This window comes from Gavia stellata, chromosome 1 (genome assembly GCF_030936135.1).
Source record: "Gavia stellata isolate bGavSte3 chromosome 1, bGavSte3.hap2, whole genome shotgun sequence".
NCBI lineage: Eukaryota > Metazoa > Chordata > Aves > Gaviiformes > Gaviidae > Gavia > Gavia stellata.
The window spans coordinates 40172375-40316553 of NC_082594.1; positions in this window are offsets into that span (position 1 = coordinate 40172375).

A 144179-nucleotide genomic window follows, 5' to 3' on the forward strand; every position below is an offset into this window, starting at 1 on the left:
AGCTAAAGAGAATGTACTACTGGATATAGGGTAACACACTGTACTGCAGGGTATAGGAAAATATACTGCACTATATTATGCTTTTGAGTCATAGGGTAAACTCCAAATACTTGCAATAACAAATTGGGAAAAAAAAAAAGTCTTGAGTACACTTTTTTTGCTTGAATAAATTTTTGTGTTCCAAGATGCTATCACATTAAATATTAATTAGGATAAACAATAGAAACACTGGGACCCTTTATCCTGTTTTCAAAGTTTATTACTTAATTTTTAAAGACTGCAAGATTGTGCCTTTGGGACCAGCAGAAAAAAAAAAAAAACATTCACAGTAAATGGAAATTGAAGATTCTTTTCTAGTAACACAGTGAAAAATTACAACTGCTCGTAATTTCTTTCACCACCTTTTTAGTTTTAATTTAAAACTATTTCAAAATAGAAATGCTTCTGGGCATTCCTACTGAGATATACATTTTAATTATCTGAGATGCTTTATATCACCATTCTACAGCTTCAGAAAAGTTTATAGGAGAATGCATCTCCTATATTATGTCTTGGGTTTTGTTTATTTCTGACTTATTACACTGCGTTTTATACATACAGTCCAATAGGAAAATTTGGTAAACAGAAGGAAATTGTGGCACCAATCTCAGAAGTGAGACTTCCTAGAAAATATCAAAACAGCATTCAAAAATCCTGTTGTGTTGCTGAGGTGTTTAAGGGTTTGATTTTGTTTTTTGTAACAGGTGATGAATTAAAAGTTTGGTAATCATTATCAATTTTCAGATGAGATTTTTTTTTCTTAATGTGTTTTTTAGCCACAGCTAGTCAAACATAATAGTAAAAGAGAGGTCAAGCTCCTGTTAAAAAATGGATCTAGTCCTGCACATGGTTCATACATAGAGTAAAGAGGAAGTGAGTGGAGATACTGTCAGGCCAAAATATAATTTATATACAAAATACAATTTAAACACAATTTGAAGAAATTTAGAGACTTAATTGTAGACATTTTCCTTTTCCTTCTCCTTCACATGCCCCCTTTTCCATTGTGCTGGTTTTGGCTGGGATAGAGTTAATTTTCTTCATAGTAGCTAGTATAGGGCTGTGTTTTGGATTTGTACTAAAAACAGTATTGATACACAGGGATGTTTTAGTTACTGCTGAGCAGTGCTTACACAGAGTCAAGGCCTTTTCTGCTTCTCACACCGCCCCGCCAGCAAGTAGGCTGGGGGTGCACAAGAAGTTGGGAGGGGATACAGCCGGGACAGCTGACCACAACTGACCAAAGGGATATTCCATACCATATGATGTCATGCTCAGTATATAAACTAGGGGGAAGGCTGGCCGGGGGACCGCTGCTTGGGCTGGGCATCGGTCGGAGGGTGGTGAGCAATTGTTTTCATTTGCATCACTTGCCTTTCTTGTTTGTTGTTGTTTTCATTACAATTTTTATTATCATTATTATTATTATTATTTTACTTCATTTCATTTATTAAACTGTTTTTATCTCAACCCACGAGTTTTCTCGCTTTTACCTTTCCTATTCTCTCCCCCATCCCACTGGGGCAGGGGGGGGAGTGAGCGAGCGGCTGTGTGGTGCTTAGTTGCCAGCTGGGCTTAAACCACGACAGTCCTTTTTGGCGCCCAACGTGGGGCTCGAAGGGTTTGAGATAATAACAGATTCAACAGAACTTATTAGAAGGGGTTTCTATCTGTTAAAAGTTACAGGTCACAATATTGATTCATCTGTTCTTGACATTAGTTTATTTGATCTGCACCATGCTCTTTTTTCTGCTGTACGTGTTAAAGATTGGCATTGGTTTTTTCGGTTTGTTGTGCTCTTTAGTGATTAGTGATATTTTGCCTGGGAGATTTGTTTTTAAAACACTGACCTTGAGCTGGGTACTCTGGTATTTGGTCTCTGCACTGAAGCCATTACTGTACTTCGGGTACCATCTCATGGAGATTTTTAACAATTATACTTCTTCCTCTGAGAGGTTTTTTGAGGAGGAAATACAGAACGGCACCCTTGCTACCTTCTTCTGTGACGTTGTCTCCCTCGTTACAACGACTTCTCAGTATCTTGAACATCCTTGGGTAGTTAAAATACTTCTATTGGCCTTTCTAAGAAATATTGCTTCAGTTTTGTCTAAGGTTAACAAGCAATTTAGGAATATGACCCAGGCTCCACGAGAGCATGGTCATGGGTGGCACGGCATGTGGGAAAATATGGGCAGGTATCTAGAGAACTTCTCACCTCCAATGTTCTGGAACTTCACTCCCGAACAACTACAGGATCCTGATGAAGTGGTAGAATGTTTGAGAAAAAAATGCTGTGGCTATTCTAAAGAGGCACATCTTACTGCACTGTGCTGGGCCCTGGCCAGTATCTACCAAACACTGCTCGATACTACGCAGTACCCCCAGGAGGAAGAGAGGGGAAACAAACCAACAGACACCGTGGCTAAACCAGGCACTGTATCAGTCGCCCCTATAACCAAAAAGAAACAGTGGAAGCGGAAATCAACTCGTTTAGTAAGGGATGAAGAAGCTTCTCCTAAGAGGGAGCAGGAGAAAGAATCAGAAGAGGCAGCCTGTTCTGTGGCAGAGCAATCACAAGAACAGGAGGAGGAAGAGACTGAGATAATCAATGAGACAGAAACCACCCGATCCCTGTCCCTAAGTGAGCTGCGAGATATACGAAAAGATTTTAGCCGTCAACCAGGTGAGCTAATACTCAGCTGGTTGCTTCGATGCTGGGATATTGGGGCTAGTAGTCAGGAATTAGAGGGTAAGGAAGCCCGGCAGCTGGGATCCCTTGCTAGGGATAAGGCCATTGACAAAGGGATTGGAAAAAAGGCAGGAGTCCTCAGTCTTTGGCAGCGACTCCTGTCAAGTGTGAAGGACAGATATCCCTTCAAGGAAGAACTCGCAAATTCTCGAAGGAAATGGACCAACATTGAGGGGGGCATCCAGTATCTGAGGGAATTAGCCGTGTTGGAGGTGATCTATAACGACCAGGCATGCAAAGACCCGGATGAAATCCGGTGCACACGGTCCATGTGGCGAAAGGTTGTACGAAATGCAGCGACATCATATACCCACACCCTGGCGATAATGAACTGGACAGACATTGAGGCACCAACTATAGATGAACTGGCCAGGCAACTCCGAGAATACGAAGATAATCTTGCTCCCTCCATGTGTGCTTGTGTCTCGGCTGTGGACAGACACAGACTGACCCAAAACATGTTTGAGCAAGCTGAGAAGCGTAGGCTTTCTTCATGCACTCCAACCAAAGCCTCATCTATTAAGAGTCAGCCTTTTCCTGTTCAAGCGAAAGAGTACCGGTGGCGCACACCACGTGCAACCCTGTGGTTCTTCCTGCGGGACCAGGGGGAGGACATGAGGAAGTGGGATGGTCAACCCACCTGGAGATTAGAAGCTCGGGTGCAGGAACTACAAGGGAAAACAACAGCCAAAAGGCATCCATCCAGGAAAATTACCGCTCCAGTGTCTGTTGGGCAGAGTAGAAGGGCTTACTGTACTTTTGATCCTGATGAAGGGACCTCTGTTACGCACTTACAGAAACCAAGTAATGAAGACTCAGACCAGGAGTAGAGGGGCCCTGCCTTCGGTCAGGCGGAGGAAAGGGACAATCGGGTTTACTGGACTGTGTGGATTCGATGGCCTGGCACATCAGCCCCACGGGAGTATAAAGCTCTAGTGGACACCGGTGCACAGTGTACTCTAATTCCATCAGATTACAAGGGGGCAGAATCCATCTGTATTTCTGGAGTGACAGGGGGATCCCAAGAACTGTCTGTGTTGGAGGCTGAATTAAGCCTGACTGGGAATGAGTGGCAAAAGCACCCTATTGTGACTGGTCCAGAGGCTCCGTGCATCCTTGGTATAGACTATCTCAGGAAAGGGTACTTCAAAGACCCAAAAGGGTATCGGTGGGCTTTTGGTATAGCTGCTTTGAGCACGGAGGAAATTAAACAGCTGTCTAGCTTGCCTGGTCTCTCAGAGGATCCTTCTGTGGTGGGGTTGCTGCAAGTTAAAGAACAGCAGGTGCCAATTGCTACCATGACAGTGCACCGGCGACAATATCGCACCAATCGAGACTCCCTGGTTCCCATCCACAACTTGATCCGTCAACTGGAAAGTCAAGGAGTGATCAGTAAGACTCATTCACCCTTTAATAGTCCCATATGGCCCGTGCAAAAATCTAACGGAGAGTGGCGGTTAACAGTGGACTATCGAGGCCTGAATGAAGTCACACCACCGCTGAGTGCTGCCGTACCAGACATGCTAGAACTTCAGTATGAACTGGAGTCAAAGGCTGCCAAATGGTATGCAACAATAGATATCGCCAATACATTTTTCTCGATCCCTCTGGCAGCAGAGTGCAGGCCACAATTTGCTTTCACATGGAGGGGTATCCAGTACACCTGGAATCGACTGCCCCAGGGGTGGAAACATAGTCCTACCATTTGTCATGGGCTGATACAGAGTGCACTGGAACAAGGTGAAGCTCCCGAACATCTGCAGTATATTGATGACATCATTGTGTGGGGCAACACAGCGGAGGAAGCGTTTGAGAAGGGGAGAAGAATAATCCAGATTCTCCTGAAAGCTGGTTTTGCTATAAAACAAAGTAAGGTCAAAGGGCCTGCACAGGAAATTCAGTTTTTAGGAATAAAATGGCAGGATGGGCGTCGTCATATCCCAATGGATGTGATCAATAAAATAACAGCCATGTCTCCACCAACTAACAAAAAGGAAACACAAGCTTTCTTAGGTGTTGTGGGTTTCTGGAGGATGCATATTCCAGGTTATAGTCTGATCGTAAGCCCTCTCTATCGAGTGACCCGGAAGAAGAACGACTTTGAATGGGGCCCTGAACAGCAGCAAGCCTTTGAACAAATTAAACGGGAGATAGTTCGTGCAGTAGCACTTGGGCCAGTCCGGACAGGACAAGATGTGAAAAATGTGCTTTACACCTCAGCCGGGATTAACGGCCCCACCTGGAGCCTCTGGCAGAAAGCACCTGGAGAGACTCGAGGCAGACCTCTAGGGTTTTGGAGCCGGGGATATAGGGGATCTGAAGCCCGTTACACTCCAACTGAAAAAGAAATATTAGCAGCATATGAAGGAATTCGAGCTGCTTCAGAAGTAGTTGGTACTGAAGCACAGCTCCTTTTGGCCCCTCGATTGCCTGTGCTGGGGTGGATGTTCAAAGGGAAGATCCCCTCTACACATCACGCAACTGATGCTACATGGAGTAAGTGGGTCGCACTGATAACGCAACGAGCTCGGATGGGAAACCCCGACCGCCCGGGAATCCTGGAAGTGATCATGGACTGGCCGGAGGGCCAAAACTTTGGAGTGTCACCAGAGGAGGTGACTCGTGCTGAAGAGGCCCCTCTGTATAATAAACTATCAGAGACTGAGAAGCAATATGCTCTGTTTACAGATGGATCCTGTCGTATCATGGGAAAACATCGAAGGTGGAAAGCTGCTGTGTGGAGTCCTACGCGACAAGTTGCAGAAACTGCTGAAGGACAAGGTGAATCAAGTCAGTTTGCAGAGGTGAAAGCCGTTCAGCTCGCTTTAGATATTGCTGAACGAGAAAAATGGCCAGTACTTTATCTCTATACGGACTCATGGATGGTGGCAAATGCTCTGTGGGGGTGGCTACAGCAATGGAAGCAGAGCAACTGGCAGCGCAGAGGTAAGGCCATCTGGGCTGCTGAATTATGGCAAGATATTGCTGCTCGGGTAGAGAACCTGGTTGTAAAAGTACGTCACATAGATGCTCACATACCCAAGAGTCGTGCCACTGAAGAACATCGAAACAATGAGCGGGTGGACCAGGCTGCTAGAATTGAAGTGGCTGAGGTGGATCTGGACTGGGAACACAAGAGTGAGCTATTTATAGCTCGATGGGCCCATGACACATCAGGACATTTAGGAAGGGATGCAACATACAAATGGGCTCGTGATCGAGGGGTGGATTTGACCATTGATGCCATTGCACAGGTTATCCATGAATGTCAAACACGTGCCACAATCAAACAAGCTAAGCGGCTAAAGCCTTTTTGGTATAGAGGACGATGGCTGAAATATCAATACGGGGAAGCCTGGCAGGTTGATTATATCACACTACCACGAACCCGCCACGGGAAGCAGTATGTGCTTACAATGGTGGAAGCAACTACTGGATGGTTGGAAACATACCCCGTGAACCATGCCACTGCCCGGAACACTATCTTGGGCCTTGAAAAGCAAGTTTTATGGCTACACGGCACCCCTGAAAGAATTGAATCTGACAATGGGACTCATTTCCGAAACAATCTCATTAACACCTGGGCCAAGGAGCATGGCATTGACTGGGTGTATCACATCCCCTACCATGCACCAGCCTCCGGGAAAATTGAACGATACAACGCACTGTTAAAAACTACACTGAAAGCAATGGGTGCTGGGACATTCAAACATTGGGATACACATTTAGCAGAAGCCACTTGGCTGGTTAACACTAGAGGCTCTGCCAGTCGACCTGGCCCTGCCCAATCAAAACCCCTGCGCACTGTGGAAGGAGATAAGATTCCTGTGGTACATATAAAGAATTTGCTGGGAAAAACAGTTTGGGTTATTCCTTCCTCAGGAAAGGCTAAACCTATTCGTGGGGTGGTTTCTGCTCAAGGACCTGGTTGCACTTGGTGGGTAATGCAGAAGAATGGGGAAGTCCAGTGCATACCTCAAGGTGATTTAATTCTGGGTGAAACTAATCCATGATTTGAGTTATATGTTACAGGAATTACTATAGCAGGAACCACCTGAACCAATGAAGGACAAGCCTTACAAGAAGCAGTGCAAGTGCAGCAGTGACCTGACCTGAGCTGGCTGTGGTGCCCAATAACTCCATGCAATACAACACCTCTTCTGTCCTGAGTGACCACCATAACAGATGGAGCCCAAAGTCATGGACTAAATGAACTCAATGGACATTTTGTGGACATTTGTGGATATTTATGGACCCTTTACAGACATTTCACAGGAGTGATCCATAGACTAAGGGAATGATATCTGTACATTATATCAAAGGATGGGAAGAATGATGGTAGGAGAGAATGTATTGGATAGTGTGCTATCTGAGTATGACATAAATGGTATGGAATAAAGGGTGGAGAATGTGCTGGTTTTGGCTGGGATAGAGTTAATTTTCTTCATAGTAGCTAGTATAGGGCTGTGTTTTGGATTTGTACTAAAAACAGTATTGATACACAGGGATGTTTTAGTTACTGCTGAGCAGTGCTTACACAGAGTCAAGGCCTTTTCTGCTTCTCACACCGCCCCGCCAGCAAGTAGGCTGGGGGTGCACAAGAAGTTGGGAGGGGATACAGCCGGGACAGCTGACCACAACTGACCAAAGGGATATTCCATACCATATGATGTCATGCTCAGTATATAAACTAGGGGGAAGGCTGGCCGGGGGACCGCTGCTTGGGCTGGGCATCGGTCGGAGGGTGGTGAGCAATTGTTTTCATTTGCATCACTTGCCTTTCTTGTTTGTTGTTGTTTTCATTACAATTTTTATTATCATTATTATTATTATTATTTTACTTCATTTCATTTATTAAACTGTTTTTATCTCAACCCACGAGTTTTCTCGCTTTTACCTTTCCTATTCTCTCCCCCATCCCACTGGGGCAGGGGGGGGAGTGAGCGAGCGGCTGTGTGGTGCTTAGTTGCCAGCTGGGCTTAAACCACGACACCATTATAAGATCATTTCTCATTAAAGCATAATTCTAGTGAAGTCAATGGCAAAACTTCGAATCATTGATTTTATTATAACAACAGCAATTATAATGTCTTCTATATTGTTTTACTCATTAAGCATCCAAAGCTGGGTAAGGTTGTCTTGTTTCCTGAGCAAAAAAGATCAAGATACACAACCTATAGAAGGTATGTCTACCTTTTGTGAAACAGTGCCATGACGTGAACAAACTCTACAGCCATAAACAGGATAGATGTATCAAAATGATGCAGATCAATTTTTCTGGGCATAGCACATCATAAGCTGGTTTCTAGGACCTAAACTAGTATTGCTGCTTTGTGCAGTACTGTGCTATCTTGTTTGGTGTTATCTCTGCAGTCTAAATACACTGCTGTATTTAAAGCTGTAAATAAATCCTGAAAATCTTTCCACTGTCGCAAATGACATGCTAAATAGAGCTGTAAAATAAGTTAAAGCACAATGAGAGCATATATATGACAGTACTTAAAATATGTGGAGATTCTTAACTTTTTGATAACTTTTTAATGATGTTCTTTGCATGTTTATTAAATGATACCTATATATAATAATTGTGTCAGTTATCATAGGCTTATATAATAATTCATGTTGGAAGGGACCTCAGGAAGTCAACTGTTCCAACTGTCCACTCAAAGCAGCATCAACTTTAAAATTTGATCAAGATGCTTAGGGTCTTGTTTTGCGTATCTCCAGGAATGAATTTTCTGCAATCTGCCTGTCTTCACTAACCCGCTAGATAGATTGAAGGATAAAGTTCAAACTATTTACTTTCACCACTATCAATGTAAGCTTCTCTAGGCATGGGAATGATTCAAAGTAGAATTAAAGTTTCAGTGTTTAGACAGTAATCATTTTATAGCAAATATTCTAATGCTTTTGGGATTTCTCTTATTCAGTTTTAACTTCCATGTAACAATTGCTGTGTGTTCTTCAACCATTACTTTGCCTACTTATGAATTATGTTTCAGGCCAAAAATCAAAACAAAAGTTTTCTAGTTGTGCTTTAAATAATAAGGTGATATTATCTTAATATTTAAGAATTCATATCAATAATGTATTTTATTGAGATTCTGCAAACACTTAAACAACGTTTTTCAGTCATTATTGCCATTTGGCAAGTTTTGTCTTGCGTAAGTTATTCCCTGTATCAATAATGAGCATCATTACAGTTTTCTTGTTTACCTTGTTCTCTTTGCTGGTGTTTGTCCCTGTCCTAATTGGAATTTGCACAGCAGGTAGTTTTCTAACAGTTTTTCTAGTTGTGCATAAAATGTATCTAGTCAAAGATTTTTTAATTTATCTTTTTAAAACTGAAATTTCATCTCATATACAAAAAACAGGAAGGAGGATGAGCCAGAATGACATGATGGATGAGCTTATGTATTGTTGTCACTTAAATCTCAAAGATTAAAATAGAAGATGGATGCTATAATTAAATTTTATAATTAGTAAACCTGATGTGCCTATGAGCATAATATTAGAAAGTTTTGTCTTTATATATCTAACTTTTCTAGTCCTTTATTTTTTCCCATTGCAAACTGTAAGAGTGAAGAATAAAGGAAAAAGAAGTTTGATTTCTGTTTCCCAATCATTTGTGATTCCAGACTTACTAAAATTCTATATTTTCTCATTTCTAAGCTGGAGATAGAGAAAATAATATGAGTTCCAAAGGATGTCAATAGCTCTTTTATTTTTACTTCAGTGTTTTTTGCCCTAGTGAACAATGACAGAATAAAATAAAATTTAAAAAAGGAAAAAAAAAAAAAGATACCTACCATGATGGACCAAATAAGTACAAAGGAATGTAGACAGACAAAAAAACTATAAGAAATGTGTACATTATATTTCTCTTTGGGTTTTGTTATTCTTTTTATCACGGAATTTTTGGGCTTTATTTTCTTTTATTTTTTTAGAAATTCTTGTGTTACACTAAACAATTTTTTCCCAACTTGTAGAAAATACATAAACTGCTCTTACATTGAATTAAAAAAGTAATACCTTTTTTTCAAAGAATACCGTTGGGGTTGGAATTAGGGATTTCTCACTGCTTTTGTTGCGACCCCTGTTTCATATCAACTGGTCCCCTCAGTTTGGTGTCATCTCTAAATTGGACCTCAGCAAGTCTTACTCCCTCTGCCCAATCCTAAGTTTCCATCACTATTCCAACAAGCTTTGTGACCTTGCACACCTTTCACACTAGCTTGTTCTGTTTATAGCATATAACCTTGACATTCGCTACAAAACTGCAATCAAGAACAATTCTCTTGTTATACATTATTTATTCTTAAAAAATATTTAAAAAACCCTCATGCCCTCAGAGGGCTCATGGGATCAAATCATCTCAGGAAAGACCTGGACCAATGTGTCAGGGTATGATATTTGGATCCAGAGGAAGAATCTCTATGGTTACTTTCAGGGACTTGGTGAGACCATTGTGCTCTGGGAGAGCTAAGATACATTCTAAAGCACTGTCACATTATACATATTAAAAGTAAAGAAATAATTCAAGTCTGCTTTAAAGTCCATGATGCAAAATGTCACTGTCAGCTAACTAGATCTCTTAATCTTGCAAAACCCATTTCCTTTTCAACTTACACACTTTCATTGAAACTGTAGGTCTCTCTAAGACCTTAGCCTAATGAATATCATTTTGAGGAAAGTTAACTCACTAACCTAAATGAAGGACACTAGGATATGAGGAACTAATAAAAATGTAGTAGAAACGGCGTAGGTAGGAAGCTGTTTGTGTCTAAGGACTGAATAATATATTGCATGGTTTTGGTGTCACTGGCTTGTTTTGACTAAAACTGCTAAAACTTCCATACCTAAATTTCACACTAGAAATTATCAGAACCATTTTTGTTTATCCTTTCATCTAGTTAATTTGAATTAATATGATATGAATAAATTTATTTTCGTTACACAAAAATTATAAATTCTTTCATTAAACCTTCTCTAATAAAGCTGAAATCACACAAGGCCTTATGAGTTGTATGCTGGACTTTGCTAATACAGCAAATAACATAGATGTTTCATTTTTAAGAAATATGTTGTATATCTAGTATTGGATTTAGTCCCAGAGCAGAATTCTAATTCTGTACCAAATGTCTGGAATACACATTGTGCAGAGGGAATTTGGCACACCAAACAGTGACTGTATTGAGTGGAGAACTGCCACTGGAAACACATAAATGTTTATAGCCTTTCAATATGAAAAGTCAGTGGCATAGTTACATCCTGGGAACGTCATCCAGAGTCACAGGAAGGTTATTGAATGCCTGAATCCACGGATAACCTTTAAAGAGAAACCCTTAAAGTTCCACCTCCAACATGTATTTTTCTCATAACGTGATAAAGTTTCACCTAGACATTTTCCATTTTTCCCCCTAATTCTACTGCTTCACATTCTCTCTCTCTGGAGATTGGAAGTTCTTGTTTTCCATTGTAAATGGAAAGAAACTTTCTTCAGTTGTATTTGTTCAAATAATACACCTTTTTAGTTTTTTGTTTGGTTTTTTGTTTGTTTTTTTTTCCTTCTGTTGTGAAACTTTTGAAGGGTATTAGATTTTGGAAGTTATTTATCTTTTCACAGTTTTACTTAATGCATTTCTCATTTTAAGTATTCATGTTTTTAAAATATTCATTTTTTTCTGTAATTCCTGCTTGAAATTTTAAATAAGATTAAAATATCTACACCTAACACTGTTTCTTAGTAGCTGGATTATGAATATATTTTACCTGTAGAACATACTTCATGATTAGCAATGGCTCTGTCAGTTTTCAAGAACATTTTAAAAAAAAACAATAAGCATTCTTCTATTCTGCTGCAAAAAAATAATGTTCCACAAGTCTCAAAATTTCCTGTCTGAGGGTATTATCAGCCTATTCTTACGTTTTGAAAAACATGATGACATTAACAGGAAGAAGTCTAACATGATTATGATAAAGTACATAATTACCTGCTTAGTTATGAATCATATTATCATAGGTGAGGTTGACTTGATGGAGTAGTCCAGCAGTTCCCACTCACTGAATGTAGTTTAGGCTTTTTACCAAGTGCTGAGGCTGAGAACCTAGGGCTGACTTGATAGTTATATGTAGAAACAAAAAAACTAAATCCCTTTTTGTTGTCTTTGTAGTGGGAAAAAGTGACTGGTGAGGAAATAAGGTGTTACTACACCTTAAAGAAAGTTAGTAAAAGCTGAGACAGGTTCAGGAATTCCTGTGAATCAAATGCAGGAACTCAAATAAGGTTGAGTTACCTTATTGCTGTCTTTCAATACTTAAAGCGGGCTTATAAGAAAGAGGGGGACAGACTTTTTAGTAGGCCCTGTAGTGATAGGACAAGGGGTAATGGTTTTAAATTGAAAGAGAGTAGATTTAGACTAGATATAAGGAAGAAATTTTTTACAATGAGGGTGGTGAAACAGTGGGAAAAGTTGCCCAGAGAGGTGGTAGATGCTCCATCCCTGGAAACATTCAAGGTCAGGCTGAACGGGGCTCTGAGCAACCTGATATAGTTGAAGATGTCCCTTCTCATTGCAGGAGAGGTTGGACTAGGTGACCTTTAAAGGTCCATTCCAACCCAAGCTATTCTATGATTCTATGATTCTATGAGTTTGATTGTGGAAATGATAGAAAGTGGTATGACTGAGATCAGGAACGTGAAATTGGGGCATAGGCCACTACAGAAGCTGGCAATTTTTAGGTTTCTTACTTTAATTACAAAATTGCCATTCAGAAATCGTGTACTTACAAACCAAGCTAGGAAACACCTGCATTTTCTAACTACTTCTTGGTCTGGTTCTAAATCTACACCTGTGCTGCTGTGCTAGCCCTTTCTGAGGACTTCTCTTCTCAGGAAACTCCAGGTGGCAATGTCAGTATGCCCAAATCACTCAAGCTGCATCTTCTTTATATCAAGACCACAGGTCTCTAGCCCTTTTTTTTTTTGTGTGTTTGCTGTCATTGAAGCATTTTTATCACACCCAGTCTGGAAAGCCATAATAATTTTCATAAGGTCCTGCCTGGTTAATTTCATTAATCAAGTTACATCCACACCTCATTAGTGAAACAGATTTGAAAAAGGCCTATAACAAGGGATAACTAGCTCTGTTTGCAGTATGTGCTGTATTTTTTCCAATACCTTTGTCCACATCTGATAACCCACACAAGGCAGGTTACCTAGTCCATATATCTACTTATAGAGCATCCTTCTTTCTTTCTCTAACACTCAAGAGCTATGATATATTTACATAACCAGAAGGATCCTCCAACTTCTTCTCACTCACCATTTGACTCTGAACCATGATGCACTCACCTTTATAAGCATGTTTTGGAGTAAAGAGAACTGAGTAGATTGAATGGCCTGAAGCCTAAGACAGCCTTACAGGAAAAACAGGTCAGAAACTATTCACTTGTGTTTGTGATAGACATTGGAAATGCAGGAAGTATGGTTTTGGGTTTTTTTTCCTCTTGAATGAAAAGGTGCAGAAATTATTCTTTGGATTTCTCCCAACATGCACACACAAGCTACTGTTGCCAACAAACGAACATTCATTTTTATTCTCCTCCCCTAACTTCTCCAGAAATAGAACCATGACTCAAGACATCTGTCAAATAAAATAACTTTCAGAGTCCCAGTGTCCATTTAGTTTTCAAAAGCTATTTGGGCTACTGAATTCATCCCCACCCCCCCTCCCCATTTTGGATTAGTGTGAAATTACACTCAGAATACTGTCAGGGGCGTAAAGAAGCAAAAAAAATATTGTTAGTCCAATAAATATTTTAGTAATCAAATCTACAACAAACTAACTAGTTTAGTTACAATGTCTTTTGCAGTCATATCCCAACTTAACTAATTTTAATAGAAAAGTCCCACTAATAATACCATCAAAATTGTTACACATAAACTTCCCAGTGTCTAAACCTTTCCCCGTGTGTTATGCTCATCCTTGCAATGCTCTTTTGGGTCCCAAGTTCACCAGTGCTAGTCTTACTTGAGTAAAATGGAGTGGGGATTAGGTAGCAAAAATGTAGCAGAGACCCGATTTATTCTTTGGGGAGGAGTGTGATGTTGGTGGTTGGAGGCTCTTCTGCAGTCTTGCATCTGCTTTGGATTATTATTTTTGTACATTTTCTGACTCATTCTGCTTACTTACACTTTCTGCATTGGTACCCAGATAAAGTTTGGCTATCATCACACATGAGCTATTAAAGTTACACAATACCCCCCACAATAAACAGAAAAAGCTAATGATTACTACTCAGTGACGATGTTCAGACCTTTGTTATCTGTGACATTCACAGAGTTAAGCTCCAACAATTGAGGCAATAGTCACCTAACTGCTAGAAAATTGCTACCACCGCTAAAAGAAACTAAAATCAGCTCAGGTCAAAACAAGACAAGTCCTGACACTGTGTACTGCCAGGTCAATAAATAGCCCGTGGCCTTTTCGTACTAATGGACAAATCATGCTTATTCCAAATCATATTTATTTAAATATTTACATTTAATACACCAGTCACAGCTCTAGCATTTTTCTCACTGAAATTGACGAATGAATTTTCTAACAATTTATTCTAGCCATATTTGTCCCAAAAGAAAAGTATGAATCAAAATTCTAACCAAACAATAAAAGACCAATTACCTTTAACAGTATAAAACTAATAAAGCTAGTGAATGAAGGGTTAAATCACTGATAGTCCCTGGCTGAGACCCTACTGTGATACATAAAAGCTTTACTTGCATAGTTTTAGTTATTTGCTGAGCAGAGTTGATAATAGGATGTTTCAAGACGTGTAACTCCCTTCCTGACGAGATCAAATGGGCCTTGAGGTAGCTCATTATGCCTCCTGAGTATATCATTGATAACAGGGACTCGGGACGTTTGTGTCAAGATAAGTGCCAAAGAACTAGTTCAAACTGACCCTTTTGTAACATTCCAAGGCCAAAGGATGGATAAGCCAATTCCATGACCATGTATGGACAAAGGAAGCCCGAAGTTCAACTAGCGGACAGTGTGAGGAAGACTATGAACGACCACCGGAGGGTGAAAAGACCCTAACCCTAATTTTACTGCACATGCTTGGACTATGCAAATGAATTCTGGGAACTCATCCACATAAGACCGCCCTTTTTAGAATTCTGATGAATATGTATGATTTTTCTGTATATGAACTGAGGTGCTTTGCTAACCCGTTGTAGCACTCGTGGTGGACGAACCCCCAGTGCTGCCCAGCGCTGTATTAAAGAATGCCTGCTTAATAACAAACTAGTTGTTATTGAGTTATTCATCTCGGAAAACCGTCCTGATCGCGGGCTCGGTACCGACTTTGTTGTTTCACTAGTCATAACTCCTTTAGATTCTGAGAGGTCACTTAACCCACACAAAACACTGTAATGTTAGAGGGTGTGACATGACTGTTTTTTAACAAGAAAGAAACAAGCAAATGGAATTTTGAACTGTTGAGAAGAAACTGCTGCGAAATATACCAAATAGATATTTCATATCTCTGCTTTCTCACTCCATGCAAAAATTAAGACTTTATGCTCATTGCCAATATGGAGAAGAAAACAGGCACAAATGCAGCAAAACTGTACTCTCTTACTGTCAGTATGTCATTATTCATTGTGAGAAACTGCATATGAAATCAGTGGATGAAATGTAAATGAAAGGATGTGTAAATACTTACCTGTTTGAGATAAGATTGAAACAGTATTCAAATGATTTTTCATTTTAATCGGATTGTCCTCATCAAATATTATATGTATTCCAGCACATCCAGAAAATTGACCATATTAAATAAATTAATGAAATTAATGAAATTAATTTAGCAGTTTAAAAAATCAGACTCTATTATAAAAATTCTATTCTCAGCAGTAGCTGTGTTAACTTGTTATTGTTGTAAAATAGATTTCGGTTCTTCAAATAAGATTTTACTTTCCAACTTCAGAGCATCTAAAATTTTCAGGATGGTATTAGAAAACTGCAATATTTGCTGTTTCTCTAATCTTATAGAAACTTTTCTTAGGCTTGTCATTTTGCATGGCAGTGATTCATAACAGACTGACCAAAAATCTATTTGTATATGTAATATAACCACCATGATTCGAGTTAATTGTTTGTTTGACTATCATAAATAATATTGTCATGTTTATGTTTATCTTTATTATTAAAGATAAAGTTTCTGTTTTGGGTAAAGTGTAGGTCTGGTTATCTTTTTTCCCCCTCTAGGGTTCAAATGGTGATGCTGTGTATTTTGACCTTTTCTTCAGGACTTCTATTTATTTGACTGAATGTTTCTTCTTTCAAAAAAATTGTAAATGGATGGTTGTTGAGTGAGAAGTTATATTATTATTACCAGGAAATAAGATCTTACACTGCTGTTCTAAGAAATTCATAGGACAAATAGAAAAGAAAACTACTTCCAACAGTCCCAATTAGAAATCTAAGACACATAACTACAGACTTCTCCCCTCTTGTGTTGCATTTCTAAAGTGTGAATATCCACCTGTTATGTGTGTCAAGAAAATGGAAACAAGGAATATATATTGTTGATTTTTCAAAGAGGTTGCACATGTATCAAGTTCAAGTCTATCACTTTTGTGTGGACACTGAGGGCAAACCAGATTACTGAATTAAGTCTTTCGGGTGGTCAGGTATTTCCAAGTAACAAAAAAACCTCAAAAGCAATAGGATTCTAAGCTACTGTCATATTTTTTCCCCCTATAATTTGCAGTTAGTTTTGACAAAATTTGTATTTTATACATTATTTCACCTGATCAGAATCCAGTCATAAAATTAGTAAAACTTATCAAGCTTAAGTCATATAAATTAAAGAATCCTTTTAATTTAGAACAAGCTCAATAACTAAATATGGTCATGCTTCACACCACTGGAGAATTACAAGGGATGGATACAGGCTCTTCAGAAATCTCAGTTTGGGTAAGGGGGAGTTGCCCTGTGTGTGAGAGAGCAGTGGGAATGCATGGAGCTCTGCCTTGGGACAGGTCAGGAGTCAGCTGAGAGCTTATGGGTCAAGATTAGTGGGCAAATCAACATGGGTGTTGTTGTAGTGGATATCTGCAATAAAGCTCCTGGTTAGGAAGAAGAAGTAGATGAATGCTTCTTTAAACAACAGAAAGAAACCTCCCACTCACGGGTCCTGGTCCTCATGGGGAATTTTCTGGATGGACTATATATCAGTGCACAAGCAATCTAGGAATGCATTGCATTGGATGCAACTTCCTGACAAACAAGGAAAGGTTCTCTGCTGGACCTATTACTTAAAAATGAGGAAGAATTGGTTGTGGATTGAAATCCAGGGGCAGCCTTGGCTGCAGTGACCATGAGATGGTGGAGTGGTGGAGTTCATGATCCTGAGAGGAGGCAGCAGTGCAAAAGGTAGGACCACAACCCTGGATTTCAGTAAAGCAGACTTTAACCTCTTCAGAGGTGTTCTAGAAGAATCCCTTGAAATACGGTGCTGGAGAGAAGAGGGGTCCAGAAGAGCTGATTGATATTCAAGGATGATCTCCTCCAAGCTCAAGTAAGGTCCATCCTGACAAGGAGGAAATCAAGCAAAGCTGGCAGGAGTCCTGCATGAATGAACAAGGGGCTCCTGACAAAATTCAAACATAAAATGAAAGCACACAGGGGGCATAAGCAGGGGGAGGCAACCTGGGAAGAATATAGACACTCTGCCCAATTGTGCAGCCGTGTGGTTAGGAAAACCAAGGCCCACCTAGAATTGAATCTGGCAAGGGATTTGAAGGGAAACAAGAAAGGATTCTACAGGTACTTAAACAGCAAAAGAAAAACCAGGGAAAATATGGGCCCACTGCTGAATAGAGCAGGGAACCTAATTACAGAGGACTTGGAAAGGGCCAAGGCACTCAGTGCTTTCTTTGACTTGATCTTTTGGTAATATTAGCCTTCAGAAATGCCAGGCCCCTGAGATGAGAGGAAAAGTCTGGATCAAGGAAGGCTTACCTTTTATACAGGAGGATCAATTCCTTAAAGAAACTGATGAGTTGCACCCACAAGTGCTGAGGAAGGTGGTTGATGACTGATGTCATTGCATTATCTTTGAAAGGTCATGGTAATGGCAATAAGTTCCTGAAGACTGGAAGAAAGCATATGTCTTTCCTGTCTTCATGGAGGGCAAAAAGGAATATCCAGAGACTAGCAGGGCAGTCAGCCTCAGCTCAATCCTAAGGATAGTCATGGAACAACTAACCCTGGAAAACATTTCCACATACATGAAGGCCAGTGAAATGATTAGGAGTAGTCAGCATGAATTTATGAAGAGGAAATAATGCTTAACCAAACTTGGCAACCTTCTACAATGAAGTGACTACCTTGGTGGATGAGGCGAGAGCAGTGGGTTTTGTTTACCTTGACTTTAGTAAGGCTTTTGACTGTCCTCCTACAACATCCTCACAGACAAGCTGGCAAAGGATAGGTTAGACAAGTGAACATCAAGGTGGACTGAAAACTGGATGAACGGCTGGGCCCAGGCGGTTGTGATCAGTGTCACAGATTCTAGTTGGAGGCCAGTCACCAGTGGTGTACCCCAGGGGTCAATACTGGGGCCAATGCTTTTTAGCCTCTTCACTGATGACCTAGACAATGGGACAGACTACAAAAATCAACAGATTTTTCAGAAAATATAAAACTGGGAGGAGTGGCTGATAAACCAGATGGTTATGCTGCCATTCAGAGGAACCTCAACAGGCTGGAGAAATGATCTGACAGGAACCTCATGAAGTTCAACAAGGGGAAAAGCAAAGTCCTGCACCTGGGAAGGAACAACCCCCAGACCACTACACACTACACACCAGCTGGAGCAGCTCTACAGAGAAGGACATGGGGGTCCTTGTGCACAAGAAGTTGAGTATGTGTCAGCATTACAGCCTCAAGACAAAGAATACCAACAGCCTCCTGGCCTGCATTAGGAGGAGTATTGGGAGTATTGCCAGCATGCTGATGGAGGCAATCACTTTGCCCTCTACTCTGTCCTGGTGTGGCCACGTTTGGAGTGCTGGATCCAGGTCTAGGCAGATTGGTTCCTTTTTCTTCACTTGCAGTTTTTAAAGGTCATACAACCCATGCCAGAAGTGTTTGCATATTACTTATAGATGAAGTAACGCATCCTGATATTATACATCTCGATATCTAAAAACTGTAACAATTAAATAATGTGCAGTACTGTATAAGTGTAACCAACAGAATAAACATGTTTTATGACTAGCTAAACACTCTCCATTTTAATGCAAACAAATGGGTAATGTTATAATTTATATGATGCACATTCTGAACTGAAGAAAGCCTGTAAAATTCCACAAGACAATAGATTTATGTTGATTTGTGTCAAGTGAAAGTTTTGCTATGAAAGAATTAACATTTTATGCATTAATATATATCTACACTATGTTCTCAGACTCACTGAAAAAGCTGATTCTTTCATGAGCGTGTTGATCCTAATGCAACAACAGAGTTGTTGGATTTTTTTCCACTCAGGCCAAGTTACCATGAAAAAACCCTGCTGTCTGACAAAAACAGCTGAACGTTAAGCTCACTAGCAGACTGAGTACTAGCCTTTGTCTTTCTGTTCATAAATAGACTGAAAACATGGGTGACCAGTGGAATACACTCTTTTTTGTATTTAATTCCCTGTGTCCAACTAAAGGACAACAGACAAAATGTCTTTGGAAAGGGACATAATTTTCTAACTTCGGAATAAATAAATATATAAAACTCAAGATTTTCCAACTTCTTTCCATTTATTTAAAAATGTCACAGCACACAAATTGTTAATCATTACAATCATGAAAATTTCTATTTTTCTCCCTGTAAAATAGAAGCCATCATGAAAATAAGAATATGTGGTTGAAATGATAATTGCATCATTTACATTCTGTGAAATACTGTGGAGAACTACCAAATTCTTTTGTGATATGAAAGTGATTTACATGATTAAGAAAGGAAATTGTATTTATTGAAATATTTGTAAGAAAAATGCATTGACACTGATACTAGTATATCACGTCAATATCTAACAATACATGAAGGTGTAAACACGGCTTTTTATTTAACATGGAGAGGATGAGTATACAAAAAGAAAGATGGTTTAAATTTTGCTATTGTTTTCATGTTTATTTTGCTTTCTATAGTCTGAAGGCTGCTTCATGGGTGGGATTTTTATATTTTTTTTCTTTTTAATTCTTGGCATGCATTTTATATATATATACTGCATGATTCCAGCCTACTCATACCACAAGGGTTTTGATAACTTTCTACGTTGTCTCCTTTGGGGCAAATTGTGCTCCTGTGCTTGGATTTCTTGTGGCCAAAAGAAAGTACTCTAGTAGTTTCTAAGCAGCAGAATAGGCTACAGAAAAAAATGTTGGACAAATATATAGTTAAGCTCTTTGGGCAGAATGAAGCTGGTACCCAAACTTAAAAACAGACATTACAAAAAACCCTAAAGTTAAGAATAAGGAGTGGAAGACTCCTTTCTGATTAGATAAGGCAAATCACTAGAGTTTTCACCTTGAAAAAAATAAGGGTGAAAATACATACCTAGAATTACTATTCAGAACATTTAAAGAAGTTTGCCTCCTGTATGTAGACATATTCTTTGACTAAAAGTTTATTGTTCTTGTCTTCTTGGATGGTAAAATCCTTGACACAGATGTCTCACAGGATTATAGGTGGGGCATACAGTAGGTTAGGGTTCAGTTAATATCCAGTAAATATCCAGACACTTTCTTGTAAATAATGCTACTTATAAATAATGATGTTTTGGAGATATTCCACTAGTAGCACCTTTTCCCTCATGTCAGAATTTAAAGACATAAAAAAATCTGGAATTTGAAAAGCAGTGTTCTTCGGTATAAAGTGCTTTTTTTTTCCTCCTCCTAAAAATAAATTTAATTTTTGAAGAGCATTATGTTTAAGGTTTTCATCTGTAGTAGTTGCAGAATCATCTTCTAAAAATGTCTCATAGAAAAATCAGAAAAACAGTGGCTTATACAAATTTTGAACTAAAATGAGTCTGCGAATTATTAACTGGATGAAGGGGGAGTGGAGTAGGGAGTCACTTTGTTTTATGAGAAGACTGAAATACAGCCTTAAAAAGGAAGTTGCTATTATTCTCTCTATTAACCATATAATACATGAAAGGAATGAAAAGGGGGAATTATGATGTTCCTCAAAATTGGGTTATACACTTTGGGAGATATTTATTTTTATTACTTATTAACACATTCACTGCATTTCAGTGACTGTTTCTGATGAAAGTTACAGTAGAATTTTTTTTTCCACTACAGAATCTGGAGTCTTTTTTCCTTTCTTTTTTTTTTTCTCCCTAAGACTCAGTCAGATGAAATAATTCAATGCAAGGGCTTTCTGTAAAAAGTCTTTTGTAACTTCTTCTTAAATTCCATCATGCACCGTATAAATTATTGTTCCCCTTGATAGATAAATAAAATTTTGAATAGGTTGGGGTTTTTTTTGACAATTTACACCCATTAGATCTATACTTTCTTGCTGAGTGGACTGTATGATGGGAAAAGCACATTTATCTCTGTAAGTAGGGTGAAAATAATTCATTGGTTTAACTTTACTTTTGATATAGTTTTATATTTCCAAAATGACACTTCACTAACCATTGCATTCCTGATATATGTCAGCAGAAATAAATAGTTAATTTATGTGTGAGAAGGTGACCTATATCCAGAAAGCATAGCTTTTTTTCATTAGTAAAAATTTCACTCCTTATGTATATTTGCCAACTGGAGAAAAACATAGCCTTCCAGAGGAAGGAAAAAAAAAAAGAAAGGATATAAAAAGACCTATAAAGACCTCTAGAATAATTACTCTTTGTTAATCAAAATCATTGTCCAGAAATCAAAATCACCTTCAGAAGTTACAGAAGTTCATCCTTAAGCCTTGTAGCAACAACTGTGGTCCAGGACACACCACCATGTGTAATAAAGTGATATAGCTTCAGGATCAGCAAGGTGTAAAGTCAAATATAACCTGCTGGTGACAAAGGTCTGGCAAGTACTAAAGACCTGGAGTTAAATGCAGCCCCTGTGGCAATGGGCAGAGGGCACATGGCTGGAGATCCCAGATGTTGTTTCCCACTGCTCTTTTTTACAATGTTGTGATTCTCCCAGCATTCTCATCCAGGCTTACACAGTTGCACTACATCAGAGCTGACCTTGAACACTGGTAGCCAAAACTCTGGCAAGAGGTGGCATTTGCAAAGCAAGATTACAGAGAAAGACCTTTAGAGCCTGGTCAGGGCAATCAGACCCTGTTGGCGCACTCAGGGCTCTGACAGATTATCCATCAGCATTGAAAATCGTGTAAACTGTAGGATAAGGCATTTCACCATCCTTTGTCATCCTGGACCCAATATGTTTTTATTGGATTGGCAAAGAATTGCCTGTGCATAAGTGATCATTGCTATTTTGTTGTTGTTTCATTAGAAAAATGCCTTGCTATCAGCGTAGTGAAAAGGACAGAGTTCGCTGCTGATGAATATGCCCCTACTGCCACTGGCTTTGTCCTGGGACAATCAAGACAACTCTGTGGGGCTGATGGCTATGATGGAGGACTTCAGGACTGTAAATCCATACCATTCTGGAGGGGCACCTGGAGTTTAAGCCAGGATATCATGGGGGATTTGAAAAGGCATGTTACAGCTGTGAGAAACTGAGTTCAGTCCAAAGTATCTGTGACCTTCACAACCAGATTAGTAGTTGAGATTAAACGTGTATTGGATAGATCACATCATTGTTATCCAGACTGAAACAAGATAAAGGAAAAAGAAAAGCCAAAAATACCCTGAATTTTATCACTGGTTTTAATAAGAAAAAAAATACAAAACTTTGCTTGGAGATAAATCTGATTAATTATTAAGGGCTAATAGTCTTCCTCAGGTTGCTCAGTGTCATATCAAGCCTTTCTTATGAGATGACAGAAGAAAATTGCTAGCAAAGATTGGATATGATCAATGTTAAGCAGAACTGACTGAAGAATATAAAGAATCAGAATAGCTTTAGTCTCTCAATAACTTTCATAAGTATGTACTTCGAGAGAAGATGATTTTGAAAAGGATTTTGTTGTGTTGAAAGAGAAATATAAGGATAACAGCAGTTTCCAGATTGGTTTCCTTCCTTCTAACATTTTAACACACTGAATTTCATCAGGAATTTTTTTATTTCCTTTGAGACAAATATGCAATAAATAGAAATAATTCTTTATTCAAGGAGGGTGATAATTTACACTACCTTTGGATACAGATATGTAGTTTATATAGCAGACAGTGAAGACAGAAGCAATAACATGCTATTTGCCAGAAGTCAAATTACTGCTTACGAAATAACAAACTTTATTTAAAGAAAGCGGTCACAGAAGTCTGACCCCCACAATAGCACACAACTATGACACTATTTGGTCTCTTGTATTTCTAGAAAGAGGGAGTAGGGAGGTGAGGGGAGAAGTGCTGTTGTTTACAATCATAAAAGTATCTGCATGCCAAAGAAAAGCTAAAAGGCTTACTGAGAATCTGAAAAGTATTAAAATAATGCCTTCCAATTTCTAGCTGCAGAACAGGGAAATACAACAGCTTTCTAACATTTTCTGTTATTCATATTTACTTACAAGGATCAGAGGTAAACAATAAAGATTGCATGAGCTCACATGGCATTACATCATTCAAATATATTTTTTGATCAAGTAAGTAATACCCTCCTCCAAAAACAACAACAGACTATGGATGAATAAATCAATTCATTAAGCAAAAGACTAGTTTGAACCTTACTGTCTCCTAAACTTTCAAAACACCCTATCTCATCTGAAAAGTCTCTCTTTTCATCCAGCTTCCCTGAGGTTTTCTCTGAAATTGTCATCTACTCTTCCACTCCTGACTACTTCTTTAGCCCTCTGCTGTTCTTCATTTTTGTCCCAACTTCCTGTCCTTTGTTTTTGTGTACATCTTCATAATGGCAAACATGTTTTTCCCCATGTTCAGCCTTCGCAGCATGATTTTCTCATGTTCTTTTTCTCTGTCTCTCAAATCCATCATTGCTTCTCTAATGTTTACTGGAAGCAGTGAATGACAGAAAGGCAGGAAAAATGAAAGAAAAAAATTGTTGTTTTTTTTTTTCATTTTCACTTTTTTTGCATTTACATAATAAGAAAACAATATGATCATACTCATCTATGATGTGCATAATTAATTTTTAAAATTTATTAAAACATGGTAAAAAGCACACATACAAATATACATACACACATTCACATATACATATGCATATACAAATGGATACACATATACATATACATACATATAAAGTTTTCAAAGTATGTGAACACTGTATCTATAATGGCAGAGTTGAAAATATGAACAGATATATCTTTTACAGGGTTTTGGAGATATGCAAATCGTGTTTTTTCAAAACAATACTTCCCAAGTAAAATTTCGTGTGATAAATGAAGGCATACACCAATGCACAATGATTAACTTATGATATAAAACTTTGAACAATACTGTATTAAATTTTATTTAATAATTTCATTTTAGTCTCTTTAAAAGATTATCTCTTACACTGCCTAGTATAAGAAATTTTTCCAGCCACTTCAATGACAGTGGAAGGTATCAGATTTAAATACCTTTAAGTAAACTTTTTTATTAGCCCTTAATTTTGTATGTGTATGATAAGCAACTTCAGATAAGTAATCACATGCCATAAAGTTTCATGGGTATATTTTCCATGTTTGATAAACAAAGCACTTCAACTTTTAAACATCAAAAGATGTCTACATATCCCCTCAAGCACTAAGCCCTGAAGGGAAAAATATGCATTTCTCTTTTCTCCTGATTCTCCTTCTGATATTTCTGCAGTTTATCCTTAGTTACCTTTACAAATATACCCCAGCATTTAACTCAATGTGCTTACAGTAGTAGAAAGAAATGGAGCAGGTTGTCTTATCAGAAACTAGGATGCACATACTATGACCTGATGGGAGCTACAGTAGTAGTGTTAGCCGTAATTCATATGTTTTGAATACCACTTTTTATTTTATAATGTAAGTTATTAATTCTCCATGTCCATGGAGAAACGAGGGCGGGGGGGTACATGATGAGATTGTACATAGCATACATGCAGTGTTAGCGCAAGGCTAATAATTCCTTTCATTTCTACATCTTCAGACCCCTTCCTGTTTTCTTCCACCCAGTAAAAAATGGTAAATGATTGATTGACTCTCACCTATCTTATTTAATATAGTAATGGAACCCTTGATGAAAATGGTCAAGAAATTAAAAAAATAGATCGGTTGAGGCAGTACATGGTAACACGTGATGCTGTATGCAGATAATATGCTGCTGCTATTGATAGCAAAGTCAATTGTTAACCTCGTCAGAACAGTGTGTTCAATATGAATTCTGATTGCCCTGAAGATCAATATAGACAAATCTATACCCAAGGTGACAACAATGTGAAGTATGAAATTTGAGTGGTTTGCACTTTTAGATTTCAAATTAAGTATATGACAAAACAAATGTAAATACACAAGGGCTTTTTTTTTTTGCTTAATTTAATGAAGTTACACTGCTTACCTTCCTCTCTTCCCCTGCTTTCAAGAAAAGGTACAAAAAGAAAGACCGCTGAAAATGGAATGACACAAAATCAAATTTCTTACAGTTTCTGGTGCAGGAAAGGTTGATGCAGTTTTTAAAGTCACCTTCACATGATTTTTATGTTTGTTATGGTTGCCTTGCCTTTTCTGCTTCTCAAAAATTGTCAAATATTATTAAAGATTATATCTGAGAAAAAGAAATTGGTCTCTGTTCACTGTTAGATAAGGTTAGAGATGGACTGTCCTTTTTTAAGCGATCTCACTGGGCATTTGTGCCTCAGGGCATAACATGTCACCTTCGTACCTATATATATTACTCTATGTTTATAACAGACATTCCGAATTCCAAATGGATCGTCAGTCTCTTGAAAGGTAGTGAACATACATTTAGAAGCTAATGGAAAATTTTATTTATTTATTTATTTATTTATTTATTCTAAGAGATGAGAAAGGTAGCATGGACTAGCGCAGAAAGAGAACTGAAGTTTTTAAGTAATTGTGGCTCATATTTGATCCTTTGTGCAAGGGTTAAATTTCCTTCTGTACTAAAGGTGTGGGAGAATATGCCTTTGAGTTTGTTTAAATCTACCCAAATATCAATAGGAAAAATGTTAGATCTGTTAGAAGTCTAGCTAGCGGTTCATTTGCAAATCTAAGAAATGTCTCCAATTAATGATAAATATGGTTTTGATGAGTGAGTTAGAAAGAACAGTAACTGAGCTCTAAAATTATGTTTTTCTCCTTCACAAAGGCTTCTACACTCATTAGCCCAAGAGAGAGGTCCTTGCCTGTGGTACTGGCTGGTTCAAATTGCTGAGGGTAAGCCCTCTTTAAAATTAACTATATCCACACTGGGCAAAGCACTTGTTTCTGAATCTCTACAAGGTATCATGTAGTGCCACCATGAACTGTGCCATTGTGTGCCTGAAATACGTGCATGTGTTGGAACTGGCCAGTGTGTGAAAATGTGTTGTATGCCTTGAGTGTACTGATATGGAGGATTATGGAGGTGAAAAGAGCCAAACCCAATGTATTAACCCTACTGTCTTTTCAGACTGGTCTTTGGTTGATCTTTGCTTTCATTCCTGGTCTTGCCTTGAAGCTTAACAGCTAAAACAGTCAAAAATTGTACTAGGGAAAAAAAAAATTATTGATTCAGCAATCAGGGGTCTAATGGCAGGAGTTCCAGGAGACTCAAATCTACCTAACAACCAGTTTTAAAAGAGCACGTCATATCACTGAGTTGCACTCAGTTCTGTGCGTGACAATATACTTCATTCTCCTGGCTATGCCTATAAGCTAAACACAAGTTGACAAATGATATCTGATTGTATATTCAGCTAGTTTGTAACCATGATGCACAAAGTTAGCTCCTGCTACAGCAGGCTGACTACATGAATGCTGTCTTCCTTACGAGTGTACCTATCCTGGTCTGAAGTTCTTAGCACTTGAGATCATTGCTTTGTGAGAAGTTTTTCATTTGACATTGATTGAATTTACATGAAGACTGTATTGTAAGCAAGAAAATAATGTGGGTTTGTGTATTTTTTTTTTTTAATTTCATGATACAGATAGCACATGTAAGCATGTCCTTCGTGTTGTATGAGGGCATGCAGAGGTGTTTAAGAGTACAGGGCCTGCTGGAATAATGCTGGAAGACTGAAGACAGCAAAGGGACCCAAGCCTGTTACAATCTGTTTCGCATTATATTTCTGAAGTGAAGTATCACCAGAACAGCACTTCAGTTCTCACAGAATCACAGAATCAGTAAGGTCAGAAGAGATTGCTGGAGATCACTTCATTCTTCCTTGCTCAGAGAAAAGCCATCTAGAGCAGGTTGTTAAGTGCAATGGCAAGGCCACTGTTGTATATCTCCAAGGATGTCGACTACACAATCTCTGCGCAACCTCTTTTACAGAATCACAGAATCACTAAGGTTGGAAAAGACCTGTAAGATCATCAAGTCCAACAATTAAAAAAAAGAAAAAAAAAACACCCAACCACAAAAAACACACCACACAAAAAAAAAAACACCCACGCCACACAACACCATGCCCATCAAGCCACATGCCACAATGCCATGTCCACACGCTCCTGGAATACCTCCAGGGAGGGTGACTCCACTACCTCCCTGGGCAGTCTATTCCATTGTGATACCACTCTCTCAGTAAACAAATTTTTCCTAATATCCAGCCTAAACCTCCCCTGGGGCAACTTGAGGCCATTTCCTCTTGTCCTGTCACTCATCACTTGGGAGAAGAGGCCAACATCCACCTCTCTGCAACCCCCTTTCAGGTAGTTGTAGAGAGTGATGAGGTCTCCCCTTAGCCTCCTCTTCTCCAGATTGAACAACCCCAGTTCCCTCAGCCACTCCTCACAAGGCTTGTGCTCCAGACCCCTCACCAGCTTCGTCGCCCTTCTCTGGACATGCTCCAGCACCTCAATGTCCTTCTTGTAGTGAGGGGCCCAAAACTGAACACAGGATTCGAGGTGCGGCCTCACCAGTGCCAAGTACAGGGGCACAATCACCTCCCTGCTCCTCCTGGCCACACTATTTCTGATACAGGCCAGGATGCTGTTGGCTTTCTTGGCCACCTGGGCACACTGCTGGCTCATCTTCAGCTAGCTGTCAACCAACACCCCCAGGTCCTTTTCTGCTGGGGATCTTTCCAGCCACTCGTCCCCAAGCCTGCAGCGTTGCATGGGGTTGTTGTGACCAAAGTGTAGAACCCGGCACTTGGCCGTGTTGAACCTCATACAATTGGCCTCTGCTCATCAGTCCAGCCTGTCCAGATCCCTCTGCAGAGCCTTCCGACCCTTGAGCAGATCAACACTCCCGCCCAACTTGGTGTCATCTGCAAACTTGCTGAGGGAGCACTCAATGCCCTCATCTAGATCATCAATAAATATATTAAACAAGACCGGCCCCAAAACTGAGCCCTGGGGGTCTCCACTTGTGATCGGCCACCAACTGGATTTGACTCCATTCACCATGACTCTCTGGGCTGTCCAGCCAGTTTTTTACCCAGCAAAGAGCGCACCTTTCTAAGCCATGAGCCACCAGCTTCTCCAGGAGAATACTATGGGAGACCGTGTTGAAGGCTTCACTAAAGTCTGGGTAAACAACATCGACAGCCTTTCCCTCATCCACTGGGTGGGTCACCTGTCTGTTACGGCAGACAGTGTCAAAAGCATTACTGAAGTTGAGATAAACATTTGCTGCTCTCCCCTCATCCACCAAACCAGTTGTCTCATTGTAGAAGGTTTTCAGGTTGGTTAAGCATAACTTCCTCTTCACAAATACATGCTAAATATTTCCAACCATCTTATTTCCTTTCCTGTGCTTGGCAATGTTTTCTAGGTTTATTGTCTTCATCACCTTCCCAGGGACTGAGGTTGTCTGGATTTTCTTTCTTGCCTGTCTTGAAGATAGAGTTACTTTTGCTTTCTTCCTGTCTTCCAGTCATTCTTCCTTCTCCAGTTACCGTGATCTTTCAAAGATTATCAAGGATGGCCTCACAAAAGCATCAGCCGTCTCCCTCAACACTTTTGGATACATCCCATCAGGGTCCATGGATTTGTACATATTTAGGTGGTTTAAATGTCTTCTAACCTGCTCCTCCTCCCAGACGCGTAAGTCTTCCATACTCCTGATTTTCACTCTGGTCTCAGGGCGCTGAGATACCTGAAGCTAGCTACCTTTGCCATTAAAAACTGATGCGAAGAAGGCATTCAGTAAGCCGTCCATTTCCATGTCCTTTGTCACCACATCCCCTACCTCTTTCAGCAGTGGGCCACTATTTTCCTTCATTTTTCTTTAGTTGCTGCTTTGCTTGTAGAATCCTTTCTTGTTGTTCTTCATATGTCTTGCCAGACTGAATGCCAGGTGGGCTTTGGCTTTCTTAACAGCATCCCTGCATGTTTCAGCAGTGTCTCTATGTTCCTCGCAGGTCACCTGTCACTGCTTCCACCTCCTGTGTGCTTCTGTTTTAAGTCTGAGCTTTGTCAGGAGCTCCTTGTTCATCCATGCAGGCCTCCTGTCATCTTTGTTTTATTTTCTCCTCATCAGTATGGCCATCCTTGAGCTTGGGGGAAGTGATATTGAGACTCACTCAGCTCCACTATAACCCTGTCCTTTCCTTTTCCCATGGGATTCCTACAAGGTCATCCATGAAGAGACCAAAGTCTGTCTTAAACTGACCATTTATTGACAAGATCCTTACAATTATGGAATAATTGGAAAATATTTTCCTATTATATAGATTCTAATTAAAAATAATGGGAAGATGCATCATTATTGTTCTTTGTGATAATGCTTACAGACTACTTTCTGTTAGGACATGTAAGAACAGACAATTTTTATCAGACAAAAAAACCCACACCACTTTCTTATTTGTACAAATAAAACAAATACATAGTAAGAGCAGAAGCGAAAGAACACAATCACCTGACCAAGCTCATCAGTTAAACCAATGTCAGAGAATGGAAATGGTGTATTAATAGCTTCTGTGTCAAAGTAAAATTTCTTGTCTATGAAATTTTTTTTTAAACACAAAATCAAGTTTAAAATCAGAAAAAACTTTCTAAATCTACTTTTTGACAATAAAAAGAGCAATAAAATACCACTTACCCAGTAAGATTTAGCCCCTAAAGTCAGATTTTAAAGGTATTCATGGAGCTGAAGAAACCCTTAGAGATAAAACACATTTGAAAAAGCCTGTATGTGCTTAGGATACTTTTAAAAATCTATCTGTAAAATTGGGAGCCTATTCACTCTTACCCATACCTTTAACCTTAGAGACAGCAGAGGTACTACAGCAGTGCACAGCATGCATTTAATGATATTTTGCTGGATTTCAGCAGAACTTCTCATATTAACTGCAAACACACTTAAAAGAAAACTCATTGAAAACTCCTTTCATGTTTTAAGATCATATTTTTAATAATGAAAAGCTTTTTCCCATATAATTAAGGTATAGGGAAACAAATTAAAATATGTGGAATTGAATTTGAATGGAATTGAGTAAAGCTAGTAAAGCTTTACTCATTAAAGTAAAAATATAGTGTATTTTAACGCTATGTAAGACATTGTAAGTAAATTAAGAAATAAATTTTCACTTCTGCAAAAAATATTTAATTGAGCACCCTATCAATTATAATTGCAACAGACTTGAGATACAAGGCCACTGTTTAGAAGAATATAATGAAAAGTTGAAATAGAACTATTCATCTGTACTGAATGGTTCCCTCACTAACAGGGATGTTGATTGCTTAAGAATAACCATTAAAATAAAAAATCATTCATTGACTGAAAATACAACATGACAAGTAAATGGATTTAAAACAAATCTGGATCAAGATTTTAGGATTTGAATCACAAGCTTATTTATACATACAGACACATGCACACACACAAAACATTAAATGAAAACATTAAACTAAAAAATAATTAATTTCAAACATAATTTGGAAAATACAAAAAAGTCAATAAAAATGTGCCTTTCTTTTTTTCCCCATTTTTGGTAGCTTTTGCTGCTCTTTTTTTTTTTTTTTTACTGAAGATATCAGGAATATATATATAAAAATATATATATATAACTGCTCTGTGTGCAGTTATAACTCTTCCTTTTTCCAATATAATAGTATAGCACTCAATGCAGAAAATATGAATGGTGGGCTGCTTGGCTAGGTCCTGTCAGAGTTTAAATATTTTCCCTCATTTAAATATTTTTTAAGAAGATTTATCGAGTCCATGTCAAGTTTTAGATTCAAATAAAGAAGAGCCAATCTCCTAATATTTAGGACACTCAGTGAGGATGAAGAAGACATTTTCAAGCTTCTCCTTTTCTGAGAGTTTTGTTGGAACTATTCCACTTTAAAAATAAAATTTAATCCTGCCTACTGGTTCAGTGGGGTCTGCCAGATGTCAGCCGCATACTCTAAGTGATTCTGGCAGAATAGAGACTGGATAGTATTTCCTACAAGAATGTTGCAAATTCTAGATAATCAGCTAGTTAGATTTTATTGTTGTTGTTGAAAGTCTCATATAACGTTTCCAGGTACAGTTTGAGGTCTGATTTTATTTTCTTCATAAAGATTATTGTTTTATTATTTAAATTTCATATTTTCAGAGCATATTCTTTGTTTCATGGCCTATTCTATCCTTGAATGCTGCTAAATCAGATCCTGGAAGCAACACTAGATATAACAGAATGACGGTACTATGTGAAAAAAAGAAATCTGATTTTTTTTTTTCTTTTTTTTTCCTTCTTCTTCTTTTTCATCTTCTAACCTTGTTTACAGCATGGAAAATTTAATTCAGGAAAGTGCACATGAAGATGACACATACTCCCAGGCAGCAAATGGATTAAAAGGCCAGGCCTGTAAGTCTTCAGGAATTTGTTAGTTTATAAGTGCAAGTCTGCCAAATATCGTACCTATTTTACTATATTTTGAATTTTTGTGGATGTAAAATGGTGCTGTGAATGTGAATCACAGTGCCGCAAAATATATGTACTCTGACTTTTGTTATAAAGATCCACTCAGCCTTGTATGTCTTTCCTGACTGTGTTAGAAAAACTGGAAGTAGATGAATGTTGACATAGCTGTGATAAATCAGTTAGCTCTGTTGCTAAGAGAAATTGACAACTGTATAAATAGCTTTTACAAATTCTACATATCCTCCAGACTCTATCCAATAAATATAACCTCAGTAAAAATATGTGTACTTACTTTTTGATTGCTTACTTAAAAATTGTATTTTTTATCTGCTTCAATGAGTGACTTTAAAGCAAAAACTGTGGATTATTTTACAGCCTATTTATTTACTTATTTATTTATTTAGAGTCCTACAATTTGAAAGTAAATTATATAGAAGTGTCTGTACTGTGCTCCAGGCACTTTAAGCAAATATTGAAAAGGTTGGCTGTAAGCACAAGTCCTGAAACTGCTCCCACTCCTGAAAAACATTCCTCAAGCAACATTAGAAGGTTGTATGGAAAAAGATATAGAAAAAGAGATTTTTCTTTCTGTTGGACAATGGCCACTTTTTTTTTTCCTGAAATATGAGCATTTTCTCTTTACTTCAAACTATAAATACAGGGAAGGGAAGGGAAGGGAAGGGAAGGGAAGGGAAGGGAAGGGAAGGGAAGGGAAGGGAAGGGAAGGGAAGGGAAGGGAAGGGAAGGGAAGGGAAGGGAAGGGAAGGGAAGGGAAGGGAAGGGAAAATGCTGATGAAAATTTCATAACACAGAGCTTAGTAACATGCATAAATATTAGGTTTTGAAAAGTTTCCAGCTGATACAATATTTTGCAATTTTTTTATAACAATAAATCTCACTTCTCATCTAATGAGCTCTTACATCTAGCTAAGACAAAATGCAAGTTCTTAACTTAATTTTCAAAGCACTCAGAGGGATAAGAGCAGGTCATCTCAGGAGGCTTTTCAGCAGCCAAAATTGACTGTACAATGTGTACAGTTAATATTTCTGTGAAGTCACTCATTTTCTTATTCAAGGTCTAATAAAGTCATCAAAAGCGAAGTGCAGACCAGAAAGATTTTGATCTTGTCTGTTCCTACCTAACCAATTCACATCATTATAATCCTTTCTGTTGAATGACATTGGTTTAAATGTGTCCTATATCTTCATGTTCATGTCTAAACTAGTAATAGAAAAAAAATATGTTCTGCTGTACTCCAGTGATGTCCAGAACACATAGGGAAGTGTCAGGAAAACATCTGACAATGTATTCTACCTCTTTTTTGTTTTCATTTCACCATATAGTATGTTTTTATTAATTCTTTTATATTTTTCTTGCTTGCCATTACATTTCAGATTCTGTTTGGTTTTAATGGGAATTGTCTGCAGATTGAAATTTTATATTTTTGGACCTCTTTGCAGATAAGACAAAAGAAAAATACATCGCCTGAATAAGATAACCTATTTTAAAACTAAACATCAAGATTCAATAAATAATCTAAGTGCTCAAACCAAAGGAACAAGCAATTCCTTCTCTCCAGTGCCCTGTACTTTCATTAAATTATGTATTATTTATGTGTAGGAGATGAGGTCTTTTCCTTGGTGGATTAATTAGTGCAAATGGCTGATTTTGTAAACTATGATTTTTTATTATTATTTTAGATCAAGCAATGCCTCCTTTAATGTTGCATTTTTTCACTGAGAAGATTTTCATAAGAAAAATGGACAAAAGCAATATAAATCATACACAGTTTCAAGGGCTTTGAGGATTTCTTATACATTCACAAACTATTTTATATTTTGCGCAGAAAACCATTTATCCAGGTTAAGGAATGTTTTAGAAATACAGTAAAGTTCTTTCTTAGATGACTGAACTGACTGATCTCAGTCCAAAAATTTATAGTCAAGTGCTAGTCAAAGTGTTTAATCGCTTATTAAATTACATGAAATATTATTTACATGTCTTTTAATGCATAAATTGTATGGTTATATACAATAAAGGGAAAGCCTTTTGAAATGTGTTGTGCGATTTGGTACACTACTTATATAGAACTTATTTAGCATAACTTGTGTAGCATTACTAGCTAAATTTGCTGAACCCTTAGGCCGCAAGCTGCGAACTTTCACCTAGATATGTTGAACTTTTACCTAGTTAAGTAAAACAAGGCCCCAGAGCCGGTTCAAGCTGGAAGGTGAAGCTACAATCGTCTGCTGAAGCTGCAACCTTAGAGATAAGAAAAGAAATGGCTTGCCTAGAAACAATGAAAGGACCCAATAAAGAATGGGATGATTCCAGACCATAATATTACTATTGGTCCGAACTGTTACATAAGTTAGTGGGGAACTTAGATTGTAAGGGTATAATTGGCCAGGGATTTCTTTGTTAAGGGTCCCTCTTTGGAGGCACCCAGCCAGCTTGAGCCGTAGTGCTATTAATAAAAAGTACTTTTACAGAGGAGTCCATCTTTTGCCTTTTCGATTCAGCAGAAACCTAGAGTCGAATGCTGTTATGGTGGCTGGCATGCGTAATTTCCATAACTCATATAAAGTAGTAAAATAAATCCAGAATATTGCTCATTAAAAAAACAGTAATATGTATTTGGTCTAATTTGTCATACTTCTACATTAACTTTTACTGTAGCTGGTATGTATATGTACATGATGGGTTTAATGTATTATCTAATGAGTCATTTTTCTGTCTGAAATAGAAAGGAAACTTGCTTTTTGATATATATGGACATGATAGATGTGATATATAGCTGTATCTACAGTAAATTCAGTTCAACATCTGGATGAGAAGAGAGATCATCACACTTCAAGAAAACAATCCATACCATATCATATCCCTTTTTCCACAAGAACACATTTCTCTCGCTCTTTACTGCTCTCCTTTCAAAGGCAGAATTCAGTCTGGTCACAAAACCAATAAATGTTTTAAGCAAGACACTCCTGGGCACTGGCTTTCCTCCACTGCCTTTTTCTTTATTTTTGTAGTAGGATGTTTCCCTCCAGGCTTCTGAAAACAGGAATGCTATTTCATTTTTTAAAAGTGACTTCCTCTCTAATGCTCGCTGGTTTTGGCATTGTCTCATGCCTTTGATGCAATTTAAACCTGTGTAAACTGAATAACATGAAATTTCTTTCAAAACAGAAGAGTAGAATAAAGATAGTGCTGAGTTTACTTCGGTTCAATAGTTGACTTTTTCCTCTTGTTAATAGAAAATTTCATCAATGTGGTAAAATAATTTTGAATCCTTTAAACACGAAAAGATTCAGAAAGCAATTCTGGGAAATGTATTGATGGAAATGAGTCTATTTCTGGCATAGACTTTCACCAGTTCTAAATTCAGAAATGGTTCAGGAAATTTTCTGTATCTCTGCTCATACAGGCAGTTAGTGACTTCATTGACTTCAACGAGCCTCCTTAGGCAAAAAATGCTTACAGTACAATGACTTATGTCAATACTGCTAAATAAGAGAGGGACAATATTTGTTTTTTAGCTTTGAGGCCAAGAGAAATGGTTTGACTCTAGTCACATAACATAGCATTGATTCTGGGTGTCCTCTGGATCTCATATGACATCCCTGTATATACATACACAAACATACACATACACCCCCCCATACACCTATGTATATTATTTTCCAGTTTTAAATGTCTGAAATGTTTTAAGATCTGTGTGGAAGCTTGCCAGACTGATATTTCATAGCATGACACAAAAGATCTGGCCTGGGATGGAGTGAAAGTGTGTAGAGATGCCTGAGCAAGCAAAGTGTGAAGGTATAATTTTGTAAGACTGGGAAGTCAAACTAGACCAATTTTGCCTTCATTGTCTATTGGGAGCATTCCTTGGTACATGCTGTCCCCTGAACCAGGTTCAGTTATTTTCTGCCTTCTACAGTTATGGGTCAAACCTCTATCAGAGAATGTTTTAATAAGCTGTATGGACAATCAGTAGTGAAGAGATGGAGTTTGCTTTTGACCTGGTTTTATTTAGCAATATGGATCTGTCATTTATTTGTAATTCATGCAAAATTGTGTGTGTGTGTGTGTGTGTATTGTGTTTTACTACTCCCTACAGGCCAGTGTAACACAAGGTGTACAGTTGAATTGATTATTGCAAAGTAGAATGTTTTTATCATTCTGCATTTACTTTTGATGTTATTTTGAAAGCATAGCCTATTATTTCAATTTTTTTGTGTACTAGCAAAATACATCAACAACTACCTCTAAAATGTGTGACAAAAAATAGATTACAGTATTTAAAGGCACTTTTGAATTATTTTTTGCAGTAAAGGGGCTAGTGTACTTCGAAAGCAAAAGACCATAATTTAGTTATAAATAGCTACTTGTAGTCCACTAGTGATTGGAAGAAAAATAAATGTTAAGAATATCATTCATTCCCTGAAGGGTTACTTTGTTGAGTAACAGTCAAAACTGGTGAAACTTTCACAGATAAAAAAGGCAAAGAAACACAGAGACACTCTAAGGTAAATTACTTTTTTATCCTCAGAATATTTCTACTGAGATCAGTTCTGGATCCATGACCTAAAAGTTTTATACTCAGGTTTTACACAAAGGACCAGCTGTTTATAAGAGTAAGCAAGTATTGACTATATGAAAGTTTATTCCATCAGAATTCAACATAGCAGTTTTCCTGATGAAGACCACTTATACAGGCTTTGCCTTGAGACTGAAAACTTGATAGTATCTGGACATCCAGTTCATCTGTGTGTGTGTGTGTTATCCCAGCACTACATATAAAACTAGATAGGCACAGTCACATGTCTAAATCAAGTATTTCCTGCATACTTACCGAAAAGCCCACATAAATCATATATTTTAGGATATAATTAAAAATTAAGAAACTCCAGGAGATACTTGCTCATGCATTATAGATACATTTCTTTTTTGTCAATGCATTATTATACAAACATGAACAGAATGTTCAAAAAGCCTTTTTTTCCACAACAACCCAGTGCACAAACTGAATCTCTCTTAAACCTTTTATTTCCCTCCAGAAAGAATTTCATCAAAGATAGCCAATAAGCATGAGCAAGGACAGCTGGTATGGCTAATGTCTGACAAAGTTATAAACAACTGAAATGTTAGTAATCTCAGTAATTGGTAATGATGCCAGCCTGACCTAAAATGCATTACATTTCCTGTATGGCTATAAGATAGTGATGTTTCAGCTAGTAACATCAAGGAAGTACAAATCCTATATTTAGCTACATTGATATTAGGTACCACTCTAACATGTTTTCAAACATTTTTCCACTAGAAAAGAAAATTTGAATTCCTTTAGGTATATTTTAGATTTAATAAATTATCTGAAAATAGGGGGGAATGAGATAGTGGTAAACAGGAAAGTAAGGAGAAAAACTTGCCATTGGATTATTATGCATAGTCATCCAGGTTAAGGATCAAACACTTCCTCTAAAGCCTTTTGTTGCATTTGCATGTAACTGGTCTTATCCATTACTGTAACCTTACTCTCCTTTTTAATAACCAAGTTTAAAAAAAAAAATTAATTTATTTATTACATTTTCTTGGTTTTTTTCTCCAAATTTCTTATCAGTATGTGTCCTTGAATAAAACGGTGGCTCTTAAAATAGTAGTCCCCGATCTTAGTTTTTATAAAAGTTTAGTTTATATAAAGAAAATACCATGTATTATGGTATCAACATTTTATGACTTTGTTTGTATTATGGAAATAGAATACAAAATACAAAATACTCATTACTTTTCATATTGCCCTTTGCTGAATTTCTTTGAGCATAACTCATTTCTGTCAGAAAGTCTATAATTAAAAAAAAAAGCTCAAATTGTATTCTTGCACCATTTAGAAAAGGAGATTGTTTGGAAATTCTGTTTTCAATAGTCCTAATTCCAGTTTATTTTTGTATTTTTATTCTCATATTCCGTATCATATTATCTCCCATATGTTCTTTTTTTTTTTTTTTTTTTTTCCCCTGCAGGAAAAGAGCTGTATAAACAGGTGAACAAAGGTTTTAAGGATATTCAAGGTTTACAAGCTCTGTCAGTGGCTTGTTACACTTGATTATAAAAGCATAAAGAAACATAAACCTATTATGTCCGTCTGAGAAATAATTCTAAAGAAGCTGCTTGGCATAAATTTGGTGTAGTTCCATCAGCTTCTTAGGGAGATGATGATTTTCAGTGTTAAAATGATACATAACATCTGATGTCAGTGTAGTCATTTGCTATGTGGATAAGACCATAATTTGGTTTATTGATTCAACGAGATTGTTTATGTACTAGGCTTTTTAAAAGCCTGCAAAATCTAAATCTATAGGCTGATTTTCAGATGTATCAACTTTAAAAGTTGTTGATCATCCACCTATTTTTTAATTATTAGTATTTTAGAAGGGGATTTGGTGTCTCATTCTGATCAGGAAGATACAAGCTTCTGATCCTTTAAGATTTATATTACAGATATTAAAGAAAGAAATACTGAGTAATACCTGTACAGAGGGAAAGGTGCCAACTGAATTTTAGAGACACTCCTCTTCTTCCTTGCCGTTCAGTTCAACATGTTATTCTTATAGTGCTTATAAGTCTCATCAAGACTAGTATCCCTTGTTCTAGGAACTGTGCAAACACACATGGACAAAAAATAGGCTTTTGCTCAAAGATCTTATTCTATAAATGTGAGAAATTGACAATGATCTACAGTGCCTTGTCCAGGCAGCTGCTCATGATCTATTTTTGTCTTTGTGTGAGGTTGTTTGGGGTTTTGTTCTGGTTTTTGGGTTGGTTTTTTTTTTGGTTTTGAGGGGGTTTTGTCATGTTTTCAAAATAGTGGTTACTTCTCTCTGGGGCTAAAGCAAAAAGTTTATTTGATAGTTTGTTTTTTAAAAAAAAAAAAAAGAAAACAAAAACCCCACAAACCAAAACAACCCAAAACCCAACAAAAATATTCTGCAGAAAAGGAAAATAATAATACTGTTTGGCCACATTTATAACTAGAATGGGTCATCACAACTGGTAGTGGGTATCGTCAGCCGGTTAAAAACCTAAAAATGTCAAGTCACTTGCCTGTAAAAAGTCTTCTTTACCGAATGGAGAAGAGACTATATTAACTTATCACATCTACACCACAACTGGACTGGAATTTATGTTGTAATGAGGATAAATCCATAAAACAATTTACTTCCAAACTGAAGTCTATGTCACCAAGTCAAGGTCCTAAGTCCACTGCTGAACCTTTCATGAAGTAATAAATCAGAGAACATGTGAAAAGAGGATTTGCCATAGACAGCCAATCAGCCAATATAAATATTGGTGTTGAGGAGTACTTTTGCAGGGGGAGAGCCCTGGTGCCGGTCTAGAGCTTATACCTGAAATTGCCTCGTGGGGTAAATGCTTCCTCCACTTCCTCTGGAAAAAAAAAAATGAACTCTCACTCTCATAAGATGGTATGATATAACTTTTTTTTAACTTCTTTTTCCCCAAAAAAATAAATACAACATTTCTGGAACATACCCCATTGAATAGGGAAAATTTTTTTCTTTCTTAAGGAGTTTTCACAGCTGTCCCCTTGCATGGAAATAGCATAACAAACAGACTGCAGGTTGGACTGGAGCAGGTGGAAAAAGAGAAGGATGGAAGAAAAAATTTGAATCTGAATGTGATACTGGGAGGACTCCAAGAACAAAACTGTCTGTTCAATCTGGGAGGATTTGTAAAGACGTGATTCTCCTTGACAAGTGCAGCTAGAAATGCGGGGTACTGAGCAGACAAACAGATCTTTTATATTTCATGTTAGTGTAAATTAGGAATTGATTTTCCTTCACTTGTCTTTTCTAAGCATCTCGAACTATGCTGTCTTTATCAGATGTTGTAAATAAACACTTTATTTGCATTTTTCTATAACCTTGTAAGTTAAAGGTAGTTTCAAAAAAACTACCTAAAGTATGCCTTACCAAAGTTGCGCTGATCCATATAACTAGGTCACTGCAGCATTTGTACACAGAGCCTGGCACTCCTACCAATTTCCAGAAGGAGGCCAAAGGGTAACAAGGTATACATCCACTAAAGCTTCATAAATCAATTTGAGAGCTAGTGTTATAGGGGTCAGGAGAGAAAGCGTCTTCAGTGATCAGTGATAACCAGAAAAAATCACTCACAACACTGTAAGTTAGTGGGGAATATTACTGAAACGAAGGATCCCAAAGGAGAATGTAAAAAATAGAACACTTTATTTTGATAAAGCTGCAAAACTTCAAATTGTTTCTGTTTCAAGGTCACAAAACAGAACCCTTAATACAATTGTCATTTCTATTGAAGCTGCTAGGTAATATGGTTGATAATCAGGGATGAGGAAAAACACAGATGTATCAAAATACATAAATCCCAATCTATGACAAATAGTAAAAGTATGCAGTCCATTCATACGTGTTGTATAGACCAAGCATATGTTCAGTAACACAGACTGTCACTGAGCAACAGAGGGGATGACTCTTTATGTATAATCTTTGCTACAGCACATTTTATCAGGTTAAATCCTCAGGACAAAAGGAAGGACAAAGAGATTAATGTTTCAAAAGAAACAATTGAACACTATTTGACGAGGACTTTTTGGACCAGAAGATGGGTGAAGAAAGACAGTAATCAGGGAGTCTGCACCAGAAAAGCAGACCAGAAGAGAAAGAGGAAATTTATATACAAAGGGATAGAAGTAATGCTTTCAAACTATAGAAATGCAGTGGGAAGGAAAAAGATTTATTTTCCAGCCTTTTTTTGGTCTTTCTCATCCAGCAGTTCAGATTTTTTTTTTAATTATCTTGCTCCAGTTAAATCAAATATAAATTTTAGAGATGAAGAATCACTGATGTCTTTTTACACATTGTCGTCTAGAAGGAGAGATGAGAGTATTATCTCAGGCTTTTGACTCTTTTTGTTTGTTTGTTCACCTGGGGTTTTTTTGTTTGCTTCTTTGCTTGCTTTGATTCCATAACTTTTGAATATATTAATCTCTAAATTAAGTTCTTTAGCATACAACATTTTTGGTGGTAAGCAAAAGGAAGCACAGCTCTTACTCTTGAACTCCCAGAAGCCCTGGACCACCAGAGGGGAGTTCTAAAAGAGTTCCCCAGGACACAGTTTCAGTATGAAATAACCTATATGTTTCTGGCATCTTCCTACAACACTTGATACCTTGGAAACAGAAGACTTTTGAAGTTCATTTTGTGTGTATTGCTCTCAGCTGGATGAGAAGTGCTTTAATTCATCTCTTTTCTAGAGCTGAGCCAAACTGAATAGTTTATTGGATCTGAAACTGAATATTCATCTTCCTGTGATCTGCAAGATAATTTGAAAAAGAGGAAAAACTTGCAACAAATTATTTTTATACTACCATTTTTCCCTCAAATATAGCTGTCTTTCCTGAAGATTGGCCTTGAAAACCAAGTGCAATCCAAGTCAACCAAGTATATCATCAAAAGTGGAATATGTCAGAAATAATACGTGAATTGATGTTCTTATTGTCTATGGTTTTCAGGGTTTTTTTTTTTTTTTGGAAAACAGATACCCATTACAGTATTTCTTCGATGATACCCCTTACAGAAAAGTTATTTGTTAGATTTATGAGACATTGCTTAAAAGTCATGCAAGTGTTCAAAAGAACAAAAGGTCATCATGTTTGACTGGTATGTGAATAAGAGATAAAAGCAGCTATATCTGAAAGCCTTAGGTATTGCACAAGAATACCAATTTTAATATGTAAGTCTTCAGAATCTGTATTGCGTTTACATGACAAAGCTTTGGTAGCAGGGAGGCTGCAGGGTTGACTTCTGTGAGGAGACACTAGGAGCTGTCCCCATGTCAGACAGAGCAAGTTCCAGCTGGCCAAAGATAAGCCAATCAGTGAAGTTGGTGGCACCTCTGGGATAACATTTTAAAGAGTGGGTAAAAAATGCTGTGCAGCATCTTTGAGAGAAGATTGAGAAAATGTGAGAGAAAAAACTATGCAGGCACCAAGATCAGAGAAGAAGTGTGGGGGAGGAGGTGCTCCAGGTGCTGGAGCAGAGATTCACCTGCAGCGCATGAAGAATGTGATGCAGGTTGTCCTCCTGCAGCCCATGGAGGACCACAGTGAAGTAGATATCCACCTGCAGCCAGAGCAGGTGGATGTGCCTTGAAGGAAGCTGCAGACCGTGGAGACCCCACACAGGAACAGGTTCCTGGCAGGAGCTAAGGCCCATGGAGAGGAACCCACGCAGGAGCAGATTTTCTGGAAGGACTTGTGACCCGCAAGGGACCCACGCTGGAGCAGTCTCTTTCTGAAGGACTCTACCCCATGGAAAGGACCCATGCTGGAGCAGTTCTTGAATCACTACAGCCTGTGGGAAGGACCCATGTTGGAGCAGTTCATGAAGGACAGTATCCCACTGGAGGGAACCCACACTGGAGCAGGGGAAGAGTATGAGAAGGAAGGAGCAGCAGAAATGAAGCCTTATGAACTGACCACAACCCCCATTTCTCATCCTGCTGAGCCACTTAGGGGGAGGAGGTAGAAGAGTCAGGAGAAAAGTTGAACCTGGAAAGAAGAGAGTTGTGGGGGGAAGGTGGTTTTAGATTTGTTCTTATTAACTTGAAATAAATAAATTAAATTGAGTCAAATCTGTTTTGTCCATTATGGTAACTGGTGAGTGATCTCCCTGTCCTTATCTCAACCCATGATCTTTTTTATTGTATTTTCTCCCCATTCTGTTGAGGAAGACGAGTGATAGAGTGGCTTGGTGGGCACCTGGTGGCCAGCCAAGGTTAACCCAGCACTGAATCACAAATATTTTCAATACAGTTAAAATTGTATTTCCCTCCCCCAGAAAAATGCTATCAATAGCCCTCTCACTTACTAAGGAACATATTTTTTTCTTTCTCAAAGGATATTATCAATGCAGTATGGTTTTAAATTCATGGTGATCTTCATGAGCTAATCCTTAGTTCCTATAAATTCATGTTCATTCCATGTAATCCAGTTTTCAGTACTACAAAACTTAAAATGATATGCTTTACACAATCATTTGATAAGTTAAGAAGGATCAAGGTAAGCTTTTTTTCAGAAGAACATGTATCAGTTTTCAGGCTGTGCTTTATATTGACACATATGAATACAGATTTAGTTGATTCCACTTTCACCCAGATATTTCATCTATATACAGAATCATTTAATATAACTGATATAATATTAAAATGACAATAAAATGCATAGGTTTTTTTAATAGTAGCCTGTTCATTCTTTAACCACTTAAATTTAACAATAATAGCACATATAACAGGGAGGGCTGGGAGAAACAGGAAAGAAGTCAGGGCCCTTAAAAAAGATCCCAAAGCAGAAAAGCTACAGTGTTTTCTCACAAGTTGCCTCTCTCTTCCTAAGCTGAGGTTTAGAACAGCTTAGGCACATAGAACAAATACTGAAAGAGCTATAGTTTGTTGGCTTTTCATGTAGGATTGCTCTAATACTGCTACCAATTTGAGTGCTACTCAACAGCCTCCAAAATATCTGCATTTTGATCACAACAGTGTTATCTCATTCATTCAAGTTTTTAGGGCATAGGCTAGGGACTAATATCTATGGCTGCCTAGAAAAGAGGAAATCAGTCTCACAGAGTATTTTAAGACTTGTTTTCATTCCTTATTGGAAGAAAAAAAAAGAGACATTACAGAGTTCTGAAACACAGAGTATAACAGCTAAGACACCTGGAATGCTAAGCATCACTGAGCTTTGCATGTCTGCAAGGTTCATGCTTCTACTCTGAAGCAGGTAGGTCAATAACTTCTCAGAGTTTTGATGATCTTTTTCCCTCATCAGAATTTCTCTTCAGACCCGAGAGACAGTTTTTCAAACCTATGACGTTCTCCTGAAAAGAAAAATTGCCAATTCTCACCCACCTCTGTACCATGATTTCTCCCAGATCACTTCGTATCTCCCCAGTGAACCGAGGAAGGTATGTTGTAAGCACTGTTGTACAATGAACCTTACAAGAATTTTGCATTAAGTTAATGCTGAGAGAGACAGTTTTGATTCTGCTCACTCTATTGTCTATCTCTGAAGAAGACTATCTGAGGCAAAGCACCAAAAATCAGTGTTAACAGAGTTATGCAACCATGCATCAAGGCAGTGGTAACAGAGTTAAGAAATAGAATCAACATAGGTATTCATGCACCTCAGATTTTCTATGTTTTTTTTAACTTAAGTTAATTTTAAAAAGTTCCACAACTCCATCTCACCTCTTCTTTTTAAATGATTGCTCCAAATGTAGATACATTAAGAAGTGTGTCATTTTGTTTTGAACAATAGAGTGAAAATGCCTCTTTAATAGAAACTTTAAAAGACAGACAAAAAAGAAATAAAGGGACGAAGCAATTAAATTCTTTTTGTCTATGTCAGGTGCTTACATTTAAAACTTAGAGCAGTGAAGAAAATGTTCTTTAAAGGAGAGGCTCAAATCAGGAAGAAAAGTCCCTCCAAAGACTGCCTTTTCTATGCAGGCACCATTTTAATTTGTTTAACTAGTAAATGGGTTCTGAGTGATGAACACACTGGGAAAGGCACAAATGTGGTTTCAACCACTTTCCCCTGGTTAATAAAAGGTTAGAATCACCTCCATACATTTTAAACACCCAAAAATGTGATAATTTTTAGAGTTTTCTGTCGATTCTTCTTTTTTTCTTTTAACAAAAGTAAACCAGCTCTGTAAGTCAATGTTGCACTCTGAACACCAATGAGACATAATGCTCATGAACAATTTTGCAAACAGCTGCATATTCAAACTAAAACACTAATTATTTGCTTTTATGAATTGTGAATTATTACCCTGTTGAGGCAGAGGAGCGACTGAACAGCTGAGTGGGAGTTTGGTCCTTAGCCAAAGCCAACCCACCACATCCTGTTTACATTCTGTGCCAGTTGTAGTCTGGAAAGTCGTGTTAGCTGCATGGACTGCATCTGAGAAGCTTGGGGTGTGAACTCTAAAAAGTTTATCTGTTTCTGTCTGTGTAAGTTTGCCCTTAAAATGGCATTGCAAAACAACCTCTTCCATGATGAAATGCAGCAACAAAGTTTAACTCATCCATAGGCATTTTATGTTCCTATATAATATATTGCCCATAACAGCTTGACCTCAGAACTGTCCCTTTCCACCCCTTCCCCTTGTTCTTTCCAGCGCTTTCACAGAAATGCTGACTTACTGACTTTCTTTTTCCTAGTGACAGAGATTACTTGTGTTTCAGAGAGTTCAGAACTCTGCTTGCTGTGACTGGCAGCCTGACTATGTGTGCTGATTGGCCAGCCTAATAAAGTAATTAATTTTTATTAATCTGTCATTTTTTCTTGAAATCCAGAGGAACTTTTTAATTTTGAGGCCTTCATCTTCTGCAACATTTGATTGAAATTGCTCAGTTTTGAAGTTACTGATGGGGAGATGAGGAAAGATAGTGTGATAAGGCAAAGACAGTTTAAGCCTTGTTTTCTTAAAAAAGCCACAACCTAAGGAAAAACATATCAGAAGCTAGTCAGTGAAGAAAGCTTCAGCTAGAGGCTATCCCTTTTCAGTTTACAAGTACCTTCCTCAGCCACACATATACCCTTTTCTCAGCTCTTGATCCACGGTTCATATTTCTTCAGTGAAGACTGGTCTCAACTTTTGTGTAAAACATCATACTTACAGCATTTAGAAAGAAAGTGGGACATCTAAGTTCCTTTTTTCCCTTAACCTAACCTAGTTCAAGACCATGCCTCTTCACTGACTTCCATTATCAGCAGGTTAGAAATATTATGTACCCTCCTTGTGTGTCCTTTTTTTTGGCATTTTTTTTTTGTCTTATTATTTCTTGTCTGTCAAAGCTAAGTAACTAAATGTCCACAACTTTACATTCAGCCTGAGTAGTAGTTTCGTCATAAAAACATTCCTAGGATGGCAGAAGTTAAAGATTTTAATTCTTTCATCTGGAAAGGGCATTGAACCCAGGAATCTTTGATAAAGGCAAAGGCTCAATCAGAGAGGTGTTCTTAGAGCATGACTAATACACACTGACAGGATCTGACTCTTTACAAACTATCACTTACTTTAAGTGCCATAACCGTCAAGCTATAAGTTATTCATGTCATTTGGAGTACTCTTAATTTCTCCTAGTGAAGCTATGTCACTATGCAGGAAACAATTCAAGATTTATGAGGTGAGAAAGAATGCTGAGAAGTGAGTTTAGCTAAGTATCTTTACAGCTGGAACATCTGCTTCAAAGAAGGGACCTCTGGATTTTCTGGGGTTTTGTTCAGCCTGTTTTCACAGAGAAACATGGTTTATTTGATCATAAACTTTTTTTTTTAATAAACTATATTTTTTATCAACCAACTTGAACAGAGATGTGAGTGTTCTAAGTTCATTTGTTCTTTCAAGCTTGACAAAGCTTCATAGGTTAAAAAGGGAGTCCCTTGCAACTGGGAAAAACATTCATGTAAGTTCAGTTTACTAAGTGCTAGAGAATGAATTTAGGAGAGAGATCTTTTAAACCAGAAGTGGCTGAACTTCTGAGGATCCATATTCTTTTGTTTTCACGTGTCCTAACCTATACCCTCCTACCTTCAAGTGCCATGCTTTCTACCTTGATTCCTGGTTCTCCCACTTCCCCAAAATAAAACCTCGGTTACATGTATCATATTTCTTGCAAGTTTTCCTTTCTCTTCCCCACACCCTCTACTTTCCAAGTCTCTCTAACATGGGGATAGGCCTTGCCAAGTATCTACGCTGGCATCCTTGTAGATTTGGTGAAGCTTCATTGACTTCATCACCTTCTTACACGTTGTTAGGCAGATGGCACCTTGCACTCCCAGTCTTCGGAATCTTTACTCTTTTACTCCTGACAACACTTAAACCCTCAGATTTAAATAGATAAGCTCTCAGTTGCAGGACATTGCCACAACCCGAGCATCTGCTATTCACTGGGAAAGAAATGAGAATGAGATAGGCATATACCAGTTTCTAGGGCATTCTTCATCTCTTCATGAGTTGAGACTATTTCACACAGAGAAGTGTGACTAGCCCTTTGGTGATATAGTTTGCCCACTGTGGAAAAGCTTCAACTGAACAGATTAGTGATGTTCACCTATGTCATGTGGGAGACAAAACTTGGTGCTAGCCTAAGTACCTAAGTATCACTTAGGTTTTAATAATGGCAAAAGGGATTATTTAATCTGTATTTCTGTCTGTGAGTTCCCTTCTAAGAATTTTTTGAACCTTCAGAGTGATTTAAAGCAAATTTAACAGAGGAGTAGAAATCTCAAAGATGAGTAAGTTCCTGCCAGTTTCACAGAAATAAGTGGGTCGTTAGTGCCTGGATTGAGATCTAATCACTTTCAAGCTGTCACACAACAGCCTTCACAAAGCTGTCTTATTTCTCTGTGGAAAAAAACATAATCAAATTCTGCAATTTATTGTACTGAATAAAAATTTACTGAAAATTTGTTTTATTAAAATTAAATTAATTAATCAATGAAAAGACAGACATCTGTAGGAACAAGGCTTCACTATAGCTAGTCCTCTGTAAGTGATGGGACACAGGATTACATCCTGACCTATTAAGGAAGTGAATTAACTTGTACTTTTTAGGCAATATTTTAGACTTCTATTCGGTTACATTTATATATCTGTCTCTATTTGAAAATAAATTAATTACTTTTGTTTCTCTATGTATTTTAAAAACATAGGCAACTATCTTCATGATTTTTAAGGTATTATGAGTAAATAGGTGTCTCATTAAAATAATAGAAGGTTGATATTTAAGATCGGACCCTGTCCTTAGCATTTTCTAGTGGTTAGTACTATGTTGTTGCACACTAAATGTGAGTTTAGTTGGTGCGTACATATTGAGATGCCTTTCAGAGATACTCAGCATTTCCACTGCACAGTTTGGGGAGCTTAGACACATTAATCAAGTTTCTCTATTCCTAACTGGGGCTTGACAATGCTTAAACTGCAGCATCTCACTCTTAGGTACCTCTAACTTTTGCTAGATCTAGCTCAGACTGTCTTAAATGAGTAATTCACAGATCAAAATACCAAAACCAAGGAAAGCACACTGAATTTGGAACAGCTTTTTTCGTCTAGAAAGGACAATGTATGGTTTGAAAAAGTTCCTGCCCAAAGTCTACAAGCCTGAGTCTCCTACTGATTTCCAGTTGAAAACGTCATAAGAGTCATATTAATATTAAAATTTGTTTTACTGTGTCAAAGAGAAATAAAGTATAAATTAGTAGTATGATTTTGATGTGCATAAAATTTCATGAAATAAAATTCAACTAAGATTTTTATTTCAGATTTGAAGAAATTTATTTTCTGAAATGTATTCCTATTTGCTCTTCTTCTCCAGATTTTTTCCTTTCAAGGATATTATGTTCTAGTGTGATATGTCCATGGAATGCAGACTGTTCATGATATCTTCAGATGGTTATCTAGAAAAACATTTTCACCACTTTGGGATGATGAGAGTTCATTTAGATGTCTTAAGAACCTTCTTCTGAAGTGACATTTTTTGCATTTCTCCCCACAATGACAGATGAGTGAATTATTAATATATTTTACAATATCAGCTATACAAATAACCATGGAATTTATATGGTTAAGAGGCTTGATACAGCATACAACAGGAATTGCAAGTTCATGCTTATTTTCCCTCTAAAAATGATATTATTTCTCAATTATTCCAAAGAAAACATAAAAATATTTTCTTACTAACTATCAATTAAATGACCATCATTAGTTTTCTGTCTACAACATTTTTGAGAGCAAGTTTGTTTTTCTTATAAGATTTTTTAACAGTATTATCTGAGTGTACCTTTCCAATTAACTCTAATTAGATTTAGGCTTTGTACAAACAATCAAAATGGGGAAAAAATATACTCTGTGGAAATAAAAGTGGTCTCAATGAAAAACTATTTCCTTTTTCTTGTTTAATATACAACTTTGTTATTTTCTTATTATTATAAAAGCACTTATTGATAATATTAACATAAGACAGTAGGTATAAAAATAGCAAAATAGATCTATTCTTGCCTAAATGTTCTTTTAGTCTCTTAATCACTTTTGATAGGGTTTTCTAGTCTGTTTATAGTCTGCACTCTACCTCCAAGCAACTCATTTGCAAAACCACTTTGGGATGCCTTTCTCTAATTCTCAGGCTGTGCTCCATAAAACCAGTCTTGAGCCTTTTGAAATCAGCTGCACACTCCTTGTAAACTTTATAGGAAAAGATTGCTCCATCAGCAGCTGCTATCAGAAGTAAAAAAAAAAAAAGCTGAAACAGAGAAATGAGGTCCAAGGACAAAAGGTTATGTTGGGGTAAGCAGCAGCATACTGGAGCCATAACGGAAACTTAAGAGGACTAGTGTAAATAGCATGTGTGTGCCTGGAGGCAGAAAATATTTTTTAAAGGTCACTCACAAATAAATGTTGCCAGAGGACTTGCAATTGTCAATATATTTTTGTCACTTGTGTGCTGCTTGGAGCTCCACCTACATTTTCTGAAATCTCCATGCAAAAAAAAAAAACACAACCAACCACAAAACCAAAAATGTCGTAGGAGCCTCTTCAGACATCCAACATTGACTTAGACATTTAAGAGAATCATAATAAATAACAATATTATACAACAGATTAATATAACAGTATAAATGAAGCTGATATCCAGTCTTCTCTTCTACATAGACAAACTACGTAGCTGCTACATACTGTCGTATAGCCCAGAATATTATGGGCCATCAGGTCTAATTATTTAGATGCTCTTTATCATTTATAAGAAATAAGAAAAAAGCATCCTTAAGAGATGCATAGTAATACATGACCAACCCATTATTGTCTATGAATTCACTAGTATTAGGTTTGGGTGTTTAGTGTATGATTGCTCTATTAGTTCAGCCTAAATGTCTTAGTTAAATCACCTCACAAAACCAAACTGAAAGCTGAATCAGGTCTGAATCATGTTACTCTGATCTACTGTGTGTCCCAATAAAAAATTGGGTTTATACCCCGCATTCCTGGAACCAATTCTTAAATTATTTTTCCTAATAATATTATTAGTGGGAAATAAAATAGAAGTTCCACTGAAAATTTACCTACCTACTTTCTTCATGAACTGCCTGTGACCTCACTCTATTAAAGGTCTGTAGTCATAAGAGTCATGGGCTGCAATCCTTCAGCTTGGAGGATTAATTTTTCTCACTATTGTTTTAGCATTCATGCCATAGAATTAATGAAGCTCATCCAGCAACTTTTTTGATTTAAAGTGTCTTGCACCATGTTGATAAGTTTAATGCATAGCCCTAACCTTTAAATTATAACACACATTCAATGAATCAGCAGAATAATAGGTCATCTAGCAAACATGAAGTCTACCTCCTGTATATAAATAAAGAACAAACATCTAACAAACTCACATTTGATCATTGGTAAAATACTCTACACTATACAAAGAAAACATTTATTTATCCTATTAAAATGTCAAGCTTTATTAACTTGAAGAGGTCATCAGATAAAGCTTCACACATATCCATGTTAATTTATTGTGGTATAAAGGTAAAAAAGGGAATGTAACCAATATATCTTGACATAAATTTATAGAGTCTCAAGTATTCCTGTTTTCAGGGGCATTAGTAACTGAATGTAGTTAAACATTTAGTTCCTCTAAAAGTCCAATGCCTGGGCAAAATATGAAGCCTGACACAATGCAATCTGTACTGTGGGCTCACAGAAGCAGCATGTTGACCTAAAGAGAAGTTGAATAAAAGCAGCTTATATTGCATGGGCAAGTACGAAGGGACAGAAATGAGTTAATACTATTGAATACATGATTTTTTTCTCCCTTTTCTAAATAACTTATTTTCTCATTAAACACTGTCCCCTAGTTTTCACTGCTAATTACAATACAACCTGGAGGAAATCTATCAATACACTGCATTGACAAATAGGCAAAGGTGATTTTATACAGAAACTTGTTTGTATGCAAAGTGAGACAGCAACAACAAAACAGTAAAAGGATGTAAAAACAACTCTGAAAACTGAATTGTCGCGAGTCCCATTGCACAGAGAGGCGAGAAGCTGATGAACTTTCAGCAAGTGCTCCCTGCAGAAGAATAGTACCATTTACTCTTCGACCCTAGGATTAAAGGAAGTCTTTAAACAAAGAGTAAAAACCTGGAAGGGACAAAGAAGAAGACAGAAGACTAAGTAAAGCCACATACCACCATTCCCACAGTAGCAAGGATAGTCTGACATGCCCTTAGTGCTGAAAAATCTTATTCAACAACTGTGTACATTGGTTGCAGTAGTAATGTTAAAAGATCCAGTATTAAAAGCTGTTGTACTGAGCCTTATTACCTGCTGGAAGTTTTTTTTCCCTAGTATATCTCTAAGTAGAACAGTAGAATTTCTTCTGAAAGGTTAAGGATCACAAAAGGATATTTAGGGATGACAACCAGGTATATTCCATTTTTATCTCACAGATATACTACACATGACCAGAGTCCAAAAGGTTTTAGCTGCCAAATGTAGGATTCTGTTATGACTTATAACCTCTATGAAGAGCGTCTATGAAAAGCAAAAGTGGATAAGTGTTGCTTGATCTTGAGCATGTCAGTCCTTTTCTATTTTTACACAGAGGAAAAACTGTTTTATTTGTCCCTAATACTATTGCAAAAACACTATACTATACCATCAGAAAAATAAAGAACATTTCTCTAGCTTTTTACAGTGATTGTACAATAGTGACTTTGAAAATTGTCTATGATCTTTAAATTAGAGATAGATTCAAACTTCATCTTCACCCACATCTTTTCATATTTTCATGCATTTTGAATCTCAAGGGTAATAACCCAGGAATTTATTGATCTCATGTCAGCATCCAACACCTTTGATACACTATGCTTTCTTGAGGTTAAGTAAAATAAAACTCATTTACATCAGGTGAGGAGCTGAACTTTGAAATTTATGGAAAAGAACAAAAAAAATCTTCTCAATATCTTTGCAGAAGCTATTTTTAAGATTCAAAATGCTAAGATACACATACTCAGTACTTGATGTAATACTTAGGACTTCTGTAGTGTTTTTAATCATAGGTGCCTATCAAGAAATAAATGTAGAATAAATCTTGTAACCCAGCCAAGTTTGCAATACATGCAACCTTCAATCTGTATTGATCACAGCAGCCTTCCAAGGTGGCAAGGGCATTATACATCATCACTTGCTTGTACCTTACCCCTGCTGGTATTTTTAGCTTGTGCAGACTAATCTAAGCTTCAAATTTAATTTCAGTATTGAACAGATCTCTCACACCATGGTGATGAGAGGCATATAACTGCTGATAAATACATTTGTGGTTCACTTGTGTTACGTAAACCTCATAATATCAGAAGAACATACAGGAGGTGTTATCATCCCTCTTCTACTGACAAGGAAATGGAGTCATAAAGACATTAAAGTAACTTTTCCAAGTCCAATAACAAATCAAGAGAAACAGAGAGAGGTTTGCTAAAGAAGCAAAATACATTTTTTGGCCCCACCATTAGAACCAGATGTTGATACATGTTTCCCCTTCATATGATAAAGTTGAGGCCATGTGGCAGCACACCTATTTTTCTCCAACCCCTGCTATCCTATTCAGATTGCAGCTGTGCCTACCCTGAGTGGTAGAGTTGAGATTAGTTAGCAATCATGACAGCAATTGTAGATGAATGGGCAAGCATTCTTAAGGGACTTGTAGTTGTATTTTATAAAAACTTCTTCTGCTTTCCTGCTAGTAACCAGAGCCATAAAATCAGAATAAGGGACCAATTATCATCGTTAAGTAAGAATACTCTTTCTCTAGTGTTACACACTGATCATGGTTTAATTCTCCATCTCAGCTGAATCTGCTGCATAAGGAATTTAAAAAGCCAATAGTTACGTTTTATTTTAAGCCAATTTTTGTGGCAGTAGTTTCTGCTTAGACAGGCGATGTGTCATTTGTCACTATCTGTTAGCTTTAGTCTGAGTCCTTGAATTGCCTGATGTTAATAGATGTTATTTAGTACTACTGGCACAGTGAGTAAGCTTCAGTGTTGAAAGCCAAAGAATTCAAGAAGAAGGGCAAAAGAAACTGCAGCAGGAGTAGAAAGAAGTAAATGAACTGACATCTTGACAGACTTATTTTATTCTTTATCTCTCTATTTAAAAATATATTAATGATTAATGAAGTGCTAGCTATGTTGTATGGGGTATTAATTGTAATTTCTCACTATCATTATTTGTTTAAATTATACTGTTGCTATACTCTGATTATTTAGAGCCATTTTCCTAACTGTAATGACCTTGGCATTAGAAATAGTTCATAAAATGTCCTAGAAATAACTTTTTGAAGACATTTTTGAACAATATGGACTGGTTTTCTAGCTGTCAACATTTATTATTTTTTTTTATTAATAACTTACATAAGGACTGTTTTTTAATGTTCTTATTTTATTTAATGTAATTTATTTCTAAATTATTTTCATCCAAAGTATTCAAACTTCTAGATTCCTAAATCTTCTGATGCATGTGACTGGGTCCATAAAGGTAGATGTCTGCTACCCACATATTAAAAAATGTTGCAATTATACATTTGACATTCACACATATATTTTCAACCTGATCTTTAGATTTTGTGAATACATTAAAAAAATCTTCTCCTTTCAAATCACTGAATTCTTAACATCTGTCTCTGTGAAACAGACTTTTCCAGAGGCATATCAGATATTTAGCCCTTTCTAGTAAGTCATAGAGTTATCAGCACCACTGCTTGTAAGTACTTCACCATTACTGATAATTTATATTGTCCTGGAGCCAAAATTCCTTTCTTCTAGCAATGCATACCTATATTACCTGTATTACCACAAGTGGCGATTTCAAAACATCACAGTTTTGTAACTTCTGCAAGTATTTTTTAATGTCCTTGGTATTTTTTTACCTCAGAAACATAAAATTTATTCAATGAAGAACAGAATGAATCTGGAGTACAACTTTTTTTCTTTTTTTGTGGAAATTTAGTGCTTTTCTTGTTTTTTCCCTTTGCTTAATAGCAAAAAATTATCAGTGTAAAATAAGTATCTGCACTGATTTGATTGTATATTACATGCTCTGGGAGTCCATTTACTTCCATTTTGAGGAAATATTGCTTTTCTTATCCTTCTTGTGCTATGAATTACCTGAATATAGGTAAATATTCAGTTTACTATTCTGTGATCACTGACAGTGGTCTTGGAGGCTAAGCAAAATTCCAAATGATTCTCCTCTTAATACGCTGCCATTTGCAAGATTTTTCTATTTAAGGAAAAAGAAGTCTGTCTGTCTGTGCATCTTGTTATTTCTACTGGGTCTTCTGAACTCAGAGAAGCACAACACTAACTAGAATCTTAATGCACAATTTCCTTCTCTTTCAGGAAAGAAAAAAATGGGTGTTGGCACAAATCAAGTTCAATAACCTTAAAACACTTATTTATCAAGTCCTCAAATCATTTTAATTAAAAAAAATAATATTTTTTTTCTGAGATAAACTGATTACTTTTAAATTACTGAGGATTTTTTGCCATAGAAATTCTCTTTTTGTTAAAATAACAGTTCTGCAGTCAAAAAAGACAAAATAGTCTGATAGATTAGAGTATATCTGAATATTAATATAAATCCATAATCCCTCTTTTGTTCCTGAAGGTCATTTGATTTTACAGCCTTTTATGCCATAATTGTTTTTCTTCTAGTAGCCTCCATAATAACCTGAAATACAGCCTAGTTAAACTGTAATTTGACAATTAATTAAACCCACATCACCAGAGCAAGAAACAAACAAACACAAACAAAAAAAACCCATAGTTGTTCTTTTCTCTTGCACTTTCTCACTAGACTCTTACTGTTGTAGGCTGACAGCACTCTAGTCTGTTGAAGGGTGTAGCTCATGCCCTGGCTTTGGAGGAGGGGTATGTTTTGTTTTTCACCAGCTCGATCTTCTAGTGTCTGTGCTAGTACAGCAGCATGGGAACAGAATAAAAGGCCAATGGAGGGGACCGTGGGACTTGCCTTTACAGAAGCAAGTTATCAACTAACAATGCATGAAACTGTATCCCTAGTCAAAGCGTAAAAGTAGAGGGTCATTAAATACTAGCGACCCTTCTACTCAAAATGAGGAAACAATAGACAAAGAGCTTGTTACCACCTGGGGGAACCAGGTTTGATAGTTCAAAGAATCTTCTCAGGAGAAGATGAACTTAAGGCAGGATTTGTGGCTGATCAAGAAAACTCAAACAAGAAAGAAGAGTGGATACTGGAAAAGCACCAAAATTGCTTAGAGCAGCCCTTTCTCTGCAATAAAAATGAAAGCTATGATGGGTTCAAGAAAAGGGCATGTGAAAATCAGAAAGAACACTGACAAAAGACTAGAAAGAGAATGACATAAGGATATTCCTTATTTAATATGTATGCTTATTTCCTTTAGGCCATTATAAAGAATGATTTTTCTATGAAGCCTTCATTTTATATTTCAACTTTATTTTGTTCCTGAAGTAGTCTTATAAACTCAAGAATCTGTCAGAGGGATAGTGGAGTACTTTTGAAAGGATATAATTAAGTTATTTGGAAGTATTGAACATGTGTGTGGTAAGGCAAGAAAATGGGTTTGATCATGGGCTACATACCTGATTTGGAAAGTCCCCATTCAGAAACAGTGCACAAGATTAAGGTTTTGAGGGAGAGATACTGAGGACTAAGGAAAATCAGAACTGGGGTTTACTCAGATAAAGGGAAACTTGAAAACAATGAGTTGAATTTTGGGACCCTGGAGAGAGCATTTAATTAATAATTTGGATAAATTAAAATGTATGAATGTCATTTACAGCTTATTGTTCAAGGGAGTTAATTAATACAGCTCATATAGCTATTGCAACAGTACTGTGGATTTATTTCACTGATTTCCTTCCCATTGTCTAGTGCTTTCATTCATCATCTTTCTCTAAAATTAATATTTTATATTTTATGTGTTAGAAATTATTTTGATGTGTTAAACAGCTAAAAAGAAATAAAGAAATCAGACTTTTGTATAATCTTATTCATTTGACTTTTTAAAGATTTTCTGCAGCCTATCCTGTGACCTAACAATACAATATCATGTTGTAATGACAATACTTAGCACTGTGTAATCACTGCTGATGAGTATTAATAGCTAAGATCACAGCTCCACTGTTGCATTTAACTACAGTTCTTCACTGCTATTCATTAATAAGCGGAAGGGTTACAAGAGGGAGAAGAGGAGAATTCATTCTGTGCTGGATTTCACCAATATCAGTGGTCAGAATTTTTCAATCTATAAGCATTTTACGTTTCCTACAGTAGAAAATACACTGCAGTGCTGAAATGGGCATATTAACTCTTGCAAAGAAATGTTACTTTTTGAAACTATCTGGGAACAGTGATACTTGCTTGCTTGAGTTTTACCCGACAGAAAAAAATATGCTATTCCTTATATGAGCAGTAGCTTTTTTTTTGTGCTCAAGAGACTGGAGACATAAAAATCAATGAATTAAGTAGTGGTACTGTTGAGAAACTGCAAAGAATATCTGTTCAGCTGTCACTTACGTGCAACCTAGGGTACAGAAAAGAGAGCATACTTTAAAACATGAAAGAACCCAACAGCTAGAGGTCATCAGCAAACATTTATATTATTTTTTCTAAAGTTGAGCAAAGGGAATGTAGATATCCTGTAACTGCCCTATTAGTCTTATTAAACTGAATGTAATATACAATTAAAATGTGGTTTTTTGTCCTTCATCAGCATCTATTTTGTGCTGAACTATGCAAAATACTCCTGGGCACCTTTCCATGGTGTTTTTCTCTATGAATACCCTCTGAAATTCATTTATGTCACATTAATTTGTAACCCTAGCCAGATCCAGTTTTACAGGTAGAAAAAAATTACTGAACCTATTTACACTTAGCTGTTTACAGGTCCTGACTTGTGTCAGTATGACCATCTCTATGATTACATATTTTCTAGAGATGCTTATATAGATGATGTCTCCATGCAGCTTACCATGCCTCCATTTTCTTTATGATTCTTCAGGACAAATGTTCTGAGGCTTCATATCAGTAGTTCAGCATCCTCTGGAAGTCATTTGCAATGAGGAAAGAAAGAATGAGAATGGAAAATATGTTCCCCTGGAAATAAGTACGCAGGAGTTTATGTATGCCATTTTTTGCATTCACTGGCTCCCCAGAAAGAGATCTTCATAGTGGCTGACAACTCCACCTCTAAGTTGTCATATGAACAATATCTTTTATTGTTTGAACAACTGTCCTGTAAGGTCTGAATTCTGACCCCTGTATTTTTTTCCCATTTAGTAAGCTAGACAAAGAGAAAGAAACATTTCCTATACAGCTGTCATCCAACACTTCATAACCCAGAACCCTGTGCTTTACCAAATAGTGGTGAATGTTCATGTAAATTGAATTGTTTATACATTAAATTGATAGCTTCGCCTTGTAAATACAAACACTATTTAATTTCAACAAGGCAGTTAAAACTGTCAGTATATTTTATCTTTGCAATCAGTGTGCTTTGACATAAGGTACTGATCAATTCAGTTGAGGAGAATAGAAATTTCCATTAGGGACGGAAAAATGTCAATGCAGCAACTGCTTGGGAAGTCCTTGTGCTGTCCTCATCAAAAAATCGCTCATTGGAAGTGTCTTCCCTCCTTCCCAAGTAGCTACATGGTTCTGCTCTGAGGAGGTAAAAGTGGGGAGTTGAAGGGAGTGTAAAGGTCAGTGTCTCTGAAAGCAATAATGAAATAGTAAACTGATTATTATTGCTCAAACTAAACAGTAAACTGACTATTGTTTAATAGCTGTAGTACACATTGTTCTTTTAGGAGGGAAAATATGGTTGGATATTAAATTAAAAGTGTCCTTAGAAAAGATATTTTTGAGGATACATTAAATCATGAGTGCAGCACACCAGTTAGTTTGGTGATGACCACTGAAAGTGTTCAGTATTCTGTATACTCCTTCCATCTGTTTCTGACAATGAAGAAATTTGAATGTTGATGCATTAGTCCAACTGTCTAGAACCTGGAACTGTATAGAGCAACTGCCCTGAGAATTTATGTCATGATCACATACTCAGGACTGGCTGCCTACTTTTAGTTAGATGAAGTTAACAGCATATTCATCCCTTATCAGATACAGTCTGTAACACTGAATGACATAGTCCATTCGGGTTAAAGACAATAGTCACAATATGCTGCCAGGTGCAAGCTTAGCAGTTTGTGTGACTTGATGTTTGCCAGTCAGTTTACAAAAACTTGCCTGCATGCTGGTAGAGATGATGAGCTAGTACCCTTGACTGATAGTCCATCTTGTGGTAGAATCTGTTGTCTGACTTCCTGTGCTGGTTTTGACTGGGACAGAGTTAATTTTCTTCATAGTAGCTAGTATGGGGCTATGTTATGGATTTGTGCTGGAAACAGTGTTGATAAGGCAGGGATGTTTTAGCTACTGCTGAGCAGTGCTTGCACAGAGTCAAGGCCCTTTCTGCTTCTCACACCACCCCACCAGCGAGTAGGCTGGGGGTGCACAAGAAGTTGGAAGGGCACACAGCCGGGACAGCTGACCCCAACTGACCAAAGGGATATGCCATACCTTATGACGGCATGCTCAGCATGTAAAGCTGGGGGAAGAAGAAGGCAAGGGGGGGACGTTTGGAGTAATGGCGTTTGTCTTCCCAAGCAACCGTTACGCGTGATGGAACCCTGCTTTCCTGGAGATGGCTGAACATCTGCCAGCCGATGGGAAGGAGTGAACAAATTCCTTCTTTTGCTTTGCTTGTGTGTGTGGCTTTTGCTTTACTTACTAAACTGCCTTTTTCTCAACCCACCAGTTTTCTGATTCTCTCCCCATCTCACCGAGGGGGAGTGAGCGAGCAGCTGTGTAGTGGTTAGTTGCTTGCTGAGGTTAAACCACATCACTTCCCAATACACTGTGCAGCTGTGATCATCTATCTGAAATACCCATTTGTCCTGAAAGCCAGGAACACCTTTCATGTGCTCATGGTCTTTACCAGATTTTATCCAGTTTCTGTTTCAAGCCTATTAGTGGATTCATGACAAGTTTTCCTAAGGTAGTATCACTGCCTAGACCTAGCTTAAAATGAGGATTCAAGGGTGGACCCAGAACATAACAAAGAACACGATTTACCAAATACAAATTCTTCCCTGGGACTTGAGGAAAGCAAATTTCTGTCTAATCAGAGGAACCCGATTCAAGTGCAGTAAGGACTTAAGGTGTTCAGAGAAAGATGTCTTATACTAATTTGTAGTAAGCTGAAATGGATTCAAAGAAAAGAAATATCTGGTTTCTTTTGCAGTTTATGCAGACCTTTCACTGTGTTTCAGGGTTTTAAGGATAATTCCAGTCTACTGCCACATACAATTTTATTGTTTAAACAAAACTGCCTTATAAGATCAGGAAACTTCAATGTACATTTTTTCTGCTCTCAGTAAAACAGACAGGTACAATGAAGCTTTTTTGGGTGGGTAACAAAACCTTTTCTTTTTTTTTTTTTAGTATCTAACAAGTCTAAGGACAGTCTCTCCCTCAGCTAAAGGAAGAGACTCATAAAAAAAGGCCTTTGTATGTGTTGGATATCTCAAATATTATCACAAAACTTGGGAAACAGGAATAGAGATGAGTTTCACAGACTATTCCCCAAAGACTGGAAGAAGATTTTGGCAGCCATAGAGCAGTTACCCAGCTAAGCAACATTTCAGGTGTCCAGCAGGAGTTCAGTAAGAGATTTTTCCCTATAATGAAGGCACTAAATAAGTTGTGAGGTCAATGTAACTCCTAAGTTCTAGGTTTTGAAAAGGTGGATGAATATTCATTCTTTCCCACTTCTATACAGAAGAGGGGGTGGGGAGTTTATAATTTTTTCTGGATTGTAAAACTTTAGTCTAACTTTTCCATTAGAGAGACTGTTCTGTATTCCACATGGAATAACTTCAGTAATGCATTGTTTTGTATGCAGAATAAAAAGAAATAGATTAGTGCTTTTAACTTTCTTTTTAAAGTTGGTTCCCTAGAGCCAGCAATTGCTCCTACAGTATTTCAAATGAATCTTTTATAAAAGTTTTATAACCCAGTCTATTTCTCAGCTTTGATTTTACAAAGGTTTCTGTATTTAAATGCTTTCCAAAGTGCCTTCACAGGTCGTTTGGATCCAGCCTCTCATTTTGCCCAAGCCTTTCTCTGAAAAGGCAGTGGGTGTTGTTTCAATATTTTTCTGAATTCCAAATCTGCAGTTTGTCTATTGCCTGATTTTCAGAGCTTTTTAAAGTCATACAGAGATTACTAATCTTCAGTGTGTTGGTCATTTCTCCATTTTCCAATAAATCCCTATCTACTAGATATGAAATAGACATTAGCAGATCTTCCTTACTCAAAAAGTTAATATGAGTTTTTTATGTTTTGTGTTAGATGTGTATTTACATCAGCCTTGTATTTTATACCATGCTTGCAAAAGGCAATAGAAAGATACACACATCAGTTAGATATTGATCTTGCTCACTTTGTCTTTGTTACCTGTGTCTGTCCTTTTATGGATTTTTTTCTTTCGTATATGTAAAAGATTGTAATTGAGCCTTTTATACCTTCCTTTTGTATGGTGATCACATCTGTCTCTTTAGTAAACAGACTTTGTATCCTGATGGGATCCAAAGGTGGGATCTCAGTTTGTAAATTTAAGCTTTGCTCTTTTTCATGTTCCATGCAACATTTCACTTTTATTGAAAGTAGTGTGAAAATAAAGCCACTAAGAAAGCTACTGCTCTTTCAGAATCCCAGTTTTCACCTCCCGCTCCTCATGTAGATTTACACGTTTTAATTTAATAGGTACTTATTTACATATGTGCTCCAATAGGGCAGGATGACCCAGCTTCTGCTACTGAAAGCCTTTATTCTTTCCTCTTTAGTTTATGCTCCCTTGATAGACTGCCTTCCTGCTGTCTTATTTGCAGTGTTTCAGTGCTCATTACTCCTTTAGGTCTCATATAATTTTTATTGTCTCTGTACAGATAACAGTATTTCTTAAACACAATTGCCTTTGTATAATCTTCATTATTCTCAAACCTTTCTGTACAGTTTAGTGTGTATTCAATATTTGAATGTAGCTCAGATTTCACTGATAAGAGACACCTATTTAATTTCCTTCCTACACTTCAAAGAAGTGCTGTGAACTTAGAAAATATTGGGTGCATGCATATAAACCCATTACTTGTAATTTTCTCTAATGCCCATCATAAAGTGATCTGTTTAAGAGTCATCTTTATTTGTATTTTGATATCTTTCTTCTCCCAGGCAGCTTTTCTGTTTTCTAGTCTGGTGTTGGTTTCACAGATTTCTTTCATCAGAAGGTTAAATAGCTGATAAAACATTTTCAATTCAACTCAGGAACTGCAAGATTTAGATCTTTGCAAGCAGAATTTTGACATAAAAGTAAGAGCTGGAATAAACAGAGTAACACTAAGGCAAACAGTGCATTTTTCCAGCTGAGTACAAGAAGATAAGGAATTTTTCTATATGTAAGATCTCATACATATATCAGTATGTCACAAGAGATAGACAAAGATACCAGCGCATGCCCTGCATACATTGGCCCTGCCCTCCAGGGCATGTCTTCCACCATCTGAGAGGACAACCAACCTCACTTGCAAATGGTTCATTGTTAGCAGTATATGTATAGCAGTATAAGTTTTTCACAGAAGGAATTTAAGGATAACTAGGGATCTAAGGCTTCTCTGAAAATTTCAGCTCTATAAAATATAGGGAAATAAATATTTTCATTTTTCTCATGCCTAAAGGCTTTTGGATAATGAGACAAGAGAAGAAAAAGTAGAAGTGGAATAGAAATATGTACATAGGTGAGAAATTTTTTGTAACATATACTATCTTTCCAAAAGACAAATGCAGCTGCAAAATATTAGAATTAGTAACAAAATAATTTTAAAAAACAAACTGAAACAAAGAACCCTGTACAACTTTCTGGCTCTGCTCATTTAATTAATAGCCATAATCCAAATAACTCACTAAATGGAAAGCAGAACACAAAAGAGTTCAGAAGAGAAGACTGAATTATTTTTTTAATCCATATTGTTAAGACAGTTAATCACAAGCTAATGATGACTGTTGAGGTAGCCCAGGTTGTGGCCTAAAGTACAGAGGACATAATCAAATTAACAAGATGCAGAAAGTGCACAACTAACTTAAAAACTACAGACTCTTCATAGGCAAGATGTCTTGCATGTAATTTTCATAAAAGTGTAAACTTCTTCACACATAAAACCATGTGCAACAGGAATAAGGCAGCAGGACATACCAGGTAGTAAAAAATAAATCAAGATGAAGAGTCTGGATCTAGAAAATTAAGAATTGCAAGTAGTTAAAAGACACAGTTACAAAGAAGTGCAATCAATTCTGCCCCAAAATTGAAAATTTGACATGAAGGAATTGAAGTCCAAAATTAATATTGTCAGGATATTAAGAGCAAAACAACAAATGAAATAATACCCATACAGATGAAAGACTATACATTTCCATTTTAAAATTATAGAGAGAAGCCAGACAAAAATATTTGAGGTTCTGCGTTAGGAAGAATTAATGCCAAAGCTCCTGAGCACTAATCAAAAGATGAAAATCAATAGTTTCATAAGGAATTTTTTCAGGTCTATTTAAAGAGGAAAAATAAAGAAACCAAGAACAAGGATCAACAAATATTTCAAAGACTAGTAATGTCATTCTCTTTAAATACAGAACATGTAATTTAAAACCCTGTTTTGTCTAACTAAGAATTCAATTTGAAAATTCTATGATATTTCCTTAACCATTGGGTTATTGGATATTTTGTCATGATGGTTCATTCTCTTTTTTTTTCAAAATATTGTCTTGTATTCTGATGTAAAAGAAAAAATTGGTTTTTTGGTATTGACATTGATTTATTTGCAGTACAGGATCCTAATTTTCTCACTACTTTTAATGGTAATGTGTCTGAGGTTTAAAAAGAACAAAACAAAGAAATAAACAAAAAATAGCATGCACACCTGTGCTTGCGAAGATGACCATTCCTATTTCTGTACAGTAACATGCTCTTTTTTAAAGACATGAAAGAACAAATGTAAACCAGATTTTCATAAATTCTTTGATATAAAACAATACGAAAACTGATCATTTGGGGCAGGGAAGGTATGAAGCAACTGTCTCAAAAATAACAAAACAAAATTAAAGAGAAGACCAGGATTACATGAATTCCAAAATATTCTACTGGCAAAATGTTATAGTTGTACCTACCAAAAAAAAAAAAAAAATCTGTACAGAATAATTCATTTTTTCTTGCACTGTTAAAAGACTTATGAGAACCATAGAAGAGCCACACTAGGCATTATTTTCTACACTTTTAATAAGCAGATACTTAATCTAATTTTAGGGAAAAATAGTGTCTTTATACTTAATCTTTCTTCGGATCTGCTTCCTACAACATAGCAGTGCATTGTATCTATCAGTTGTTATATCCTTTTATAGATCAGAATGAAGATAACAGTGAAACAAATAGACTTGTGATTTAGACATGCTTACTGATACTAGTTACACTACTATTTGACATAGAAATAAATATAATTCTCTGTGACACTTAAGTGGCTCATGGTTTACAGCTCTGTAAGCTAGATAGATTTTAGACACTGCATGATACTCATTTTAAAATGCTTCATAGTAAATGGTGTATTTTTCTGCAGTTAAAAAAGCACTTGTAAAATCTACCTATGCTTTCCACTAAACTTAAATTATTGTGTAGCTTCAAAACTCACATAGCTTTCATGTGCTCAGCATTTAAAGAAGTAATGTTATCAAATTGCAGTAGATATGATATTACATTGGAGAATATTAGCAAGTCTAGCAAAAACACTAAAGTTATTGTAACAGGGGAACTTTTTTTAAATAATGTAGCTAGAGCAGACCTGTGAATTTTAGTTAGAGGAGACTCTATGGTATATACATGTTTATTGTTCACTGCTTATAACCTGAAGGTGCACTTAAAACACACGCAAGAATAATTCAGTTTAGATTCCGTTCATTTATGGTCTGGGTTATTTGAATTTCAATGAGCATTTCTATTCTACGCTGGCTGACTTCAGAGAGAGTAGAAGCAAGAACTAGTTTTACTCATCTCTATAGATTCCACTCAGTATTTAGGAATATTATTAATTATATTATAATTTAAGTAACCAGTACCTAAGTTAAAGCTAGAAAGGAATGCAGTGAAATTTGACTGCTAAAAATAGTTGGTTATAAATAATGATACTTTGTTAGTAGTTTTAAGCAATAAAATCAGTTTGTTTCCCTGTTAAAGCTCTTTCAACCCTCTCTTTAACCTAGTAAACATAATGAAAATCATATTGTTCAAGTTCTGGAGTTCTCTAATAGTAAGCAGTTTTGGGGGTTGTTGCTGTGTACAACTTGTTGGAATGATGTTCTCTTTAAAATTCTTGTTTGAGGATCATAATCTCTACCTCATATTGCCCCACTGTTTTCACTGTGAATAGGAAAATCATCAGGGAGTACTATCTTTTCCACGTGGTTAAATTAAGTGAAAGTGTATGGTCAAATCAGTTACACTTCCACTGGAAAACCTTGTTGCAATACCTGTTTAATAACATCACATATGAAGTATACAACGTTTAATGTTAGGACGTAAAAAGCAGTGGAGTGTACTTTTTACTATAATGTACTTGTAACATCACTGAATTAATGGCTCTTTTAATTATCAGCAGAGTTAAGGTAACTATGGTATAGCTCAAAGTCATAGTTACTTCTCTACTGATTATCTAGTACTATGAAAGTGAAAGCTCATTAAATTAAGCAATCTGTGTTATGTACCTTAGTTGTAGAACCAATTAATTCAATTCACCCACAAGTGACCTCTGAAACAAAAGGAATTTTAAGAAATATAATAAGGTGTGCAGCTGAATAATGTGTAACTAACTTAGAATATAAAGTTTAAGCCATTCTTAGAGAAATCAAATTTATTAAATTTCCAGAAATTTTAAAATTTTACTAGTTGTGCATTTAAGACTACAAGTTGCTACAAAATCTAAGATTCTGCCAAGACATTTCCCACAATATCTTCTAGGACATAAGAAAATGTTATTTGTGTGTTATAATAAAGATTTTAAAACAAATCAGTGTGTGTTAACTGACTTTGTATTTTAGCTTGATACTCAGATTGTATGAAATCATACATTTTTTACATAGCTGTAAAATTATATGTATGTATATATATGTACTGTATTTCCAATATATGAGGGGGAAAACAATGAAAACTAATAGGATATGAAGAGCTATTTGTTAAAAGTCCTGAAATAGTACTTAATAAAAAAGTGAATACATATTCTGTGTCTACTAAGATAAACACAGAGGGGTTTTTTGATTTACACTATGGTTATTTATTAACGTGTGACACAGTATGTGCCTGCAGAGCTGCAAAACCTGTGGTGGTTGAAAGGGATAGGTACAACGGCTAGCAGTTCTTCCCACCCTTTTTAGTGCTTTCCCGTATGTCATGTATATTCCTGACCATACGACAGCATAATGTTTTTGCTATCTCCTCCCATTCATTCAACAATTCCTTCTGACTGTATTAAACCATTACATTCTTTTATGCCAGCATTTTAAGAATTGCTTTATTGTTTGTTTGCCTTTTTCCCCTTTCATTGAGACAAAAGTATGCTGAGTAAGCACAGCTCTCAGCACAAAGTCCCACAAGGAGACTAGTGGTGAGATATTGTCTGTGATGCTTGCCCCGACAGAGACTCAGTCTGTGTGCATGGTGTAAATTATCTCTCTATGAAAAGACTAACATGAAGCTTTTCCTCAGGACCTGGGGTTTGTCTTCCACAGAATCACAGAATCATTAAGGTTGGAAAAGACCGGTAAGATCATCAAGTCCAACCACCAACTAACACCACCATGCCCATTAACACATGTCCCACAATGCCTCGTCCACACATTCCTTGAACACCTCCAGTGAGGGTGACTCCACCACCTCCCTGGGCAGCTTATTGCAGTGTCTCACCACCCTCTCAGTAAATAAATTTTTCCTAATATCCAGTCTAAACCTCTCCTGACGCAACTTGAGGCCATTTCCTCTAGTCCTGTCACTAGTCACTTGGGAGAAGAGGCCAACACCCACCTCTCTGCAACCTCCTTTCAGGTAACTGTAGAGAGCGATGAGGTCTCCCCTCAGCCTCCTCTTCTCCAGACCAAACAACCCCAGTTCCCTCAGCCGCTCCTCATAAGGCTTGTGCTCCAGACCCCTCACCAGCTTCGTTGCCCTTCTCTGGATGCCCTCCAGCACCTCCATGTCCTTCTTGTAGTGAGGGGCCCAAAACTGAACACAGGATTCGAGGTGCGGCCTCACCAGTGCCGAGTACAGGGGCATGATCACCTCCCTACTCCTGCTGGCCACACTGTTTCTGATACAGGCCAGGATGCCGTTGGCCTTCTTGGCCACCTGGGCACACTGCTGGCCAGGATAGGATAATGTAGCAAAAATTTATGCCAAAAGAAACTAGAAAATTGCAAATGCAAAATTTCATCATCCCACTTGTGGGGATTCTTACACTGGGCCTTTTACCTCTACTACTATTGTCTCCCTGTCAGAGTGAAAGGGAGATAGAAGAATCCAGTGCTACTTTTGCTTTTAAGTTCCTGTGTTAACCAATGTCAAACTGCACCTCCCCTTTCTTATACCCGGAATTCCTATTTGAAGACAATGACGGAAGGAAGGTTTAAGAGCATGCTATCCCCTCCACACATTAGCATAAAAACAACTTTACTGCACGTATAATATCAAATAATGAGCACATTCTTTATATATTCTTTAAATGCATTATGAAATTGTGTATACAATACAAAATTGCAAAGTCACTTTTGTGTCTCAGATTACTCAGAAAATTCATGATGAATTCATGAATTCATCATGAATTTTCATCTCTCCTTTTTTCCTAGAGTTGAAGACATGTGTGATGTTTCACCTACTTTAGTAGGTGGCATAGAAAGAAGTTCTGAATATTCAAAGAAAGGCTAAAATGTTAGTGCTAAAAAATATATCTCTGAAAACAATTATAGTTCTGCACATTGGACTTTTGTTATCTCCAAGGGAAGTGTTCTAAGACTATAACCACATTGTGAAGGGAATCAGAAGTATAAATGGTACCATAAACTGGCAACCCTGTGTCCCGTGACACAGCTGGCTGATATCTTTTTAAACACTGTGGCTTCCCACACAGCTTCCAGACACCCCTCCAGTAGCACCTGGCAATTCTGGAAGTCTGACATCATTTCAAACAGACCTGCACAGATGTCTTGGATACTAAAGAGCATCTCAAATGGTACTAGTCACCTGCTTTATCAGATTACAGCCCTTCTTTGTGATTGTTTCTATTTTCAACCTCATCTACTCTGTACAACAAAGAAGCTGGCTGGAACCAATTGTGTCCAGCATGGGGCAGTCCTCTTCTCACAGAGGCCACCCCTGCAGCCCCCCCGCTGCCAAAACCTTGACACCTGCACTCATACATTGGGTCACTGAGAGACATTAGAAACAGATTACCCAGGTTTCTTTTCTCATTAGTCATATTTAAGAACAAAATTACTTATTCTTTTCAGAAAATTCCCTGCTTTCCATTGTTTTATATGGTGTCCTGTTAGCATGGTAACAGCTATCAGTGAGTCATATTCCTCAGCAAGGATGCATGAGCTCAGAGCCTTGCTGAAAGTGTGCCCTTGCTAGTATTTGCCTGCAGAACAAGCGGATTTGCATCAGGAGAGCAAACATGAGATTGGCAAGGATGTAGGCAAACTTAATAATGGGCTAAGAGTTTTAGCCTTTGGGAAACAAGATTCTAAGTGAATGATCTCAAGTTAAGGTTGATGCTGAAGTAGACATTTGTTGCCTGAAGAACTTTGTTACATAATAGTCACTTTTCTACCATTGTAGCTAAGTAGAGAGAAAGAAATGAAACTGATTATCAGCTTTTCTGATTACTATTTAATTCAAGGAAACACTCTTGTTATGCAAATACTGGCATTGTAACCTCTGCTCAATAAAACATTGTTTAGTTTACCTTAACAGAGTTAAAACAATATGCTGGTATCTACATTTTTTTAAATAATTCCTTTTTTTTCAGTCATAAACCTGTCAAAAATAACCATGTCTCTAAGAAGCTTATTTCGTACATGAATAATTTTAATGGCTTGATTACGTATTAAATTGTATTTTTTTTCAATAGATAAGGTGAATCTTTGTTTAAAAGGACCTGTGGTATGTGTTTAAGTCTAAGCCTGTTCTTAACAATGGTTAAGAAAGTATTGTCTGCTTCCCTGGGAACAAAGTTAGATCTGTTATATAGCTTTTCTTCTCTCAGTATTGCATAAAATATTTTAAATATGGTTACAGGCACATCAGCTTAATTTCCTACTCAAGTAGGAAGAAATAAGGAACATTTTGTATATTCTGCTTTGAACAGTCAAAGATTGAAAATCCTCAACAACATACATTCCAATGCCAGAAATGATCATTTAATCTATGTATATAAATACATAATTTTTTAAAAAGAATTGTAATGGTCACAGAAGCTTCTGGAATTCTAATAGCAGAGCTGCTGACATCATCTACAGGCACCACATTTAGTTAGCAGTTCTTTGTGAAAGATTTGCAGGGACACATTTCTGTATACATGGCTGTGGAACTTCAGTATCTACCACAGCATTCCCCTCAGTGCAATGCTTTAGCAGACCTTTTGTATGAAGGAGGAAAGATCTGAACCATATCATTTTAGCTACTGAGTACTCTCTGAGAGTACACTTTTAAGCTGAGGGAATTTGTGGCCTTGTAGAAAGCACTTACCAGCTTGCATGGTTGGACTCTGAAACAGACAGACAAACAAGTTTTCAGGTGAGAAAGTAAAACCAGCTTTAATTATCCTTAGGTCACAGCACATCTGTCAAGTGTCAGTGTATTTGTCGAAGAAGTGCTCTGTTCCTTAGAAATAAATTGCAATTTCCAGATGTAGGCATGCTGACAGGTCTGTCATCATTTTTATTGTGGTCATATTCATTTCTCTTTGTGTGTTCAGGCCAATGTGAATATGGTTTTGACATGAAAACATGATTGTAACATCTGACTTACAAAGGAATACAATATTTTCTAAAATCTATCGGATAAATTTGATTCATCACTTTGGTTCTCTCACTTTATGTTTGAACTGCCTTTGATTTTAATTCGTTGGCTATAGCATACGAAAATATATATATATTTAATTATAGGAAATACTTGAAATACTTGAATCTTAAAAATCCCAGAAGTTTCAAATAAGTACAAAGAATATATTCAGGTATGCCTCAAAAGCCTCTTCCTTTCTCACTCAGAAGTTTTCTGCTTTTCAATATCAAGTTTCCCTCTATAACCATACCATCGAGATTTCTTTTTTACGTTATAAAATGCATAATATAGAGGTTACTGTCAATATGCAAATACTTTTTAAGATAAATACAGAATGGTGTTGGGGTTTCATTCTGTGAATAATAAGAGAAAAGCAAGAACCACAAAGTGAAAGGATTTTTTAGTTAAATTGAGTAAATTCTGACTTATAAATAACATTGATTAGGAAAGTCTGTTTTATAAAAAAAAAAAATTCATCTAACCATTCACCTTTATTCTTCATAAGCAAAAGACAAACCTTTTGTAGGCTTTTGAAAGAGAAAAGGGAGAAAAAAAAATTAAATAAATGTATTTTGATTGTTCCCACTTTATTCTAATGAAAGAAAGGAGGTCAGGTGGTGTTCCATATCCCAAAGAGTGAGTTTTGTCCAGTCATTAGAGATGCAATTCTGCTTCAAACCAAGGATTAGATCCAGTCACCCAAACAGGCATTTGAGATACTGCAGAGAAGCCAAATCACAGTGATGTATGCAAATTGCATGACATGGGGCAGGTATCCTTCTTGGAGTGGTATTTTGGAAGATAATAGGAGACTAGAACTTCCTAAACAACATAAATGTTCTGCATTCAAACAACTGAATTGAGCCTCAGATGTCTGTGGAGAGATAATGGAGATATAATAATAAAACCTTTGACATTTAACTGAAAATTAGACAAAATTTATTTGCCTTCTTAGGCTGACTTCTGCTCTGTGTCTTCTTAGCTAGGCAATTAACTTAAAATTAATTCCTAGCCTTTAAATGAGGAGATACAGCCCATCCTTTGTGTTCCTCAGAGTTCAATAACACTGAAATTGTTCTGCTGTAGTTTCTTAATTAGCCTTCTCTATGTGAGTTAACTACAAGTTAGTACCTCTTGACTAGATTTTGTTAGAAATAAGGTGACATTTAATTGTTAGAAAGGTCTGTTTAGCATCTTGAGTCATAGCGATACAATTTGCCACTCATGTAAAGTGTTATGCTGTGGATAAAATGTTATTATTTTTATAGTTCCTGAAATATATGTTTCCATGGTACTTGCAAAAGACCTGTCAGAATTTAGGTCAGCTGTAGATTTCTTTTCATGTAGGTGAAGCACTTAAAAGTACCGTGACTAAACAATACTTTAAAAGTTGGGTTCTCTCCTTGTTTTTTCTCTCTTTTTTTTCCTGAGAGATATTAATATGATTGTTTCATTGAAAGACATTCTGAATAAAAATATCAAGGGTGTTAAACCTTTGCAAAAAGTTAACTAATAGAAAAAATGAAACAGACAAGGTGTTTCTCTTTGTTTGATTTCCCCGTTCTAGAAAAGAGAAGAATAGAGGAATAATAAAAAATTTATAGTTTGTAGAAGTCTACTGTGAAGAGACAGTAGTAAACTCTTCTTTATGACCACTAAAGGAATAAGAAAGCTACATACTTTGCATAAAGAAAATTTCAGACTAGAGGAAAACAGAGCAAAACAATTAAAAACTCAGATCTTTCTAGCTCCGAAAGTAGGAGAAGATGAAGCTAGTTAGGAAAGCTCTAGAATCATTTGTTTTGAAGATGTGTAGAAACAGTTTAGAAAAAGTAAGTCAGGGAGATCCAGCAGTATTTATTTTACCAGAGAAAAAGGAGATGGAATAGATTAGCCTTCAAGTTTTAATAGATCATCCACTGCTATTATATGTACGTATTGGGTTTGGGACCTGTATGGATTGGATTTGAAAATATCAGGTCTGTACATGTCTTGAACTGTTATAGTATCTGAGTACCATGCATTCACTGAGGTATATAACTTTGTGTATTTGAATACAAATCATCTCTCCCCCCCCACCCCGCTCTCACTTTCCCTTCCTAAAAAAGCTTTTAATCTAATGTTCATTAGATTACTGTTCCTTTCTACAAGTGGAAGATAAGCTTTTGAATTTCTCTCAGTTTGAAGGAGTGGCACTAGACACATGCTATAATAATTTGATTAATATTTGAAGCAGAGACAATTTCACATACGACATGTGGAATTATTGGTGGAGGTGACTTAGAAATTACATCTACATTCGCATTTTAAGGAAAGGTACAGCATTGAAGAAACTTTAAGGGTGGAGTATGGCGGTCATGCAAGGGTTCCATCTCATGGAAGTTCCCTAGGCAACCTTAGATGTTGGTAATGCCAGGGGAGCTTGGTCTGCTGACTCTAAGAGAAACTGTACGGAGGGTGGAGCGGGGTGGAAACACCACGGCCAGGTTCTGTGATAAGATGGGAACTGGAAGGCACTATGGAACAATGAGATGGAGACTCACCCTGGTAATTAGGACATGTACCTAGTCAAAGACAATGCTACTGTACAAAGATACAATAAACTATTTAGTGTGTGTAATGGTGTGTAGTGGAGTACCTGGGAATGGGCCCACAGTCTGTCACCTTTTTGACAAAATACTATCCTTGGGTGAACTTTGCTCATTATAATCTCATTATAATACCAAAACACACCTCCATCGCAAAAGTTACCTGCCTCCAAGGTGTGACTACCCCCCACTGAGCTTGTGCTCTGGATTTTTCTTGGTCTATACCTTTAAAAGCAAAGCGAGAAACTTTTACACCAATTACAACAAAGAAATATATAACTAGAGTCACTCAAGCTCCACCTGTGAAGTAAAAAAATAGTATAAAAAGGCTTAAGAGAGGAGGGATGTTATGGAAGATACCATCATAGACCTGCTGTGATATCTGGGATCAGTCGATGGGCTGAGCCTCTCTTCCCCCTCAACAGGGACGCCTTTGGGTAAGATTCGAATACTTGGTTATACCAAGTGTTTCCCTGGGAGACTTAGAAATGTCTATAGAGTTGTTTTGTGATTTAACGCATTTGTAGCCAGGCTATATTACTCATATTCTTGTTATGTGCATATGCTTTGTAGGCAGTAGTTATATCACCGGCAATCCAAAAGAACTTGTGTATCTGTTGCTTCAATTTAGCAGTGAGAGTTCTCATTGAACATGACCAAATTCCTTAAATGGCTGCTGGTTCATGAAACGCAACTAGACTGAAGTTGTATGGTGTTATTAGTACATCCGTAATCGTGATAGTTTAATATATTGAACACGACCGGACTAGTAACACTGAGTTGGGCATCACTCAGAATCTAAGCCCAGCTGCCCTCAGTCCCTCTGATATTTGAGGACAAGCTGGAATGCAAGGGGGTTTATTTTCTGCCAAATTACTGTGCCCTTTAACATAACATGGCACTATTTAAAAAATTAATCTCAAATTTTATGTGTCTGTATTTTGCGAAGGGTTTAATTCTTATGAATATTTTAAAAATCTCTGTCCCAAAATCCTAAGTAAAAGAATATTTTATTTTATGAACCCGGAAGAACACAAGTTTAGCTGATCAGTATTACCAAGAGACCTCTGTATCTGTGCACAGAACTTCAGATGCTAGTGAAACTTTAAAGTAGAAACTTGAGTCATTTAAAAAGTTCAAAAAACTCTAAACTGAAGTAGTAGTTAAACCAGGAATCTTTCAATTAATAATTTCAGATTTAGGTTTCTAATTTCCCTCCATGACCCAATTCAGATACATTAGACATTTTTATTTCATCTAGAGGAAGGGTGTAATTCTGTCACCTGTCTTTAGGTAGCTGTAATGTATAGGGAATTATGTGGGTTATTATACATATCTGCCTTTAGATGAGCTGAATTTTGCTCAAAATAACCACTTACACGGTGAAAAGAAATAGCCTTCTTCCAGAGTAGCAAGTGGAGGCTAAGTGGTATGCTAAGCTAGGTCAGCTCAAATAATATCAGATTACCATTTTTAGGAAACTGAATTGAGCTCCAAATTTTTCAAGCAATGCATATGTAAAAAACTCCAAACAGTCTTCACTTACATTACAGAACAATGTGCAATTTTTACAAAAGAAAATAAAAATGAGTTATCAATTTTATTTGTTTTAGAAGTGAGCATAGTGAAATCAGAAGACAAAATATGCTATTCTCTTAAAAAAAAAAAAAAGATTTCTGTTACAATCTTCAACAAGATTTCACATTCATATATATAACATAGCTAGTAACTTAGAAATGCTTGATGGTTGCACTACCCAGACAAAGGCAGAGTGTACCCTTCATTTTCACACAACAGACTTTTTGGTTTTCACTTTTGCAGTATTAACACAGCTAAGCTGCATGCTCAGGGCCTCACTGTTCCTCTTTCCCAAGCTGGAAATTGTTTCTTTTAGGGTGGACATCACCTGATCCATTGTAAATGGTTACCTCATGATAAAATGAATAATGTTGTAGAAGTGCTTATTTCAGTCTATTAGCTGTAAAGACACTTTAGGGTGTCTCAGGCAGAGACATTGAAATCATCTGCTTTTATCAGATGAATCCTGTACAAAGTATCATTTTGAATTCAAGTCTACTGTTAATTTGCATTGCAATAGGTTACTTAAAGGGGAATCAGTGGCAGAATTAAACTGAGAGAACTAAGTTTCATAGAGCAACAGAAGCACCAAAAAAACAGAGAAAACCACCATGGAAAATTTAGGTGGAAGAGAGAGGAAAGGAAAGTAGACAAATAAGATGCAGAAAGCACACACCCCTGAAAATGGGAAAAACTATGCTCTACTGAAAGGTACTTTATCTGTATAGTGTCCAACTGTATTAGGAAAGCCAGAGTATCATAAAAGCCTTTTTAAATAACTATGCACTTCTGTTACAACAGCTCCAAGGGGCTTCCTTTTACCGACTTTTTTTCCACAACTTCTGTAAAAAGTTCCCCAGAAGAATTTGAACCCTGTACAAATGCCTTCTTACATGCCTTCAAATCCATAAATTTCTAAAAAAAAACTTCTATAGGCCCTTCCTCTTATATCAGGGGAACCCTTTAGAAACCTCCTTCACAGTACATTGGCACCTGGAAATTAGAGATACAATGTGAACAGGGTAGAAGCAATAGAAAACTGAAAATACTCTGGGAGAAGCTGCTCTCAGACGCAGGGGCAACAAATGTAGAGAAACTCTGGATTTTTTCCAACCTTTTTTTTCGCAAGGCAAACAGCATTAGTGTAGCAATACTATTAACGTTAGCTAAGAATAATTTATTTTATCCTTAGAGTCAGGATGCTTTAAATATTTATTGACAGAACTTCCTGTGAAGTCAGGTACTACCATCCCTGTTATATCAATGGAGAATGAGTAACAACACAAATATACATAATTGCCAAATGGTAAGTTAGAATAGAGGTAAAAATTAAATGTGAACTTCCCTTCTTGCCACTTCTGCAAAGATATCCTTTGTTTCCATACAACAATGCAATGTTTCAGGAAGGACAGAGGACAGAAACTTCCTGAGGCTTTTTTCCCCCAACTTTTCTCATCCTTATTTGTTAAATAGTTTTAAATTGTGACTTCCTTTTAGCAAATACAAACTGAAATGCACCATTTATTGTAACTAAATACACAGATACACACTGGCAAAGATTTGGGCTTTAAGAATTTCCATTCTTACTGAGTTCATAAGTAAGAAAATAAACAGTAGTATGTATGTCAGCATTTCCAGCTGGAATCCTCAAATAGTCTGTAGTTATGCTTCCAAATTCTGGTCAAACTGATTACCCAGCCCCAGTAATTAGTACCACTTAATGTAAAGTGCTGTTCAGTGTACTAGAAATCTCTTGTCAGAAGATGCCCTGGGCTGACAGCAGGGTGACCAAACTAATTCTCGCTTTTAGAAGAGACAGAAATTGTAGGTCAGGGATAAGCAAGATATGCTCACATTTCAGCTGCCTCAATTAAATCTGGATCTAGGATAAAAATGTCCTGTGGTTAAGTCATGTATGCAACTGACCCTTTGCCTTCGTGAATATGAATGCAAAAGTTAGGTTAGGAAAAAATATATGGGTAATTTCTCAAGAGTAAGTTGGCAGGCTATGCTTATTTATTTATTTATTTATTCTCCAGGTGTAATGCCTGCTTTAGGATGCATGGGATTTTTTTACTCACACTTTGTTTCGAGATATTCAAGAGTTTAAGAAATGCTCAAAGTATCCATTAAAAAATACAGCTCAATTGCAATATGAAAATATCTTCAGACAATGAGTAAAACTTTCACAAAAACTATCTACTGAAAAAGAGAAGACTGTGAGAATTATGGTGAAAAAGAGTATTCCTGTCAGAGGGGTGTTTCTTCACATATTTCTTTTCATATTTTAACACTAACATATTTTACACAACACAAACTTTGTATCATCTCACTGAGGTTTAAATCTTGGGAACAGGCCTGTAATCAACATTAAAACTGGCCCTGTGAGATAGCTGTAAATTAACAAAAATCCTGATAGAAAACATGTTCTTAAGAACAATACTAAGCAAAGGAATTTTCGTATTCCTATTACTGAAGTAAGTGATACCTTTTTCCGGTATCAGTGGGAATAGGACTGCATTATTTGAAATACATTTAAAAATTCCAGCTTCATAAGAAATGTTTGACACACTAATACATTAATCAATCATATAATTTTGGACCTTGATATTCATAGCTAAGGGCATAATATTGTTTGATATTATGATTTTCAGTGTTGCAATTCCAAGACAAAATTATTGCGGAAGTATAGATGACTAGAAGGAAAATGAATCTTAAACTAACTTATACCATACCACTGAAATGAACAGGCATTTCTCAATGAGGTCAAAAAGCAGATCTGGGGTCAAACTATAAGTATAAATACATTTTTATTTACAATTTTAATATATTTCAAAGGTATTGATTTATACACAGCTCTTCACTGTTCAGAATAAATTTAACATAAAAAATAGAGCATGATATTTAATCCTAAATTACATTCTACAGTAGTGACTGCAATTAATATTAAAATGCAGCTTTTTGACTAATGAACTGTGAATAATCAAGTTTTATTAAAAAAGCCCTAATTTGTTTAGGAACATGCATTGCCTAGTTATCCAATTATTGCTGTAAAATTACAAATGGGGAAAGTCAAATCTGTTAAATTAAGAAGGTCACCAAAGTAATTAAGACTGCTGAAGCATATTATTAATACTTTAGAGTAGGTGGGGCACTGCTGAAATTTACCTGCTTTTCCTTGTTATGTAAATGATGGGCTTTTGTACCATCACTGTTTAAATGAGTTAATTTACAGATAAACGAATTGTAAAAGAGAAGGCAAGGTTCTGGGCAAGAAAAGTTCTTATCAGCTACAAAACGAAATGAAAACTGTTCTCTTTCCTTAGTAATTTGATTGTGTGTTGCTAATTGCATGTTGAGGATGTTGGAATTTTTTTCTGTGCTTCAAAAGAAATAAGATTTAACAGGAAAAAAGAACAACAATGCTGTATGAGAAAAATATTGCATTGAGAACGAAGTGAATGATAAGCCTACTCCTGTGGTAAATTTATGTTTCTGTCATTTAACAAAGAACACAGAGTGTCATGAATAAGAAATAAGCCACTCTGCCCCTCTGATCTTAACCAGAGTTAACTCTTGTTTTACTATTTCTATTATGGCATTGGTACTTGGTATTTTGGACCAAAGGAACTAACTGTAGTTTAAGACATGATGTGTTCTAGATACTGTGTGAAAAATAACAAAACAGTAATTGCTTTAGACACTTCAACACCTAGAATTTTATACAGTTTGGTACAGGTAAATAAGCAGACTTGTGACATAGAAGTATATGAGGTGACCAGCAGGGAGTTCTAAATTGTACAAGTATTTTACTAACTTCAATCTGAAACAGTTTCACATATTACCAGTTGGTTTAGTATCAGCCACAAAAACAACTATTATGGATATGTGCCTATGTATATATTAGCATCTATCCCATACTACTCTGAGTTTTATTCTAACAGTAAAATAGCCCATAATGTATATGAAATGCATCATAAAAAGCAGGAAAACCAAACCAAAACAATGGAAAAATCCATGGCAGCAGATCTTGAAGCTGGATAAAAATAAGCCAATGTAAAAGCGAATCTCTGCATATGTGTCCACATTTATTCCTTTCCCTCACTGTTTGATAGATTATCTGGTGAGCAATATTCATTGTCAATCTTCACCTCTTTAAAGACATGAAAATAAGTCACTAGAAACTGACAGACATACAATATTTATTGAGCTGCATATCAAACTATATGATTCAGATTCAAGACTAAGCTTCCAAAAGTGTTGCCCAATGAGCTGATGAAACAGAACAAGGTACATTGTTATTTCTGCCCCCTTCAGCATTTAAAGAGGACTCATTTGCTCTTCCAATTGTATGGAAGAGCCTCTTAGAGGATCCCCCTTCAGACTATTGTGATCCTGGGGAGATTAGCTGACTACTAGCTTCTTTTCTCTCTCTCTCTCTCTCACCTATTTTCAGAGCACAGTGTGGGTAGAGAAGTAGATGAATGTTTTCTTTCTTGTTAAGTGTGAGTAATAGCTAATGTCATCAACTTTGAGATCAATATCCTTGAAAGGTATCTTAGTCTGAAAGACAAATTAGAAATCAGCTGTATATCACCACTCTGCCTAAGGAAATCAAAGCACTCTGCAAGAGATACGAGATGCTCTAAGATTTGAAAACCGTATGTGTTTTCCTCAAAACCCAGAATAAAACCAGTTAAAAATTAGAAGAATCCTTAGAGATATAGATGCAGCAAAGTCAGAATGAAAAGCCTAGAAGAATGTCTGCCTATCAAATATCATGAACCTAGACACTGCCACAAAGTACATTCAAATCCTGTAATTATGAAGCTCCTCGGGAACACAAAAATACTGGTAAATAAATCCTGTCAAAAATACGTCAGCCTGTCACACAATCTGTATATTTTCATACCCTTATCAGTGAAGAAAGTAAAAAGTTGACATTAAAACATGAAAGACTACTGCACTTCACAGTATCTTCTCAGGATTTAGTAAGTATCTAGTATAATTCTTTCAGATTCCCATTTTTTTCAATATTTTATCCATAATGTGAATATCTGTGAAAAAATCTGCAGCTTGAGTTTTTCTGACAGTCTTTTCTTTATACATTATTATTATAATGAGAAGATACAGAAAAACTGGAAAAAAGCTATATTCATCCTGAAAGGCTTCAGCTGACAATAATTATTGATCAAAATTATTTTTCTTAAAAAATGATAGAATAGCTTCTTCTGAACTAGTGTTTTAAGTCCTTGTCATGGTTTAAGCCCAGCTGGCAACTAAGAACCACACAGCCGCTCGCTCACTCCCGCCCTGCCCCAGTGGGATGGGGGAGAGAATAGGAAAAGTAAAAGCGAGAAAGCTCGTGGGTTGAGATAAAAACAGTTTAATAAGTGAAATGAAATAAAATAAAATAATAATAATAATGATAATAAAAAATGTAATGAAAAGGAAAATAACACCAACAACAAACAAGAAAGGCAGGTGATGCAAATGAAAACAGTTGCTCACCACCCTCTGACCGATGCCCAGCCCAAGCAGCGGTCCCCCGGCCAGCTTTCCCCCTAGTTTATATACTGAGCATGACATCATATGGTATGGGATATCTCTTTGGTCAGTGGGGGTCAGCTGTCCTGGCTGTGTCCCTTCCCAACTTCCTGTGCACCCCCAGCCTACTCTCTGGTGGGGTGGTGTGAGAAACAGAAAAGGCCTTGACTCTGTGTAAGCACTGCTCAGCAGTAACTAAAACATCCCTGTATTACCAACACTGTTTCCAGCACAAATCCAAAACACAGCCCCGTACTAGCAACTATGAAGAAAATTAACTCTATCCCAGCCAAAAGCAGCACAGTCCTCTTTGAAGAAAATTATTTCAGTGCAGGGAGCCACTCATCTGATCAAGCTCAACCTTATATCACCAACAGAAGCTAAATAGTAGTTGTGATTTTTAATGTTTTATCTATAAAAAGGCACTCATAACCAGCTTCTCAATATAAATAGTCACCTTGCTTGTTCTACAATCAACTAAATTCTCAGCAGTGGAGTTGTCAGTTGTGTTGACAACCAGATCTTTTTCTATGGCAATGTTTAGTGTTCAAATTTCTATGCTCACACTGATAAGCAAACAGAAACATTCCACCAATTGCTTTCTGTAAATTTATAAAGGTGGATTGCTCTTCCATTGCATGTGTATTGCTTAGATGAGTTGAGAAACGGTTGAAGATAACATTAGCATACTGAAGATCTAAACATAGAGTCTTGGATTGAACATTAAGTGCTTTTGAAATTGTGGCCACTCAGTAGTCTTTCATTTTATCAGTGTTTTTTCTTTTGACTAGGCACTTTGTTGAATGGCGTTTGAAGTTTACACCCAAGAGTGCATTTGAGAACTTTTTATTGTCGTGTTTGACAAAAATGCAAGGCATGGTTTAGAATTACAAACTGCAGCAAGGAATGAGGTAGGATATAGGGATATTAATTTAAATATTATAATTTGAGGATTTGTCATCATGTTGTTCTTATCTTCTAAGCTATGTTAGGAAAGAAGATCTCACAGTGAAAATGCTTTCTCATTACTTAATGTTAGACATATCCGCATTACTTTCCTTTCAGGGCACATCATTCTTCCTTCCTCAGAGACACGTTCAGTGTTCATTCTTCACCTGGACAAAATCCTGAAGCAGAAATAAAAACAGTCCTTAAAGCTTAGCTTCATAAATACATGAATGTTTCAACAGAACGCTTCCATGAGCACCAGTACCTTGTCGCCCACCACGTGGGAGACAATTGCCTTGAAGTTATCTGAATGATTTTTCTTAACTTGACTTACAGTTGGATGAGGATGCTTTTAAAATCTCACCAACATCACAGACTGCTCTTAGGTTCATCTCTCTTATGTGCTTAACTGTGGCCAGTGTTCTCACTTGTAAAAGCCAATTATGTTGGTTTTATTTGCAAATATTAGGACTGAGAGTAGGTTTTCTTTCTGACTTGAATGCTAATAGGATTTCTATTAGACATCAAAATTACTATATTTTTTTAATTTTGTTGAACACAACTACCAGTGGTGTCCAATCCTATTTGTTGAAAAAATTATATTAACTTCTTCTGGTTATCTTGTAATGTGATTGTAGAGGCACAGACATACAAAGTCAATAGCTTAGATAGTCAGTACTTTTTGTTAATGAAATGTTATTAAGCAAAAGTTACTAAGTAGGATAAAAATGGCTCTGTTGCTAACAAAAGTCTCTATCCCTCTCTCCCAAGATGTACAGTCTTGCTTGCCACTGAGACAGCTGGCAGGGTGATGTCATTTAGAGTGATGAAAAATTATCTGTCATCATTCTCTGCAATGATCTCCAGAAAGTTAGAAAAATTTGCTTGTTTTGTCTTAAAAGTAAATAATAGGAAGGTAGGAAGCCTACCTTAAAACAATTTAAAGTATGAGCTCCACTGAGCAGCAACAGAAAAAAACATTTAAAATTAAATGTCTGTTTTACTTCACAACAATGTTTAGATAAGAGATATTAGACTATCTAGCCTATTTGTGCTGTGAGAATGAAACTTCTTGAGAGAATTGTCAATATCTTTAGGGTAATTGAAATCTTACAGTCCTTCCTAGTGAGAATTTAGAGCCCAAACCACTTCCAATTAAAGCAAGTGGAAATATTTTCAGTAAGCTTAGAAGGAAACAGGAAAAGTCATTCTCTAATATCAAGTAATATAATGAATGGTTTGGCAGAGATGCTAGCATTAATTTAGATTTTTATGGAGAAACCAAAGACCTGAGGAAATCATTGGTCTATATATAGAGGAAGGACAGAAAATAAGTAAACTGTGAGAAGTGTAGATAATGGAGGTAAGTCAGAATCACTCTGGAAGGAAAATGGATGTTGCGAATGGATGGCGAAGCCACCGAGGCGAAGGGCTCCGGAGCAGAGGATCGCGACGGGGGACCCTTCCTAGGGCGGCTAACGGCGAAGGCGAAAGCTCAGGGAGAGAGTGGGTGCCCCAGCCCGCCCCCACACCGCCCCCCCGAGCCGGCAGCGCGAGCTGCTGACGAGCGGGAGCTCTGACTCAGCGTGGGCGGGGACTAGAGAGGCGGCATTCCAAGGCCCTCGGGTACAAGAGCAGCCCCCAGGGAGCGCGAGCGACCCGGAGCGCGGCGAACAGGGCGGGCAAACAGGACGTGGCGCGTCAGAAGGGCGTGGCGCGTCAGTTTGCGCGTCAGTTCACGCAGGCAGGGCGAGCAGGGTAGGCGTGCGGGCAGGGCGCAGTCCTGCCCTCCTGGCTCTGAAGGCTCTCTTGACGAGTGGTCACTGCCCCCCCAGAAGAGGCCCAGCCATGGTCTCCACTCGGCCGAAAGCCATCGCCAGAAGGAATGTGGCGACCCAGACGGAACTCCCGCCCAGGCACGCGGCTGTCCAGGTCTCCGGCTGCCAGGAGTGCCTGAGCCTGTTGCTGGCACCGGAGGACCGGAGAGACAACGCCTGCGTGCGGTGCGACCAGGTGAACGATCTGCTCAGCCTGGTGGCAGAGCTGAAGGAGGAGGTGGAGAGGCTGAGGAGCATCAGGGAGTGCGAGAGGGAGATAGACTGGTGGAGCCATGCCCTACCGTCCCTGAGGGAAAGGCAGAGGACGGAGGCTCCACGAGAAGCAGAGGCCCCCTTACCCTCTTGCCACCGGGCAGAAGGAGGGGACCTAGGAGGCGAAGGGGAATGGAAAAAGGTCCCTGCTCGGGGCCGCAGGCGAATCCCCTCCCGGCCTCCCTCACCCTCACCTTCTCAGCTGCCCCTACATAACAGATATGGGGCTCTGGAACTTGAGGGCCAGGCTAACGAGGACGTGGACGAAAGTCCATCTGCGGGGCTGCCTAGGGCGAGACAGCCTGCCCCACGCATCACAACCACCTCTACCAAGGCAAAAAGGAGGGTGGTTGTTGTAGGTGATTCCCTCCTGAGGGGAACGGAGGGCCCAATATGCCGGCCTGACCCGACCCACAGGGAGGTCTGCTGCCTCCCTGGGGCCCGGGTGAGGGAGGTCATGAGGAAACTCCCCAGTCTGGTACGGCCCACCGATTACTACCCGCTGGTAGTTTTGCAGGTTGGCAGCGAGGAGATAGAGCAAAGAAGCGTGAAAGGGATGAAGAAGGATTTTAAGGCGCTGGGGAGACTGATTGATGGATCGGGTGCGCAGGTGGTGTTTTCTGCAATCCCTTCAGTGGCGGGGAGGAACACTGAAAGGAATAAGAAAGCAAACATGGTCAACGCGTGGCTCAGAGACTGGTGCCACCAGAGGAATTTTGGATTCTTTGACCATGGGGTGGTCTCCGTGGCACCGGGCCTGCTGAGTGCAGGTGGTGTCCAGCTGTCCCCAAGGGGGAAAAGAATCCTTGCCCGTAAGTTGGCAAACCTCATCAGGAGGGCTTTAAACTAGACTCGAAGGGGGAAGGGGATGAAGCCAGGCTACCCAGAGGTGAGCCTAGGGGTGGCATGCCATTGCCGGGGGCAAGACCGATAGCCCAGCTCAAGTGCATCTACTCCAATGCACGCAGCATGGGCGGCAAACAGGAGGAGCTGGAAGCCATCGTGCGGCGGGGCAGCTATGACGTGGTCGCCATCACAGAAACATGGTGGGACGACTCGCATGGCTGGAGTGCTGCAATGGAGGGCTATAAGCTCTTCAGGAGGGACAGGCAAGGAAGGAGAGGCGGTGGGGTGGCTCTGTACGTCAAGGAGTGCTTTGATTGTATAGAGCTGGATGATTGTCACGACGGGGTTGAATGCTTATGGGCAAGGATGAGGGGGAAGGCCAACAAGCCGGATATCCTGCTGGGGGTCTGTTATAGACCACCCGACCAGGGCGTAGAAGCTGATGAAGTGTTCTTCAAGCGACTGGCAGAAGTCTCGCAGTCGCAAGCCCTTGTTCTTGTGGGGGACTTCAACTTACCGGATGTCTGCTGGAAGTACAACACAGCTAAGAGGAAACAGTCCCGGAGGTTCCTCGAGTGTGTCGAAGATAACTTCCTGACGCAGCTGGTAAGCGAGCCTACAAGGGAAGGTGCCCTGCTTGACCTGCTGTTTACGAACAGAGAGGGTCTGGTGGGTGAAGTGAAGGTCGGAGGCCGTCTTGGGCTTAGCGACCATGATATGATAGAGTTTTCAATATTTAGCCAAGTAAGGAGGCGGGTGAGCAACACCGTTACCATGGACTTCCGGAGGGCAGACTTTGCCCTGTTCAGGACACTGGTCGGGAGGGTCCCTTGGGAGACGGTCCTGAAGGGCAAAGGGGCCCAGGAAGGATGGACGTTCTTCAAGAAGGAAATCTTGAAGGCGCAGGAGCAGGCAGTGCCCGTGTGCCGTAAGAAGAGCCGGCGGGGAAGACGGCCGGCCTGGCTCAACAAGGAGCTTATGCTGAGGCTTGGGGAAAAAAAGAGAACTTACCACCTCTGGAAAAAGGGGCAGGCAAGTGAAGAAGAGTACAAGGACCTCGTTAGGTCATGCAGGGAGGGAATTAGGAAGGCGAAAGCCCAGCTAGAGCTCAACCTGGCCACGGTCGTGAGGGACAACAAAAAAAGCTTCTATAAATACATTAACAGCAAAAAGAGGGCCAAGGAGGATCTCCATCCTCTACTGGATGCGGCGGGGAACCTTGTCACGAAGGATGAGGAAAAGGCTGAGGTACTTAATGCCTTCTTTGCCTCAGTCTTTAACAGCCACACCGGGTATCCTCAGGGTATCCGTCCCCCTGAGCTGGATGACAGGGATGGAGGGCAAAATAGGCTCCCCATGATCCAGGAGGAAGCAGTTAACGACCTGCTATGCCACCTGGACACTCATAAGTCTATGGGGCCTGATGGCATCCACCCAAGGGTGCTGAGGGAACTGGCGGAAGAGCTTGCCAAGCCGCTCTCCATCATTTATCAACAGTCCTGGTCAACGGGGGAGGTCCCGGATGACTGGAGGCTTGCCAACGTGACGCCCATCTACAAGAAGGGTCGGAAGGAGGATCCGGGGAACTACAGGCCTGTCAGCCTGACCTCGGTGCCGGGGAAGGTTATGGAGAGGCTCATCTTGAGGGCGCTCACGGGACACGTGCAGGTTACCCAAGGGATCAGGCCCAGCCAGCACGGGTTCATGAAAGGCAGGTCCTGCTTGACCAACCTGATCTCCTTCTATGACCAGGTGACCCGCCTAGTGGATGAGGGGAAGGCTGTTGATGTTGTCTACCTGGACTTCAGCAAAGCCTTTGACACTGTTCCCCACAGTATTCTCCTAGAGAAGCTGGCGGCCTGTGGTTTAGACAGGTGCACTCTTCTCTGGGTAAAAAACTGGCTGGATGGCCGAGCCCAGAGGGTTGTGGTGAATGGGGTGAAATCCAGCTGGCGGCCGGTCACAAGCGGAGTCCCCCAGGGCTCGGTTTTGGGACCGGTCTTGTTTAATATCTTCATTGATGATCTGGATGAGGGGATAGAGTGCTCCCTCAGCAAGTTTGCAGATGACACCAAGTTGGGAGGGAGTGTTGATCTGCTTGAGGGTAGGAAGGCTCTGCAGAGGGATCTGGACAGGCTGGATCGATGGGCTGAGGCCAACCGGATGAAGTTCAATAAGGCCAAGTGCCGGGTTCTACACTTCGGCCACAACAACCCCAGGCAACGCTACAGGCTTGGGGATGAGTGGCTGGAAAGTTCCCCCGCAGAAAAGGACCTGGGGGTGTTGATCGACACCCGGCTGAATATGAGCCAGCAGTGTGCCCAGGTGGCCAAGAAGGCCAACGGCATCCTGGCTTGCATCAGAAATGGTGTGGCCAGCAGGAGCAGGGAGGTGATCATGCCTCTGTACTCGGCTCTGGTGAGGCCGCACCTCGAATACTGTGTTCAGTTTTGGGCCCCTCACTACAAGAAGGACATTGAGGTGCTGGAGCGTGTCCAGAGAAGGGCGACGAAGCTGGTGAGGGGTCTGGAACACAAGTCTTATGAGGAGCGGCTGAGCGAGCTGGGGTTGTTTAGCCTGGAGAAGAGGAGGCTGAGGGGAGACCTTATCGCTCTCTACAACTACCTGAAAGGGGGTTGCAGAGAGGTGGGTGTTGGTCTCTTCTCCCAAGTGACTAGTGACAGGACTAGAGGAAATGGCCTCAAGTTGCGACAGGGGAGGTTCAGGCTAGACATTAGGAAAAAGTTCTTCACTGAGAGAGTGGTGAAACACTGGAATAGGCTGCCCAGGGAGGTGGTAGAGTCACCCTCCCTGGAGGTATTCAAGGAGCGTGTGGATGTGGCATTGTGGGATGTAGCTTGATGGACATGGTGCTGTGTGGTGTTGGGTGGGTTGTGGCTTGTTATTGTTGTTGTGTGGCGTGGGTTTTGTGGTTGTGTTGTTTTCCCCCCCCCCCCCCCCCCCCCCCCCCCAGGTTGGACTCGATGATCTTACAGGTCTTTTCCAACCGTACTGATTCTGTGATTCTGTAATAGATTCAAATTTATGTTGGGAATTGGTTATAGACCACCAAATCAAAAGTATCATAAAGATGAGGAAATTACCTGTGAAAGCAAAAGGGTTTGTGATAAAGTAAAACCAGTACTGATGGGTGATTTTAATTAACTTGGTGTAAACTGGTATGAATCTGAAGTAAGATTATGGTTAGACAAATGATTGTGCAAAGAATAATATTTTGAGGCTCCACCCCAGCTGTTTCTAAATTGCTTACACATCAAATTTGTTCATTTTACAAATCAATGTTTCTGTTTTCCACTTCTTAGATCTGAACTTAATACTTAAAAATCAGTTTTACATTTTCACTGCTGCTATTCCTAGCTATGTTTGAGAATCATGTCAATAGAAATGCTTTTCATGATGAACACAGCAGAACCACAGGTGCTTTAGTACTGAATTGTTCATATTAGGAAGATAAGTTTATTTAGTAAGTGACACATAACTGCTGACAGAAGACAAGAAGGTAAAATGCAAATTCAATGCAAAACTTCTCTGAAAATTAATCCTACCTTACAGGAAATTAATCCTACCTAATAGCAAAGCTGGCAGGCCTTTCATAAATGTAATAAATAACTTTACCCAAGAACAGCTTGCCGCATAGGCAGCCATATGACACCCTTACTCACTTTAAAGCTAAACAATGTAGAAGATAGGATGTCAAGAGGAACTTTGGAAACACTTAGGAAATGAGTCATGATCTCTTCCAGTTCTGAACACAAGAGAGCTATAACAAGAATACATAAGATGCGCAAAATCCTGAAGCAACCAAGAAAACATACAAAAATTAGAAAAATTAATAAAAAATGAAATTTGTTTATGTATAGAAAAGCAACCTGGTAGATCATTACAATAACATATCTCTGAAAGTTTAGTTAGTCAATGGCAGAGTGTATATGGCTTCCACTGCAATCGAAGTACTTCACAAAATTGGGTCACTTGCTGTGTAATTTCATTTAGAAGCAATCCTCAGAAAAATCTCATGAAGTTGAGGTATACCAGTTTTAGAATTTGGAACACATTATTTTAATTATTCACTTTGAAAACAATGATTACTCTGATATTCACTAAAAAAACCCCAGAAAATAAAAAATTGTTCAAGCAAAGATGAAAAATTTGAATGCCTGTCAAGGCAAAAGATTTTTATCCGCCTAAAACTAAGCTTCTTATTTGGAATTTTCCCCTAAAATATACGCATTGTTTTCATTCCAAATAGAACAACACTTTAAAAGTCATAATCTTATGTTAACTGAAGCTTCTGTTCTTTATAGAGTTGTGTCATTCATATGAGTGGTTTACCTAGGCTAGTGTTCACTGATTGAGATTTTACAGAATATTGAATTCAAACATATAAAGTCCTTCTAAATCTTGTTTTGAGTGGATATATTTTAGCTTCTTGGATATGTCTGGTTTTTGATTAGCTACTAGGTCTGAAAAAATACAAAACTTTCCAATAAGGAAAGACTTCGGGCAGACTTCAGCCTGTTCAGGACACTGGTTGAGAGGTTCCCTTGGGAGAAGGTCCTGAAGGGCAAAGGAGTCCAGGAAGGCTGGACACCTTTCAAGAAGGAAATCTTAAAGGCGCAGGAGCAGGCAGTCCCCATGTGCCATAAGAAGGGCTGGCGGGGAAGATGAGCAGCCTGGCTGAACAGGGAGCTTTTGCTGGGACTCAGGAAAAAAAGGAGAGTTTATCACCTTCGGAAGAAGGGGCAGGCAAGTGACGAAGAGTACAGGGATCTCGTTAGGTCATGCAGAGAGGGAATTAGAAAGGCAAAAGCCCAGCCAGAGCTCAGTTTGACGACAGTCGTAAGGGATAACAACAAATGTTTTTACAAATATACTAACAACAAAAAGAGAGCCAAGGAGAATCTCCATCATTTACTGGATGCGGGAGGGAACATCATCACCAAGGATGAGGAAAAGGCTGAGGTACTTAATGCCTTCTTTGCCTCAGTCTTTAAGAGCCAGACCAGGTATCCTCAGGGCATTCAGCTCCCTGAGCTGGAAGACAAGGATGGACAGCAAAATAAACACCCAATGCTCCAGGAGGAAGCAGTTAACGACCTGCTATGCCACCTGGACACTCACAAGTCTATGGGGCCTGATGGCATCCACCTAAGCATACTGAGGGAGCTGGCGGACCCAAACCATTTTCCATCATTTATCAACAGTCCTGGTTAACAGGAGGCTTGCCAACGTGATGCCCATCTAAAACAACAGCCAGAAGGAGGAACCAGGGAACTACAAGCCTGTCAGCCTGACCTTGGTGCCGGGGAAGATTATGGAGAGGTTCAGCTTGAGGGCACTCACAGGGCATGTGCAGGATAACCAAGGGATCAGGCCCAGCCAGCATGGCTTCATGAAAGGCAGGTCTAGGACTGCTGCAAACAAAAGAGAATGCACTATATTTCTCAAGAGATAAAATAAAGTGTTTAGCTTTTCCATACCATCCTTCTATCAAGGGATACATCTCGGTATCTGTTCTATTCTATATAACAGATAGTAAATTAACACTAACTTCCTCATTAGGAACACTGAGTCTTCCAGAGCCTCTTCTATCTTCTGGGCAGGAAATAAAGGATTGCCTGCTGTTAGTCAATATAAAAATTTTGTCTTCTGAAAAAGCAAATTAAAATCCTGGGTTATGTAGTAAAAAGCTTTTCCTCACAGCTTTGCAGACAAGAAGCAAAAGTAGCATTTTAGGTCATTTTTCTTAAAAAAAAGTTTGATTTCATATCAGATGTTTTGTAAAGTAAAAGATAGAAAGAGTTATTATAAATATATTAACATCACCAACATATCTTTAAGAGTATCCATTTCTTACATCCTCCCTCAAATTACCAAATCAGAAATTAACTAGCAGGTTTTAATTTGGTAAGTAGACAAAAAAAAAAAAAAAGAAAAAAAAAATCACTATTATCTCAAATACTTACTTTTAATACATAACTGGACTTCAGTGGAACTCGTTTCTTCAAGACATTTTCTCAGTACATAATAGAGTTTAGGGAATTAACATATAATGAAATTTGTAAAGAAAAAGGAAAACCAAAGTATAATTTCAAAACAGAATTTGAGTACTTTTGTTCGACCATAGAAAAAGTTTCTGTCTAACTATTAAGTAAAAATTTAATCTAACTTCACCTTCACAATACCACATTTTTAGATTCACCTGAGAAAAGTGGAGATTGATTCATTACCTAATTATTGCATGAAGACTAGTATGAGAGTGAAGCCAGATATTTTCCGGTACCAGAAGTTCTCTAAGAGTTATCAGTTCTGTCTCCCCCAAATATTCTTGAAATAATCATATGACTATGCAAAATCAAAACTGAGTTAAAATATTTTAAGTTGTTCATTAGATACTGGTCCCTATGATTTACATTTTAAGTTCCAAATTTATATAACTTTGTATTTATGTCATAGTACAGTACCATTGCAGAACAATGCTTGAATTTTATATTTTAATGCAAACTTAGATGCAGGTAGTGTCAAATAGATCACTTTAAATATACAAAGCAGATTTGTATTCACATCAAAGTTTAATGTAATAGATATGGCTTATATTCAGTTTACACCAAACAAAGACTATCACATTTTCTGTACAATGCAAAAAATCAAAAAATAATGTCACTGATTTCATAATCATCTGTCTGTCATACAGTGAATAGAAGCTAATAACAAGCAAGGTAGTTTCAACGGACGGAGTTTTTATTGTCATTCTAATGAAAATAAGATTAAAGACCTGCTGAAACCATGAAGGAAGACACTCATTCAGAAATAAATCTGAAGATAAGTTCAATAGATAAGGAAAATGCTGCTAAAAGCACACATTATTTACAAAATCAAATGCAAATACTTAGATTTACCTAAAACTGCATATTTCAGTAAGTTCAGCTTTTAAAAGTAATAGAGCAAAGTATATATCATTTTGACATTTTATACTGAGTTTAGATTTTATTAAATGCATGTAAAAATAATACTGAGAATAAGTTACTGGTTTCTTTAGTCCTAGCTTTTGTATTCCTTAAAAACTTAATGAAAACTTCCATACAATTAGTGCATGTATGGAATATAATTTTATAATATTAACTTATTGATTTCACTGTAGTGCCAGTAGTCATAGTTTTAACTTAGCTTCATACCAGTTCAGTGCACTGTATCTTCTATCCAGAACCTACAGGTTAGTAATTGTAGTTGTGGTGGACACTCTGTTTCATGCTAGAATGAAGCAGCTCATATAGTCATGTGAACACTCAGACCCAGTGTTCGGCCAGTCTGTTTGTGTGTTTTGTGTTCTTCACTGTGGTCTTTTTTTAATTTTTCTTTACACTTTTTGCTGTGAGGAAGGTGGACTACCTCATATTGTGCCTCCAGCTTTGTGATGGTTTAACCCCAGTTGGCAATAGCACCACACAGTTGCTCACTCACTCCCCCACCCAGCAGGATGGGGGGAAAACTCATGAGATGAGATAAGGACAGTTTAATAATTGAAATATAATATAATAATAATAATAATAATAGTAATAATAATAATAATAATAATGAAAAAGAAATAACAAAGGGAGAGAAATAAAACCCAAGAAAGAAAAGTGATGCAAATGAAAAAAATAGCTCACCACCAACTGACCAATGCCCAGCCAGTTCCTGAGCAGCACCCACCCAGCCAAACTTCCCCCTTGTTTATTGCTAAACATGACATCATATGGTATGGAATATCCCTTTGGTCAGTTGGGATCACCTGTCCCAGCTGTGTCTCCTCCCACTTCTTTGTGCACCCCCAGCCTACTCGCTGGTGGGGTGGTGTGAGGAGCAGAAAAGGCCTTAATTCTGTGTAAGCACTGCTCAGCAATGACTAAAATATCCCTGAATTATCAACACTGTTTCCAGCACAAATCCAAAACATAGTCCCATACTAGCTACTATGAAGAAAATTAACTCTACCCAAGCCAAAACCAACACAAGCTTTCACTGAAGGTTTATCTGTTTAACTTTCTCAATTGCTTTAAAAACTCTTTTGCAGCCTTACACATACAACAGCTATCTGTAGATTAATTCTTAATATCTTGTGGAAAATTGAGATCCATTGCCTTTTAAAATTTTTCACAACTTATTCCAAAGCCCAGTATCTTCGTCTAGCTTTTGTACTCCAGTTGAGTTTCCTTTGACGACTTTTGAATAATTTGAACAAGTGTTCCCATAATATTTATCTTTTTTTTTTTTTTCCAAATTGCATAGACTTATGAGGACGGTGATCTCCTTTGTAATATTAAACTCAACAGACAGTCCTCCTTGTCAAAAGAAGGCTTATAATAAGTTAATTCCTAAGGACCTGTATAAAGCTTTATTCAACAGTTCATCCCAGTCTATTTTCTTGTTTTATTACTGTGAATCTCCTCAAATTCATCTCCTCTTTACAAGCACTTTGCATAATAAAGCATAACTTCATAATGCATCATTCTGTTATCGAAAGAAGCAATGGAATATCAGCCATTAGCATTATTCAACAATGTATGAATCCAAATATAGTTGGTTACTGTTAAAATAGTATTCTCAGCTAAAAGATACAATACTCGTTTTTTTTATTTCTGTTGTCTTTTATTCTTTCACACAGCCTTATCTTTTGCTGTACTATAAAGACAATCTTTAAGATGTTGTCATGGTTTAGTCCCAGGCGGCAACTAAGCACCACACAGCCACTCACTCACTCCCCCCAGGTGGGATGGGGGAGAGAATCAGAAGAGTAAAAGTGAGAAAACTCGTGGGTTGAGATAAAGACAGTTTAATAGGTAAAGCAAAAGCCGCACAAGGAAGCAAAGCAAAACAAGGAATTCATTCACCACTTCCCATCGTCAGGCAGGCGTTCAGCTATCTCCAGGAAAGCAGGGCTCCATCACACGTAACGGTTACTTGGGAAGACAAACGCCATTACTCCAAATGTCCCCCCTTGCCTTCTTCTTCCCCCATCTTTATATGCTGAGTATGATGTCATATGGTATGGAATATCCCTTTGGTCAGTTGGGGTCAGCTGTCCCGGCTGTGTCCCCTCCCAACTTCTTGTGCACCCTCAGCCCACTCGCTGGTGGGGTGGTGTGATAAACAGAACAGGTCTGTGTAAGCACTGCTCAGCAGTAACTAAAACATCCCTGCTTTATCAACACTGTTTCCAGCACAAATCTAAAACACAGCCCCGTACTAGCTGCTATGAAGAAAGTTAACTCTATCCCAGCCAAAACCAGGACAGATGTTAATATATTTAAAAAAAAAAAAACAACAAACTTTGGAATTTTTTTTCCTTAAAATATTGGAATAAAGGCAGTATATTTTTTTTTAAAATCTCTAATTTGGTTCTTGCTTGCTTTTTTTTTCCATGTGACTTCAATAAAATTCAGAAATAAATTAGCTGTTAGAGGGAAAAATACTATGTTATGGATGACACAATGAGAATGGCCTTAACAATATTTTCTTTTAAATGTCATCCATGCATTTCATAACTGCCCTACAAAACTGCAATACATGTACACTTCAGATGCAAGCTATAATGTTAATTTCTTATCTGCTGCTTCCTCACTACCATACAAAATACAGAATTTACCTCCTGAGGTGTCACCCCCAACCTGAGCAGTGACATCTGAAAGAGACGGAAACAGAAGAGAAACAAGCCTTTAAAAAGTCTGAGGAGGTAGATGACTGAAGATGAATTATTCCTTGAGCTGCAGAACAAGAAAAGGAAGAATGAAAAGACTCAGAAAATGCAGGAGGTTAAGGAACTGTGCCAACAGTTAATAAAAGAGAGCAACAGTCATAGTGAGTGTAGAATTTACACAGTGAATATCAGATAGATAAATGCTGAAAGGCAACTCCGGGTCCTCTGGCTACAACTAAAAAAACATATCTGTTGAGTATTTCTTCCTCCACCCTTACTTTGGAAGTGGTAATTGGTCTTTTATATCCTTTCATACCTCCTTACCTTCTCCAGTATTCTCTCACACTGCTTCTTTTCAAAGAAATAATCTGTGACTTTAATAGTTCCAAAGTAAGTTTCCATGATTTGCAGATTTAAGATTTTTTCCCCTTCAGCTCAACAAGACATACACGATTGTCTGTGAAAAGTTATTATTTTTGATAGTCATTAAGGAGAGGAAACACACAGGTAGAATTTAATTATTTTAAGATTAAAAGTATGATGAAAGGTAAATGATACATAATGGTGGCATGTGCACAAGCAGTCCTACTGTCTTCTTTCTTCATAAGCATAGAAAGATAGTTGAGCACTAAATGAACAGTTAAGGAGCTATCAAAAATTAAATAATGGAACTCAAGTTTTAGGTGATGGCTAGATTGTTGGTCACAGATTTTCATGAATATTTTTAATTTGTTTGTTTGTGCTAATTCTGTGTTGTATTTGTCAAGTATTGCAGAAGATCTCCTATATTGTTAGCTTTCCTGACATTCACATTACTGTTGGGTTCACTCAGGCAAGCATATTTTGGGTTGCTAAGATACAGGAGCTATTTCTGTCTTCTAATTCCACTCCCTGTAAAAAACTTTGACCAATGGTATACAAAACATATAACAGAATGACACCGAATCAAAAAGAAGTTTAATGTCCATCACAGTCACTTTGGTTCACATGGCCACACTGCAATACCTCTGTTTATAACAGGCACCATTAAATACAACTCTCTGATAGCTGGAAATAGTTAAAATACTTATACATATATAGAGAGATTTATCTGTCAACTTTGATCACTTGTCATTGGCATTTTAGAGTCACACAAAACCACTTTTACTACTATTTTCTGCCTCACCAATCTGGATTTTTTTATCTGCGTGTTGACTAGCATTTATTTCCTTCATACCCAAAAGAAGGAAAAAACAAACAAAGTTTCATTAGCTAATTGAGATGTAGTCATGACACACAAAAATTGTGTAAGAATAGAGAATATTTTGTTATTTATATATCACAGGGGTGGTGCTTGATTAAGAGAATTTAACTGAGAGGTCAAGTAATTCTGGAAATCTCTTCCAGGGCCTAAACCATTTTATACTCTAATCTTAGAAATAGTTTAGTATGTAATATGTGCTCTAAAGTTATAGTAAAAAGGTAAGGATAAGAATTAAAAAAAAAAAAAAGTTGACATATATTAAAAAACTTCTCTCTCTAATTCACTCCCAGTTTCTGGTTTTCTGCACAGACACAGCATACATGTCAGTTTATTCTTGGCCTTTTTTTTATAGGAAAAGACTAGTGTCCTTCAAACTGAAACATGGAATTTTATTCTGAGCCCCTTTTTATTCAATGTCTGCTCCCAATAGATAGTATAGAAGAGACTGTTTCGGACTGAGTTCCCTGCACCTGCATATTCTTTTAACACTAATTCCTCAAGCTTTGCAGCTCCCAGCATTCCCTCATGCCTTTGCAACATAGGGCATACAAAGCAAACCCTCAGTTTCACGATATAAACAGAACTTTCTGGTGAAGTGCATTACTTCAGACTCTTAGTATTGAATCAATCAATAAATAAATAAGCAAGATTTTTTTTTTTTTTTTTGCCTCAGGGGCACAAAATCATCATATTAGCCCCAGAGAAGACACAAGACCAAGTGCATTGGGGTGACATAAATTAGAGATCCACGCACTCCGTGTGGAATAAATCATTCTTCTCCATAAGCTGGGAGCTGACTCACTGATCAGTATAGATGTAGTGTTTACAAGTTCCTTTCCCAGAAACATTTGCTTGGTTTAAAGGGTTCTGTGGCATATACCATGCTTTGAGACATTAAATTATTCTAATTTTTTAATTATTATTTCTCATATTTTAAGATATTTTATTGCACACTTCTTTTCGTGACTAAAACATGTATTAACCTGCAAAAAAGTATGGGCCTAAAAGATCCTTCTATTGCTTCCACTATGACATAATTTATTTGGAAAGATTAAAATTAAAATTTATACTTCATAAACTGTAATAAGACATATTCTACAGAAAAAAGATTTTGCAAAAGTTTGCATTATGGAATAATGATAACCTATGGGAATTTGATTGTTTAAATGTAGGTGTAGGGACAGGGACAGACGAGTTACTTTATCTCCACCTCAGTTTCTCACAAGGTGAATAAATACTTCAAAGGAAGAGTAAAGAGTTCTCATTTAGACCACAGGAGTGTACCAAAGTTTATTGAAATTAGTAAACTCCTTTGAGAAAGGTTAATATTATTTTTGCTAGCAGATACTCATTAGTAAGTGTCATGATGGATACTAGCCATGCATTTTTTTTTAATGCAACTACAGGACATAGCAAACATGGTAATCTTCCAGCTGGCTTGCTTTCCCACCAGTGCCCAAACCAAAATGACGGATATCCCTGAGTTTGGTTGGTATTATTTTCTTTCTTTTTACACAGCAGTTCAAATACCCAGTGATTAATTTGCAATAAGATGAAAATATAACACAGACAGATTAAAAAAAATCACTTGTACAATCAAAAATATTTGATAACATAGCAAACAACTAATTAATTAAATAATATCTATGAATCTTAAAAAAAAAAAAAAAAAGGTGGTTATTTTTAAATAGTCCCTATTCATTTATTGGAGTCTTTTGTGGTAATAAATGTGGAGACCAGGAGTTAATACTTCCATGCGCCTTTGTGCCCTGGCAAAGGAGAATGAAGAGGTTATTTAATACTCTGAAGGCATAACATTGCAACCTAATAAAAAGAATTGTGGAGGATGTACTCAAACATTTCATTTTAAAGTGGTATAAATTAAAGCATCAGCTAAGCTCAGCGAATGCAGTAAATATTAAACTACACTCGATTTGCCAAAAAGAGCAATAATATGCATCTTATGAAGTTACTCTGCATTTTTTCTAGGTAATAATCAAACCCCAAACCATCCCATTTTATATATACCTATATCTTTATAACTTTCTGTATGTGAATATGTGGGAGTATAGGAAGTTCATCATATGGCTTACATAGAGTTTAACGAGTACGAAAATGGGAGTAAGAATTTTCCACCTGTACATATGAGTCCTTAATAAGGTGTACAATATTGCTGTGAGAATTTCTTAGGAAAAAAAATTATAAGCTTCCTTATATTGCTTTACTTCAAAGATTCCATCTAAGTCAGTGGAGTTATTTCCTCCTAATACACACATAGCTGAGAGCAAATACATTTTGATCCAAATTCAGTGCAGCCATAGTGGAATTAATTTCCCTTAAATTTAGCTAACTCAGGCTAGTCATCTGAACTTTTTCTATATTCAGCAGAGAAAGACAGACACCTCCAGAGGGTAACACAATTAATCTACTTGAAATAGCTATTCCATAACAGGTTTTACCTGGAAGCAAATCTAGTTTAAGGTGCTTCCATTCCTTCTGCCTCTTATCCTTGCCTGTATAGTGCTGTTTGCCATAACTGCTGAGCATCACATTAGTGATATAATCTAAATGAAAGATTTAAACACTGCACTTCCCATTTCCTGGAGTCTTATTTTTAACATGATCATTTCATTCATATAGTTCCTGGTGCCTTGTCACTGACCAATCAATGCTATGTCCATTGAAGTGAATAACCAAGTTCTGAAGTGTATATAGCATGTATGACAACTCCATACTGGGTGGATGTCACCAAAAAAAAAAAACCAACCCATATAATATTCCTATTTCTTCTTGCATGTTTACTTCGACCAAGACACTTTGTTTTCCCAGAGAGTTAACTGTTTGCAGAAAGTATCCCTCTTATTCTTATTCAAGACTCCTTATTCTATTATTGCCATGTCTAACATTTTAGGAGGGCTAGATCAATTCTTAAACAACACACTGCTGGGATAACTTTGCAAGTGATAAAATAACAACCACAAGTGTGTTGCTTTTGAGTTTTTCTAGTAGCTTCACAGGATGACCATTTTATGGTATCATGTTTTTCACTGGTTTGTCCATGCAGAATACTGATCAGAATCCTTTGCCCTTGACGGATTTTAGAGATTCTCCCCATTAGATGAGTTCTCAGAACAGACATCTCTTATAAATTTAAATCAAACATTTAGTTCCTGAAATAAGTTTCTTAAAGGACATGAAAAGACTAAAATATATATTAAGAATTCAAAACCTATTTTCAAAATAAAGGGGACAGCAGTGAGAAACTAGTTATCTGAGGAAGACTAATTTCCAGAGCAACACAGATATCTCTTTCTAATTCAAATTGAACCAACTGATGTGCTTTCACAGCTTTCCCCTTACGATTTCCCCATATTATTTTCCCTGAAGCATTCTCTCAAATGTCAACAGCCCAACTGTGTCAATGGCCCTTCTCACTCAGGTGGGATTCATGCCACCTTTCCTGAGTGGTTTGAGAGATGGGTATGTAATCTAATGCCCAGCAGTGGTCAATGGAAATAAATAAGCATTTCTGGAGTGAGATTTGTTTACATAACTTTGGCAGCTATCTTTATCTCTTCATATCTGGAGATTCACCACCCACCTATCTGGGAACTTTTGTTGCTCCTTGTTGGTGAATGCTTAGTCAGCTAATGTTTAGTGACAGCAAGTTCACCCACAGCTGTCACATGAATAAGCCATATCTATCTAACACTTCCCTTGGCTGTTCTCCTTTTATGTATATCCTTCTGAGAACAGAACACAGATATTAGCTGGTATGATGGCAACTCACATGACCAAGCATTTGTTATAGGCACCACTAGCCAGGGTGCTGACGAAGGACAGATTTAGCAGAGGATGGGAAGGTTGTCAGTTTTTACCACTTTATCACCTCACAGACTGCAGCATTTGTTCCTATGATTGTGGCACAGGCATGGATATAGATTTGCACATCTCTGTCCATTTAAAAGAAATAGGGCAAGAGTGAAACACTCAAGGTAGTGGCTTTGAACTTTATCACATTTCTACTTGATGATAAATGCTGAGGAGCCTCTAGGAAAAACAGTAATTCTGAGGCAAGAGTTTCCTCTAGGAAAAATAGTAATTCTGAGGCAAGAGTTTAGTCCTGTTGAAAATAAACATTGTATCCTGCTCTCAAATGAATGCTACAGGGGTTTGTGCTGAGTTAGTGGTTTTTCTCCGAACAAAACCTATTTGTAAATTTTCAATCTTTTACACTTCTGCTGGTCATTAACGAGTGGCTAGCATGTAAAGATACTTTTGCTGTGAAATGAAGAGACATACTAGTATAATGCTGTTAAAGAAGCAAAGAAGAAGAGTTACTCTAAAATAAAATGCATGCATTAGACATAGTTTGGATGATGTGTAGCACCATGTGCGCAATGTCAGTCAGTTGTCTTTTCTTTTTTTTCCTGTTTCTTTTTTTTTTTTTTTTTAAATAGTTATGAGATTCAGTTTCTGAGGCAGCTTTGATAAGATTTGGAAATTCTAGAGTGTTGTTGGCTTATCAGTAGAACACAGCTTATCATTTAAATGTGATTCATGCAAATTTCCAAAGATAACAGACAGACACATTTATAATCTCAGTGCAAATTACTCTCAATAGGTGAGATGAGAAACCTGTGAAACTTGGTTCTATTTATTGACTTGAAACAGATATGGAAGAATGCAAATAAACTGGGCTTATGTTTAAATGAAATAAGTAGATACTCAGGATATTTCTCTCTTTTTTTCAGAAGGCTGCTAATCATTATGTTAGATGAGAAATTAAGCAATTTTACCATATGGATAGCTATTCCCCCTTCATTATTATTTTTTTTTTTTTAATTACTACTATTACTACTACTACTACTACTACTACTACTACTACTACAATAATTAGTGCAATTATTATTTCTTTGCCTCTGTGATTTCAGTCCGCTACAAGCAGGAAAATTGAGAAAAATGCTGCCAGGATTCCTTTAACATTTCTTGAGTCCAAATTTCTCACAGGACACCTCTTGTTTTGCTTGTCCAACTTGAGACACATGGTTCACATTCAGTAGCTCTGAGTACCTGTCAAAATAAAATGTAGATTCAGAATATTTCTAAAATTGAACCTCAAGTTTCCAAATTTTAGTCGTCTGGCATCATAGCTTAAAAATTAATTTTGTATATCTGAAAAATAATGTTTTGAGATACTGCATAGCTATTCAAAAGAGGTAGTGCCATAGGGCTGTCCAGATTGACTGCACCTCTGATATTTTCCTTAGATTTCTAAATTAATCCATCTCAGCTATGACCTGAGTTACCACTGTATAATAAGTGGTAACAATAATAATAACAACAATATAATATACATTATTATAATGTATAATAACAATAACAATAATAAGCAATTCCTCCATTCGTATAATAAGTGATAGGCCACATGCCCTGTCTATCATTCATTTTCTTGCAAGATGCAGTTAATTAAAAATACTTGAGTCTTTCTTTTGAAAAAGCAGGAACAGAGTTGTTTTCTTAAAACAAAGTATTAAGAGTGGAAACACAGAATGACAAAAAGAGAAAATATTAAATCATCTATATGTATATATATTATTTAAAATTTCTTCTGTGATGTCCTCACATGTCCTGTGGTGAATGTTAGGCAAATTTCCCCACAAGCTCTACAACTCTCCTCTTTAACCATCTGACTTTTCTTCAAAAGACTGTCAAGTATTGCCACAGCTTTAATCTTACCACCTATTAAGAACTAAATCTATCCTGACCAAAGCCTTTCAGGTTCGGTGGAGAACCACACCAAGGTTTTAAACCAAATTGCTCTGTGTTGCCCTTATATAGTTTGCAAAGATGGTCTTACCAGTATTCAACTCCCTGTTGCTCTATTCTTATCCTCAGAAACTAATTGCTAATTTAGACAGTATAAGCATACAGTAAACAACATAGCAATTTAGTCACGGCACATAAATCATTGCAAGTGATTGCACAGCTGTCACTGGTGTTACTTTGTTGCTTATAGGAAGAATGTGCTTCAGCAACTTACTTAGCAAAACTTTTGTACTCTTTACTGTGAAGGAAGAAACATTTAGTGATGCAAGTATGGGAGACCCAAAGGATTGTAAGTCTGATTCTTATAATTTGATAACTAATTTCAGTATATTCAGATCTATGCAGAACAGTTTTGCTTAATACTGCTTATTATGTCAAGACTGGATTCCCCTAAAGTCTTTTTAACTTCTGTTGTAGTTAAGTCTGTTTTAAAATTCCTTTCATGAGGGTTTCCCCGAAATAATTCAGATTTCTGTCATCTTCTAATTTCCTACTGTGGACTGAACATTTTCTGAACCAAACCAGAATTCAGTTGCTCTCAGCTCAACTTTCCACTGAAAAAGCCTGGACTCTTAAAGTATAGCTTAGGAAAAAAAAAAAAACCTCAACCCAGACCAAAACAATAAAAGAATGGAACTGCACTCCTTACTTTCCCTTCTGTGTTGGAAATTATGTCTCCATTTGTGTGTGTGTGTGACAGAAAGACAGTGTTTTACTACACTAGAGGGAGTGTTTTACTACTACTACAGTTCAGAAGAACAATAAATTCCTCCTACGGAAAATGTTAGCTGTATGCCTCATTAATGTGGCACACAATGCAGTGTTGATGGCATTTGTCTTTTCATTACAACCTAATAGTATATGAGGTCATAAACTCAAGGTTAAAAGTGATACAGAGTTGACCTTCAATAAAAATGCAGCAGTTCTAATAACAAACAAATTAATAACTTGAATTATATTAGAATCATTCTTTTGTAACTGAATAATCTACCCTCCCCTTATTATGAATAACATTAAATGTGGGTATTCAGGAAATGAAAAGCTAAAATCTATGGGAAAGGTAATGATCTCTGAAAATTTTCTCTAATGACTAATTTGTGGCTCAGTGGATTTCAAGAGATTATTGGTTTTTGAAATGGATTCTATCAACTAAGGAGATAATGGAAATCATTAGGCTGAACAAAGTAAAACAGTAGATTTGTTATGTGGAGCTCTATTACATGAGCCTCTATTTCCCACACAATTTAAAAGTATTTTTTCTTAAACTGAACTACTGTGTCAACTTACATTATGGGACAAATTCTGATAACACAGCACTCAATGGCAGAACTTTCATTAACCTCAGCTGAATGGGGATTTGACTCTGATTTTTATCAGAAGAAGTGCTGTGATCAGTGAGAACTTCAGGTGCTCAATATTGCTCACAATATGTCTCTGATTCAAGGTCCAGGTTTTTCACATTCAAGCAGAATAAAAGGAATTTAATCTTCATTATCAGCTCATGGACAATATCTTACAGAACCAGTGCTGAAGTTAAAATTCCACCAGTAATTCATCCTGGTGACATTTATAGGCCTTACTCACGATCAGACTTATTAAACCAGATGCTGTACAAATTACAGAAAGACAGATCCTATGCTTTGAAAAGCTTAATAATTCAAAGTGCAGTATTCTCCTGGAGACAATCCAAAATGCTGGAAATATCTGTGATATAATATTATAAATGATTCTGTATCATTCTTAGCCTTTGTTTTTTACAATACTCTGCTAATTATTTTTCTTTTTATTATCATTATTTTAGTTTCCAACTTTAGAAGTAAACTGCTTTTACAAATTAATCTCTGCTATAAATGCCACTGAGGTATATTTGTATAGCTATATTAACCACGTTATTGTTTGGAGTTATTTTTTGTTGCTATTTCGTTTGCTTAAAATGTGGTTTCATTTCCTAGTCTGCTTGCTTGATATACAAAACAAGTGATACCTTACTAGACATTTGTTAGTCGCTTGGAAGATTGTTATTTAAGTTAGGTTAGGAAAAGATTTTAAATAGAACATTTCAGAGTTAACTATGGCTACAAAGGTTTTAAATTCTTAGAGTGTAGTAAACTAAAGTTTTTGGGGAGGTAGGAAAAGTTCCAGGATTTTGGTTCTTTATAAAGTAGCATTATGAAGTGCAGGAAATGCTAGCAAAAATAACCCCAGAAACACACCATCAGACTCATCTGCACAATGGTGTGTGGAGAATCAAAAAGCAATGCTAATTTGCTACAGAGGTGGAGGGAGACCTGCTGATGTCTGAGTAGCAGTGTTGATAATGTGCAGTGTCCTTAACTGGGGGAAGACACTGCTGGTGTAACTCCTCTTTCTCTGATCTTCATTTGTCTCTGTTTGTGTAGAGGTTGTAGCTGTCTTTTATATCTTCTTGTTATCAGCTTTTAATTTTTCCTAAATATGAGATAATATAGATATATGTAGAAAATATACAGAGTTCTTTTTTCATTTTTTTCTTTTTTAACCCCTAAGAACAACTCTATCCAACTCTCAAGGTTGCATTTCTTTAGTGATCAGTAACCAACTATGTACAGTTCATAGAATCATAGAATACCTGAAGTTGGGAGGGACCCATAAGAATCATCAAGTCCAACTCCCTGCTCCTCGCAGGACAACCTAAAACTAACCATATGACTAAAAACGTCATCCAGATGCTCCTTGAGCTCTGACAGGCTTGGTGCTGTGACGACATCCCTGGTAAGCCTGTTCCAGTGACCGACCACCCTCTCAGTGAAGAATCTTTTCCTAATGTCCAGTCTGAACTTCCCATGGCTCAGCTTCGTTCCATTTCCTCATGTCCCACTGCTGGTCACCAGAGAGAGATCAGCGTCTCCCCCTCCATGGCCCCCCTTGAGGAAGTTGTAGACTGCAATGAGGTCACCCCTCAACCTTCTCTTCTCTAAGTTGAACAAAACAAGTGACATCTAAATCTTGCCCTTGAAGCCTTTCACCATCTTGGTCACCCTCCTGTGGACACACTCTAATAGTTTGTTGTCCTTTTATTGACGTGCCCAAAACTACACACAGTACTCGAGGTGGTTATATCCTCATGTATGCCTGTTATCATCCTGTGCTTGTATGCTCCAGAGCTCTGATAAAATAGAAAAAAGAAAAATTATCCAATATATTCTTAACTATAGTGGCCTTTGGAAGAGGTTCTTCAAGACAGCTATGATGGGTTTTTGCCTGCGAGAGAGTTAAATGGAATAGAACCATCCAATGGCTAATTGGAATTTGATTAGACCCTAGAAGTAACCTAAAAATAGGTCATACAAGACTCAGTATTATGCCTTACCTCTCTTGTACTTGAAATTGTAGAGTTATCCTTTTTAGGCACACACACACACACAAAATCATTGAAGACTTGAATTCCGGACAGGAGTTTTGGCCTTCAGGAAGCAATGGAACCATGACACAATGATGACATTTCTTATCTTTCCTGTCAATATTTAAAAGAAGCAGTGCTAAACAGAAAAACCCAAAAACTCGGAACCCTGTTTTGTTCATGTAAAGAAAGTGTTACAAAAAATATTAATAAACTAAACACACTTTTTTCCTAACCTAGATGCTTTGCTCACTCTTACAAATGCATTAAACTTCCAGATTTTCTTCAAAGCTCGATGAATTGTGGACTTCCTGAATCACAATGGAACCTATGTAAGCAAAGCTTATTTGTATTAGGGACTTCTTTACATGGATGGCTTCTCTGGATTTCTAACATTAAGAAGTAGCACACTGTTTATTTTCCTTACACCAAAAGATAAGTACAGTGTTGGCATAACAAGGAACAGTACATATGAGGTAAGTTTGTTCAGAAAATTTTGGAAGTCATGGCTTGATATAATTAGTAAAAGCTGATATAATTTACCAGCCAAATGGACTTTTTTCCCCTGTGTCTTACTGAAGCCAATGATTATTGGCTGATTTTTGTCTAATATTGAGCATGTCATTAGAAACAAAATATTTTGTTAGCACTGGAAAATCACCTGCCATGTGGGTAAATGTCATATACTATAATTTTATGGTCTGAATGTAAATATAACATCTTGAAAATGGAAAATGGCCTCATGGAACAGAATGTCTGTGTGCCTCAAATGCTGGTGACTGTTAAAATACTGTGTAAACTTCTATTTGGGAGATTTAAGATTATCGCTCACCTTGGACAGAGAACAATCTTTTTTCATTGCTTAAAGATAAAAGGTTGCGAAAATTAGTTAGTGGATAAGGGAAAGACTGTTGATGTTGTCTACCTGGACTTTAGTAAAGCCTTCAACACTGTCTCCCACAGTATTCTCCTGGAGAAGCTGGCGACTCATGGCTTAGACAGGTGCACACTTCTCTGGGTAAAAAACTGGATGGATGGCCAAACCCAGAGAGTTGTGGTGAATGGGGTGAAATCCAGTTGACAGCCAGTCACAAGCGGAGTCCCCCAGGGCTCAGTTTTGGGGCCGGTCTTCTTTATTATCTTTATTGATGATCTGGATGAGGGGATTGAGTGCTCCCTCAGCAAGTTTGCAGACAACACCAAGTTGGGCGGGAGTGTTGATCTGCTTGAGGGTAGGAAGGCTCTTCAGAGGGATCTGGACAGGCTGCATCAATGGGCCGAGGCCAATTGTATGGGGTTCAACAAGGCCAAGTGCCGGGTCCTGCACTTGGGTCACAACAACCCCATGCAACACTACAGGCTTGGGGACGAGTGGCTGGAAAGCTCCCCAGCAGAAAAGGGCCTAGGGATATTGATTGACAGCCGGCTGAAGATGAGCCAGCAGTGTGCCCAGGTGGCCAAGAAGGCCAACAGCATCCTGGCCTGTATCAGAAACAGTGTGGCCAGCAGGAGCAGGGAGGTGATCATGCCCCTGTACTTGGCGCTGGTGAGGCCGCACCTCGAATCCTGTGTTCAGTTTTGGGCCCCTCACTACAAGAAGGACATGGAGATGCTGGAGCGTGTCCAGAGAAGGGCGACGAAGCTGGTGAGGGGTCTGGAGCACAAGTCTTATGAGGAGCGGCTGAGGGAACTGGGGTTGTTCATTCTGGAGAAGAGGAGGCTGAGGGGAGACCTTATCGCTCTCTACAATTACCTGAAAGGCAGTTGCAGAGAAGTGGGTGCTGGTCTCTTCTCCCAAGTGACTAGTGACAGGACAAGAGGAAATGGCCTCAAGTTGCACCAGGGGAGGTTTAGGCTGGATATTAGGAAAAATTTCTTTACTGAGAGAGTGGTGAGACACTGGAACAGGCTGCCCAGGGAGCTGGTGGAGTCACCCTCACTGGAGGTGTTCAAGGAGCGTGTGGACGTGGCATTGTGGGACATGGTTTAATGGGCATCGTGGTGTTAGTTGATGGTTGGACTTGATGATCTTACAGGTCTTTTCCAACCTTAGTGATTCTGTGATTCTGTGAAAATGCAGACAAGCGGACAATCAACTGACGTTCACGTTTTTAAGGAAAGTGAAATAAACTGCATGTCAGTTAACTAACATTAAATGATATTTCCCCTCTGAATTGAAAAAATGTATCCTGAAAAAAAGATATTCAGGAGAGGCAAATATTTATGAATACTTCCATCCTGGCTAATTACAGCTTACCTTTCAAAACTAAACATTGGATTTGGTTTAGTATTTTTAGTGTTTGTATCACGGTTAATTAATCGGGCCTAAGCCAGTCACTGGACAAAGGGACCCAATACGATTACATTTTTACAGCTCTTTTTGGCAAAAAAAAAAACATTTCCTCTTCAGGTTCCTTTTCTACAATTTAATAGGATTTGTTAGCAAGAAAAATTTGTTTATTGAAGATTAGACAATCAGAAAATTGGATTTTGATTCAAATTGCATCCCATAGTGTAAAAATTCTCATGTAGTTATTGAATTGCTTTGTAATTGGCCAGATCTATACCTCCCACAGGCAGCATTTTTCCTTAAAAAAGGCTGTTCTGAATGATATTATAGCAGGTACCAAAACCGGAGATGCTATGGCGTCCTCCAAAATTGACAAATCTATGTAAACAAACAAAAAAAAGGATGAATTGTCAGTCAATGATAATCAGCAAGATAAAATGACCCCAAAAACTGTTCTATAAATCTACTGTGCTTGTATTTTTCAAAAGCTGAGAAAGATAAATCAGGTAGTGTTATAAATTCTGCTTCATTACTATTATTTGCAGCATGAGCCACATTTCTACAGTGGTACCTCCAAGTTCTTACAGAATTAGTTCTTAAAAATAGAATTTTACAAAGGCATTTCCCTGATATAGTATTATATGGTTTGCAAATTCTGCAGTGCTTACAACAGGAAGAAGTAGAGTACAACCGTGAAGATCTTATGTGTTTCATTCATTCTTCCATGTATGCCAGAAGGGGAAGAAATGCTGTGGAAGGATAAAAAGCGTTATGTACAGCTTCTCAATATAATACTTGTTTACTTATTTTGCAAAGGGACCAGTGATGGCAGTTTATGAAAATATTTGTATGTAAACAGCAACAAACCTAGCAGAAGACAGTATGTTGAAAGATGACTGAATTAGAAGAACAAAATCGATTGTGATTTATATAAAGTTTAGATCAATATAAAACAGATCTTGATGGGGATCTTTAGGTACTTAGACAAGGACTGAAACGTATACTAAGGCATTCATAATTAACCTATTTTTTCTATCCTTTTTAAAGAAAAATGAAGAAATATATAGATATTTTGCTTACAGAGTGAAACCAAAATCCATCCTTGAAATAGTAAGACACATTTTAAACTCAGTTACACCCAGAAAGCAATCCCTTTTGGCAGTTATTGAAGCTAAATGCAGAAACCATAAAATATTAGAGATTTTCATTTAAAGATCGATATTATAATTAATTTTGTGTTCTTTTTTTTTTTTTTTTTTTTGCTTACTTTGGGAAAGAAAGCCTTTATGAAGACCTTGCCTTTTTAAAGATCTTGTGAATTTCTGTACTGTGTTAATCATATGTCATTTTGAAAATTTGACATAGGCAATTTTACTCTAGAAGTTAAAAATCCAAACAATTTGAGGTGACTCAATCCATCAGCCTCATATTAAATCACAAATAGTGAATGAGGTGTAGCTAGTATCAGCGTGAAAGAACAGTAATCTGATAATTACTCATAGGTTAAATGTTTTTGTACAACAATTTTACACAAGAAGTGCTGCTAATAAACCCATTTGTGTAAGTCAAAATCCAATATAATTTACAGTATACAGGTTTAAAGACTTTATTTTCCATTTTCAATTGTGTGTACTCTGTAGATGAAGACTTGGCTGTAGCTTACACAGGGTAACCTGTTTTTCACCTATCTACCCTGAGCATCATTACCATAATGCTGATAGCAGGTACTGAAAAGCCTTAAATCAAGTATTAAACTGTATTATTCTAAGTCTGAGATAATAGTTGTGGGCTTCTTCTATATTAGCTAGAGAGAAATAAGTACCTCCTGAAGGTGCTTCATTACAGATGTTTGTTTTGCAGTGAGATAAATCAGTTATTCAAGATGCCTGTTTATTTCTGATGTCTGTAAAAGGACAATGTAGAGTTTAACTTGATAAACTCAGGTTTAGGTTTCTGACTTAGCTACCTAAATTAGGAAAACTCAATCTCATCCAACATTTTTGGCAGAAAGAAAGAAAAGAAGGAAGGAGGAAAATGGGGGACATATTCAGCTCTCACTGTGACTGTGGTTATACTATTAGTATGATTAATGATACTTTGAATATGACTGTGAAAGTCATAATCACAACTCCTTACTATAATGTTGCTAGACACTAATTTATGTAATTAATGCTGAAGTGGGTGGAATAAGTCAGGGAGGTTCTGGAATATAGTTTTGTTGATGCATATTAAATTGTTCTGAATTTTTCACTCTGAAATATTGGAAGTTGTGTTTCATAATTCATCTTTCAAAGGAGAGGAAGTAAAAAAGTGACATAAAATATCAGGGACAAAGACAATATTTGAAAGAAGTGCTTATACAACATACAAAGAGAATCACTCTGATATTTTCTTCAAATGTGAGCAAGATGGATTCATAAACGGCCTACAAACAGGTATAAGACTGAAAAAGCTCTTAAATTCAAGATATATCATATAAACACTTTGCCATATTCGTGAAAATGAAAGCCTAACTAGTGCAAATGTGTTAGAGTTTTCTCCTATTGATGTAGGTAAATTCAATGAACATATTGAATAAAACTGCAAACGTATGTAAATCAATGCAGCTCAATTGTAGTTCTACAGAAACAAGCTGATCTATTGTTTGTGAGATTCTGTCCCATTATCTAGAAGTCTTTTGTAAGGGTATGAGGAAGGAGAGTGTCTGTTCCTCCTTTAAGGGTATCTGGTCAAGGACCTTTTTTCACTGCAAAAAAGGTTAATAAGAAAAGTAGGAAGCCATAAACAAGAAACCTGACAGAAGAAGAAGAGCAGCAGGGAAGAGGACCAGACTGGCTGAACAGGGAGCTTTTGCTGAGACTCAGGAAAAAAAAAAGAGAGTTTATCACCTTTGGAAGAAGGGGCAGGCAAGTGAAGAAGAGTACAAGGATCTCGTTAGGTCATGCAGAGAGGGAATTAGAAAGGCAAAAGCCCAGCTAGAGCTCAATCTGGCCATGGTCGTAAGGGATAACAAAAAGTGTTTCTGTAAATACATTCACAACAAAAAGAGAGCCAAGGAAAATCTCCATCCTTTACTGGATGCGGGAGGGTACATCGGCACCAAGGATGAGGAAAAGGCTGAGGTACTTAATGCCTTCTTTGCCTCAGTCTTTAAGAGCCAGACCAGGTATCCTCAGGGTGTCCAGCTCCCTGAGCTGGAAGACAAGGATGGAGAGCAAAATAAATGCCCAATGATCCAGGAGGAAGCAGTTAACGACCTGCTATGCCACCTGGACACTCACAAGTCTATGGGGCCTGATGGCATCCACCCAAGGGTACTGAGGAAGCTGGCGGAGGAGCTTGCCAAGCCACTCTCCATCATTTGTTAACAGTCCTGGTTAACAGGGGAGGTCCCAGATGACTGGAGGCTTGCCAACGTGATGCCCATCTGCAAGAACAGCCGGAAGAAGGATCCAGGGAACTACAGGCCTGTCAGCCTGACCTCGGTGCTGGGGAAAATTATGGAGAAGTTCATCTTGAAGGCACTGACAGGATACATGCAGGACAACCAAGGGATCAGGCCCAGCCAGCATGGCTTCATGAAAGGCAGGTCCTGCTGGACCAACCTGATCTCCTTCTATGACCAGGTGACCCGCCGAGTGGGTGAGGGAAAGGCTGTCAGTGTTGTCTACCTGGACTTTAGTAAAGCCTTCAACACTGTCTCCCACAGTATTCTCCTGGAGAAGCTGGCGACTCATGGCTTAGACAGGTGCACTCTTCTCTGGGTAAAAAACTGGATGGATGGCCAAACCCAGAGAGTCGTGGTGAATGGAGCGAAATCCAATTGGCCGTCAGTCACAAGCGGAGTCCCCCAGGGCTCAGTTTTGGGGCTGGTCTTCTTTATTATCTTTATCGATGATCTGGATGAGGGGATTGAGTGCTCCCTCAGCAAGTTTGCAGACGACACCAAGTTGGGCAGGCGTGTTGATCTGCTCAAGGGTAGGAAGGCTCTGCAGAGGGATCTGGACAGGCTGGATCGATGTGCCGAGGCCAATTGTATGAGGTTCAACAAGGCCAAGTGCCGGGTCCTGCACTTGGGTCACAACAACTCCATGCAACACTACAGGCTTGGGGACGAGTGGCTGGAAAGCTCCCCAGCAGAAAAGGGCCTAGGGATATTGATCGACAGCCGGCTGAAGATGAGCCAGCAGTGTGCCCAGGTGGCCAAGAAGGCCAACAGCATCCTGGCCTGTATCAGAAACAGTGTGGCCAGCAGGAGTAGGGAGGTGATCGTGCCCCTGTACTCGGCACTGGTGAGGCCGCACCTCGAATACTGTGTTCAGTTTTCGGCCCCTCACTACAAGAAGGACATGGAGGTGTGGGCTAATTTGTGTGGGCTATCAGGGAACTACAGGTGCCACTTCCAGGAAGATCAACCTGGATTTGCAACTGATAGGACTGTAAACTAGGGGGACCTCAGATTAGGAGAGGTGGGGGAACTGACAGAGCCGTACAAACCCATGGGGGGACGTGCAGGGGAACGGGAACAGAAAGGAACAATGCGGGGGGTAGACAGAAAGTGGTATAAAAAGCGGTTGGTCGTGTGTAAACGGGGTTGGTCAGCATGCTTGTCTGTCTGAGCTCTGTGCTTGATCACCCCAGTCTGCCCTGTCTTCTTATATCTTCTTGTAAAATCTTCCATTAACTGTCTCATGGGATCCATGAATGTGCATGTGCTTGTGAACCTGGAGAGCGTGGTGTCTGTGCTGCACAGGAGTGACATTCTGCCTCTGTCAGACAAGAGGAGGAGGGGACGTGGCTGTCTGTGCCTGTGGCTGGTGTGAGTCCTGCTGGAGGCAGCGCATAGTCTAAGGCCATCTGGGTGACCGGCCGCATCCGTGTCCTCAGTGCGTGTGTGTCTCACATGTGTGCTCAGCATATACATGCCAGTGGCCAGGCAGAAGAGGTCCTGCACAAGAGTGGCTGGGGGCGAACCAGGCTTCTAACATCACTTAACATCTTTATTAATATCTTAGATTATAAAGCAACCAAGTAGCCTCTCTTATTGACTCTGAGCCAATACTGTGAGAATATAACATCATGTAAACATAATCTCTGGAAGACCTGAAATGACATCTATGTTAATAACAAAATGACAGCAGTTTGGGGGCACTGCATGTTAAGGAATGGTTAATGAATTTTTATACCTATAGAGTACTACTGACCTAACTTGGAATATGTTATTACTAAAACTTTCTTATTTCCCGCACCTAATATTTTGTGTGCTGATCTGAAATACATAGTATTCTGTTCTTTACTCATTTTTTTGTGTTCAGGCACCTTCAATTTAATAAAAACAAAACAAAAAAATTTAAGAACTTTTGGAAATCAGAATTGCTAGAGAAAGAAGCACTGATTTCTATAAATTCCTTTAGAGCCAATCAGAAAGATTCAGATGGATATTTTGCAATTTTTTCTCACATTGGACAAGACACAGATATGCTAAAATAATTTTAAAAGCAAAGCTCCAGCCTGCCATCAGTGTTAAAATGTCCAAAATAAAGGAGGGGATCATCTATCAGGGTGCCTTATGCTTTCCAAAGCCTGTAATGATTTTAGAAATGACTGGTCCCTTTTCATAAAATGTTGTGATGAGTTGGGAACAGCTCCTGAAACTTTAAGACCTGTAGAAGAATTGCCAGGAGGCACTAATCCAAGGGAGAAACAATATCCCATAGCATTTAGCATTTATTATTTAATAATGTGTGCATTTTATGGCTACAGTATGTGCTTGCAGGTGCATATACACAAGTCTAAGGAGATGAAGATATGACAATCTAATGGTAAACTAAAAAGAAGAAGCAGAGATTTTACAAAAGATTTCATTCATTACAAATGTGAACAAATGAAAAAATATTTTCTTCTACAAGCAGAGGAAAACTGTAGAATTTATGCTTGTAATGTCCAGGCTTCTTTACTGATTTAAGTAATAATCAAGTTTTATGTGTAAAACTGATAAAGTTAAACTTAAAAAAACGAACAACCACAACACAAAAAAACCCTCCACCATATTACGTCATATATCGGTTTGTGATTAACAGCGTAAATGCATACAAATGAGAGAACAGCAAAATATTCTTGTAAATATGGAAATTTTTGCAATTCTTCATGCAGCTAAATTATTTTAACATGGTATTAATTATACATGCTGTTAGAGACATATTATAATGCAAACTTTAAAGAAGCAAGGGTTTTAATTAATCTGTTTTCCACAGATCTGTTGCCATTATTTTGGTGAGAAATCATTTCATTGAGTGAAATAATGCATATTTACTTTTAATGATACCTGAAACAAAGACTTTTTTAAAAAGTCTTTGTAACAAATACATAATTATACAAAGTTCTGTAAGGTCCTTATTATATTTGTGTGTGACTGAACATGAAAACTAAATAAGGTGGCTTTCCATACTTTTGAAGTGAAGTGTAATAAATGCCTGGTAAAGATTATGATGAATATTCCGTTCGGTAAGTGTGGGGCAGGTTTTTTTCAATCAACATTATTGGCGATGGCTACTACATATTTAAAGTCACAAAAAAATGTCAAGAGTAATGCATGTTTGCAATTTTTCAGCGGGAAATACTGCATATAAATGGAATAGAAGCAATCTGTAAGATTTTTCTTCTATGTATTTTCCTCTTTATAGACTTTTCTCTGACAATAATCACCATAGTAGCTTAACACCTCACAGTTATTAATGTATTTATTCCCATAAAAAATGTCACAAGAAAATTTTTTGGCTTTATTTTTGATAGTAAGTCTAAATCACATGCAGGCTGTACCTAGTTTTTGAAGGAGTGGGAACTTTACAATTCCCAGTTTAGATCCATGATTAGGTCATATCACAAATCCATGTCAGAATGACACTCTCCTTGCTCATCTGTATGGAAATAGATTATTTTAGCTGTAGTTAAAGAGACTGTAAAGACTATAGGCAAAATTTGTAATATCATTGCAAGGAGAACTTACATCTCCAGTGGTGGCCAATGCCTCCACTCAGACGGAGCTGCTGAAGGAGGAGGCTGCAGTGCAGACCTCGGACTGAAGGACTAGTGCAGACCTCAGCCTAGGCCTTTCTCCTGGGCCAGAGACAGGCTGCAGACCTGCCTCAAAAGGTATGCCCGGTGGGGGGGCGGAACTCCTGCAGCAGGTGGCTGAGCTGCAGAAGGCAGTGAGAAGGCTGCATAACATCAGGGAGGCTGAGAAGGGGTTAGATAGCTGGTTCCAAACTCAGCCTGCAGTGGACCCACAGCCCATGGCCAAACAGCCAAAAACTTCCCCACCAGCACGCACAGAAGGGGGGGGGGGGGGGGGGGGGGGGGGCAATAATGCAGAAGAATGGATGGTTGCAACAGCAAGGACCAGCAGGAGGAAGACACTTCCCCCGAAGCCTGAGGTCCCATTGCAGAACCACTTCACCATGCTGCAAACTGAAGAGGAAAGACCCATCACACCGTCACCGGAGCTGAGTAAGGCAGCCCAATCTGCTCCTCATATAAAAACCAGCACAACTAAGAAAAGGTGATGGACGATAGTAATAGGCGACATTCTTCTGAGAGGTACGGAGGCACCCATTCGCCCACCTGACCCACTTTCTAGAGAGGCGTTCTACTTACCGGGGGCTCATATCAGGGATGTCACCGAGAGACTACCAAGCCTCATACAGTCCACTGACCTACCCGTTGCTGTTGTTTCACGTGAGCACCAGTGATACAGCCAGGAGCAGCCTGAGGAGTATCAAGAAGGATTACAGAGCCCTGGGAGAGGCGGTAAGGGACTCTGGAGTGCAGGTAGCTTTTTCATCAATCCTCCCGGTCAAAGGGAAGGAGTTTGAAAGGGCCAGTCAAATCTGGTGAGTCAACAAATGGTTACAAGACTGGTGCCACAGCCAGGGGTTCAGCTGCTTAGACCATGGGACTCGCTTTGAGAAACCTGGTCTGCTAAGGGCTGATGGGGTCCATCTGTCAGAGAAGGGGAAGACCATCTCCAGTCATAGGCTAACCAAGCTGGTGAAGAGGGCTTTAAACTAAAGTCGCCGGGGAAGGGGAACCTCAATCCATCCCACTCCTACCAGTTTGATGCCAGTGCCAGCAATAGATGCCCAGAGCCTGGAGAAGGATCACAGGTCAGCAGGAGAGCACCTGAAGAGCAGCACAAAGGAATTCCAGCCACTCCAGCCAGTAAGTCAGCTTCGTCAGGGACCCGACTTAAATGCCTCTATGTAAATGCACATAGCATGGGGAATAAACAAGAGGAGTTCGAGACGTGCGCATGCCTGTGGAACTGTGATCTTATTGGCATCACGGAGACATGGAGGGATGGCTCCTATGACTGGAATGTTGGAATGGAAGGATACAGGCTCTTTAGGAAGGACATGCAGGGGACATGATGAGGGGGTGTCACCCTCTGTGTCAATGACCAGCTGGAGTGCATGGAACTCCATCTGGGGATGGAGGAGGAGCTGACCAAGAGCTTATGGGTGAGGATCAAAGGGAGGGCAGAGACAGGTGACATTATAGTGGGGGTCTGCTACAGGACACCCACTCAGGAAGACTGAGAGGATGAGGCCCTCTACAGACAGATAGGAGCAGCCTCACGGTCACAAGCCCAGGTCCTCATGGGGAGTTTCAACCACCCTGATATCTGTTGGAGGGACAACACAGCAGGGCAGAAGCAATCCGGGAGGCTCCTGGAATGTCTCGATGATAACTTCCTTCTCCAAGTGACAGGGGACCCAACGAGGAGAGGTGTTATGCTGGAGCTTGATCTCACCAACAATGAGGGGCTGGTGGGGAATGTGAAGCTCAAGGGCAGCCTTGGCTGCAGTGACCATGAAATGGTGGAATTCAAGATCCTCAGAGCAGCAAGGAGGGCGCGCAGCAAGCTCACTACCGTGGCCTTCAGGAGAGCAGACTTTGGCCTCTTCAGGGGTCTGCTTGGTAGAGTAACATGGGATAAGGGCCCTGAGGGAAGAGGGGCCCAAGAAAACTGGTTAATATTCCAGGATCACCTCCTCCAAGCTCAGGAGCAATGCATCCCAACAAAGAGGAAGTCAGGCAAAAATGCCAGGAGGCCTGCATGGATGAACAAGGAGCTCCTGGACAAACTCAAACACAAAAAGGAAGCCTACAGAATGTGGAAGCAAGGACAGGTAGCCTGGGAGTAGTACAGAGAAATTGTCTGAGCAGCCAGGGATCAGGTTAAGAAAGCTAAAGCCCTGATAGAATTGAATATAGCCAGGGACATCAAGGACAACAAGAAAAGCTTCTATAGGTATGCTGGTGATAAAATGAATAATAGGGAAAAAGTGGGCCCTCTCCAGAAGGAAATGAGACACTCGTGTACCCGGGATATGGAGAAGGTACTCAACAACTTTTTTGCCTCAGTCTTCACCAACAAGTACTCAAGCCACACCCCCCAAGTCGCAGAAGAGAAAGGCAGTGACTGGAGAATGAAGAACCACCCACTGTAAGACAAGATCAGGTTGGAGACCATCTAAGGAACCTGAAGGTGCCCAAGTTCATCTTGAGGTTCATCCTGAAGGCACTGACAGGGCATGTGCAGGACAATCAAGGGATCAGGTCCAGCCAGCACGGGTTCATCAAAGGCAGGTCCTGCTTGACCAACCTGATCTCCTTCTATGACCAGGTGACTTGCCTAGTGGATGCGGGAATGGCTGTCAATGTTGTATACCTGGACTTTAGTAAAGCCTTCAACACTGCCTCCCACAGTATTCTCCTGGAGAAGCTGGTGACTCGTGGCTTAGAAAGGTGCACTCTTCTCTGGGTAAAAAACTGGATGGATGGCCAAACCCAGAGAGTTGTGGTGAATGGATCGAAATCCAATTGGCGGCCGGTCACAAGCGGAGTCCCCCAGGGCTCAGTTTTGGGGTCAGTCTTGTTTAATATATTTATCGATGGTCTGGATGAGGGGATTGAGTGCTCCCGCAGCAAGTTTGAAGATGACACCAAGTTGGGCGGGAGTGTTGATCTGCTCAAGGGTAGGAAGGCTCTGCAGAGGGATCTGGACAGGCTGCATCAATGGGCCGAGGCCAATTGTATGAGGTTCAACAAGGCCAAGTGCCGGGTTCTACACTTGGGTCACAACAACCCCATGCAACGCTACAGGCTTGGGGACGAGTGGCTGGAAAGCTCCCCAGCAGAAAAGGGCCTAGGGATATTGATTGACAGCCGGCTGAAGATGAGCCAGCAGTGTGCCCAGGTGGCCAAGAAGGCCAATGGCATCCTTGCCTGGATCAGAAACAGTGTGTCCAGCAGGAGCAGGGAAGTGATCATGCCTCTGTACTTGGCGCTGGTGAGGCCGCACCTCGAATCCTGTGTTCAGTTTTGGGCCCCTCACTACAAGAAGGACATGGAGGTGCTGGAGCGTGTCCAGAGAAGGGCGACAAAGCTGGTGAGGGGTCTGGAGCACAAGTCTTATGAGGAGCGGCTGAGGGTACTGGGGTTGTTCATTCTGGAGAAGCGGAGGCTGAGGGGAGACCTTATCGCTCTCTACAACTACCTGAAAGGGGGTTGCAGAGAGGTGGGTGTTGGTCTCTTCTCCCAAGTGACTAGTGATAGGACAAGAGGAAATGGCCTCAAGTTGCGCCAGGGGAGGTTTAGGCTGGATATTACGAAAAATTTCTTTACTGAGAGAGTGGTGAAACACTGGAATAAGCTGCCCAGGGAAGTGGTGGAGTCACCCTCACTGGAGGTGTTCAAGGAATGTGTGGAGGAGGCATTGTGGGACATGGTTTAGTGGGCACAGTGGTATTTGTTGGTTGATGGTTGGCCTTGATGATCTTACAGGTCTTTTCCAACCTTAGTGATTCTGTGATTCTGTGCTTCTGTGCTTCTGTGACTCTGTGTGTATTCTTGCTGTGCCTAGACTGATTGAAAGGCACTATGTTTTTTTTTCATTGTGTTGACTAATACCTTTTGTAGAGAATGAGGCTATCCTAGAGACCAGCCTTTGTAGTTCCCGCCACAGAACTTATTAAACTGTTTGTAACTAAGATCTTTGTAAAGAGTCAGCAAATGCAGGAATGGTCCTATAGGACATTCTCCTTCCATACATAGTCAAGTTAGTTAGGAAAGGCTTTGTACACAGTTTAAGATACCAGAAAAAAAGGATCTTATGTTCACTGGAGTGATCACATAGGGCTATTTGGCAGCTGAATTACAGGAATTTACTAGAATAACATTTCAGGGAATTCTCACTTGGTCCAGATGTAGATGCCATTGCAATCAAACTCCTGTGACTGTTCAGACAGCGATTGATAATCTTGTCCAAACAGATTTGTGATAGGCAAATTAGCTTTTTTAAAATTTTATTTTATTAAGCAAAATGTCTCTTCATCAACACCTCTGCAACAGAAGTGATAGCTGGAGGCTAGTCATTGTACTCACAGGCATCTCAAGAGGCACTACATACCTAGATAGTTATGTTTAGGCAACTGCATTGTATGAAGTTGTGCCTCTGGCCACGGTCTCTAACATACACTGATTGACTTCATCCACTTGGAACTTAAAATACAACGAACTTTTCTGAAGACATCACAGAGGAGGTGGCAGCATCAGCAGCATTTGTATAACTACCTGTTGGATAAGATGCTTTCCCAGGATCCAAGAGATCCTGGAATGCAGAACTATAAAATCAAGTGGAGTTCAAATCCAAAGCTTTTATTTAGTTAGTTAGTTATTTATAGATTTAAGTGCATGCCAAACCTGCCTGTCATGGGGCTGTTTTACAACATTCTTAATGAAGACAGGCCATCATGCTTATCTTGAATTCCTCAAGCCCCATGTTGGGTGCCAAAAAGGACTGTGGTGGGTGGACCCTGACTGGATGCCAGGTGCCCACCAAAGTCACTCTATCACTCCCCTTCCTCAGCTGGACAGGGGAGAGAAAATATAACGAAAGACTCATGGATCGAGATAAGGACAGGGAGATCACTTGACAATTACCGTCACTGGCAAAACAGACTTCACTTGGGGAAATTAGTTTAATTTTATTATCAATCAAAATCAGACTAGGATAATGAGAAATAAAACCAAATCTTAAAACACCTTCACCCCACCCCTCCCTTCTTCCTGGACTCAACTTTACTCCTGAATTCTCTACCTCCTCCCTCTTAGCAGCGTAGGGAGATGGGGAATGGGGGTTGCAATCTGTTCATCACACATTGTCTCTGCTGCTCCTTCCTCCTCAGGGGGAGGACTCCTTACACTGTTCCCCTGCTCCAGCATGGGGTCCGTCCCATGGGAGACAGTTCTTCATGAACTTCTCCAAAGTGAGTCCTTCCCATGGGCTGCAGTTCTTCACAAACTGCTCCAGCATAAGTCCTTTCCATGGGTGCAGTCCTTCAGGAACAGACTGCTCCAGCTTGGGTTCCCCACAGGGTCACAAGTCCTGCCAGCAAACCTGCTTCAGCTTGGGGTCCTCTCTCCATGGGTCCACAGGTACTGCCAGGAGCCAAGGGGTCACAGCCTCCTTCGGGTGTATCCATCTGCTCTGGTGTGGGGTCCTCCACAGGCTGCAGATGGATATCTCCTCCACCATGGACCTCCATGGGCTGCAGGGGAACAGCTTTCCTCACCATGGTCTTCACCACGGGCTGCAGGGGAATGTCTGCTCTGGCATTTGGAGCACCTTCTCCCCCTCCTACTTCACTGACCTTGGTGTCTGCACAGTTGTTTCTCTCACATATTCTCACTCCTCTCTCCATCTGCAGCTGTGCAGGTTTTTTTTCCCCCTTCTTAACTATGCTATCCCAGAGGCTCTACCACCATCGCTGATTAGCTCGACCTTGGCCAGCGGCAGGTTCGTCTTGGAGCCGGCTGGCGTTGGCTCTGTCTGACATGGGGGAAGCTTCTAGCAGCTTCTCACAGAAGGCACCCCTGTAGCTTCCCTGCTACCAAAACCTTGCCACACAAACCCAATACAAAAGCTTACCAGATGGAGAAAGGAAAAAACAAGAACCTAACTCTCCGTTGAAGATATAAGGGTTTCTGAGACTCTCAGAGTCCTCAGCTTATGAAAACAGTTGCATATCTTATTTAGTGTCATTTTAGTGCACAAATAGTCCAAGGAGCTTTTACTGTCTCTGGGGAACAGCTATATGTATAGAACAAACTGTTAGTGAGCTGTATCCTATCTTCCACTTCAATACTGAGTGAGATAAAGGCCTAGTGTGCCCGTGTCTCTGTTATTAAATGAAATAGTGTCAGAGAGCATTCTCGGGTCCTGGAACTTATTGAGTAGGATAATTAATTTTTTTGCTGATGATTCCCAGGCATGGTATAGGAGTTACTACTGGACATTCTCTGTATGCAGGATGCATATTACTTATGTGCCTATTTACTGAAATATCAGAAATCTGTTTTTTGAGGGGCGCAAATGAAAGGCATTTCTTCAATAGAAAACCTGAAGAATGTTCACAGTACATATATGTCATTGATTTTACATATGCAATTACAATTTCTCTGTAATACATTCTTTACAGCAATTTTGCCTTTCATTTACCAATTTACAGATTTCGTTTTGTTTCTGAAGTATCTGTTTCACTTATTTTGTATTCTGTACTACAAAAAAGCATTGCTTCTAAACAAGTAATATCTTTTAGTTAGCTTTTTGGATCTCTTGAAAGAGAAGCTCTTTTAAAATAGAGTAACATTTGAAATGAAAATATTTGTTTCCTACACTTCAAATTCTTGGTATCACATGAAGACAACAGTAGAACTAGATGAAATTTACTTTCATTATTTAAACAAATATTCCTTGCTATGAGAATTATCAACTTTGATTTTGCTCAAGGGGTAATGACTTAGATAAGTAAATATCACAGAATAGGGGGGTTTTAATGACAAAAAACATTCAGATTTTTTCATATAATAAAATTCTGCTTATCACAAATCATGAAACAATTGCAGCATGTTTAGATGCAGAGTTTCATTTTTAAGAGCGTTAACTGGAGGAATAATGCTTAGAAAGAAATAAGAAATGTAGACATACTGTACAAAAAATGGGCAAACTCTAATAGTGATCCACTGAGTAAAAAGGTCGTATGCAAACCACAATTTGACTCATTACTTTTATCTTCAACATTAATTTATCTGATTGTGTTATCTTAAATTTTATTTCTATTTTATATTTTGATCTTTTTCTACAATCTAACCATTCCCCAGCAGTCCAGCTATGTGATGGTAGTGAATTGGAGGTGTGAGAAATGACAGTCCTTAGTGACTGCAGTTTACATGACAATAAAAAATGTCACTTTTACACATTCTGTCTTTTTCTAACAGTGTGGGCTAGTTCCCAGGAGGGTACCTTTAGGGTTGGTAAATATTAGTCCCTAGAATTCTGTTCATTGTCTAATTTCTATCTTTATATTTGTTCTTGTTATATTTTACTTTTAGTTGTATGTGGCCATGGTTTTGTTCATATTTCCTGACTAGATAATGTATTTTATGGATCTGTGATGTTTCTAAACTCCCCCCCAGAACTGACTGTATATACCATGAAGGATTTCATTTACTAATATTATTATAAATACAGCTTTGCTTATTTTGCATTAAATTAAAGGAAGGAAAATTGGGAATTTAATTTGAGTTATTTTTTATAGCTTGATGGCTTAATTATACAATTATTTTCTAACTGTATTCAAACTTCCAAAAAAAACCTTGTCAAGTTATTCAAATACACACTGGAATAATTATTCACATAGAGTACAAAAAACAAAGCATAAAATCTATAAGTGCACAAGTTTATATATATCCATGATGTTGATGGATAGGGAGGATGTGTTTAGAAATATTGTTGTTTGTTTGTTTTGCTATTGGTTTGTTTGTCAACTAAAATATTCCTGTTGACTTGGAAAACATTATTAAGCAAGCAGATAGACATTTTGATTACTAAATAGTAAGAAGTGTTAAAGACACTAGAGCTTTATGTAATGTCACATAACTCATCCTCATTGAACAAACAGTACTAAACAGTATGGTTAACTATATGGCATATTTATGAAAAGTATAAGCTTGGAAATTAAGAAGCTTTTTAACCTCTGAGTAATTTTTATTTTAATTCATTTAGACAATTTACTTTTAAGTGCTCAACAAGATATCATGTTAAGAAAAAGATGTTCTGAGTTTTTAATTAGATCTTAATGATTGCATGAAACACAGACTCAGCTGTTTGCAGTACAATAAAACTTATTAAAATTACAGTGTTTCTTCCGGCTTATCTACTTCTGTGGGTTAAGAGAGATTTAACGAGAACTGTTGGATAGAAAAAGCTTTCAAAATGAATGCCAGAAACAAAAGTTAGATTGTTCCCAGATTTTGGTCAGAGGTGGTAGGAAAAGGACAACTATTCACCTTCTTCTCTTTGTACAATGCAAGAATATATACAAAATTTCTATGCCCGTTTGAACGGAAGAAATTATTCTCCTGCATACATATGCATGAAGCACTACTTATCAGAGTTTTTGAATTTACTGACAGACACAATGCATGTGCCTACTACAAACTACCCAGCTTGCACATGGGCAAAGAGAGTACCTTTTGAATTACAGTCCTATCTTGTGTGAAATACTCTTTCAGTATTTTAGCTGGAATACTTTAGCAAATGTCTGCATCTGCTGTGTTGCTTCTTTAAATGCAAGTTGATCATTGTGCCTTATGGGACGTGACTGTTATTTCAATACTTTTTCCAATTTTTTTCCAATACTTTTTTTAGCTTGAAAAAATATTTTGCTTTATGATTGAGAGAATGGCAGCTAGTTAATGTAACAAAATCTTGGTCTTCAGCTGGCAAACTGCAGGTTGATAGACATTACAGGTCATATAGGTTTGTTCTTCCTTATGTAGTCTGACCTCTAAATTTTCTCTCCACTGTCACTTTTATCAGAAGAAAAATAAAGAAAAGGAAACACTTAATCAAACAGAAAGAGTTTATCAGAACAGTAAATAAAAATTTACAGACTTTAAACCCAAGAATTAGCTGTGGTGTTGAATTGGTATTTTAAATCAGATAGTTCAGTTTTTCTTCTTGGAATAACAATAGGCCTGGGGGTGGGGGGCTGTGGTGTATTTTTTGTTCTGTGGGTTTTTTTGCTGCTTATTTCTTTGTTTTTCCAAATAAAACATACTTAGAAATAATAGTTCCAGTTATTTGGCAAACTTCATACGTTTACTCATAATTAAGACCATGGCAGTAGAACTGTATTCATGGAATTAAAGAAAAAAAAAATCTAAGAAAAAATCCAACTTTTTGTGTCCAAATATAATTCAGTTTTTACAAGTAGATTATTATGTTGAAAACAATTTAGAAACAAATGTCAGATTTTGGCATAAAAATAAGAATATATGTGGCAACATTTTAAATGATGATGAATTGAAACCACAATTCTCAAAGAATTGTTTAATCAGTTTTTAAGACTTTTTGGTTGACAAGTACTGTCAAAATTTCTTTCAAAATGTTATTGGTGAAATTTCACAACACAAATTGTTAAGTGATGGTATCTTTTTTAAGTGATGTTGTCCATGATGTTAAAAACATTGTCTTCAGCATCCTTGCCTTCATCTTTCTTGTCTCCACCAACTCACAAAATAGGTTTCATCACACCTGCTGTATAGAGCCGTATATCTGAGTTAATTGTTGAGACAATCCTCTGTAAGTCTTCTCTGAGTTTAGATGACTAGTTAATATTAATTTCCAAACCAGTTTGCTTTTACCTCTAGCTAAAAAAGAAATATTACTTCTTTCCTAAGCTGCAGTGACTCATGTGTTGTAGCTTCCAAGATGATTATTGCACCTGAAGCTGAATGAGAAAATGACCACGGGCTCCAGAAAGTTCTCTTGGTTTCTGCCTGCTTTTTTACTGTTCTAACTTGTGTTTATGGCCTCCCGTCCACCCTCCACAAATTTCTGACTGTAACTTTGTTGGTGTTAATTTTCAGAGCCGCTACTATGAAAAAGTTAAGCTACACAAATGAAATCTCATTTTTATGAAAATCTATTTTTGTTTGTAACAGGATGGTTGTTTAAGCCCTGGAAGAACTTGGGAGCAAAAGCGTTCTTTCCTCTTGAGAGAATTTGGTTATTGAACAATTGTCTTGGGGAGAATTGGAAACTGAAGGTTCTGATCATTCATTAAAGTATAGATGCAAAACTTTTCTCCAGAATCTTTCAATGTTGATTCAGCTACAACTCCCACAATCCCACAAATTTCCATCTTTTTTCTCATCATAAAAAAGACATTTTATCCTGAAATCTGACCAATGAGGGCTGAAAGCCCTGACTCTTTGTAGTCACCTACAGGCTTTTCTATAAGGTACTGATCATGTATTGAAGGTAGTTGGTATTAAATGAGACTATGAACACAGTGATGGATGATAATATGAAATATCCTAAGAGAGCCAGCATCTATTCTGCTTACTCATTATTCAATGCTTAAATTGCACTATTTTCTGAAATTTAATAAGCTCATGGGTAAATTTCTGGCCTTGGAATTAATAGCAAGAATTTAATACATCAGTATGACAAATGAAAATTATTTGCTTGGCAGTTAGTGCGTTGTCTATCATTTGTGGATGTGGTCAGCAATAAAAACATAGCAAACAGGTATTTTGCATGGTCCCTTTTTTAAAGACATTACAGGGAGTTCTTCCAGTTTCTTGAAGGGATTTTCTGAGTGCACAGTTGTACTTCTGGCAGTTCCCAAACTGGCTCATCTTTGTTCTGATTCAGGAAATGCTGAAACTTCTTTGCTTGTAGGAGGTATGAAGTTTTTCCAGCCACTCTTGGATAGTCTTACAAGCAACAGTATTCCAAAAAATGTCCATCTTAGTTGGAGGTTGGTTTTGTTCTTTCAAATGTGAACTTTACTACATTTTATTTTATTTTATTTTATTTTATTTTATTTTATTACTTTATTTTATTACTTTATTTTATTTTATTTTATTTTTATTTTATTTCTTTAATGGGGATTACTGTAATGTGTTAGGACTAAAAGTTAGCTCACTCCAGAATTAAGTTACATATTGAACTCTGTATCAGTTATGCGTGGCAGTCACCAAGTATGCTGTGAGTAACCTATGGTATAAATCTCTTCATCTTACTTCTAAGGTTTAATTTTAGGTATTAATTTTTAAATACAAATTATCAAATGTTTTTGTTTCTTTCTATGTTAAACACTACTTTTCTTTTTTTTTATTAGCTGAGTTATACATAATTACACATATTTATATTTAGATGAGAGGTCATCAGTATTTCATATCTTAATATCTAGCAAGTTATACTACTTGTACTGTAATGCTATTAGAAAATGTAAAATTAATTCTTAAAAGTGATCCAATTATAAATAGTTTTCATGTTAATGGAATTGTATATTCAGCATTTTAAATAAAAATAATAAATGCTGGAAATAAGTGTCAAGGTTTAGATGTTCTATTTTCATTCAAAAACAAGAAAATTTTTTCTGGCCTATTTTTTTCAGTCAAAATAAATGACTCATCCTAAGACTAAGCCTGAAAATTGAAACCTAGTAAGTGAAAAATTAGGATATTTGAAAGAGAATGAAGAGACATAATATGAATGAACACAACCTTGATAATAACTGCTGTTAGTGCTCAAGCTTTACTGTAATGTGATCTGATTATACTCTGTGAGGTACAGAAGTTGTGGATATGTCTCGGCTACAGTCTAGTTACCTAATCTACATATATTTAAGTTCAGTGAAACCACAAATATAGACTACTCTGTCATTTCTGTTATATTACTGTGTTTTTCATAATATGCTAAAAGGAAATAATAAACTATTTAAATGGCATATAAAATGGTGATATTAAGATTAAATGACAAAACCGCCAACTGAAAATTGGTTGTGTTAGTTATATGATGACACTTCTTTTGGAAACTGATAATTATTATTAATGAAAATATAATTATTTTTATATATATTTGGAAATTATTAAATTGCTTAATCAGCAAGGATTTTTTCCACCAGTTTATTGTTTTTTCTTTGCTTAGCTTTTTCTAATGTAAAATGCATTAAGTTGTTATGTTACCAAAGCCCAGTAAAAATGAAACTTGATCCCAACACATCAAAACAGAAGACTGTTAATGATCTCAAAAAGCCATATAGTCCATCCTCTATCTCAAAAAGGGTTTGTCTGGCCTGAATCTTTATGCAAGGATTTTACCCAATATGTTTGAAAAGAATTTAAGCAGTAGTATTTATTCTTCCACAGAAAAAAAAAAAAAAAAAAAGAAAAAAAAAGATCATCCCAACAACTATTTTTCTGTATTTCAAAGACCTTCCTTTATGAACTGAGTGGTCATAAGATGTTCTATATACTTAGAATTTTGCTCTTCAATTTCAAGATATGTGTTTGGTAAGACAGGTTCTTACAAAACATTTCCAGATTACTTATGCACTTAGGGAACTATTTCCAAATGTCCTGTTCCAAACTGTGGCTTCCTCAAAACAGAGATTATTCTGAAGATTAAAAATTCTCTATTCTAGGCTCTGTTGGAACTAAGTTTATAAATTCTGTTTAAACCAGTCTTGCCACAAGCTTTAAACTGAGATTCAGAACAATATATGTTTAATTTCAGCTGAGTTACACCACTATGGTGATTTCCCATTGCAATTAGGTAATCCAAAATCCTGAACTGAGGGCTTAGTCTTGCCCAAAACAGCAGCCTCCTATAGATGTAGTGCATTTATGCTGCCATATTCTTACAGATACCAGTCACCCGTATTGTCTATGGTGATGCTTCTTAAAACTTTTATTTTTCATGTTTTGGGTTTTTTTCTGCAACTCCTTTCTTGCTGGATGCATGCCGTCTCTGAGACTGATTCTCCACCCACCACTCTTGCTGCTGAGAGCTGGCTCCTTGGTTCGATAGTAGACTGCACTGGCAAGGGAGATAAGCAAGTAGAGACAGAGGGAAAGATATATACACAAGGCCATATTTGCGTACAGAATGTCATATGCCTGCTAAGAGGTGGCTAGAGCATCCCCACACAAGAGTTTGAAGTGGAACTATGATGTCTTCTCCAACATTCGTCAGCACTGTTCCACTCCTGGCATAGTCTATACTACACTTACCATCCTTTCACTCTGTGAGACACATAACTAACCTTCTCCTGTCCAGAGATCCATGTCTATGCATGTCATGACAGGCCATCCTCATGACAGATGCAAGTGTGGAACTTACCAGAGTTCAAAACTGGAAAGCCTAGAGACTCAAGGAGGACGCAGCTGGAAAGCATAGAGACTCAAGGAGGACTCAGCTGGAAAGCGTAGAGACTCAGGACAGTGTAAGTAAATCAGGAATCCAACTTTTTTTTCCCTTTCTTTATTTGTTCTTTTTCTTTTTTATCTTATCCACACTTTTCTAACAGTCTATCAGTTCTATCCATTGAAGAGCTTTGAAGATCAGTACATCTTATGTCAAGGTCATGTTATGCATCCTGGACTCCATTGTTAGAGGTTTTCTATAAACATTTTTCAGCAACAGAGGCTCCAAAGGCATAAGACCAGACTTTAACTCCAGATGAAAAAGTAGTCAAGTTTGGTCTTAAGATAGAGGTTTACATCTGTAATTAAAAATTACATTTTGTATGTCTAACCTCAAAATGGAAGGCATTTATTTTTCCTTCTGAGATGAGAAATAGCAAACTGCTGAGTCACAATGTTTTATCACTCAGGAATAGTGCCCTACAACAGAAATAAAGCTTCCAATAATTTATGTATGTAAGATGTTATTGAGAGTTTTTTTTCTAGATGTTTCCCTTACAGAAAGCAAGAGAAGGCTTTTGTACTGAAATGAGGATTCTAGTCCAGCAGAATCATAAATTGACTCAGCTAGCCAGCACCATACCTAGTTTTACTACAATTTCTGGAGTAAAAAAGCCCAGAAATGCAGATAGATAACTGTTTCTTGGATACAAGACTTGTCAAAGACTGCTGTCAAAACAACTTTGTTGTTGTCCACATCAGACTGTCTCCTACTCTGTGAAGAAGCTAAGATGAGCAAATCTGCTCTCATATAAATCTGAAGAACAGATAGATTTATTATATACTATTTTGTATATAATTGGCTGAGATTAAATTAAAAAATATGAGCATAGGTAAACTTCTCTAAACACCTGCCCAGTGTGATATTATATATGTTCTGAAAACCCTGTTTTGTTTAGGGAATCAGACAGTGATAGGGTATAAATTACATATGATAGCAGTACAGAAATAAAGAAATGGGGTAATAAGTGGTTAGAAATAATTGATAGATCCAGACAATTGCCAGGAAAAGCCAGGCAATTCTCTGAGCTACAGACACAGAAGAGTCTTCAGAAAGTACATCATGGTGATGCATACTGGTATGTGGGAATGTAGCTATGTCAGGTAGATTCACACCACAAAAAGCAAAGACTTGGGTTCCCCTGGCTGCCTCTTGCAGAAGGTAAATAGTGTCGTCTAGCCTTTGGTCATTTTTAGGCAACCTGGAATTTATCCATCCAGACTAGAAGTCTGGGGTTGAAATAGATTTTATATCAGCAAAGAAGGCCATTTGTAAACATGCTATTTTAATTCTCTCTAAAAAAGGCATCTGAGAGTAACCACTTAACTTTAACTTAACCATTTAACTTTGCACGTGATCTGCCTGATGGTTTACAATCAGTGTAAAAAAATGCCACTAGGGAGCATGGTAAGGATAGAAACTCTTGTGTCTTTGTAGTTGCGAAGTCAATGAGAACTCACTCTATTCCTTTAGGAATCAGTTGATAAGTTAATTGATATAAGAAGCTACCTGATTCATAGAGTGTGAGTATGATGAATCCAAGCCAAGTCATGAACAAAAATTTCTGGAACTAAGCATGTTTTTGGGAAGTGAACGATAACTATAGAACACTAAACCAATAATGTATTGAGTGTAGGTGCCCAGGTGTTGGTAGCAAGAGGCTGCAGAGGGGGGCTATGTCTCTACATAATCTCACTCTCTGTCCTGTGTGTGTGTGTGCTGTAAGGACTCAGTGACAGTTGCTAATGAGACCTGTGTGTGTGTGAGGGGAATTTTGTGCCAGATCCTGGAGTCAGACTAGGGGTGTGGGCATCCCTGGCCTGTGGTGTCAGCTACTGGAGCCAGTGGGGTCTCGGCATCAGCTACTGGAGTGAATGTGGGGTCTTTGACCTCCAGCTACTGGGGCGGCCACTCTTAAAATGCCTTAACAAAACTTAAACTGGTAATAAATTAATTATCCCCATGTCTGTTTTTCCTGTGATGGTAACTGGTAAGTGATCTCCTTGTTTTTATCTCAACCCATGAGCTTTTTCACCCTGTTTTCTCCCCTGTCGTGTTGAAGAGGGGGAATAAAAGGGTAGCTGGGTGGAGGTCTGGCAGTCAGCCAAGGTCAACCCACCGCAAATAAACAGATTAATGGAATAAGTCATGAATCTTCATTGCTTAGGAAGTGTTCATAGTAAAGGAAGCACCTTGCTGTTAGCAACATGGAAATAAAAAATAGGGTAGAAAGTCGCACGTGTTCAGGAGCAATAAACTGAAGTGACAAATCTCAGTATTGTGTAGACTATATGGTTAAGGTTACAGTCTGTTAAGAAAAACTAATGTGTGTGAAAATGCTGGTTTTCCCCCCTTCCGTTATTTAAAGGGTATTATAGCAACAGGATTCCTAATATGAGATATTTTACAAAAAAAGATTATTTAAATCCATGTCACACTGAATTTTCAAACTTCATAAAATATTATTATGTGTTAGTTTTCCTCTTTCTCTTTTAAAACTGTTAATTTATTTTCCAGAAACAAACCAAAATGCATAAAACTCTGTCCTTCTGCACTCTGCAGATGGGGTTTTTACTATGCACTATCACATCAGAAACATCCAGAAGTATTACCTCAACAGAGAAAGCATGAAACAGTTTTTTAGAACAGGTAACAGTGGCATGATAATTTTTAATAATTCAGAAGCAACATTAAGTGTGGTTATTAGAGGAAATGACTTTGCAAGTCTCTTAAACATAGACTTCTACTATTTGTATTACTGCTGTTCCAGGTATGTTCTCCATGAGTTAGTTATATTAAAGCACCCTCACACAGAGGAGCATGGACATATCTAAGAGCTCAGTTTCTTCAGTTGTAAAAGAAAAAAAACTTTTACAAAGTAGAACTAAAAAGTATCCTTCACACAATTTATAGGCCAGTGAAGAAAGACAGACATTCACTAAAAGAAAGGCATTAAGTACAAAGGTAGGAAAGGTAGTAAAACCATATACATTCATTTTTGATAAAGATACCAAGTCTTTTAGAAAACAGTTTAACAAATGGAATCTTAAACATTTTAATAAAGGAAATTGTAATGATTGGGGAAAGTGATCAGAAGACCTTGTAGCACAGCAGAAAATGAAATACAATTCTTCTAAACTTCTTTCACTGAACTGTTCTTTGGACTAGGCTGTAAAGTGTCTTTCTGATAAAAGTGGGCTTCACAGACAGAACTTTAAATGATGAAAGGTGAAGGAAAGACTCATAACACTTATGAGCACTGAAGTCCCTTTGTATGCAGAAACACTGCATGCAGAGTACTGAAGTCACCTTGTATTGGAGCTATCTCATTTACCTTCAAAAAGAGCATCGTTTATTGGTGGGGTTTTTGAGGGAAAGATAAAGGAGAGCCAGAATCAAAACATAATCACAAAAGACAGACAAACATATTTCACAACAGTGCTTCTTGCAGTCCATATGAAGAAGAAACCTCACATGCCATTCTTAACTCAAGAACTCAGTCTTTCAGACCTAGCTGATCTTTGTCTTTTCATCTGGAAAAAATAAAGGAAAAGCAAAAAAGAGACGATTCCAGGGAAATATCTTCTTTGGATTAAAAGCCTTAAATTTGTAATTTCATATATACTTGTCATTTACTTCAATATTTTCTTTCCGTCAGGGGTTAAGAAGGCAATGTGGCAGGACTGCTGGCATGTGATGTTTATGTTTTCAGGGGAAAGAAGATGCCTCTGACCAACTGAGTTTCATGTCATACTTATTTTATTGCTGTTGAATAGATTCTACAATCTGTGACTGGGCAGCAAACGAACGCGGGGGGCATACCTGGATATACAGCAGATGAATACTGCTATATTTTTTTTAAAATATTATATTCTGACCACCTTAACCTCATGAATATAATGAACAGAACAGATGCATGCATGACTTAACATTTTTAAGAGTGAGATTTTTCTGCTTTCCTCTGGGGCTAGATTTTTATCTGATTTGGGCTTGCTTTATAATCATGAAATCTGTTGCCAGCTGAGTATTTGGACAAAAGCAAATTTCTATACCTTTGCCAATGTTCTAGAGAATATGTAATAAAGGTACCACAAATTATTGCCGATTTACAGAGGAAAGTAAAGGAGGAAAATATGTTTTAAAAACACTGCTTTACTGTAATACCTGTTGCATAAATCATGAAAGAAATTATTAAAGCTAAAGCATTTTTTTTCCTTATTACTTGTAAAAGCATATTGCAGAAGGCAACCAGGAAGATGCTTAAATGAAAATGAAACCAGCAGGAATACTATTGCTGCTCTATTTAAAAAAAAAAAAAAAAAAAAAAAAATAAAAAAAACCAAACACCAAAAATCCAACCCTTGTGTTTGCCTCAAGCATAACCAATTTGGCAAACAGAATTGTTTTCACTTCTGTACAACATTTGTTTAATGTTTTTTACTAATGATTGTGTATTTATGAAAAGGCAGTATATCGTTCAAAAATAAACTGAAGCAAGTTTTGGCAATGCATCAAGTCTGTATGCTATTTATTAATCTCCTGGATAAATGTTGCTTCATTTTAATGCTAGGAATTAATTGCATTCTGTGCCGCCTATAGAGAAGAGGTACACTTTATAGAAAATCCTCTCACAGATAAACGAATATGCATCTCTAATTTTGTCCTTGGGAAAGATTCCTGGCTGCAGTCCTTCTAGCTAGAGGAACATTTAGTTTTCTGTCTAAGAACAATATTACACTTCTTTCATTCCAGTCCATGGCACTTGAATGTCATATCCTTCATGAAAGCAAAGGATGCAAAACATTTACAAATATTTCTGAAGTCAATAGCAGGCAATATCTCTCTTCCTTGCAAGCTGCAGATACTAATATATTCACCAATTATAGTTCATAACAAAGAGAAAATTACACTTCTGTATCTTGAGACCATAGCTGTTTTATTATTGCTGCTGTTCATTCAGGAGAGTCTAAAACAGGTTTTACTCCAATGAATTCTGCAGGCCAAGTTTTCAACAGCTTTAAGCCTGCTGGGCGTACGGTGGCACTGCATTTCTTTAGACGAATACTATCTTCAATTCTCTGTAGCAACCTGGGGCAGTATATGTGTGGAAATAACACTGGAAGTGGAATATCTTTTAGACAAAAAAGGTCATTTCAATGTTGATGATGTTTGAGCTTGAGAGTTCTACATCTCTCCTCAAGTGCAAACTTTTCAGCAATGTAATTGGCATTGACACAGAATTTGATGACTTTTCCTTCATAGGATTTTCTACTACTTACCTATTTAAATTATGTCTTCATTTTATTCAATTTAACATCAATGAAACAAAATGTTTGTCACGTTTTTAGGAAAATATTATTCATGTTTTTCATGCTGATTGGATGGAAAACTTGTTCAAAATCAGTTACGTGAGGACTTCTTTTTAAATGAAGGATTAACCCTTTATTTTACAATGTATCATGATCTATATGATTATCATAAATTTCAGGAGTGCTGTTTACCAGATCAAGAAAATCCTGCCATCATAGTTTCCTTTACACATTAGCAACAGTGACTTGTTATTTTTGTTGGCAAGTATTTCACCAGTTCAAATAAACTGGTTCAAAAATAGACTGCACAACTTACTGAAATAGATTTTGGAAAAAAAGTGACACAGTAATTTATTAAGTGCATTCTACACTGTGATGGTGTAAAAAAATTTAACCATTTGCTTGCATGGTAGCCATCTATCTCTCTGGACCTAAAATGAAGATATTGGTAAATTAAAAAAAAAAAAAAAAGTAAAAAAAACCCAGCTAACTTTGTGTTCAGTATTCTGGCAATGACTAAAACTTTGCATCTTAATCTTCCCTCTGTTCATCTATGTATTTCAAAATGCATTATTATCATTTTACCCAGGTGCCTTGTGCATAATAAAACCAAAACTGATAAAAATAATGAGCAAGAATTTTGATCCTGGTATTTGTGTAGAAAGTACACTCCTTTTTACCCTTAAAGACACTAGTTCAAGTCTAGTCCACATGATAGTAAGTGAAAGTAATTCTCTTTCAATGATGAATGAGGAATGAATTGGTAGTCTCAGTCCATTTCCCTGCACAAATGATAAAACCCAGTACCAAAACTATCATTAATTCCTTATGCCACCAGAGAAACCAAGGTTTAAATGTTCTTGAATGAATCACTATTTTAAGCCCTGGCACAATACTGCCAGTTTATGACTGAGGCATTTCTGTAATCTGAATTTGCATTGGATCTCCTACTCAGTGGCTGTATTTACTTACTGTATTGGGTTTGCATGGCAGTGCTCTGGTAGCAGGGGGGGGCTACAGGGATGGCTTCTGTGAGAAGCTGCTAGAAGCTTCTCCTATGTCTGATAGAGCCAATGCCAGCCGACTCCAAGACGGATCTGCCACTGGCTAAGGCCAAGCTAATCAGCAACAGTGGTAGCGCCTCTGTGATAACATATTTAAGAAGGGGGGAAAAACTGGGAAAGCGCAGCCGGGGAAGAGAGGAGTGAGAATATGTGAGAGAAACAACTCTGCAGACACCAAGGTCAGTGAAGAAGGAGGGGGAGGAGAGGCTCCAGGCGCCGGAGCAGAGATTCCTCTGCAGCCCGTGGTGAAGACCATGGTGAAGCAGGTTGTCCCCCTGCAGCCCATGGAGGTCCATGGTGGAGCAGATATCCACCTGCAGCCTGTGGAGGACCCCACGCTGGAGCTGGTGGATGCCTGAAGGAGGCTGGGATCCTGTGGGAAGCCCACGCTGGAGCAGGCCTCTGGCAGGACCTGTGGACCCGTGGAGAGAGGATCCCACGCTGGAGCAGGTTTGCTGGCAGGGCTTGCGATCCCGCGGGGGGACCCACGCTGGAGCAGTCTGTTCCTGAAGGACTGCACCCCGTGGAACGGACCCATGCTGGAGCAGTTCGTGAAGAACTGCAGCCCGTGGGAAGAACCCACGTTGGAGAAGTTCGTGGAGAACTGTCTCCTGTGGGAGGGACCCCACGCTGGAGCAGGGGAAGAGTGTGAGGAGGAAGGAGCGGCAGAAACAACGTGTGATGAACTGACCGCAACCTCCATTCCCCATCCCCCTGTGCCGCTCAGGGGAGGAAGAGGTTCGGGAGTGAAGTTGAGCCCGGGAAGAAGGGAGGGGTGGGGGGAAGGTGTTGTTTTTTTAAGATTTGGGTTTACTTCTCATTATCCTACTCTGATTTTGATTGGTAATAAACTAAACTAATTTCCCCAAGTCAAGTCTGTTTTGCCCATGATGGTAATTGGTGAGTGATCTCCCTATGTCCTTATCTCGACCTACGAGCCTTTCGTCATATTTTCTCTCTCCTGTCCAGTTGAGGAAGGGGAGTGAATGAGCAGCTGTGTGGTGATTAGTCCGGCTGGGCTTAAACCATGACACTTACTCCAGACTGCCATGTTTCCTAACCCTTGGCTTCACATTTCATTTATTTTTCATTCTGACCAACAACTTGCAGTTTTATTTTCAAAGTATTTACAAATGCTGTAACAAAAAGCATATGAGACATGTTGTCTACAAAGAAACCTGTGCTAGACAATTGTGACCTGTATCTGGATATTTCTTTATTTGTGTCATTATATAAACTCTTATAAAGCAAGTGTACTCTGGATGAAGGATATCTACTGGTTCAAGTAATTGACAGAATTAAGGTGAATTAACCATTCTGTGCAGTCTCTCCATGCAGATTATTCCTGGTTCGCTCTACAGCTCTCTTTTCTAAACCAGAGAACAGTGAAAATAATTGTTTTCTGAAATCTTGTAAAGCTCTTTCAAATGTAGGCCAAATGAGTCTGTGAGGAGAAATATGTTGCTTAAGAAACTAAATACTCAGTCTTCTGGATAGAACTGGTTTATGACAGATGTTTGGACCTACTCATGAAGGTGGGAGGAGGAGAGAAAGTTTATTGCAAATAAATTTGTTGTAGTTAACTGTATCATAAACATTGCAGATGCATATTCACAGGTCCAAACAATCTGTGGGTATGTTATGCTGGGATGCAAATTATAACTTGAAAACGGATAACACTGTTTTGATATTTTTTAGTCTGAATTCCTAGCCTGAATTTCATATTTCCTACATAAGTTACAAAACCCTCACTGGAGCGGGAATAAAATAACACACCAAAAAAAATCCCAAAACACAAAAAAACCCCCAAACTGCTGCAATTTTCCCATCCAGCAAAGGCTTTTATGCCTTAGGACAGGATAAAGGATGTGTAAATCATTCTTAGATTGCAAGAAGATTAAAAGAAAACGCTGTACTGAGAACATGTATAATGATGACTCTAAGGACATGCAAGGAATTTGTTCCACATGTACGCATCAGGGTTTGTTAATTTTGCAGTCACCCACAGGGACTATTTTCTTTCAGCTACTATTTTGAAAAAATTATCAGAGACAAGGAGTCTGAGTCTCATTTCTCATTTTGTAGAGTAAGTTAATCTCCTGATTTTAATAGAATTACGATACTGAGAAGAAATTTGGTGCAAATTTTCAGTTTGGAATATAAAAATAGTGTGTTTTTTCCACTTCAGGGTGTTCATTGCAACTCAGCAATTCCAGTACTTTGTATATGAGTCAAGTGTCAAAGGGAATGCACAACAACATAAGAATAGCAGTGTCACCATTGAATGAAGTTTCGTGCTATATCACCCATGACACATAATTTATTTTAGAAGATTCTCAAGACCCTTTTTTAAAACTAGAAATAGATTTGAGGGTTTTGTTGAGGTTTTTTTCCATTTTGTTGTATTTCCAATGAGCTACAATATTTGTTCTGTCAGAGTGCGAGAGAAGAAGTTGAAAGAAAACTATGAGGTTTAAAAGCCATTCTGAGAAGCAGAGAAGTCAAAGGGAATGAGTTCATTTATCACCACTGTGTAAAGGGTAAAATGCATAGCAGGAAAGAGAAAAAGGCCTTAAGAGATTTTAGAGAAAATGATGCTTTCGAGATATAGCTTTCTAGCTTTACAGAAAAACAACAGATGCATATCGTTTATTGGTTTTGAGCTATGTTTTCTCACCTTCTGTTCAAATGCTTTTTGAAATTAAGATTCATTTAAGACATAATGAAAGGATGGTCATTGGCTTTTTCATATATCCAAGTAATTTTCCCAGAGTAAGTAGAATATCATTATAAAAATCTTTAAAAAATATCAGTTGTGTCATGATTAAATCACAGGGGTTTTGTCGCTATTTCTATAACAAAAAACCAGAGAAATTCTGGATAGATATTTATCAGCTTAAGGTATCAGAGAACTTAAGAGAGCACAGTAATTAAATTAACCCAGATTATTAAATGTGATTCAGTCTGTGTATACAGCTCCTGTTTCCCTTGTCAGGCTATTTGTGTCCCATGTATATCTAGCAGGGAAATAGTTAAACTAGAGAAAGGGCTACAAAGATGATTAGGGGACTGGAACAACTTTCTTACGAAGAAAGGCTGAGGGACTTGGGTCTTTTTAGTCTGGAGGAGAGAAGACTGAGGAGGGATCTTATTAATGCTTCTAAATACTTAAGGGGTGGGTGTCAGGAGGATGGGGCCAGTCTTTTTTCAGTGGTGCCCAGTGACAGGACAAGAGGTAACAGGCACAAACTTGGTCATAGGAAGTTCCATCTAAACATGAGGAGGAACTTCTTTACTTTGAGGGTGGCAGAGCACTGGAACACAATGCCCAGAGAGGCTGTGGAGTCTCCTTCTCTGGAGATCTTCAGAACTCACCTGGATGCGTTCCCGTGCAATCTGCTCTAGGTGAACCTGCTCTGGCAGGGGGGTTGGACTAGATGATCTCCAGAGGTCCCTTCCAACCCCTATCGTTCTGTGATTCTGTGAGAAGACAGCATTCACATTTCTACGTTATATCTACCTGTTATTGGGTTTGATCCCTCTGTGAACTCCTAATAAAACTGAAATCCAGAAGGAAGGCCACCATATTAAATAAGGAAACCAATAGTATTTATTTGTTTTTATTTACTTAATTAGACAAATTAGGAAATTTCTGCATATATACAAGTGTGATCGGTTAAACTTGGATGGCTGCCAGGTGCCCACCAAGCCACTCTCTCACTCACCCTCCTCAACAGAAGAGGGGGGAGAAAATAAGATGAAAAAGCTCGTGGGTTGAGATAGGCACAGGGAGATCACTTACCAGTTACTGTCACAGGCAAAAGACACTCGACTTGGGGAAAAATAATTTAATTTATTGTTAATTAAAAATAGAGTAGGACAGTGAGAAACAAGGAAAAAACAAAAACCACCTTCCCCCCATGCCCCACTTCTTCCCTGGCTCCACTTCCCTCCTTCAGTCCCAACTCTTCTACCTACTCCTCCTGAGCTGCACAGGGGAATGAGAAATGGGGGTTGCAGTCAGTTCATAACACTTCATCTCTGCTGCCCCTTCCTCCTCATGCTGTTACCCTGTTCCAGCATGGGGTCCCTCCCATGGGATACAGTCCTTCATTAATTTCTCCAACGTGGGGCCTTCCCACAGGTTGCATTGCTTCAAGAACTGTTCCAGGATGGTCCTTTCCATGGGGTAGAGTCCTTCAGGGAAACACTGCTCAAGAATGGGTGCCCCATGAGTCACAGGTCCTGCCAGAAAATCTGCTCCTGCATGGGCTCCTTTCCATGGGCCTCAGCTTCTGCCAGCAACCTGCTCCTGTGTGGGGTCTCCACAGTCTGCAGTTTCCTTCAGGGCACATTCACCTGCTCTGGTGTGGGGTCCTCCACAAGCTGTAGTATGGTTATCTGCTCCAGTGTGGTCCTCCATGGGCTGCAGGAGGACAACCTGCATCACCATGGTCTTCTCCTGGGCTGCAGGTGAATCTCTGCTCCAGCACCTGGAGCACCTCCTCCCCTTCCTTCTTCACTGACCTTGGTGTCTGCAAGGCTGTTTCTCTTACATTTTTCCTCACTCCTCACTGTCAGGCAGTGTTTTTTACCCTTTCTTAAACACACTTTCCCCAGGGTGCCACCATCTTAGCTGATGGGCTCAGCCATGCCCTGTGGTGGGTCCTTTGGAGCCATCTGGAACTGGCTGTGTCCAGCACAGGGCAGTCCCGGCCCCTCCGCACAGAGGCCAACCCTTGTAGCCCCCGCTGCCAGCACGTGGGCACCTGCAACCAACAGAAATAAGAAACCAATATGTTTACAAAAGGAAACTAAACAAAAACCAGAAGACTTATGAAGGAATCAGAAAACAATTTATCACCACCAAGGTAAGAAATTTAAAAACAGAACCATTCATGTAAATGAGAACCATGCACACAGAAGCGCCTTATAATGTCTAAGGAGATTATGTTTTCTAGGTGATAAGAGGAGACCCAGTGGGCGAGTGAGTTGCTAAGAAAACCTTCTTATGAAAAACATTTGAAGAGACAAAATTTTTGAAAGAGATCAGTGCAAAAGAAGTCAGAAAAAAATGCTGGTAATTTCTGTAGCCTTCAGCTTTTCTCTCTGGCATCTGATTGTAAACTTAAGGTACTGAAACGGTACTGGTGCTTTTGCTATTGATCTTCAACAATGGGTTAAAAATTACATTACAATTTTTTTGATTCATACTAATTACAATTTCACCCTGAAATTCTTCTGACAGGCTTTTAATCCCAAAAGGAAGTTAATGAACCTTTTTGAAAATCCTTTCTTGTTTGCATTGATGTTAACTGTGATTATTTCCTTGTCTAGACAAAAAGCTTCTAATGTGACCAAGATCTGTTCTCTGACACCCTTTCATTAAAGTGTGGGTGAAGAAGGAAAGCTGGAATGAAATATCTCCAAAATGACAATGACGCACAGAAAAAAAAAATCTTAATTTCAGGAAACCTCTGTGAAGATAGTGAGAAAGTTTATTGCATAACAGGTTGTGTTTGAAAGACAAGAAGATTAAAAAAAAAAGGTTGCCACTGGTGACAGGAAAAAAGAAAAAACTGTATTTTGTGTATTTGGGTCTTATTTATATGTGATATTTCAGGACTGAGATGTTACAGACAGAAAACAAGTGTATTCTTCACTGCCGTGCTATTGATACTCTCATGTGAGTCTTTTCATCTCCTATTATATAGTCCTGCTGATGAATCAGTGAAGAAGTTCTGCTTCAGCAGGTCAATATGCACTGAAATGTTGTAATTAGTTTTTAGATCATACCATAGAAATGCACATGTTGGATGAAAATTGAACTAATATTTTTAAGGAAATGTGTGCACAGGCACGAAATACATAGTCCCATACACATTGTCAGATAAAGATGTCCCCAGTAGTTACAGTGTATATTTACTTATATCTGTTTAATAAATTTGTGTTTAAAATGACATAAGAATACTAAGAGTTACGAAAAAAACAGGATTGCAAGAAATTTGAAGAGGTTATCATCTACTCCATTCCTTTACTTCAATGCAAAGTCAATTATATTTTTCCTATTCTTACTAGATATTTATTTATTTTTTATAGATTTCCACTAATGGAGTTTCTGAAGTATGCCCCCTGCCCATTAAAAGTACTATACAGTTTTTAAGAACTGAGAGGTTCTGTTTGCTGTTTTTTCTTTTATCTTTTCCTAAGTTAATTGTCTACATATCTGCAGTCAACTTTTTTCAGGAAGTGGTAGATAGATATCAATGTTGCCCAGCCTGAAATGGGCACCAACACCCTGGTACTGAGACATCTGGGTGTACCAACATTTGTTCTCTGGCCCTTCTGCCTGTGGAAACATGTATGGTCAGACAAACAAGTCTGGTTTATTACTCTGATTTAGGTTGTGGAGATCAAAAACAAGGCTGCCCAATGGGTAACCCCAGACAGCACTGATCACATAACTTGTTATCTGTTGGAGTGGGAGACGGACCCGGAGTAATGATGGAATCTCAATATGAGTATAGTCGTTCTCCCCTTTATTCAAGCTTACAGAGTATATATAGACAGAACCCAAGAACACACATCTGCAACAGTTGTATAATTGGCTTACAGCCTCTGTTCACGCGCCAGGGCGGCAAGTGTGATTGGTACAGTGCTCTTGTGCACGCACAGGATCACTTCTCCTCTTCGTGGATGTAGCTCCTTCTTCTTTTTTACCATTCCACTGTCTCTTATCACAACAGGCTTTCAAGGACAGTTAACGGTTTCCTCTGAGCCTTCCCCCTCATCAGAGACTGGGTTGCTCATGGGAATCAGATCGTGTCCCTTGTTACTAAGCCATTCCTCCACAGTTATCCCTTTCCCATTTCTTGACACTCCTTCTAGACGTCCACATAGCTCCCTTTTTCTTCCTCAGTATCCCCTCCAACACGCAACTCTCACTTAATTACTTTCCCCTTTAGTTTCAGTTTTGCTACACCTGTACTCAAGTTTTCCGGTTCTAATACCATTACCAAGGTAATCTCTGAACTTTTTGACATTACTGATCTAATTATCGAGGTGCTGTTGGCTTTAGAAAATTATACTTCTTGAAAGGTCCCAAATACCCCCTGCCAGCAATCTTTGATATTTTGTCAGTTCTCACATAACTGTCCCCTAAGCACCTGTGAAATCTGACTGTCCTTCATAGTGCAATCATTATCATTTGCCAGGTGTTGTACTGTTATCTATTACACCCAAAAATTTCTCATGTCACAACCAGTAGATTTTCATATCCTGTTCAGTTAGATTAACATCGGGCCAGGTCCTAGTCAGTGGATTATTTACTTGCCTAACTCTGTAGCCCTAACTGTATTCTCCTTTTTTTTTTTTTTTATTTGAGGGGGAAAGTTTATAATATTAATATTTATCCAAAAAGAATGCAAAGCTTTCAAATTTCCTGACTGTAGTCTGAATAAGGGACTTTATAGCTTCACCACAGCATAAAGCGTTGCTTATTGCCAATTCAGTGAAAAATGCAATTTTTGCCTTTACACATTTAACAATGTTAAAACATACCCAATATCCAACTTCCTTGCCTCCAACAATACCTTTCTGTGGTTCATTAACTACAGCACAAAAAATATTTGCAAATGTCTTCAGCCACGCTGTTTTGAATTTGTGGAAAACTACTAGGCTATCAGCTGCAGCTATCACACTGTTTATGGTAAGTGTGATACTCCCACAAAGACAAATTCTTTCTCAGCAAGCAGAACCAGAGATGTCCTGTAGTGTGTGCAGCAAAATTATTTTTGTTGATTAGTTAGCTCATGCAGTAAACAAAACATTGAGTTCTCAACCAAAACCTCAGGCTGTGAAAGTCACTTTACAACTAAGTTCCCAGCTAAGTGTTGTTAAAATATTGTGCTTTACTGTAAATATTCTCTAACCACCCTATTTTTTCCAACAGTTTTGCCTTAAAATACCATGCATATGGCATATATCTCATTACTCATCAAACAGAAAATACGTGCAGAATATAACTATGAATTTATTTAAGCATTGTTGAAGATCTATTATTTTGATGAAATTACAAAAAAAACCAAATAAAATTAGTATTTTTCCCATTAAAGAAAAACTACATAATTTTAAATGGAAGTCCCTTAGAGTGCTTTCTTCACAATTAATCTTCAGCCGTGCCTAAATAAAACTTTGTTTAAAACTTCTTTTTTGCTGTTGTGGTGGTGGTGGCTAGAAAGGTTGAGTAGGAAGAGAAAGGCCCCATTAAGAGAACTGCCTTCCATAGCTGTATCTTGGGCAGAGCTACATAAATCACTAGTTGAAGAAGGCAGGTCACTTACGCTCCAGATTACAAGAGGCTGAGAAAGTACTAACAGTTCTGGAGAAAGGTGAAAGAATTTACCATCAAATTATCATTACCATTATCAGACCAGATCAGTGGATCACCAGATACCTGTATTACCTCATCTGTGGGAAACCTGTTATCTGAGACACAGATAATTGCATTAGCAATTTATGAATTTATTAACAAAATTCATTAATACAATTCATCATCAGTCAGTGAACTATACATTCAGGATCAATATCAGCAATAAGGCAAATAAATGACAATACTAGAAACTGACAAAATATTAATAAAAACTTACACCTAACCACCTTTCTGTAGCTAATTCCAAAATGTTTGAATCCCAGTGCAGTTACAGTACAAACAATTTATATGTGTGGTAAAAACCCTAGTTCACTTAAGAAAATTTCTAGTCCATGCTTTCATGTCATAGAAGGTCTTAAGAACTGTGGTATCAGTATGGGGGAAGGGGGAGAAGGTGCTGACTTTACAGTAAGTGGTCAGCATCCCAAGTCTTTTGCTGGGAGAGATATGATAATAATGATGGTGTCTAACTTCTTGCTCCAGAATCAGCTTGTAATAATTTTTGCATGTTGCTAACACACTCTGCACCTTATTTTTTCTTCATTGGTCTTCACATCCATGTTGCATCTGAATTTACTGTGTGTTAAATTCATGGCATTTTACGTACGTTTACGTAAGTAATGCATGAAGCAATTTAATTTAAGTGGAAATAAACCCTAACCATTTATTTATCTATCTGCATTCATGTAACCTTTGAATTCAGATAACAAAAGACATGGATCAAAACCATTACTAGTTATAAGTAACTGTCCTACATAAAATAAAAAAGTCTATTCTGCTTTGAGGTCAAGGAAGAAAACAAATCTAAAGAGACAGAGGCTGAACCAGGGGAAGGGTTTGGATTCAAGTGATTTTTCCTTCAAAAACAAACACAAAGAAGTAATCCACACCATGAGCTGACAATATTTTGCAGAATAAAAGCCAGATAAAGTTTGAATGAGGAGTGAGATAAAGACAAAAGACACTTACATTTTTAAGTTCTCAGACATAAAAATTCAAATTCAATCACCTGCTTCCTGGAGTGGAATTCAAAAGACAAGCATCTTTGTTTTGTAGGTAGCAAAAGGGCAAAGTTACCAGGCCACTAATGCCAGGTGCCTCCAAGCTGCTCTATAACTCCCCTCCTCAGCAGAACACGGGGTGGAGGGAGGATGGGACGGGGCAGTGTGTGGAGAGAAAATAAGAAAAAATGTCCAGCCACTTCCTGGGAAGCACGGCTTCAGTACACGTAGCGGTTGCTCCACGTACCATACTACAAAAATGCCAAAATCAAACAATGAGAAATGTGTCATTGGGTCAGTTTTTTATTCCTCAGTGTGATGCATACTTGAAACTCATATTCGTAACTTGAAAGTAGCTTGTACATTTAGGATCCTAAACAAGTGAACAATCATTTCATTATTATCTTTTGAGGATAGGTGGGCATGGAAAGACAGAAGGTGTGACAGAGAGAGACTTCACTGTAAGGTTCAAATTAACAATTTATTTGAACTTCACTCACAGGTCCAATATGCCACTATTGCAGGTTTTTATGGATACAATGGAAGAATGCAATAGTGCAATTAAATACACTATTACAACCTACAAGTGGTTTCCATAATGTACTAACACAAACCACAAGCGCGCCAGATATTAATGCCTTGATAGAGTGCACTAATCACGATCCTAAAGCATGCCAAATACCATACGTATGTTTCTTAATCACTTACCCTCTCTCTCAGGTAAGGCCTCTTAATCCCTGGGAAGTTACTTTCCACAGTGTCCTGGACAAGGGGGAAAGAATCTCCTACAGGCCAGCTGTATCCTTGGAAAACAATTCCCCCTTTTCTGCCCAAACCTTACGGTTTTTATTCCCTGATTTGATGGGTGGGGGCAGGATTATGCGTGAATGTTTATCTCTGGTGCCTTGATGGCTCCGTAGTCTGTATGGCTAATTTAGTGATGTCTAGCACACAAAGTTACTGAATAGTGGTGGAATGGTACTCAGAGCATTTTGTTTGTTAAGGGATCATTCACGGCTCCAGGTTTCGGTTCTTTTCATGATGCAGTGTTCAGGCAACCCGGGCTGAGCCGTTTCTGCAGCTCCCCCCAAGTCATCTCTCCATAGATAAGGATCTGTCAAGATGAGACAAAGCTGAGTCGAATCACAACTCCCTGCATCTCGCCTTTGTGCTCCGAAACTGGTTTAGCTGGGTGATCCTATACAGAAGGGAAAGAAAGAGAATCTGGAGAACTATGGGCCAGTCAGCCTAACCTCAGTTCCTAGGAAGCTAATTGAGCCAATCTTCTTGGAAGACATGTCCAAACACATGAAGGGTAAGAAGGTGATTTGGAACAGTCCTCACCAGACTTACTAGGGTCAAACAGTGCCTGACCAACCTGATTGCCTTCTATGACAAGATGGATGGCTCAATGGATGTGGGGAGAGCAGTAGAAGTCTTTTATCTTGACTTCATAATCTGCTTCATTATCTTCTAACATAATCTGCCATAGTATCCTTATAGCCAAACTGGTGAGATACAGTCTGAGTAAGCAGACTACAGTGCAGGTGGAAAACTGTCAGCACAAAATCCAAATTATGTCTGTTTAATAGTGGTGTCCTAAAGAGTTTATACTGGTGTGAGTAATGTTTAGTGCCTTTATTAGTGACAAGGACAATGGACTAGAGTGCACTGACACCAAGTTCTTAGATGATACCAAACTGGCGAAATGGTTGATACACTGGAGAGTAGGACTGCTATTCAGAGAGATGTCAACAAGGTGGAGAAATGGAATTTACAGGAATGTAAAGTTCAACAAAGGAAATTGTAAAGTCCTGTACCTGGAGAGGAATAACGCAATGTATCAGTACATGCTGGAGTCAAGTGGCAAGAAAGCAGCTTTTCAGAAAAGGACCTGGGAGCTGAACATGAACATGATCCAGGAGTTGCCCAGAGAGTGAAAAAGGCCAGCTGTATCCTGGGCTGTATTACCAAGATTGCGGACACAGCAGGTTCAGGAAAATGACCCTTTCCCTCTGTTCAGCACTTGTGAAGTTGCACCTGGAGAGCTGTGTTTATTTTTGGGCTCTCTAGCACAAGTCAAATACATATATACACTGAAGTCAGTTGGTCAGGAGGCTGGAAAATGTGGCATACAAGGAGATGCTGAGAGACCTGGGTGGCTTTAGCCTTGAGAAGAAAAGGCTAAATGGGGATCTTATTGCTGTCTTCAGTTACCTGATAAAGAAGATGGTGCCAGATCTTCCTGGAAAGGCACAGAGATGTGGTACGGTGCAGTGGACACAAGCCGCAAGACTATAAAGTTCTGGTCAGATACAAGGAAAACTTATTTTTAGAGATGTCAAATGATGGAACAGGTTGCCACAAGAGCAACCTGTTCAGGACAAGAGGAAATGGCCTCAAGTTGCGCTAGGGCAGGTTTAGGCTGGATATTAGGAAAAGTTTCTTTACTGAGAGAGTGGTGAAGCATTGGAACAAGCTGCCCAGGGAAGTGGTGGAGTCACCCTCACTGGAGGTGTTCAAAGAATGTGTGGATGTGACATTGTGGGACATGGTTTAATGGGCATGGTCGTGTTGGTTGATGGTTGGACTTGATGATCTTACAGGTCTTTTCCAACCGTAGTGATTCTGCGATTCTGTGATTCTGTGAAGAGGCTGTGGAATCTCCGCCGCTTGAGAAACACCCTAA